This window comes from Pholcus phalangioides, unplaced genomic scaffold, assembly GCF_987345545.1.
Source record: "Pholcus phalangioides strain wild (caught in Gottingen) unplaced genomic scaffold, Ppha-v1.0 ptg000015l_1, whole genome shotgun sequence".
Lineage (NCBI taxonomy): Eukaryota > Metazoa > Arthropoda > Arachnida > Araneae > Pholcidae > Pholcus > Pholcus phalangioides.
In genome coordinates this window covers 46,752,520-46,874,415 of record NW_028301608.1, presented here as the reverse complement: position 1 = coordinate 46,874,415, position 121,896 = coordinate 46,752,520, and the positions used below count along the sequence as shown (strand labels likewise).

The 121,896-nt window shown below is 37.0% G+C and overlaps 3 protein-coding genes across 4 annotated transcripts; 1 reads left to right on the top strand and 2 right to left on the bottom strand.

Annotated features, from left to right (window-relative positions):
• The first annotated feature begins 6,295 nt into the window (after positions 1 to 6,295).
• Positions 6,296 to 75,577, top strand: pnt (ETS transcription factor pointed). Of its 2 annotated transcripts, XM_089243637.1 has the most exons (9): positions 6,296 to 6,618; positions 13,697 to 13,805; positions 27,861 to 28,038; positions 56,435 to 56,551; positions 57,193 to 57,393; positions 68,633 to 68,827; positions 73,502 to 73,726; positions 73,833 to 74,177; positions 75,104 to 75,577. In XM_089243637.1, exons 2-9 carry the CDS (start codon positions 13,707 to 13,709, stop codon positions 75,442 to 75,444), a joined length of 1,701 nt encoding a protein of 566 aa, XP_089099763.1. In that variant the 5' UTR covers positions 6,296 to 6,618; positions 13,697 to 13,706; the 3' UTR covers positions 75,445 to 75,577. The 2 variants fall into 2 exon arrangements, with proteins under 2 accessions (XP_089099763.1, XP_089099764.1); XM_089243638.1 differs by lacking the exons at positions 6,296 to 6,618; positions 13,697 to 13,805; positions 27,861 to 28,038 and adding an exon at positions 41,367 to 41,500.
• A 4,177-nt stretch (positions 75,578 to 79,754) lies between these two features.
• LOC149076109 (V-type proton ATPase catalytic subunit A-like) lies at positions 79,755 to 102,168 on the bottom strand. Its single transcript, XM_089243636.1, has 14 exons — positions 102,048 to 102,168; positions 100,080 to 100,158; positions 99,857 to 99,985; positions 96,164 to 96,375; positions 95,871 to 96,008; positions 91,888 to 92,039; positions 89,761 to 89,923; positions 89,481 to 89,589; positions 88,475 to 88,597; positions 88,263 to 88,377; positions 87,911 to 88,118; positions 85,977 to 86,036; positions 83,386 to 83,652; positions 79,755 to 81,711 (listed from the first exon to the last, which is right to left on the bottom strand). Exons 2-14 carry the CDS (start codon positions 100,150 to 100,152, stop codon positions 81,619 to 81,621), a joined length of 1,842 nt encoding a protein of 613 aa, XP_089099762.1. The 5' UTR covers positions 100,153 to 100,158; positions 102,048 to 102,168; the 3' UTR covers positions 79,755 to 81,618.
• A 2,966-nt stretch (positions 102,169 to 105,134) lies between these two features.
• On the bottom strand, positions 105,135 to 109,942 carry pen-2 (presenilin enhancer, gamma-secretase subunit). The gene is made up of 3 exons (XM_089243635.1): positions 109,814 to 109,942; positions 107,923 to 108,027; positions 105,135 to 105,443 (listed from the first exon to the last, which is right to left on the bottom strand). The coding sequence occupies exons 1-3, from the start codon at positions 109,872 to 109,874 to the stop codon at positions 105,304 to 105,306; spliced, it is 306 nt and encodes a 101-aa protein (XP_089099761.1). The 5' UTR covers positions 109,875 to 109,942; the 3' UTR covers positions 105,135 to 105,303.
• Between the last annotated feature and the right edge of the window lie 11,954 nt (positions 109,943 to 121,896).

Genomic DNA, 121,896 nt, shown 5'->3' with positions numbered 1-121,896 from the left:
AATCAACACATGACAGGATGAAAATGTAATGATAATAATAATGTTTTTCCTCCTTTATTTTTTCCCACGAAAACTCATCAATGGAAAACAATCTAATGGGTTTCTCCGAAGATCTTTCAAATCTCGTCTTGTTCCATTCATATCCACACAAAAGCCAGGGAGATCCTCACTCTTCCTCTTTTAACACTTAATCCCATGTATGAGAAAACGCTTAAAAGGAAATAAAATTTCCAATGGAAAAGTTTCAATATTTAATTTCCGTTATAGCAAGAATTTCCAACTTTTACACATTTACCCTTAGGGAAGAGAGAGAAATTAAAATTTGTTTATATAAAATATCCTCTTCTGTGCAAGATCTCAAGATATTTAGTCGCACCTCCTGAAATAGGAGTCCATGGACTCATTGAGGTCCTTGAAGAGGTTATAGGGTGCCCGTGAGCTGGAATGAGAAAGCAATTAATTCGTTTCTGCACTACTATACGAATATTATTTTGTGGAGTTCCGTGACCTTGACTTTGATGACGCAGGAGGTTTATGGATTTTATCTCATTAGCACAAAGGAACACAATAGGTTAGAACCCCTGTTTTAAAACATTATGAAAAAGTTAGTGCTGTATTTAGAGGCTTTTACGTTCCTTTACTGTCAAAAATATCATTCCCCTGCCTCACAAAAAAGGAAATTAACTGTCCCTTAAATATTGCACCCCAAATACGCACACACGTTCAGGGGTTGCCTTAATACATGGGCCCACCAGGACAGGGCATGCCCCCCCCCCCACATCCTGGAGCAGGGCCTCTATTCTGGGATCTTTTGCGCGCACTACAGACCAGATTTTCACGGGCCCTCTTTATGATGAATTTGTAACGTGAGAAAACAAAAAATGACGAGAATCGTCCCGGGCTCCAGGGCTGGAACCCTGTCAGCCCCACCATTGTGAGGGCCATGGGACAGTCTCAGGCCCATGTGTCAGATACAAATTTACGCCTGTGGAGATTCTGGACCTTATTTATAGTGTAGGTGTAGGCTAAATGTATGATATAAGATCCCATGAAGCGGCTAAGAATATTCTATGAAATAGGAAGTAAAACAAATAATTTTTGAATATTCTGATGATTTGAATCAATGCTCCGGATTACAACAACCTTTCGGTAAAAACTTTTTTTTGAGGAAATCAGGTTCAGCCGGGTACAGTCGACGGATTATCAATGATTTCAGCACACAATACCCGATTATGCGAGGAACAATTCAATTGCCATTTTACAACGTTAGTATAGTTTAAAAACTGATAAAGGATCAATATTAATAAAACTTCTGAAATAAATCAGGCATAAAAAAAAAATGAAATGAAAATTGTATTTAATTACAATGATCATAATACCTAAGAAGGGAAGTTAGCGCCTTCTATTGGCTCAAATGAACCAAAATGAGGAAAGATGTTGAAGACAACTTGAATACTTTGAGGTCAGTACCTACTCTCAAAAATGTATTTATCTTAACTAAATAACTTATTTTCTAATTCCAAATGTTTCATTCAATAAAAGACATTTTGTGTATATCGGTTGACGCGTGAAGCATAATATTCGATTAAGCGGGGAAAAGTCATTGGAATTATCATGTTAAGCGGGGAACTTTTTAACATAGTCTCTTTGGGAGAAATTTCGGTGTCGGAGGATTTTATCCGTTCGAGTGTGGTATCCGTTTATCCGCGTTATCCGATTAAGCGGGGGAGACACGCGGCGTACCTTTCAAGAATTTAAGCAAATTTGTGTTCTTTGTTTATAAATATTTTAATTTCTTAACTATATTCATTCATGATATTATGGCCCTGTTGTTAATGATTTTTTTCGTCAAACCTTGAACATTTTTCTTTCCTTTTTTTGGCCTAATTATTACTATTTTTTTAATGAAATAAAGCAGAAGTTGATTAAAGAATGATAGAATAATAATATGAAAAAAGTATAATTATTATATAGTATAATAATACTTAAAAAAAGAAAATTATTCAAAAAACAAAAAACCTCATTCATCATTTATTTGACACCAAACTTCGAGACATTCCGGTTCTTCCAAAAAGGAATTCCAAATCTCTCTCTCTCCTATTGCGTCACATTATTTATTATCATTACTTTCTTTTTTTATGATGCATGACCCTCGTGCATAATGTCACCGATTATTTTTTATGAATAAAAGTCTAATCTAAAGGAAAATTTATGACCGTTAATGATGGAATCCATAAATAATTTATAAATATGCGTTTTATTTCGTTGTTGTTGCTGATCGGGACAACACCTGATCTTGATTAAAATGAAAAGTTTCTTTGTTTCGAAAGACATTCCGACCTTCTAAAAATGACCAAAACATGATGGGTCATTTTACGTGCTTCCTGGGCTTCCTGGAAGGAAGATGTTTTAGGGCTTTTAAAGTGCTTAGCTTTGTTGGAAATTCCAACCTAATAGGTGCCGGAACCTAGGGGTGAGCCCCCCTCACCCAATAATTTCTGAAAAAAAAAAAAAATCAATGCAATGCTCCTTCCCTGTCCTGCGTACCCGCTTGAGTCCCGTATGTTGGGACGACCAGCAACTTTCAGCCCTCCCAATGTTTTCTTCGTGTCAGCGCCTCCTGCCAACCTACGAATTTATATGATTAATCTCGAAAATCGTAGTACAGGATCTCATTATCGTGGGGATACCCTACTGGCTAACATCCTGAGAGTTGCGATCTTCCCAGTGCCGGATAATATGGGGAGAAATGAATTTGTTTCGTAAAATACGGCCTTACGTTGATCTAAGAAGTATACTATATTAGTGAAAAATTTAAACTTTTTTTTTATTTTAAAAAATTTTTAATTTTTAGAAAAATAAATTTTTCTAAATAACGTGCAGAACTCAGATACCCCCTATGCATGTTGCAAGGGGTTGTACAGTTATTAAAATATAAAAATTAACTATTTATACGGCACCCTGTCTTCAAAAACCCAATTAGAAGGTTGTGTCCGGTCTCTGCTGAGGCCAGCAATAAACTTTCACGTTTCTAAGTGCAATATTCGCTGAGGTATTTGATTTCGAAAATCGGAGGAAAGTTGGGAAAGAACAGCATAAGCTATCGGACAGAGCTTCTTTCCCTTATTTATGCTTTTCTTTCCCAACTTCTCAGCGATTATTGCACTTAGAAACGTGGATTTTTTTTGTTGTTGGCCTCAGGAGAGACAGAGCTCTGGGTTTTTGAGGTCATGGTGTCCCTATAAAAAGTTAATTTTCATATTTTGATAGCAGTATAACCCGTTGCAACATTATTGACGTATCTGAGTTGAACAGGTTATTTGTATACTTTAATTGGAAGTATTCCTTTAGGATCAACGGATCGCTAGTAAAATGCAACAAGGGGGAATCACCGTGCATACTTACTCCCGAAAAATCATATCAAGAAAATCTCATTATCGAGAGACCCCTTATGCACCTGAAGCCTCCGGGATGTGCCCTGGTAAAACGGCATTGCATAAGTGTCCTTTATTTTCCGTGATGGAACCCCGAACTACTCCTATATAGGCCAGTCTGGCAGGGCACCGGCTGAGGCGGCATAGGGTTAATATATATACTATGTATATTTTTACTTCTCTATGGTGCAAATTTACTTTTGGGGAGGGGGTGAAAAACCCAAGTATCCCTCCAAAAAATCTTAACTTAATGTATAAGCAGTTATGTGAAGACCAGTGCCGTCTTAACGCATGGGGCCCACCCAAACACGGTCCAGGGGCTTCAAGAGAAGGAGGGGAGCTCACAAAAATAAGAAATGGTTGAAATTTTTGAGAATTTGCCAGGTTGGCCTCAGAGAAATCCTTTGGCCCGGGGGAGGGGCCTTCCTGATGCTCTCAAGACGGCCCTGGTGAAGACCCTGCTAATACATGGCCATTACACGAGTGATCTTTTCTGATGTCCGTATACGCATCCATTCCCACAAAATCAACAGCCTTAAATGCAACATAATCAACGTTTACTTTAACAATTACATTCCAATGGTGTTATAGTTAACAATGCACTAAAAAAAAAACTACATTGAGATTGCATGCACGTCAAAACTGATTGAGCACCATTTTACTCTGGAATATCTTCTTATAGTGGGATGAGTTCACATCATTATCGTTCTGTATATATATAGAGAGAGAGAGAACAAAAATCAACATCTTCCCGAAAATCATTTTATGATCTTCTTAGAGTACATTAAGCACATAAAGGAAACTCCATTAGAATACACAAGGAGTGTGTGTTGTAAAAATAATGGCTGTTCTCTTCTCCTCCCAGTCTATTCTCAATATTTCTCTTTCTTTTTTTTTCACTGTGGTCAGAGGAGTTGTAAAAACTGGTTTTTTATTTAGTGAACTTCTCAATGCAAGCAGCCATTATTATTAGAGAGAGAGAGAGTTTACTTGTGGCGATGAAGAAGTTGAGGGCACCAGCAGCAACAGTCCCTGGTATAGTAACCCTCCCGAACCTTTAAAAGCGCCAAATGAAGCCAATGCGTTATCTCGCTATTTTCACATGATTTTTTTTATTGAAAGAAAATGTTTCTGTAAATGGTTCTCAAGAATTTTTCTATTGGCTACCTTCCCCGTATATTTTGATACTTCGGTATTTTTTTTTCTTCTCAAAGGTTGTGTTAAAAAAGAAGCTTTTCTACGGACAAGTTGGCATATTTCACACACTGAGTAAATACATTTTAAGGCCGATCAAGCCTGATGAGGTAAAATAATGCATAAAATGCCGTCTGGGCGAGTCCAGGACCCAAGGTTCCCCCAACACTTTTTGAACTTTATGTATGAGATGTGATTTTGCTGGGCGTTGTCGACATTTAAAAAGGTATACGGAATTTCAGAATGAATGGAATGAAAATCCAGACAAGATGAAAAAATTAGTTTTAGAATGAATGAAAAAAAAAATCAGTTCAGTATGAACGAAATAATTTCAGAATGAATTTTGAATTTGTGAAAGAAAAAGAATTTTGAATTTGTGAAAGAAAAAGAATTTTGAATTTGTGAAAGAAAAAGAATTTCAGAATCAATGAAAGAGATAATTTCAGAATGAATTTTGAATTTGTGAAAGAAACAGAATTTCAGAATCACTGAAAGAAATTATTTCAAAAAGAACATATTAAGGAAGAAACAATTTCTGAATCAATGAAAGAAATAATTTCAGAATGAATGATATGATTTCAGAAAAAATGAAAGAAGTTTAGAACCAACAAGAGAATTTTAGATCCTATGAAAGAATTCTAAAGTAAATTAAAGAAAGAATTTTAAAGTAAATTAAAGAAAGAATTTTAAAGTAAATGAAAGAAAGAATTTTAAAGTAAATGAAAGAAAGAATTTTAAAGTAAATGAAAGAAAGAATTTTAAAGTAAATGAAAGAAAGAATTTTAAAGTAAATGAAAGAAAGAATTTTAAAGTAAATGAAAGAAAGAATTTTAAAGTAAATTAAAGAAAGAATTTCAGATTTTATGAATTTTAGAACAAATGCATGAAAGAATTAAAAAATTTATTTCAGAAAAAATTTCAGAACCTTGCGATTCCATCACCCTCGAGAAAACATGCTGCTATCATGTTTTTGTATGCTACTATCATACACTGCTGATTTTATAAATTAAATATTTTTTTTCAGATAAAGAAAGTAAATGAATATCATAAGAAAACAAATCACCAAACATCTACAAATCAATATCAATAGAATAAATTTGGTATTATATATATTTAAAATTTGTTTCTTAAATATATTTTCTGCAATTCTGATTTTCCGAATATTTTCATTTTGTTTATTCAGATTATACATCGAAAAAAATTGGTGAAGTGTTCATACACGTTATTTTTTCTATAACGTCCATATTTTACTATGTCCTTACTTTCGAGAGAAAAAAAAAAGAATTCACACAGATAGAAATTTTCTATTTCTCACTATTTGTGTCGGGAAGTTATCCTGTTGCCCTGGATTTTTCATATTTATTTCCTTCAAGCAGGTGGTGGTATCAAAAACCCTCTTTTTTTATATATATAATGTGTATTTTTCTTTTCTCACGTTTTTTCCCACCCTTTCTATTATTAGAAACGCGCCAACCAGACGGAGATAACGCGCCAAACCACCAGATCAGACTCGATGGTTAAAAAAAATCTTACTCTTATAAGAAGGCCGTGAACCTGTGCCCCGTGACGTCACACCCCCTTCGCCATTCACTGAAAAAAGATTCGACCAATGAGAGAGCGGCATTTTGCGACTCAATGGCTCTCCGTTTACAATTGTGACGCCCGATAAAGAAGCTTTTGCAAAACTTTCTTCGAAGGTTTTATTGTTGTTGTCGCTCCTCTTGTGTTTGAAATATTTTTTTTCTTGTGTGTTTCTATTATTATTATTTAAAAAAAAAAAAGACAATTATTGTGAATGTTTGTTGATGTTGTGAGTTGAGAAAAGATTTTATTTTAATAACGTGTTGATCGATGCTATTTTTGCGAAAGTAAATGTGAAAAGTTTATTAGTCTCGTTGAAAAGTTGTGATTGCCGCTTTTCCAAGAAAGTTGATTGGAGCAGCGGAAAAAAGCTCTGCCCTCGGCGCTTGTCGCTCCTCGTATTTTTACGGTAAGTTCTCTATTTCTTCCACTAATTGATATTAAATAATTAATGATATTATAAAAGAATGTTAATCGTGTTGTTTAAAAGCTCAGGAACGAACAGATTCGGTGTAATAATCATTTCAGAACGTAAACATTTGACTATATTTTGATCCTATTTTAAGTTCTTAGAAGAAGAAGCAAATTAATGAGTATTTATTGGTATCAATATCATTTAAAGGTCCTTAATCACGTCGTGTAAAAGTTTTAAGAATGATCGTATTTGATTTAATCACAAAAAACGCAAACATTATACGCTGTTTTGATCGTATTTTTACTGTAAGTTATCTTTCTTCAGTATTTCTTCTCCGAGTAGAAGAAATTGATTTATACGTACCACGTATGTATTTGAGAAAAGTAGCTATTAATAATGAGATTTCATCACGCTTAATAGATTAATGGCTTAATCACGCTGTTCAAAGGTTCAAGAATGAACAGATTTGGTGTAATAGTTTAGAAACATAAAACGTTCAACAATATTTTGATTGTATTTTTACAATCCTAAGTTCTATTTCTTCTACTAATTATTAATTAGTTAATCATTTACTTCTATTAATTATTGATATGAAAAGATCCTTAATCATATCGTGTATGAGTTATATTTTTCAAAAGTTTGAGATTGAATCGATTTGATGTAATTAATTTACGCAAACATTCAATAATGTTATGAATAATACATTAATGTTACTTAATGTATTTTTCTTCTCCAATTAAAAAAAAACCTAATGTAAAAATAACAAGTAATTATTGACATTTGATTGTTGACAATCACGCTATTTGAAGAACAAGTAGCCTATATATCAATTATTAGTGACATCCGAAGATCCTTAATCACGTCGTGTACAAATTCAATAATGATCATATTTGATGTAATTACAAAAAATGTAAACATCAAGCAATAGTTTAACTGTAAGTTCTTTATTTCTTTTCTTATCAAAAAAACAAAACAAGAATGTAATTGGTAATCAGTAGAACTGGGAATCGGTTAAAATTTTTAACTGGTTAATCAAAAAGTTTCAATCGATTAATCAAATTTTAATTGAATATTTTTCAGTCGAATTTTATTTAATATTTTTACATATAATATTAATAGATGCTGCTAAAAGACATTTTATTCATTTCACACACACCTATTCGCCAAATGTAAACAGATATTAGGAATAATAAAGGAATTAAGGTTGCTCACTTGAAGCAATTTGATATGAACCTATTTTTTCAAAACCTATGATTAGAATCTTGGATATATATATCTTGGAATCCTACCTCTTGGATCTCGTCTTTTTAAAAAAAAAAGGTAATTATACAAGTATATCTAAAAGGTATTTTAGGTTACTCACTGAGTTTGAAACTACCGTTCGAAACACACTGTTGCTTGTTTTAATACATAGAAACTTCTCCCAAATGGTACGTGTGAGAAGAGTTGATGCTTCCAAGAATACGAAAAACTACTGTTTATGGTGGAAACAATGTAAATTTTGGTTTTGTCTTCTAAAACTCCCATCAAACTCAATTTGAAACTAAAGTAATCAGTTTTCGTGGAATCGACTTGTGTGTGTGTATTTAGCCATTTATCATTCACTGTACAATCAAAACCCCGTCGTAAGCACCCCCCCCCCACTTCCCGCTTATCGTCAAACTTTTTCAGTGAACAAATCTTCCATATATAGGGATTACATACGTCAATTTGTGGTTTGATATAACGCCAAACTCGATATAGCACCGGGAACGTGTGAGACAAATGGTGGCGTTACATCGGGGTTTTACTGTATTTCACTTGTATTTTTCCATGCCGAAAAATTTGATCAAAATATTGATTCAAATATATTTGAATATGGTCAGTTATCCAAAATGTTATGTAAAGAAACATAATTTGTAAGACATCTAATCTGTTTTTTCCAAACAAATCAAGTTAATTCACAAATTGTTGATAGAAATTTTAATCAGATTGATCGATTCGATTAACAATTGATCACTTAACCGACCTGATTAATCGGACCCACCCCTGATGCCAAGTGATTATTAGGGGATTAAAAGAATCTTAATCACGCTGTTTGACAGTTCAAGAATGAAGGATTTGATGTAACTGAATAAGAACATAAAAAACATTCATCAATATTTTGACCATATTTTTACTGCAAGATCTTTCAACTGCAGCCTATTTCTTCTCCCATTTAAAAAAAAAAGCAATGTAATTGAAAAAAGCAATTATTGACTAAATCTTCATCACCCCGTTTGAAAGTTCAAGAATGATCATATTTGATGCAGTTATGTACTTCAGAACATGTTCATTTCACAATATTTTGACTGTATTTCTACTGTATGATCTGATTAATTTATGTTAATATTATTAATTATGTTATATTATTAGTTTATTATTATTATTACTGTGTTCTAATAATTAATTAGAAATTATTGCTATCAAAAGATCCTTAATCACGTCGTGTATAAGTTTACGAATGATCACATTTGATGTAATTACAATAAATGCAAACATCAAAGAATATGTATTGACTTTTTTTTTACTGTAAGCTTTTCCCTTTCTATTTGTTCACCCTTAAAAAAAATGTAACATTTTAGTTGATAATAAGTAATTATTGACATTAAAAGAATTGATCACACGCTTTTTAAAAGTTCAAAAATACAAAACGAACCGATTTGCTGTAATAAAAAAAAAGTGAACATTAAGCAATATTTTGAACGTATAGTGTATTTACTGTAAGTTCTACATTTCTTCCCCAGTCAAAAAAAAGAACGTGATGTAATTGATAAGTAATTATTAATAGTGAAAGACGCTTCATCATGCTGCTACAAAAACTGAACAGATTCGATGTAATTACTTAAGAACATCTAATTTTTTTTTTGTTGCCGTATTCTTTTACTGTGAGTTCCCTTTCTATTTCTGCTCTCATGGTAATATGTAATTATGAATATTAAAAGACTTGATCACGCTGTTTAAATGTCATCCATGAAGAAATTTGATGTAATTACTTGAGAATATTCAACAATATTTTTATCGTATTCTTACGGTAATGTTTGCTCTCTTATTTCTTCTCCCATCAAAAATAAATAAATAAAATAATGTAATTGATAAAAAATATAATTCATATGCGAAAATTGAATATCGCTCAATCACACTGTTCGAATGTTCAAAGTTCAAGATTGAATATATTTTTTATGTAATTGCAGAACACGCTCAAACATTCAACAATATTTGGGATTTTGTTTTCGAAAGTGTTCCACTATATTTTCTACTTTATTAATTTTTCTAAAAATAAATATTTTGTGGTGCTGAAACGTAATTGTTATAGTAGTCTTCCGAAATTGTCTTCACAATTTTTATTCTCCACAAGCCACATACATCCTAGCTCATCCGAGAATTTCATTCAGCCCGTAATTTCGGGGCACAAAAAAAATGCTTAGGACCTCCTTTCGCCCTGATTTTATAATTTTTTTTTGGGGGGGGGGGAAGAATCGGCATCTATTATTTCAGAATATGCAAGAATGCTGAGCAATATGCATACAAAAAATTTCGAACTCACAATTGAATGCAAATTAGCACAAAAATCGATGAAAATTCAGCGCTGAAAGTACTTTTAAACTAACGAGAAGAATCAGTTTTCCTGAAACTAATGAAAGTTTCTGAATTGATGAATTAAAAATTAATCGTAAGAAATAATTTTTTCCAGCACAATGAAAATGCATAATTATTGAATGAAGCAATTCCGGAATGGATGAAAGAAATAATTCCAAAGTTCATGGAAAAAAATTCTAGATAAAATGAAAATTTAGAAACAATTTAAGAAATAATTTCAGAATTGATAAAAAATGAGAATTCACGAGAGAAAACGCTCCAGAAGTGATGAAAATTCAGAATTGATGCAAGAAATAATTCAAGAATTGGTGAAAGCCTTCAATAATTTACGGTGAGTGCGGGACCTCATATGAAAGCGCAGCGCATGGTACGACCACACCCGCGGCACACCACCAAGGGCGGCTCTGCCGTGTGACGCAATAATACATCAAACTATGATAATATAAGACAGTTTTCCAAACTTTTTTATTCCATCGCCCCTTCAGAAATTTTTCTCTCTCATCCCCCCCCCCAACTTAAACAAGCCCATAGAACCCTATGTTATAACCGTAGCTTCTATTGCCCCCCCCCCGATCATTCCATCGTCCACCGGGGGGGGGGGCGATATTGCTCGCTTTGGGAGACACTGATATAGGATGTGAACCTGGAACTTACTACTGTATGTAGGTATACTATGAGAGTTCGTGAAGAATTTTACATTGATCAAAGCAAGTTTGTTTGAATTGACATCATCAATGTCTTTCATTTGATGTTTGGCCCTTGCAAGAATAGCGTCCCTCAACATCCCGCAAAAATGTTTCCTAGACAGAAAACGTCCCGCAAGCCGAAAATTGTGTGCATAATGAGTGAAATGCAAACGAGATATATTTTTTGGCATCACAGAATTGTGAATTTTCTTATTTGTTTGCGTAACAGGAGGAAGTGACTCTTGATTGATTGACATAGGAATTCATTATTATGATATGAATATAACATGGCCGTCCATCTAATAATAAGCATTAAATAATTGATAGCTTTTAAGAAATATAATTCATCATAGTTGATTTAGTTGTACAGAATTTTTTTTTGGTGACAGTTAACGAACGTTCGTTTGGTTTTTATTCATAGATGATAGATTCATTAATAGATGAGTATTGACTTGCTAAAATTATTATTCGCCTATTTCATTTCTTAAAAGTGAAAACCAAAGAAAAAATTTTTTTTTCAGTCTTCTGTCAAGAATTAATGGATATCCGTAATGAAATCGATTACAAAAATTTTTGATTTTCAAATAAAATGATTGATACAGCATCGTGCCAATATGTTTTGAAATTTTTCTTTTGTATTATTTATATTTTGTGTTCGAGGCACATTACGTTTCTATTATACTTCTCTAAAGGCAATAAAAGAACAGTAGTTTATACTGGGCTCCGCGGGAAGACGGGGGAAAAATTTACTGCTCTAACTAATTGACGTAATATACAGTCATATAATACTATAATATATTTGCCATATACAGTAAAACCCCCTCTTAACGGACTCCTCAGATGCGGTTACCCCTTTTTCACGGCCAAATAATAATTTCCGCTTTAATGAAAAATACATGCATTTCAAACCCCTGACTAACGGCCACCCCTCTTTTACGGACAAATTTTTTTTGTCCGGTCCATGTCCGCACTAGGTTTTACTGTATTTATGTTTAGGCTCAGATGGGTATTATTGGTGATGGGATGAATAATCGGTTCGACTAAATGTTGCTTAGGTATTCGGCCGAATATCTGTGTAAGTCTAAGTACACGAAACTAATTAAAAAAAATTATATTAATTGGAATTTTTCACATTAATTACGAAATTTACTGAGTATATTTTAATATGTGGTTTATATCCCCGTTCGCGAAAGAGGTTTATCAGGGTGAAATTTCTGGGATAAAGAAAACATGAAACTGAAAATAGAATTCTACTGTAATGAGGTGGAAGTGAACATGAATTAATTACACAAGTCTAGTTCATTACTGAAGGATGTACCTAGACAAGATACGTATTGAGCTACTTGAAGGAGTCAGAGGGGGCAAAGAACATCTAGAGAAGAAAGATAAGATAATAAGTCATAAATTTTAAGATGCATCACTGATTGAAGTAACTAATGGTTGACATTTTCTTAATTAGGTGTAAAACTATAAAAAGTGTTGGGAAAAAAAATGATTCTGTAAATCAGGGCCGGAACTAGAGGAGGCAAATTTTAGGTGGAAACAAAGAATAACATCATAAAATTATTAAATTTTGAAGTGGTGGGGGTGGCAAAATAGCACAAAAGTTCTAGTTACGTCTGTTGTAAAAGCAATAGTAAAATATAATATATATATGTTCTCAGTATCATTGACAATAAAAATCTCTTAGCTATCAGTTTTCTAATATTTATTCAAATAATAAATTCTATAATTAAAATTCAATTTCAATCATTTAAAAAATTATCAATGGTTTTAATTTCCACTAAAAACACAATTATTACACAGTTATCCTAAAAACACTCATTGGTGTGTTTTTAGGATAACCACAATTGTTCTTAATTGTGATTAATTTGAAGAAAATTGATATTCGGTGGAAACATTAGCCGAATATTCAGTATTAGCTTAAATCATTATTCTCCCCATCCTTAATTTTGTTATTATGGGATAGGACTGTCCAATGAATTTCTTTTTTCATTTTCATAGTATTATTTTTTTATTCATATTGATCCTATACGTTGAAGGGCCGTATCATCGAGTTATGGAGGCCCAGTATCTAAAACGTTTTTTTTTTGCAGTCTGGTTTTATATATTTCACACCCTTGGCTCCCATTAGCTCACCTACTATGACAGCGGTTCTCAAAATTTTGTCACTCGCGGCCCCCCTCCCCTAATAGTCTAACAAATAAATATAACAATGGTCTTCAACGCATAGAACCACCGCCACATATCAATATTCACAGTTCACGACAACCAACGCCCCTGACAATGGTTGACGACGCCTCTAGGAGTCGCGACACACACTTTGGGAACCACTGCACTAAGTCAGTGGGCAATATCGTCCCCATGGAGGCGATAATTCTTACGAACACAAGATAGGATCCTATGGGATGGCTGAAGAAGTAGGGGAGGGTGATGAGAGATAAAAAAATTCTTAGCATCAGGACGATGAATACAAAACATATTTGGGGAAACTGCTTAATCATGATGCTGATTTTGATAGTCTGGAGATGCGTGATCTAGGAAAAAAACTCACTATTTTAGTTCTTCGAAATTTTTTTAAGTAGGAAATCGAATTGAAGATTATACAGTATACATTTCCATGCCATTAACAAGGCTTTACATCAGCATAATTTTTAATGAGTTGATTTTTTCTTTCAATTGATTATTTTATATTTCCACAAATTTTTTTTTCATTTTTTAAAAATATTTTCTGAAAATAATTTCTTCCTCCATATCTTTTGAAACAGTGTATTTAAGATGGACTTGGATTTCTATGATCACAGTTCGGACAACGGAGAGTTTTATCCATCCACGAAAAGATTTGAAATGAATCCTAAAAAAGTTAATTCTTTACGGGTGAGTAATGTTCGTATTATGTTGTTGCGATTGTAATTGAATTTCCTATACAGTATCACTGAAGATCTAATCTGAGCTTAGATATTCAGTGGCGTACACAGAAAATGATGGGTTGGATTGGAGAGTAAAACAAACCTCAGCCAAAGAAATTTTGAGTTTCAAAAGCAGCATTTTGAATTGAGAAAAAAAATTGATAAAATCAGCAATATCAATATTACTTTTTTTTTCTATTTTCTTCTTTATTTTATTTTTGATTGCCTTTGTAAAACTTGTATCAAACAAATTAAATGAGTAGATGTATGATATTCTTGAATTGAATATTATTATCTTTTTTTTTTGAAATCATGTTTATTATTACTGGTGCATCGATTTCTTCTATCGGAAATGATAAATTTATCAACTTGACTGAAAAATAATTATCGAAGATATGTTGATAGTAGGGAATCAGTTGTTTTTCAACTTATATTAATTGGAAATGATGGTGATGGGAAAATAAAAAAAATATATCAGGATGAAGTAAGAGAGAAAGATATATGGGAAGATGGAACAAGGAAAAAAAAAGAAGCGTTACATTCTTGGTGTTTGGTCAACTGTATAATTAAATGACCACCGACGTAGGTGATACGCATATCAGCAACAGTTATATTTATCGGTTCACGGCTTAGGGGTGACCGATATCTATGGTTCATAATAAATGAAATTCCTCAGAAGATTAAATATATTTCAGAGTTCATATGAGACATAATATTGAAAAAAAATCCATACTAGAGATTCGTGTGGTGTTTTTATTCATAATGTTTCCAGATAATGGGGGGGATACTTGAAAATTATGATCATATAAGTCTATTTTGATTATATAGTCATAAAAAGGTCTTGGATTTCCACTTTTTAACAGTGTCACATTAAAAAATGTTTGTTGCTAATGTTGTATAGCGTATCTTAAATGTTAATTAACGCACTTCATTAGTCATTAAGGAACACACGATGCACGTAGAACAAAAAAAAGAAAAAATTGTATAGAAAAAAAAGAGCTAGGTTTTTTTGTTTTTACTAGTAAATCACAATTCATGAGATATGGGGGGGGGGGAATACACGCAGAAGGAAAAAAAACAATTCATTGTTTGTACATGGGCATTGTTTCTCATCTTATGGTCCAAAAGCAAACATGAAAATTATTCAATTACATGCATTTAATATAAGCAGTATGCACAAGGCTCAAGTCTCGGTTTCTCTGCGTGGATATGTTAGCCTGACTGATCAACAACCTCCGACCGAATTTAGTTATGTGCGAGTGTATACGAAACCGAGCCCGACGGTAGGTGAAAGTGTAGTTCAAAACTTCGCCTAAGTTCAAAAAATGTTGAAAATCGTCAGAAAACTGTCCTTTTTGAGAATGATTTCTGGGATTCAGTTATGACTTTTGAAATATTTACTTTTTTTACTCAGACAAGGCGTTTCTTATAATACGAGATTGATAAGTGTTTTTGCTCAATTCTTTTGCGAGTACGTACTGTATATCTATCCCTTGACAACAGTAGACTAGTTACTTCTCCACTGACTAAAACCGTTCTTGAATCTACTAGTCATCTACATAGTTATAAAGCTTTTTGCACTGTCATTATAGCGCTTTCTGAAAAGCGTGTATATTCCCCCACAAGCAAATTGTCAATAATTGTTTAAACTTAGCTTGACAAAAATGGTTTTTAGACATAGGCGGAGATAAACTCGGAAGTCTGGGGGAGCACTGTCATTATTGCTCGGGGGGGAGGCGGAACGATGATGATGATGCCAATTCATAATATACACGTATACATTAGATCAGTCGACTCAACTTTTGACGCTGGGGGGGGGGGGGGGGCTAGAATAATTCCTAGGTATCCGGCCGAATATCTGTGTAAATCCAATGTGATCAAACTAATTTAAAAAAAATTATATTAACTGGAATTTTTCCCATAAATTAAAAATTTACTGATTAAATTTGATTGTGTTTAGCATATCCCCTTTCTGTGAAAAAGGCTATGTCAGAATGAATTTCTAGGATGAGAAAAACATGAAACTGGGAATAGCATCCTACACTGCAATAAGGTGAAAGTGAGCTTGAATTATACGCAAGTTCTCTAACTGAAGATACCTATTGAGCTACTGTAAGACGCAAAAGGGCAAAGAACAACTAAAGATAAGTCGTAAATTTTATGATGAAAGTAAATAATAATTGATATTTACTTAATAAGATGTGAAATGATAACAACTGCTGAGAAAAAAAAAACCCATTGATTTCGTAAGTACTGTAATATTAAAAAATACAATATATCATCGTTAAGTTTGATTGTCAGTATCATGGCAATAACAATCTTCCAATTACCAGTTTTTTAATGTTTATTCAAATAATAAATTGCCTTGTTAAAATTCAATATCTGTCATTTAAAATTACCATTAATTTCCTTTTCAATTAAAAACGACAATTTCATTTATAACTGATGACTGTGATGGAAAACTGATATCCAGCCAAAATAATAGCCGAATATTGGGTTATTCGGCCAAATCACTATTCGTCCCATCCTTAATTATTACCACTGAGTCTCGCGTCAGTGAGATAACCGAAAATATAAAATAAACAGTTCCTAAAAAAAACCCATAAAAAATGCCCTCTACTCCCCCTAAAGAGCAGTAAAGCATTAGAAAAAACATACAAAATTTATGGTTCGAAAATATATATTTTTTTTTCATTCACATAAGTGTAAGAGAAAACATTCAAAATCCGTGACTTTCAAAAGTACGGACCTATGGCCGTTTAAAAATCCCACACCGACAAGGACATCATCAATCAAAATAAATAAATAAAATTGCCATTTAAATGAAAGGCAGGAGCAATTTTGAAAACAATAAAAAAAAAAATTGTTATGCATATTAAAAAAAAATAACGAATTTCCAAGAAAAAAGTTTGAAAGAACCTGAATCGGGTAAGAAAAAAAACCTGGTAATAACGTACGTGGACGGACATGATGGGGCCCCGGCGACGATCAGACACAAAAAAAATAGTAAAAGCTGCCGCCATTGAAGGTCAACCAGGTTTTTTTTTTCTTCTCATCCATCCATATGAATGTTGGGGGAAGAGAAAGAAAAAAAAAATATGTACATATATAAATCCACATGAGACATATTCGAAACAATCGGCCGATGTCAACACTAGCCGTGAGAAAAAGTGATGAATAAAAATTGTATTCAGGGGTAGGGGGGGGGCTATAAAGTACTAGGGAAGAATATAAACCGTGAGAAATTTACCAACCGTGACTCTGACCACGAGTTTTTAAATGCTCTCCCCACTATTCTCTACATCCATGGATCAGGTTACCACTCCTCCTGAAAAAAAAAGAAATCACCACAGATGTCTCATTAAATGTTAACGCTATACTGTAATGATCCCCGCCCTCCCCGTTTTTCTGTGGGCAGTTAGAAGTAAACGCGATGTGATCATTAAAATATTTAGAAGTGGATAGTTATACATGTCTGTGTCGTATTCGGGTCCCTTCTGTTCATAGACGTGTATTAAATGATTATAAATAACGGGAATACGTTCTTCTCTCCATTGGCCATTACCCGAGGACCCCTTGAATGAACCGGAGCCGTGTGCGGCAGGCGAGGTCGCACAGCACCCCGCACTCTCGGTAGATTGTTTGAGGCTTTCATGCGCAATTCTTAAATTATTTTTTAGCATCAATTCTAGCATTGTTTCTTCCGTAATTTCTGAATTTTCATCAATTCTGGAATTTTTCTCTGTTAATTCCGAGTTCTCATCAATTCGGGTCCTAATGGAGTTTTGGTGATTTGCAATTGTTGAGCAATGCACCTGGCCCCGTGTTTGGTAAGGCGGAGGGGGCACCCGGGTTTGGGAGGGGCACAATAAATTTTTTCCACAGAATTCTCGGCTCTACCAACCTTCGAAACTCATTTTGAATTAACAGAAATTGATTAAGATTGCATATGAATGTTTTTTCTTTAGATGTTTTTTAACCGTCTTACAAAGATGTTTAAAAACATTTTCAATTTTTGATCGTCTTGGAGGGCTTGCACTATCCCCTCGATCTCCTTCCTGCGAAGACCTCTGGCTTTATCGTGTTATTCTTAGGAACCTGTCTATAGCAGGGTTTGAGAAATTGAAGAAAAATTTAGGCACCAGGCCAAATTTCTTCAGAGCCAAGCATGTTTTTCAGCCCTGGGAAAAAAACGGTCCTAACTTCTTCGGGAAAACTTTTTTAGTGACCCCTTTTCTATCAGTTAACGTAAAATTCTAAAAAAAATTCATGTTTGCCTAAAACCCTAGCTCAGTAATTACTCATGAAAAATTTTAAACTCCAATACCTATTCTTCACTCGCTATATCTGGTCTATGAGAATCTCTCGTGAACGTCTGGGTTTTCGCGGATCACTTCTTGAATGTCACTGATCAAGCGATCGATCGCATGGACACTAGGGGAGCCCCGAAATCCCGCAGCCGTGATCTGTGATTGTACTCGATTTGTTTCGATAGTTCGCTATCTTGGTCTGGCATCTTCTATCTGTTGCTCGCAAGCACCGTAGTGATAAATGAAACACCTGAGAACACTCGATACTTGTGCCCGATTTCGTCCTCCTGAACTGTTGATGTGAGGACCAGTGTTCACCAATGCGCATCTAGATGCGTGATTAATGCATCAAAAAATTCAATTTTACACCTCATTCAATTTGGTTGAGGAGTTAACCCTTAAATGGACATTTTTTTTTTCGAGTTCCTGATTTTTTTATAGTTACTGAAAAGTCAGCAAAACACTGACCCCCCTCCCCCCTGTCAGCAAAATTTCGTCGGCAGCCTAGAATGTTTCATATCTTCAAAAAGGGGTGGTTGATGACGTAAGCAAGCTTCAACCCCCCCCCCTTGTCAGAAAAAGTCAGCAAATCCGAAACCCCCCTCCCCTCCTCGATGCTGACGTAATACTTGAATGACCCCTATGTATTTTAAGGGTCAACATAATTTTTAAATTTCGGATAATTTTTTATAATACTTATTTCTCATTGACAAAAAAAAAAAACCTCTCTCTTTTTACACTAGTACGTTATAAAACTTTTGAGAGAGAGCAGTGGAATTTCTCTTCAAAATTATATTTTTGGATAATACTGGTGAGGGCATCGCGATTCGTTGCATTCAAGGATTAGCGTTTCAGGGTGGTTTGATTATGAGCACAAGTGCAAAATCACTCACTAGTGGGTGTTTTGATGATGATGATGGGCGTAGGCAAAAATGGTGCTTTTGACTTGAATAAGGTTGGAGATCCTTCCTCTATAGCTTTTGCCTCGTAGAGGTTTCTTCTTTTTCTTTTGTGGCAATATTTATATTTTTTAAATATTTCACACTCACCATTTTTCAGGCGTACCCAAAACAGTATGTATTTATAACATCATGGGTCCCCGGGTGAAGTGTTGTTCTGGGGGTATCTATCTATCAAGAAATTTTTTGCCAACTAACTTTCACATTTACTCTCAAAAGTCATAGTACCAAATCTCACATCGGGGTCCCCGGGGGAGGGGTGGATTTGTTAAACATCCCTGGCGGGACCCTGCAGCTAATGAAAATCACACTGAATCTTTACCTGGACATTGTTAGAAAACTCGGTTATTATATCCAATTTAAATCATCTTTTATCGGAACCTAGAAGCTTCTCCATGCTTTCCTCTCCGCGAATGGATGTCTATTTTGTGAACAGTCTCTTGGGGGAAGGGGGGAGATGTTTGTGTACAAGACCATAAATCTGATATATTCGAAGGCAGACACGTTTGGGGGCCTCTTGTGAAATTTCAGGCATTCCACGAGGGTTTGAATTATTCATTCACATTCGAATTTACTTCTACACTCGTACTACTTTCCATAGATATGATCCGATGTCGTCGTCGTCTCCCCAATACTACTTATGTATCGGATTTGATTCACACTTGGACAGTGACGCATGCGCATTCCGATATTAATCTAATCATACCTGCCATGTCCAACAGTCATGCTGCTTCTTCTGTCTTCTCCACTTGACGGTGTAGCTAGTGATATTTCTTTTTGGCAATCCTTTTGGGAGAAGTGAGATATTCTGTGCCTAGGAGTTGAGTATGTGGGCTCTCCACATTTCCACACACACACACAAAAATTTCTTGACTATAATTTTTTTTTATCTCAGCCCGATACTCAATGGCGTATCAATCGGATCAGATTGGGGGACCACGCAGATATCATCACTGTGCCTGCAGTATAGAATCCCAGTATAGGTCGGGATCTTTCGTAACCCCAGGGCTTATGTGTTTTTTTTTTACAGATTCCTTTATGTGGAGAAATTTATAATGTGGAAAACGGGATTGACAAATATTGATTAAGTTAGGGGTTTACTCTTTGCCTGAGATCCATGGATCCATTTCCAGAGAGGGCGGTGAAGATAATTGCCCTTATCAAGAACCTGGATGCAAAAATAAGAACCCCGCAAGACCTACCTGGATCCAGTTTTAAGCGTATATTCGTATATATTAATTAGCTCTGTCTCAAAAATAAAATAAGAATTTTTACCAAAACGATGGAGATGTCTACTAATACGGGGGGGGGGGGAGGATGATCCAGTGCCGTAAAAACTCAGGACTGTTTTAACAACACCATTGATCCCCGGGCAGAGGGATTTTTCTGAGGCGGTTACCTGACTAGGAATGCCTGCCTACCAATTTAAATTACAGCACAGCCCGGTTTTTTTATGAGACTCCCGGGTGGCCCATTTGTTTGGGCATCACTGACGTAACACAATACATTCTTCACAAAAAGTCGTCCTCTAATTACATATTTCCTTGGATCCACGTCTGCTCTGTCAACAATCCCGAAGGCCTTAACCATCTTTGATACGGGGCTCCTAGGCTGTGATCACCGCGATTACACATTATTTATAAGTCATGTGAATAATGCACTGTAATACTGTACACGGCCTTCGGGCCGTGGTTATTCCGCTTGTAGGGGGGGGGGGGTCGTGCATAAAAAAGCTATATACAGGCAGCAAACCAGGCCCGCAACAAGGCTGGGGAAACCGTGACAATGCTCAGGGTCTCGGAGATAACTGAGGGCCTCTCCACAAAAAATATACACTTACTTTTCATAAGTAAGTATATATTTTATATACATACCCCCCCCCCCCCTTGAGCCCAGTCGTGCTCCTGGGGGTTCTTGGGCCATGTCTTTATACATGTCTTTATATTTCTGGAAACCTCGAACCATGAGGTTTCACTGCATTTGATATCGATAAGCGTTCTGAAGTAAACGAGTAACCAGTCCCCTTATTAGGAAAACATGGCCGGCGATCGTGGGGCCTGCCTCCAGTGGCGTCGTCGTCATAACACCTGGCAAAAGAGAGAGATGATGGTGATGCACTCACTTTTCCTGGAAACAGAAAAAAATAAATCTTTTTCATGAAAACGAATAACATGAAATAGTAATAATAAACATACATGCATGCATGTTGTGTGTGTAGACAAAGATTGGCGAAGTGGAAGAAGTCTAGGTAGGCCCCACCTCACGAAAATAAAATGAAAAAAAAAAAACTGTTCTCTCTGCAATCTACCAGATCACTCGACCGTAACTGAATATATATGAATGTATGAGGCGCAAGAGCGTGAGGCGAACGAATTTTAGTAGGAGTTGGCTTGGAATCTGGCAACACTCACATCATTCGAGGTTAACGCGGCCTACCCCTCTCTCATGCCTATGCATTAATATAGTGGAGAGAAAGAGGGGATAGAACAGTACATATTGGGCTAGGCCGCGGGGCCATTTCACGCAGAGCTTCTATAGATGATAATTAAGAGCCCTTATCAGTCACATCATCGCTTTTAAGGGGATCCGGTCAGAACAATGAGAAGAGGGCCGACGCGAAACTCTGTATGTATTGGTAGGCAGCGGCTGAGTTCACGGTGTCATCGTATTTGCTGGGCTTTGTTATCGTCCTGTTTTTGACCTTCAGGTGACCACTGGTGCCACGATCTTTTAATGGTCACGGCTCACTTACTCCATAATGACCTATCTATCTATGTCACAAATTACGATAACATAATCCTAATAGGTCCGATAATAAGTTTTTATTATTTATGCTACGATCGTAGATTGATGGCGGCTCCGCTGATGAAAGTTATCGGAGAAATTTTTTCAATCCCCCCCCCCCTCCCGTTAGGGGTCATTAATCTTTTTTTTCCAAACGCGAGCACCGTCTATGCCTAATCATGATTAGAAGAAGAGCACCTATATGACAAGTAAAAATGTTAATTCTTTAGTGTAATAGTTTGATTTGGGTAGCCCTTGAAATGCAGTCGGCCCCGCTTAATCAGATAACGGAAAAAGGGGATACTTCCGCTTGAACGGATAGAATACTCCGGCAGCAAAATTTTCCTCCCATAAAGATAATATTGAAGTTCCCCGCGCTTAATACGATAATTTCAACGACTTTTGCCCTCGAGTTGTTCGCACTTCAACTTAATACACCTTAATACTGAACAGTATTTAATTTATTTCGTCGTTTCCCAGCCCAATGAGGCTGTCTGACGACTTACAAATAGCATACATTTTAATACAACTTAATACATATACAATCATACACTTCAACTGCTAATACACATCGAGTACTATACACATAATGGTTTCTATTGAAATAAGAAAAAGAAAAGACATTTGAGAGTAAGTACTAGCTTAAAAGTATTTAAGTTGTAATATAGTTGTAGTGTTACGATAGGGGGAGCTAACTTTCCTAATGAAAAATAAAAATCCTGGGTATATTGTGATGATTGTAATTAAATATAATCTTCTCATTTTTTTCATTTTTGATATCTGATTTATTCGAGAAGCTTTATTAATATTAATCCTTTATCAGTTTTCAATATGCAAACCATACTGACGTTGTAAAATTGTCATTAAGTTGTTCCCAGCATAATGGAATATTGTGTGCAGGAATCGTTGATATCTGATTAAGCGGGGTTGACTGTACATCTCGAGTACGAAATTCAGCATGGAATCACTCTCAAATTTGCGGTGCTCTCGAGGAAAATGTTGGAAATGCTTGCTGTAAAATTAATGATTATTTTTCCATCGCTTTTGTGTTCGAAAACATCTAAATTCGTGTCACGTGAATCGCTCTACACCGATGATTCTCGAAATGAGCATCTCGGCTACCGGAAAGCTTTCCCAAAATTCGTTAAGAGCATCGTGCCGAGTCGAAGCTAATTTGCTTTTGAAAATTCATTTCGTCCTATATATATCATACCATATTCTAGCTTCCTTTGACGCTGATATTGTTAAGTTATTGTGAATATTATAAACTTGAAATCTGATAATTAATTCATTCCACTCTGATATATTTCTGCTCCGATACAATAATATAATTATACATTGGCTTTGTTTTACAGTATATTTTTTCAATATAAAATCTATACTACGGTACGAAGCTACGATCTAATTGTTCCCCTCATAATCGGATATTATGTGCTGGAATCATTGATATCCGTTTAAGCGAGTCAACTGTACTTACTGCACTCTAATGATAATAAGGATTGTATAGGCTAAGTCAAGTAAACTCTTGAGTAGGCGCAGCATAAATATCCTCGACTAGACGCGGCGCCCTTTTGATGAGGTCCCTGGAGAGCCGCGACGTTCATTTTGAGAAACAGTGATGTGCAGGGATACAGTCTAACTAATCTCGTTACGACAAAATCGTAGAAACACCGAAAATATATAGTATTTCCAACAAAACATTGATTTGATCGTTAGAAAATACTTAATTCATATTAAGCGAGTTTGATTAACGGGGACTCGTTCGACTCTATTGAGAGAGAGAGACGGTAAAAAATGTTAGTTCTCTTATTGTCGAAGTATTTATGACTTTCGTGAATTGTTTCATACCAGGGGTTCCTAACCGTTTTGTGGTCCACGGCTTCGATATCTCCTTGAGATGAGCAGAAGGTATTTCTGCTCTAGAAGGTATTGGATGTGTCCGGTCCATGGAGCCTTTGTGCCTATAAAATTAAGACCACGGAACCCTTTGTAGGATAGAAATAAAAAATTACTTATTTTCTCATCGAATCTTACACCCCGCCCCCTTGAAATCATTTCCAAGGAACCCGCAACAGACCCCATGACTTTCGAAGGAATTGTTTTATATGCTTGAAACTTTCAACATTTTCAAATTGTGGTCCTTAACCCAGGGCCGGAACTAGGGGGGGGGGAGAGGCAACTGCCCCGGGTGGCAAAATTTAGGGAGGCGGCAGTTTTAGGTGAGAACAAAGATTACAGTTACAAAATTATCGAATTTTAAAGTTGCGGGGGCGGCAAAAATCTTAGTAACGGCCCTGCTTAACCGACGAAAACCACGTCCTTAAAAGTCTCATTTGTAACCACTGTATGTATTTGAATTTAGAGAGGGAGGGAGAAGAAAAAAAAATGGGACAGCGGGTTATGGGTACAGACTGTGGACCATGTCTTAGATATTATATTCCCATATGCGTTTTTTTTCTCTTTTAATCTAAGGAAAGGTAAGAAAGGGGGTGGGAAACGTGGGGTTATGATGATCATCATCCACCCGTTTCAGGAGAGAAATATATCCTTGGCAGAGCAACCACCGTAACCTTTGAATGCCCTCTTTTGGATGTACCACAACACCCCTCCCCTGTACCGTGGGAAAGCGCCGGAAATGCACGACCCCGCTTCTCAGAGTGGGGTGGATTACATATGTGTGTGTGTATTTGTGTGGCTTCTTTTTTTTTTATACCCCCTAAAGATTCATATGTGTGCTTGTATACATTTATATATATATGAGCCGAAAAATACGATTTCCATTCTTGGAAATTTATGGAATACTGTATAGTTGGAGCCATATAAAATCTGTTTATGGCATCTATACCGTGTATATAATTGACGTTATTGCCAATGAAAATTTTCTCATTTTTATGATGACAACATTTGATGTAGAAAAGCTTTTTTTTTTGAGCCTGTACCTTGCTAACATTGGAAGAGAGGTTTCCTAAAGTTGTTTCGTGGTTCCCCTGGGAGCCGCTAGAGGTTGGTGAGGGAAGGGGGGGGGGTTTCCGTGATGTGTTTTAAAACTAATTTTCAGTGGAATAAAAATATGATGGAGGGAAGGACTTTGACACAGGGCTCGGAAATCCTTGGTTCCCTCAGTGTTTTGGCCAAAAAAGACCTTCGTGTTAATTCAAAAACACTGCGATGGAAACACGTATTTGGATAGAATTCCTAAATTGAAGCGTTCGATCGAACAATGGTCTATGCCGTTTTTTCGAACTTTAGAGAAGACACAATTAAAGTCATCCCCGAATTAATCTTTTTTTTTTTTTCGGTTCGTGTTAAAAGTTTCTGCACCGAGAGCAGGCCAACACGATACTGACATAACAGAATTTCAGACAGTTTTCACTTATAAACATGGAAGACAGATGGCAGCACCAATAAGATCACAAAACACGCATTGCTCTGACCTTGGTCACGGTTAACGAAGTTGGCTAATTCAAGTCCAACGAAGTTAGAGGGCACGTGGTTTATCCATCCGACCTCAGGCACGGCCTTGGCCATGTGTTTGGTCACGTGACACATTCCGTCTGACTCGCTGGAGATGAACGTAAGACATTGGCACCGAAATCTGGGGTTTGAGAGCCCCCCCCCCCCCCAACACACAATGCAACTCACCACTCAGCCCCACCCGCATAAGGACTCAAGTGTCTTTGTGCAGTGTGTCCATATACGGCACAACTGACAACTTTCAGCCTCCTCAATGTTTCCTTCATACCGGCACCTTTGACGATAGGAATATATACGTATTCGTAGAGAATATATTTCCTAGGTCGAACGAATAGCCACGTGCTCCCTAGCTTCGTTGGCATCGTGTTGGACCGGCTGTGCCTTAGAGCAGGGATAGACTTTCCTATACCTACTCTGAGGCTCTGACGGCATAAATACTTTAGGGCAACACACACACAAGTTCCTGCATGTTTCGTAAGATTCTTGTCCTCACGTTCAGTATATGAACAAAATAAAAACAGTTTAATACCATTTATGCGTGGCAGGGCCGTAACTAGGATTTTTGCCGCCAGAAGTAAGCATGATTCAGTCTCCCGGGACAAGTATTATTTTGTCGCCCCCACAACTTTAAAATTCGATAATTTGATAATGGTGTTCTTTGTTCCCACCTAAAATTGTCACCCCCTAAATTTTGCCACCCGAGGCAGTAGCAGTTTCGGCCCTGATGCGTGGTACTTTGAACTTTTTTTTCTTTAAAATAAACATATTTTTATCCTTTGAGACGCGAGTATTCATCTTTTTGGAATTTTCAAGATGTTTTTGCATTTTTGATGCTCAAAAAATTGATATTAAAAACATAAATGTTATCAAATCTTTTTTTTCAATTTTTTTTCCTCAAATTTTTAATTTTTTTTTTGTGAAGAATCAATTCACTTTGCAGGAATGCAGGGTGTATTCATCTTGCCGCACAATTTTTTTTTCTTCTTCAGAATTTTATTGCTATATTCTTATGCAATAAATCACACTTTCCCCGGAGGCTCGTTATGCTGGAAGACATCTTAAAAACCTCCTGAAAGTTCAACTTTAAGTGCTGCTCTCAGTTGAAAGCCCCCAAAGTTCATATCACCATATTCCTAATTCAAAACTTACACAATCCTTTAAGTCAGGGCTTAACTCCCTCAGCTAAAAAAAAAAAATCTACAGTGGGAAAAAGCTACCCAAACATTTGCGCATGCAGGGTCTGAAATGGTTGACACTTTAATAAGTTTGCAACAGTTATTGAAATTTAAAAGAAAATTATGTATAAAATACGCACTTTTCTTTTTCATTATTCACGTTTATGGTTATGAGGGGTCCCTTATATTCGGGAATAACCCGTATTGTGAAGAAATCACTGTATCCGAGGGACTTTTCATTAAATTCAACACAGTCTGGAATACTTTTCTTCTTCATATTATTTTCTTAAACTCGTATATCTTCCGATATCTTTCAAAATGTTGAAAATGTTTGTGGAAAACGTTCTAGTGTGTGAAACTATTAGCATGGCGTGCTGTAAGTTGACTAACCCTGACTCAAAGAAAGTAAAATGGTATATGACTTCGATCAAAATATAAATGTCTTGAAGATTTAGTCTCTCCTAATATGTCATCATCAGTTCTACAATGACAAACCAATTCTATAATTGTGTACTAATAAAATGAAATTCCTGGAGTGTATCAACAGATTCTGCAAGCCCTTCAGAAATAAACCCAAGGGGCAGAAATGAACGTGTGCTCGGAGGTATCTAAAAACTCCCGAGTATGAAAATCACCATTTGTCATCATCACGCGGTCGCCATTGTCTCCAGATTTTCGCTCCGACTCTGCTCAACCCCAAGATAACCTTCCAGCCTAATATGTTGACTACATCTCGAATATTTCTAAAAATACTTAACGCTGACACAGCTCCTTTTTGGAACGCGCTACTTTGCTACTTACTACTTCGCACTTTTCATCCCTTGCCCGTAGTTTTAATAGTACTCATTTATATTCGAGTTACTCATTAGCATAACGCGAATTCTATATGAGTATGATATGAATTTTAGACACATTTCTATCCTCAGAAATGAGCTTTCTTTGATGTGATTGAAATTAGAGCTAAAAAGGGCGATTCATATTGTTGTAGCAACATAACATTGTCATTAGTTTTCCACGATGTTGTTAAGACAAAAAATGATTATTTTATCAATCGTTTTCACAAGATCATGAGTCAGCTGCTAAAATTTTACAGTATCCTTTTATTGGATGAAATTTTTTGATCAATTGTAAGGGATTCATTTATCAATTTATTAACATATGTGTTGACGTCGTTGGAAAGAATGTATACGGAAAAAATGTGTAATATGAATAAAATACATACTGGAAAGAACGTAATGTGATTGTTTGCAACGGATGTCGTTCTCAGATGTTTCTTTGATTGTCTCTCATTTTATTATTATTTTATTTTTGTTTTTTCTAGATCAAGTTCGAAATGGACTACAGGAACGATGACAGCCAGAGCCTAATTCCAGCCGACCGCATCAAGCAAGAGGTCAATTCGGATGACTCTTGCGTGCCTGCCATAACTCCGGCCAGGACCTTGGGCTCAATGCAAAAGGTTCCATCCATGAGTGACCTTTCAGAGGAGAGTTCTCTCGGTAAGCTTCCTTATACACGTCCGGAAGAAAAAAAAATCTATACCTACTTGAGAGCCAAAGGAAATTAAACTCCAGATTTTGCATTTTTAATTTTTTACATTCAAGTACAGTAGTTTAGTTTCATCTGTTTTACGCCTTGGGTTTCGACCGCCACGAATCTTTGAGCTCAAATATAAGCTTTCCTTACTACGGAAAATAACTCCCGCTACGAACAAAAAAGTCTTTTGGTTCTTCTGTAAAATCTGGTTTTTTACGTTTCTCTGGCTCTTCTGTGGATACAGATTCAATAGAGTAATCTCTAATATTCGGGATAACCAAAAACAGTTTTTTCACACGTGACTATTCTAAGACAGAAAACAGTATGCAATATTTTTTCTCTCGCAAGGACTCTTGAGGCTTGCGAGCCAGTTCCAAGGAAACCAAACACGGATAGGATAAAAAATACCGACCAATTATCAGGATCATAGTGATAAGATAGAGTGTTTCCCATTCAAGGGGCAACATTTGAGCTTGAGGGTCTTTTCACAGAACTAGGTGCGCCAAAAGTGCCTGATACATTTGAAAAGATAATGTAGAGCTTTTAACTTTTCATTATGAAGGCCCATGCGTTAAGGCAGCTCTGTGCGTTGCATTTAATGTTCATTAAATTATTGGAATTCGAAGTATAGATTGCAGCACACACGTTTACACACAACACTAAATATACACCCACACTTCCGTCACAACTGAACCGATAGTAAATTGCCCATGGCGATAGACGGGAGTTGCGTTCGATTTGAAAGAAAAGAAAAGCCCCAGCCACCAACTTCCGCGACTATACTGATATTGTATATACTGTATTTATTTACATCCAAAAATTTTCTTATCCTAAATCATAGTCTCCCAAACTTTTTGTTCCATCGCCCCCCAACTCAAGTAAACCCATAGGATCCTATGTTAAATCAGTAGGTTCTATCGCCCCCTTGGACCATTCCATCGCCCACCAGGGGGCGATATTGCCCACTTTGGGGAAACACTGTCCTAAATGATATCAATATATTCCACATTTAACGGTTTACTTCGAGTTTTCATCATTTTCCAAAATCACTGAAAACCCCGTATATTTGCTGGCATAATAATTGAAAGAAAAAAAAGAATCTGTTTCGCACAAATATTTCAACCTGTGCTTTCGAGTCTAAAAACAGAAACTGCCAGTGAAAGGAAAAAAAAAAAACAAGACAATTTTCTTTTCTTTCTGGGCAGGCTTTTCATTTTCCTATCATTCATTAACGGATTCAAACAAAGAAAGTGCGGATTGCGCATGCGTGACGTAGTAACGCGATATCTCTTCTCCCCCCTCTTTCCATGCGCCCCCCCCCCCTTCATCTGCACTCATTCATGAAAGAAGAACGAACAGCAGCTGCCTTGTGTAACCTAAATGGGGAATGGGTTGGAGGGGGGAGAGAAAGCAGTCAGAGAGCCATTTTCTTTTTCTACTTCGAACGGCTCCCAGAAAGAACGTTATGAATGAACACGATGGCGTAGTCTTGTGCTTCATCCTCATTGGTCGAGCTTACTTCTTTTTTTTAAAAAGAAAATAACAAGTGAATTGTTGATGCAGTTGTGCGAGTGAGTGAGTGAGTGAATCTGTGTTGTGTTTTCTCCGCCATTGGGCTTTGCTCAGTGTGGGCGTCTCAACTGAATGTTGTGTTTTTTTTTTGCTTCGAAGTTATTATTATTTTCCAGCCATTTTTCCTCCGTGTTTCTTCAAACATCTTGTAGTTTATGAGAGCAAAGACTGAGAAAAGAACCCCCCCCCCTGATTTGTGTGTGTGTGTATGTTATAAGAGAGGATCTTTTGTTTCGAGTTGAATCCTATGAGTCACTCAGTGTAGTTTCAGATATAGAAGAAAATAAAGATGGTTCTTTGTGTTGTTTGTGTGTGTGTGGAATAATATATGACGGGAATTAAAATCTCGGATCCAGTGATGGTCCGTGGAGAGAAATTGATCCCTTTTTGAGGAAATCAACAGAAACAATGCCTTGTTCTGACCGATATCATTCCTTTTTTTCTAATGAGACCTTGAGTCTTGATATTCATTCATTGATGTGAAATCAGACTCAGATCCAGAGTGTTCCATGAATATGATAGAAATGGGTCTTTGGTTTGCACCGTTTGGCAGACCAACTACAGACCGGCTCAGTGGTTGAAAGTCCTATAACCACTGACAATTTTTGAAGGGTCGTTTCAATGTTTTAAGCCGTTTCAATGGTCTGTAAATACTAGACGCTAAGTTCCCTCCTCCGGTCTCATTACCCAAGATCGATCTGATTGGAATGAAAGAATATGGCCAATTGCCGTCTTAAAACACCGTCAGGTCGCGGCCTGGAACCTGAGTCCAAAGGAGGGCCTTCTATCGCGATCAAATTACAATTATAGGAAGTATGTAAATTGGTGGGCAGGATGGAAAATATGTTACTTAGTTAAGATAAATACATTTTTGAGAGTAGGTACTGGCCTACAAGTATTTTCAATTTTGTTCTTCAGCACCTGCATTTAATCATTTTATTTTTGTTCTATGTTGAGCCAATAGAGGGCGCCAGCTTTCCTTATGAAATCTTAGGCATCGTGATCATTGTAATTAAGTATAATTTTTATTTCATTTTTGATGTGAAATTTATTCGAGAAACTTTATTAATATTGATCCTTCACTTCATCAGTTTTCTGTCAATAGACACCATCTGAGACAGATTCTCTTGTGGACAACATGGCATTCATCCAGCCAGGGCCGCAACTAGATGTTTGGTCACCCGAGCAAGCGCGCATTTTGATGCCCCTTTGTAAGGTTGATGGAGAGGTTTCAGAATGAAATTTGTGCCCCCTTGGGTGTAGCGCCCGGGGCACGAGTAGGGCCGTCTTAAGAGCGTCATGGGCCCCCGGGCCAAGTGATTTTTCTGAGGCCCTACATGCCAACTTCTCAAAAACTTCAACTACTCATTTTTCTGAGGCCCCTCTTCTCTTGAGCGTCGTGCCCGGGTGGGCCCATGCGTTAAGACGGCACTGGGCACGAGACCAGCCTGTTCTCCCCAAGTTTTTTTCTTCCGGCCCTGTATCAAGCGCCCTATTTACGACTGACTCAACATTTCTAACCTGGATCATAGTGGAATGGGTATGCTTGGGCTTGAAATTCCGGCCCTGGCATTAACTTCGAGAGTCGTTCTAACGAAAGGGATAATGATCCTATAGACATCGCAATCGATTCTTAATGAATTGAGGCTGTTGTGCTCATAATTCAAGCAGAAAATGCGTTTCTCCCTGTAGAAATTTTTACGGTATATTTAGTTATAAATCCGTTGCGTGCCATTTGCACAACATTTCTGCCTTAATGAAGTGTGATATTGCCCTTGAAAGAGGATCGAGTCGACCTGGGGAGACTTTTTTTTTTCTCTCTTGTGGTGCAAGGTTTAGTTTTTTTCTTCTGTGCCTGACCCAAATAGCGACACTCGTTGTATAGTAATGTGCCTGTCTCCCCTACGAGGAATACTACGGGGGCGTGATGGAAAGAAAGACTTGTTGGTGGGTAAATGCTATAGCCCCTCCGACGCACCTGTCACGTTTGCGGGTGGCGGGTGGCCAATCATCTGCGGGAGAAAAAGATCTCTCTTTTTGGGAAGGGGGAGTAGAAAAAAAAAAATATATATTTTCCCACGGTAGGATTTTCAGCATGAATCTACCCAAAAGTCTCTTTCGTGTTGAAATGTTTTGTCAGTAAAATATACACGCATACATAAATCATGCGTGATCTTCGTCAGTGTATTTATAGATACAGTATTCTTCATTTCTCTTATACAATATTCTGTTAGATACTGTAGACCAGTTATTCCCAACGTGTTCGTTAAAGCGCCCTTTGGGGGCGATGGAAAGTTCCAGGGGGGTGGTTGAAGCTACGGGTATAACATAGGATCCTATAAGTTAGATTGCGTTGTGGGCGATGGGAGAAAAACATTTCTGAAGAAGGGGGCGATGAGACAAAAAAGGTTGGGAAACTATGCTGTAGACCAGTGGTTCTCAACCGGGGGCCATATGGCCCCCTAGTGGTACTAGGATACTTCAAGGGAGCCACGGAAGAAAATAGAGAAGGGGCCATGACACATGACAAGGCGTTTGGGGGGCTGCAGAGAGCTGAGAAGAAAAATTAAGGTCTGAAGAAATAAAGCTTTTGTATTAGTGAATATACACTTACAGAATCCAACAAAACCACCCATAAAACCAGGGCCGTCTTAGGGCATGGACCCACCCGGGCCTCACCGCCTACATTTTGCAACAAGTTCCCTAGGATGGGGTTTTTCACAGGTTCCCGGCTAAATTTTTCACAGACCCTTTCTCTATATTAAATTTATAGTGTGAAAAACAAAAAAAAAATGATGGAAACCATATCAGACCCCGGGCTGCAGCTCTGTCAGTCCCACTCTTGTGAGGGGTTATGCCCGGGGGCCTCATGTCCATAAGTGACCCCACCTTATGTTATTTTGTATAGTACAATTAATTTTGAAAATAAGTAGGAAATATTTAAGCTGTTTATTTCCAGCTAGGTACGGGACTACCATAGCTCACTTTGCCCGGAGGGGGGGGGGGAAGGCAGGATGTTGAGACGGTCCTGAATGGAACTCGGACTAGCGGGGAGATCAATAAATTCCAGGCCAGTGGTCTGGGGCCAATTTTCTTTGCAAAATTTTCGTTCTGTATAAATTCACTGAAAAAATCATTTCTATACGTATAGAGGATCTTGCTTCTAGATGAGAGTTGAAGACTCTGGGTAAGACAGGGGAGCCACGAGAAAAAAAATATGGTTTAAAGGGGGCCACTGGCAAAAAAAGGTTAAGAAACACTGCTGCAGACCAAGGAATCTTCAAGCCATGGCCGGCCGATTATTTTGAGAAAATACTTTGAAAGAGCCGTTGTAACGAATTTAGGGAACCCAGAGCCCGAACCACTATTTGAGACATGATTTCATATAGGCTATTTCGAGAGACAAAATTCGGCATCCAAAACGAAAAACATAATTGCAGAATTGACAGAAACGCTAAAAAAATACCTTAATTAAAGAAATAATTTCAGAATTACTAAAAAAAAAAAATCTTCATAATTAATGAAAATTTATGAAAAAATATCTACAGAATTACTGAAAGAAATAATCTCAGAACTACTGACAAAAATAATTTTTTAATTATTGAGAGTAATTTCAGAATTAATGCTAGTTCCTGAAGGAAAAAATAATTTCAAAATTAATGAAAAATAATTTCAGAATTAATGAAAAATAATTTCAGAATTAATGAAAAATAATTTCAGAATTAATGAAAAATAATTTCAGAATTAATGAAAAATAATTTCAGAATTAATGAAAAATAATTTCAGAATTAATGAAAAATAATTTCAGAATTAATGAAAAATAATTTCAGAATTAATGAAAAATAATTTCAGAATTAATGAAAAATAATTTCAGAATTAATGAAAAATAATTTCAGAATTAATGAAAAATAATTTCAGAATTAGTGATAATATACTTTCAGAATATATTATCGGCATAAATTTTAGAATTGATAAAATAAATAATAAAAAAAAGAAATCGGAATGGGTGAAAGAAAGTATTTCAAAATAAATACCTTTCTAAATACCGTGGTTTGAATTGGTGGCCCGCGGGCTCCATAGAAAGTTTTAATTTGGCCCGCAAATTCCGAAATGTTCAAGATCCCTGGTGTGTAGACTGTCATGAGTGGGTTTTTAGAAAACAAAAGAAGGTGAAGAGAATTAATAATGATGGTACTGGAAGGATTTATTGAAAATTCAAATGTTTTTGGCGATGATAATGTAAATGATTAATGTTTTTTGTTTGAAAGATTATTCTATTCTGTGCTCGGTAAATACCTATTTATGAGACAGTGGAGGCCCGCTATAACGGACCCGGCTTAATAATTTGTGGTCTCGTTCCATGGGATGTTCTTTCATCTCCGGATGTCGAACCAAATTTCCGTTCCCTTGAAATTCGTTATGCAGTCAGATCTTGGTATAACGTCACCCCCGGAGATCGAATAACAATGATATCATAAGAGGGCTGACTTAATATATAAAGAGTAGTCCTGGTTTTTTCATCGTTCTACAGAGACATAAAAAGTGACGTTATGAGCAAAACGGCATCATAAGTGATCGACGTTATACCGAGGTCTTACTGTAATGGGTTTTGACTGCATATAGTAATTATATAGCTCGGTCAACTCATCTAGCCCAATACTGTAAATCAGGGTAAACCGAGAAAAAAATTTAGGTGCCAGCCAAATTTCTTTGGAGCCAAGCATGGTTTTTACCCAAGGAAAAAAGTGCACTATATACGTAATGTTTCCTTTCCCCACTCTCAACTTTATTGGGGCTTAATCACTCCTTCCGATGTTGGAGGAAATGACTTTAAAATCAGAAAAATTTGTGCCTTCCTCTTTACTCCAGTTCAGGAAGCTCATACAGAACGATGCCAATGACGATGTTATAGTCGTCATAGCGCCTAGGATTACTCAATCCCTATTGTAAATAGCTATCCGTCACAACGAAATAGCTTTTCGAAAAACAACCAAGTTGGCAAGACCCATGTCAATGGTTCTCAAAGAGTTCACGGGGACGTCACGTTGTTGAAGGCGTCTTTATGACCCCCACATGTAACGGGGCTCCTATGTTGGGATTTTCGGTGATTCTATAGTGAATTTATAGTGTGCAAAAACAAAAAGTGGTGAAATGGATGATGATAATCATTCCCAGCCCCACACGCTGGAACCCTGTCAGCCCCACCCTTGGGGGGCATGAGAGTCGTACCTAGTCTAGGATATTGATATGCGCTTACAGTAATTCCTTTCCTCTCTTGCAGCTTGAGTTTTTGTCAATGAAATTTCGGGAATTCGCCCACCACCTTTTTAAATTTCATTTCATGATTTTTTGATAGCGTCAGAGAGAATATTTTTGGCCTACTACAACTAATATAATATAATGATTATTTTTTATATTATTTATTAGCTAACGAGAATATTCATACAGCTCTCTTCTGTTTGTTTGTGTAAATACGTCACACTAATGAGTTTTCAAAGCTTAGAATTCAGATTTATCCCTACCGTATTAACGATCACTGTTCTATCGATTTCACAATTTGATTTATCTACAAACATTGTATCGATTTTCTGAATACACTATTTCTATAACTCATGGCAATGCGTATGAGGACGGGCATAATAATGGGAAAAGAAAAATAAATCTCAACATATGTTCGACATGGGGAGCTGGGGTATATCTGAAGAAATCCTCCCTTTTTTTTCTTACCCAGTCTCGCCGATCTGTCCCCGTGTCGGACGTTCAGCGGCAGCACCACCTGTGCATCATATGTGCATGCGGTCCCCTATTATTCCGATCGAAGGGAAGAAGCTTAAAACCTCCCTGGGGCTGAGTGCATGGGAATTCTAGTCAGCTGAGGGAGAGAAAAAAAAAGAGAGAGAGGAGAGAGAGCATGTGTGTGTGTGTCTCTCTCTCTCTCTCTCTGTCTTTAACCCCACTTTTTCACTATACGTACCTATACCAACATTTGTTTCTTGTTATACGAGTAAATGTCCAGCGGCACAATTATCGCAGACGCAATCGCAGAAACGAGAAAAAGGTCTGGTCAACCTGCTGGTGAAACAGCTGTTGCTATAGATCTCACGTGATTCTCTAATCTTGATAGGGTTCCCCAAAAATGGGACCGGGTGTTGCTTTTTATTGGCGTAAGATCCTATAGGTAGTCTTTCTCAAAGTATGTGTCACGGTTCCCAGAGGCGTCGCGTCAAGCCGAGGTTAATAAGAAGACATATTTTTTTTATTACTTATATATTATATACTACTTATATATTTATGAAGATAAAATTATTCACCCGTTGTAATTGATATTAGTAATATCTGTATGGGTTCAAATACAATTATACCTTCATATTTAAGTTAGATTCACCCAGGGCTGGAACTAGAAGAGGCGCGGGGGGGGGGGGCAACTGCCCCGGGCGAAAAAATTTAGGAGGCGGAAGTTTAAGGTGGAAACAAGGAACACCGTTATAAAATTAATTGATTTTAAAATTGTGGGGGGGGGGGGGAAGCAAAAATCCTAGTTAGGTTTCCCCCATACATCTTCAAGGAGAATGCAGGAAATAGGGATCCTAAATACGGAACATCGCTAAATTTCACCAAAAATCGCAATTTATTGCTTTAAATGCTATTTGTTAGTTACTGCTAAAATCGCTGAAGAGTGTGGAGATAAAGGACAGCTACAAATCGTAGTAAATAAAAAATGTACTTCATGGAAAAAAGTATTCAAATGATGACCATATTTCGTTGAGAAAAATAAAATTCGGTAAATTGGGATCTTGAATAATAATCCGTAAAATACGGATACCCTGTAAGCCACTCTTTTGTTCACTCACATGCTTGCACACTGTTGTTTTAACTCATATGATTCCACACTGTTTTGGTCTCACATACTTGCACACGCTCTAGGCCATTCACTTACCTGATCCCTCGCTCTGTTGGTCACTCGTTCGCTCACTCACGTGCTTGCAAACTCTCTAGGTCACTCTTTTGGTCACTCATTGACCAGTCCATTGCTGTCTGGGCAGAGGTGAAGTTATTGAGTGATACAAATTTTATCGCCCCCTTCTCCCATTCTACTAATTTTTCCTAACCACTAATTCCTCAAATTTGTCGCCCCTTTGAACTCTCCGCCTTGGATTATAGCCCGCTAAGCGCCCACCCCTGTAAATACGCCACTAACTGCCCATAACTGCATAGAAATGGTGGCCCCGGAATAAATTTCTTTCAAATTGTTATCAATTTCCGCTGATAGGCCTCAATTCTTCTGTCTGTTATGAATGAAATTTTATCCCACAATATGAACTAGATTTTTTTTGTGTACTCTCGCGTTTCCCCCCCCCCCTCTCAAAATACATGAATGAATATTTGATCCGCGTATCGGGAGACCTTAACCCTTTCCCGCCATTCTCACACGAACACATCAAAAACGCTGTGACGTCATACGAGGAATCCATGGGATAAGGGGTTGGTAGTTTCGTTTTTCCCATATTTTCCAGACAATATTTCCGTAGCAGCTTTACTATTGTTATTCAACCCATGGGGGGAATGGGGTAAATTCCATGGGAGAAGAGATTTTTTTTTTTTCCCCTTTTGATCGAGGGGGTAAATTACAAGAGGAAACAGATGTTTATACGTCATTCCCAGTAGAGTACGGAGAACAACTGTTTTTTCCACGTGCTTTACTCCCCATTTAAAAAGAAGGGAAGAAAAAAAGAATCTAAATTTCACAACAGTCTTATTGTTACTTACACCGTTAGGTATTTAGATATTCAGCACGTGAAAGTGAATTGTAGTACCTTTAGTATTGGTGACTTAAGGGACTTTAATTCATCTATGTATACAAAATTCTATATATATATATATATATATATGTGTGTGTTAACACACATACTCTACATACATAACTCTACAAATCTACAATTATTTTGCGATCTATCGTCGCCAAATATACCAAATGGTCCCCGACTTGAACGAGAGGCTACTTTAAAAGTTTGTCAGAGATGGGCAAATGTCCGAAATAGGCGAAAAACTGCAACAATGGTTTCTCTGCCTCAACAATCACTTCCGGAATGTTTACTTTGGTTACCATGGTTTCCTAGGAATGCGTTTCATACATGTATATGCCTTTAAAATGGTTTGTCACTTCTTTAAACCTTTCATATGTATCATAGTTTGTATATGCTTTTATAATGGTTTGTCACTTTTCCAATACTCTCACAGCAATTGAAGGAAACCCGGGCAGCGCCGGGTATAGCTAGTGAATAAATAAAATATTTTGTAGGACGTAAATAAGTATCTTTTTATACACGTATATACTGGATGTCCTGTAAGTGCTAATGCGGTCTTTATCTCATCAACCGTCCGCCATTGAGGTATAGTTTCAATTAAAAAAAAATTCTCAAAAGGCTTTCAAAAACTACCCTGCACCAGTTTTGTGAGTGAGAACACAGTGCGTAACAAAATGAAAAAAATCCAAAGTTCCCTTGCCCTCTAACTTCCAGTTAGAAAGTTGCCGCCCTGTATCTCTTGAGGCCAACAGAAAAAAAATTCCACGTTTCTAAGTTAAATATTCGCTGAGGTATTCGAATTCCAAAAATCGGAGAAAAGTTATGAAAGAACAGCAAAAACTAACGGACACACACAATGACCCTTTCCCTCATTTATGCTGTCCTTTCCCAACTTTTCTCCGAGGTTTTTTTTAGGAAATATCGGCAATTATTGCACTTGGAAATTTGGATTTTTTTTTTCGGCATCAGGAGAGACTGGGCAACAAATTTCTAACTCGAAGTTAGTGGTCGGGAGGAAGGGAATCGTATAAAAATGTAGATTTTGAAAAAAAATTGAAAAATATATGTATTTTTCGATTCCTTGATACCTTCATAAATTTCTGTGTTTTGGAAAAGCACATAATATAGATGCATTCGTTGTGTACTCTATTGATTGCTAGATGAATTTCCGAGACTTGGAATTGTTGTTCGAAACCTCATAATGTCAATGGATGCGAAAATTCCCTTTTAATTACAGAGAAGGATGGATAATATATATATAGGATTAATTTTTTTATCTACAGTTTTTATATCTCACGTCGTTGGACTCAAAAGCAACGATATTGCATTTTAGTTCGTATGTCTCGTAGTTTTTCCTTTTTTTTTTTTCGTCAAATGGCAACAACAGCTAAAATCATTGATCAAAGATCAAATTTTTTGGCATGAGCTTCACGAAAGTTCAATCAGTGCTTTAGATTCTTGGCCAGTTCAAAAACATTATCATATTTACGAATTTGTTTTACATGTTTCCGTTTATTCTGCTTGTTGGAAACGACAAGATCGCAGTTGGTCTTCAAGTGACGTATCAAGTGACTTTTGGACGGAGAATATTACATTAAGACCGGCCGGGTCATGTTTCCAGTAGTGTAGATGGTAGCATGCTTTCGCGATTTGCAAGAGGGCCTGGGCTCAAGTCTCGGTGATGACCAGATGATTTTTACTTCCGAGTTCACCTCGGCATAAAATCCAGAATATATGTTTTCTTGATTATAGTGATCTCCTCACGTTTCGCTCTCCGATATATTCTCTCTATATATATATTCTCTATATATATATACTCTCCTTATACGTTTCGCTCAATTATAAGACGATTTTCTGCATTGATGGCAGTTGGTGTTCAAGTGACACATCACCACACCTAAATCGTTTGGACGAAGAACATTAGGAGTTCCTAAAACACTTGCCTGGCTCAGAGTTGCTTCATATCAAACCTCTCGAATTATTAGAACAGTTTCTGCTGCTGTTGAACAAATTTTTCATTGAAAAATGGATCACACTGAATAAAGTCTGTTTCTTCAGGATGCTGCTTGGCCAAGTGATGTGGAGGGTTTCTCTTCGAATACGTATTACACATTATAAGTTGCCTATGAAAGTATATGGTTGAGAAAATTATATATATCCAAAATTGAAACGTGCAATAATTTCGCCTTCATGATTTCTGAATCATTCTGTTTTTATCAGTCTCGGCTTCAGAATACCTTATACTGCACGCGCATGTAAGTGTACGTACTTCAAACAATAGTAATTATGATAAAATTATCGGAGAAAATTAACTGTGTGTTCCCTCGCAAAAAAAAGAAGTGCATGCGTTAATAATCCTTAACAGTGCATGTGGGAATCAATCATTAAACGTCAAACTTGTGACAATCCGTAATAAATTATTCACAATTCCCGTTTCTGAATAACTGAGTTCTGAATATTCTGAGTTCTCTGAATAACAGTACTGTTGGTAGTTGTAGGGTTCGGGGGAAGGGGGGGGGGGAGAAGCGCGAAAGGCTTAGTACAGTATTTTCTTCGACTTGTGTTACAGCGGAAATCGATATACACAGAGAAAGCCACTGTTGCGTGGCCACGAGGGAAGCAATGGAAGATACCAAGGAGTACGTACTGTTGTAGTAGTACGTAGCGTACGTATACGTACTTGGGGAGTACATTGTGGTAGCTGTACGATTTCCTGTACACACACACTCTCTCTCACCCCTCCGTCCTGATGAAGCACCTGAAGCCAAGAACTTTCCAACCTTTCACACGAAACTCATCGAACCGGGCCTTGCCTCCCCCCTCCGTCTCTATTTTTTTCCTACCTTTTTACGGTTACTGTGGGGGGCCCCTCGCAAAGTAACGCCTGTTGCAAAGCAGTTGAGGGTAATTCTAATAACCTTCGTTTTATACGTATATACTCATAAATGACAGAAAAAAAAGTCTTTCCCCCGAAAAGAACCCCTCTGTTTTTCTTTTTGCCGCACCATGAGGCGGCGCTGCGGGGAAAAAAACTTTTTCCAAGAGAGAGAGAGATGCGCGGGGTTTTTCATTCATGTAGAATGTCTTGATGGAAGTCGGTTATGGATTAGAAAACTCTCTCTCACTATACATTTCTGGTGTATCGGGACCATTGCTGCTGCTGCTGCTACTACTACTCTCCGAGTGTAAACATTGTTTCTTGGTTACTTGAGGCTTCCTTATCAGCATGAACAAGTACCTACTTCGTTTCGTCTCCGTGGTGCGTACGATCTAAGTGAGTCTTCGGCATCTGTTTGTTACTCCACTGTGCCTGCCGACTGAACATGACTCGTGGTTGCTGCTGTTACGCCACTGGCTGCAAACTTACGCTGTTTTTCGAGCATATACTTATTGGTTTTTGAGACAACCAAATGAAATGGAGCTGCTATAGTCAATTTTTTTCCCCCCAAGAACATCCCAATTCTGTGATCATATAACGTGTGTCTAGTCAAGATTTAATCGTTAACACGATCGGATCAGTAATAATCGCAATTGTGTACAAAAATAATTTATTTTTCCTGCGACAAGTTTTAGTCCATTGTAATATAAATATTTCGTCTATATACTATTTGTGTGAATTAGAGACAGTATCTCTCTCTCTGGTGATGTCTCCGAGTTAATCCGTTTTTCCAAGTATTTCTACCGAGTTCTCACGCAGATTTTTTCAAGCACCCATTCATCGAGACCTGCTGCATATAAGCCCTTCGGCACCTGATTGTCTGATTGACCAGTTGGAGACCATGCACTCCCGATTTCCAGCTGTCCGTCCTAGCCTTTGAGCGGTGTTCCTCAAAAGGGTGTTCCTCGTTATCAGCTAGTTAAGTGATTGTACTATTCCATGGACGTTAAAGGCATGTTTTCACCTATGGTGTCTGGACGGTAAAACTGGTCCCTATTGTACATAAATAAACTGTGTTTTTTTCGGTTAATTTCATTCTGTGCTCAAGTACTTTTGAGATGAACATGTTAGCTCCTAAGCTGAAGCCTATTTCCTCAAAGATTTCCAAAGGTATGTTCGCTATTTTTTTTTTTTCGAACTTGCATGTTAAAATATCTTCATACGTTCGCTGATGTTTTAGGGTTCCCAGCTACCTAGAAATTTCAGGTAAATTAATAGGTAGGGAATAATTATGGAAATATTTGATAAAAGTCAGGGGGAATCCTGTGGAGGGAGGCCGAAACTTGAAAAACATTTGGAAGGTTAATATTTTGGGTTTTTTTTCAGTAGTTTTAGCCAGTGAAAGTCTAGAATATTTTTGTTAGAGGAAATCTGGGAAAATATTTGAGTTTTGGTCAAGAAAAGTCAAGGAAATTTTTGAATTTTCGTCAGGGAAAAATCAAGGAAATTCTCGAGTTTTCTCAGGAAAAGTAAAAATTTCTGAGTTTGTCAGAGGAATTTTTTTTTTTTTTTTTTTTTTTTTTTTTTTTTTTTGCTTCGGTCGAGAAAGTCAAGGAAATTTCTTGAGTTTTGGTCAAGGGAACTTGAGTGTTGGTCAGTGAAAGTCTGAGAAATTTTAAAAAGTCAGGTAATTTTTTGAGTCTAGGTCAGGGAAAGTAAATTTTCGAATTCTGTCAGGTAAATTTTTATTCGGTCAAGAAAATTCGGGGAAATTCTTTATTTTTGATCAGGGAAATGATCAAGCAGATTTTGTGCTGGGGCACTCTGCATTGGTTCTTTTTCCAATATCGACGAGGAAATGATTTCTAATTCATAGTTATCATAATTCGAACTATCCGCAACCGGAAGAAAGACGTTTCTCGGCTAGTTATCCTCGTTATCCTCTTATAAAAGAGAAATAGAACCTCATATTTATATTAAACGTTCACCCACAGCCAAAAATATCGACCTGAATTTTGTTATCTTCCTCGTAGCGATAAAATCAATGAATCTTTGAGAATGATAAGCCAATTTATTTCCTCGTATTCGTCAAAATACAATAATATTGTTATTATTGCTAAAAAAAAATATCACGCTTTTTCTTCTTCCTGAAATGCTTATTTTTGAAGAATATACTGAATATATATATATATTCATTATTATCTGTCCCCGTGTTTCTCTTAAGAGTGGTTACGTAACTGATTATTACCGAGGAGAAGTAAAGGATATCTTATACTGCCTACGCCTTTGGCTATTAACCTACTTTTTTTTCGGGTACTTTTACTAAGTTGTAAGGCGTGTTAGAAAAATAAAGAGGAATACATGCGTTGGGTTTTGTTCTACTAAACATAGGAATTTTTCTTTTTGAATTATTGCCCATCCTTATGACAAGTTTTGAAAACTCATTCGGTTTTTCGCTCAATTTTCTTCACATATAACATGATACGCTTAATATGAAGATAACTACACAAAAAAAACCTTGTTTAGTTACTGAATATTCATCCGTGGCCAAAAATATCGACCTTATTCCTAGATTTTTTTGTTATCTTCCTTATTCCGTTATTATCAGTTAGTCTGCGGCGGAAAAAAAATGATAAGGTGGTTTATTTTTTGTTTTTCGACAAATATAAATCAGACACCAACACTTCAATCAAGTTGATAGGCTATCATTTTAGAAGGGAATTTAATAACAACGCAGAGGGGAAAGAATCATTGCTATATAGATCGTTTTTTTTTATCTTGTGTTGTTAAAAGAACCGTAGTTGTCAAAAGTGCAATTTAAAAATTATTAGAAGAACCACTGTTGTAGAGAGTATCATTTAAGAAATTATTGAAAGAGCCGTTTTTGTGGGAACGTATTATCATTTATAAACAAACTTTTAGCAATTATTGTCGAGAGTAAAAATAATTTAAAAAATAATTGAAAGAATCATTGTTGGTGAGAAAATCATTAAAAAATTATTAAAAAAAGTACAAAGAACCATTGTTGAAAGTGTCATTTAAAAATAATTGTAACCACACTGTTGAGAGTATCATTTTGAAAATGATTAAAAAAAATCATTGTTGTCGAGAGTATCATTTTAAAAATAATTGAAATAACCATTGTTAGTGAGAGTATCATTTAAAACAATTAAGAGAATCATTGTCGTTTGGGAGTATCATTTAAATTATTAAAAGAACCATTGTTTTCGAGAGTATTGTTTGAAAACAATTGAAAGAAACTGTTGTCGGGACTGCCATAAATTTTAGAAACAGACTTTTGCCAATTTTTGTCTGGAGTAGTGGTTCTCTTTATTGACTCGCAGAGTACTTTTTCGAACATAATTTCTATGGCGGAGCCCCGTAGATTCTCTTCTCTCCCTCTCTCTTTTTTTTTTTAAATCAAAACAAGATAAACTGAAAAAATATCAAATTTACAAAATTTATTTTAATTACTTCAAATTTGCTAATTTATTTTATTTTTCTCGGGTGGCCGTGTAGCCCCTAGCAAGTGCACACGGAGCCCCGGTTGAGAACCGCTAGAGTATCAATTAAAAATAATAAAATAACATTGTTGTCGGGAGTATCATTTAAAAAGCATTGAATGATAATTAATTTTTTCTTAATCGTGTATTTACACGTGAGAAAATTAGATCAAAATATAGTATATCGAATTCCCTTATAAACTTTTTTTATTTTATATTAAATTTGTTTGAGGTTATACGTAATATCAGTGAAAATCATGTCATAAAAGAAAAATTCATGGTAAAAATGGAGAAAATTTTCTTCAATATACAAAATTACATATTTTATTTCTATCATGGTTGTAACAATGAAAAACCATTATTGCCGCACTTACATACATCATAATATGTAGTTAATTACGTACATTCTTTATTTCCAATACGGTTGTTATTTTAGTAAAACGTATATCCTGTATTACTCATTCGAATGCAGTGTTACCAACAACACAAGGTCTATTCTGTAATATCAGTAGAGCCTGGAACTTAAGACTCTAACAATCGCCGAAATAGGCAGGTAAAACGGCATTTATAATTTATTTAAGGAAGAAACAATGACTAAAAACTAAAGTATTAAGGGCCCCAAAAACTAGCTGAAAAACTGGTTGCACTTAATCCGCCTACCGTTTTAATTAAGGCTAATAACTCCATTATTACCCAAGTTGAATTGACTTCAAGCCCAAAATAAAATGCTAGTTGACCATCAGGATTAGGTCAATTCCAGGGCCAACATTACCAGACGTGGAGCCCGTGGAAAAAATTATCTGTGGGGGCTCCTTCGAGTTGCGAATAATTCTCGTTTATTTATAAAAATTTTGTCATTTCTGTAGTTGAAAAAACAATATTTAACTTTATTCTTTATATTATCGCATGGACTCCTTTAGGAGCCCTGTGTGGGCGCATCTGTCTCACACCCCCCGAAGGCGACTCAATTTAATCGAATACCGAAAAATATGTAAGCAAAATAAATAACCATGGTTATTTTGTAGTGTAATGGTGTAAAAAACAAAAACAACATGGGTCCCCAGAAGAAGTTCTGGGGGGCTTCTTCTACCCCGCCTTGGGTGAGTCATGACGTCAACTGATGACCTCGTGGGACAGTCATTGGTCAGCTATACATATACAACGCAGTTCAATCCATGAGCGAGAAACGTTATTTGACTCATGTGGAGAAACAAATTTTTGATTTTCTAACATGGGTTGCGTTCATCGGCTGGGAGGGAGGTTTTCTGATGATTAATACTGAGAGTTAGAAAATTTCAAATAGAGCAAATCTTTTGTTTTCAATCCTCAAAATATCCAAGTTTTATAGATTATGAGCTCTGAAATTAAGTCATAAACTTGAACCTATGTTAAAATAGGCATTTAAGGCAAAAAAAAAAAAGTTCAAAAAAGACATTTTTTTTACAAAATAGTTTGAAAATAGGTATGTATGGCATTTTGCCTGAATTTCCGGGCTCTAGATATCAGATACAATGCAGTATTAATAGTTTCGTGGGACACGGGGCAAAAAGATTCTTTGGAGACCTATTCAGTGAGCCTGGTAGTGCCAGCCAACTACCAATTTAGAATATTTTCTAATTGCATTATTATTTTGCTTTATTGATACGAGAAGGACCTTTGAGTGGGCCCATGCGTTAACACGGCCCCCGATCAGATATTTTCTGGTGAGATGAATTTTCTTCAAGCTCGCCCACTTCCAAGAAGCAAAATGTTGCTTAGGAAAAGAATGAAAAGGTTTTTTTTTCTCTTCTGGGGTCAATTTTTTTTTCTTTCATGACCCCGCAGAGTCAACTGATCGGCTGCGTGTGTTCTTTCATTACCAACTCCCCCGCAGAGCATGTTGAGTAAAAAAGAGAGGCACGTAGAGCGAGCTCCGAGGCATCATCATCACCATTCTAGAACTTTTTCTGTACCCTATATACTTGTAATGGAGTAACCTTGAATATCAAAGTTAATTCTTTTTTTCCTCTTCTTCTTTCTGCTTGTGTCCTTTAAATGGGCGTTTTCCACATGTTGCTCGGACGGATCCATTTACGATGAACTTGGGAGGCAGAACGAGAAGTTTGCTTAACGATCTTCCCGAAACACGTCCGTTGTTCCGTATACTGAGATGTACCATCGGAAAGAGCACCTAAACGAAAAGAGAAAAGAGGATGTATGTCGAAAAATTGTGATTAGTTTTCCAATTCATATTTTCTATTTGGTATTGAAAAAATTCTAGAAAAATAGATAGTCACACCCCCTCATTCCGATTATTTTTCGTCACTACCTCCGGGAGTGGGTAATTTGCGCTCCTGCTGCCTTCCTTGGATGTGGTAGCCGTTTCTCAGGCTCCCTCTCCGGAATCGATAGTCACACCCCCCAGCACACATCCGCATTATAAGTTTGTGGCTTATAAATAGTGGTTCATAGACTCTCGGGGGCCAGCCTACAAGATAGGGCTCCCGGTGACCTGGAAACATGTCCCTCCCATATACTGGAGCAGGACCCCAGGCTGATCTGTGACTATCTTTTATAGTCAATTTATAAAGTGAAAAAACAAAAATGATGAGAATCGTCATTTTTGTGGCACCCATGGATGGGGCCCCTGTCAGCCCTATTCTAGAGGGGGGGGGGGCATGCTTGGAAAGTCAGGAAAAATGTAGATTGTTTGACAAAACGCAAATATGCAAAAATATAGGAGACCGAGGACAATTCTGTGAAGGGAAAAACTGGAACTCGAGAAATATCTGGAAGGTTGAGATTTTGAATTTTACCTTTTTTTTGCTTTAGGGATTTTGGTCAGCAAAGGGTCACCAAGTCCCATTTCCCTTAAAAAATTCGCTGGTGTCTAATTTTTTTCCCCGATTCGTGAATCATTGATATACTCTTCTTCTTGCCAAGTCGCTATGGCAAAGCATGACTGGTCCTGTTTTCCCTCTGTATTTGATCTAGGGTTCCTTGGATAGGTGAAAATGGAAAAACGCGCTACAAATCATCATGGAAATATTCTGAAGAAACTCACCCATTTGCCATATGAATTTTTTGCATGGTAAATATGGTTGTGAAATCCAAATTTAAGACTGAAAATATTGTACAAAAGAATTTCAAAATTATTTCCGCTGGTAATGGTTAAAATCTGTCCAAGCTGGAGAGATGTCAAAGATATGGAGGTACAATGTTCAGGTCATCCTGTGTATGAGCAAGTTCCGTTCAATACCATGAAGTGTAGAGAGGTGTCCAAGTTGACAGGTTTTGCTGTAACTTACATAAATATGTTCAAACAATTTGTCAAGTCAATGTTTCTCAAAGTGTGTGTCGCTGCTCTGACGAGCATGTCGCTTCATGCTGTGGATATTGACATATGGCTATTAGGGCATCAAAAGTATTCACCCTGTCCATACATCTAATACTTTAATGCGGCACCTGTTGTACAATAATGATCACATGACATGCTAGCCAAAACCCGCACGTTTCAATAACACTACAAAACTTTAGTGCGTTGCCGAAAATTTCTTTCGGAGGGGGTATAATTGTTGTTTTTTTTGGGGGGGGGACCAAAGTGGCAGAACAATAGACTTAACTATGTTATCCCATAAAAATCAGCCATTTTCTAAAATTGGGAGGGGTAGAGCGGACTCCCAGCGCTCCCTCCTCTTGCTACAGCCTTGACACAAAGCACCAACCACATACATTTTTCCATATCAAACGTAATTACTCTTCATTTTTTCGCCATCGATAAGATGACAGATATAACAGAGAGTAAATAAATACCTCAACGTGTTTTAAAAATCCATCTTCACAGCCTAGAAAAAGGGCCATGAACCTTATACTAACCGAATATACAGGTTTACTACCAAATAGGCTGGGGGGGAAAGAGAACCTTTCCTCCCCCTTTTTTTTTTCTTACGAAGGAGTCTAGCAAATCAAGTTTACATATATATACAGTATGTCCTCGCTATGCCCGTTGTTTTCTCACGAAATCGTAGCTCCGTGTGCTCTCCCATAGTAGTGGCTTCTACCTGTTCTTACCTCTAGTCTACGGAGTCTTTTCTTACCCCCCCCCCTCTCCGTCCACCATCTTGTAATGCTGGGCTGTCTCTTTTTCTACTCTCCCCCCCCCCATATAAAAATCGACGCTCTCTCTCTCTCTCACGTTTAGCCCATTCATAAAAATCCAACAGCGGGCGATTTCCATGGGGGAGAGGGGGAAGAGGAGGAGGGAAATGATAGGCAGAAACTGGCTTTTTATTTCTCTCGCCTCCCTCCCCTCTTTTTCTCGTATCCTCATTTCATTCATAAAAATCTCTCAGGTCCGTACTCTTCTCTCGTCTCATTCATTCATAGAGAGAAGGAGGGGGAAAAAAATATATATATAGTAAGTAGTATATAGTAACAACAGAGGAGCCTTCTGATTGGCTGTGAGCCGTTATAGCGTGACGGTGCCTGGGAAAACAGGTGACGGACATGAGGATAATATATAATATTGTAGCATGTTATTTTTTCTCCTCCCCTGTCCTTCTACTCTAACATGTGTAATTTTTTATTATTATTTTTTGTATGTTTTATGCCACATGAGTTTTTGATGTATTTCGTGGACGAAATACTAAAACTCTGGAACGGAATTTTTTCCTTTGTTTGCAAATCAAACCTGTGGACCCTGTTGTGATTTTTTTTTTTTTTTTTTTTTTTTGCCTTCTTCAACATGACGTGGATCTGTGGGGTGGATGAGGTTTTGAATATGGGTGGAAAATATTTTTATTGTTGCAATTTTTAATTTTATAGGCGTAATCAATTTTTTAGATGTCCCGTAGATATCCTTCAGCGGGGAAAATATTCATTCCAAAGGCTGCCATCAGCTTGTTGGGAAAAGTTGCTTGAAACCTCAAGAAATAGGAATTAATGGGCAGTTTTTTAGAATGTATGGGCGGCGTGTGTAAAGCAAGAGGAAATTCAGTGGAACCTTTCGGTAACTGACACCATGGGAGAGAAATTTTGGTCCACTAATGAAGCTTGTCTGTTATATATGTTCCAACTATTCGGGTTTTCCCAGCAGTGTTTCCGCATCAAAATTCATCAAAATCCCTGAAACGTTTTTATATAGGAGTGAAAATACTCATTAAAATTTTTGATGAATTTTTTTTTTTAATTTTTAAAAATACTGAATAAAGAATTTTAATTTTTGTTAAAAAAAGACAATGAACGCACGGTAAAAATACTAGGTTTTTTTTTTTTACAAAAACGCACTTCAAAGTTTGGAAGGAGGTGTGAACTTATTTTTCACCGTTACTTTTTCAGATAACACTGGTTCCCAGCGACGAAAGTTAGAGAAATGGAAAATTGTCAGGAAAAGTCAAGGGAAAAATGTATAACGTGTAGCGAAAAAGCTACTGAAATATGTCAAAAAAATATTAGATAAAAGTCAGAGAAAATACATCTGTGAATTGAAAAAAAAAAATGAAACGTGAAAAACATTTAGCAAAAAAGGGTAGATTTTGAATTTTCGTTCTTTCAGACTCTGGTTCCACAAATGTGGTGGTTGCTTTTCCTCACTTTTTTTCTTTTAACCTTAGGGAGTTAAGCCTTAAGTTAAAGGATTGTGAAAGTTTTGAGATAGAAATATGGTGATATGAACTTTGGGGACTTTCATCAGGGGGCAGAACTTAAAATTGAATTTTCAGAGGTGTTTAAGATGGCTATCAGGAGAAAGTGCCTCCGGGAAAACTGTGATTCATTCCATAAAATACAGCAATAAAATTCTGGGAAAAATTGTTTGTGAAGATGAATATGCAGCCCCCCCCCCCCCACATCATCTTCGCTGAAAAAAAAAACTGAATGAAATGAATTATTTCTTCACAAAAGAAAATGAAGATAAAAACTGAGAAAAATAAGCAATGAATGCTCGGGTCTGAAAGGGTTAAGAGTTGTGGTCAAGGAAAGTCCGGGACATTTTTGTGTTTTGGTCGGGGGGATAATCAAGCAGATTTTGGGGGCCAACAATCATATGAATTTGATGGTAAACATTTGACTCTCAAATGGTATGCCACAGCACCCTACGGTGCGTCGACATCGGCTAAGCATGTCTTGATAACAATATGACCAATATTGTGAGGCCTTGTACAGACGGTCAGGTTATGTTCCTAAACAGTTCTAAATGAATATCATTCTTTTCATGATGCTACTATTGAAATTTTTCCCTAGGATCGGTTCTCAATAGACCTTTTGGAAGTTTTGGACGGGTGAGGTGCACGGGAAGATCGTTCGAGTTGTTGACATTTAGTGTGTTCTTGAAAGACAAGGGTAGTGTAAGAAATTTCAAATCGAGTTGATATCTGTGTCTTATTAGATGATTGGGAGAACTAGACTTGATTAAAAGAATCGATGATCAATAATGAAAACCACACCAAACATAACCGCTCGTCCAATTTTATAGTCAATAAAAAAATAATATCAATAATAAAATAGTTCATAGTGATCTCATTCACGATTATTTTTTGAGCAAAATGGTCTTTAAAAAGTTTGAATTGATGATGTTTCTGAAAAGACTTTCCTGTATTTATACTAATTTTAAATTTCAAACACTAGAAAATATGTACTTCGAAATACACATCACTTGGATAATATAGCTACGTGTTTTCCAACACCCCCCCCCCCCCCATTACACATATATAGATCACCCGTGAGAATTATTATGGGAGATAGATTTAGGAGAATCGTTGACAGGAGAGTGGGTGTGTGTGTGTGTTTTAGGGTCTTCTGAGTGGAATTTCTTGTGGGTGTGCGTGTGAGCCTGGAAAATGTGGGTGAAATCTTTATTATTTCGACGACAAACAACTAGACTTTTTTGAGGGAAGAAGCCATTTGTATATCCATTGGGAGAGGACCAAACAGACAGACATACATGGTTAACGTACATTAACACATGTTCCTTTTCTCCCTCATGGCTACTGCCCCTCATTACTATTTGTTATACTATACATCTCTGCTTCTGAGGGTAGATGCGCTTTTTTTATATCTTTTCTGTACGTGGCTGCATCTTTCATCCATCCACATGTGGAGACTGGTGATGATTCTTCAACATCATTCAATTCTCTCTCCCCCCCCCCCTCTAAAATTTATAGCCTTTTCTAAAAATAACATTTTTTTTTTTAAATATTGTAGTTATTGCCCTGCTAATATTGGCGCTCGCGAGATATTAGAATACTCTTGAATGTCATTCTTGAAGGAAGAAGCCATTGGGGTTCTTGAGTGTCTTCGAACATCACCAGCAGGGGCCCCACGTCCTTAGACTAGGACTCCCTTGCTTGAACTGTTCACCCCAGCCGCTTTCTGGTAAATTTTTAGTATAAAGTAAATAAGATTCACTCCGGGCTCTTGGGCTAGAGCTCTGCTAATCTCTCCTTTCCAACGTGTGTGAGGATCATCATCCCCCATAGGAATTGCGCATTCCGGTATTATTGCATTCTTTCTCCTGCTCTATACGTGTGACAATACATCGCTTGCTTCATAGTATTTAGGGCAGTGGAGCCCCAGTACGATATAGCTGTCGATGCCTGTCCCCAGTCCAGGAATCCTAGCGAGCCTGTTACATCAATCTTTTAGTAAATTTATAATGTAAAGTATTGAAAAATTATGCACGGATGAATAAAGTCGATCTCGGCCCTCAAGACCAAACAAAGCTCTGCATGACTGACACGTTACGCTTTTATGACGTCATTGATATACATATCTAAATATGTCAATCAATCGTAAGATGTCGTCAGTTTATGCCTCGGTTCTTGCAGTGACGGTTTAATGCATGCCCCTTCTCGGGCACGGCTCGGAGGCTCTAAAGCAGAATGTTTATCATTGTTCTGCAAAGTCCTTAGCTAACCGAAAATGAGGTAAAAAAGTCCCGTAATAGAATTTTCTCACAGATATTGTTCTGTGACGTACATCGCAGTTTTCGGAATATTCCGCTTTTGGGCTCGGGGTCCTCTAGTGCAGAGAGGGGGCCTCCCGATGAATGAGATCTGGTTAAAATGTTTGAGTTTAAGCATTTTAATTGAAAGGTCCAAACTTATAGCCAGGGACGGGGAGACTCAGAAAAATCACTTCCCTGGGAGCACGCGTGATGCTCTTAGAGACTACCCTGGATTTTTTTCAATTCCAGTGTTGAAGTCACAATGTCAGTTCTCAATAGGCACTGATTCCAAGATTGTCTCAATTCCCTATTTTTCTTACATGCCCAAGACTTTTAGAATCATTGGTCCACCCTATCATGACCTAGGAGGCTCACGTGTAAGACAAAGATCCCCACGATAAGGAGATCCGATACTATGACTTTTGAGAGTATGTAACCTTTCTGGAAAAGGGTAAAAAAGCCAATCTTTTTCTGATCCAGGACTTTCTGTTGCACATTAATTCACTTCAGTCAAAGTGCCGGTCTGAGAAGGGTCGATTTTCAGAGGAACGAATGGAGAGGTTTTTACTACATGTAAATTTGTAGGTGGGGGGGGGGGGGAGATTTTACGATAATAAGATGGCCTTGTGAATGTCATGAACTTTCCTAATATCGTTAACCATCGCAAAATTTGGTTTTTCCAGGAGGTTTTTTTTTTTTTTTTGCTATTTGAAGCAGAAAATAAATGGCCGTAGCAGTAACCAAAGGGGGAAAAGATGCACTAAAAGGTCTGTATATACAGTAATAAAAGAACAAGAAAAAAAACGAGCCGATAAATTCCCACAGATAACAAACACCACGATAAATATATCTTAATGTTCTAGAGGCCCGGCCATAATTACCACTTAATTTGCATGGTTGTCGGAAACCTTTCCCACGTGCTATAACGGGGTTTTTACTCCTCGAGACTAAAATAGTGAAAAGCAAAACAAAAAAAAAGATGCGACCAATCCGTGGGAAGGCCTGTCCACGGGTTTATAATTAAAACGTTGCAGGGGCCCCCCTTTTTTTGTCTTTTCATATAATCGCCCCCCAGGGGAGGGTCAACTTTCTAGCACTTCCTGTGCCCTGGGGCAGGCAGGCTGAACATGAACTCGTTCCCGTCTACCATCTGGAGCCCAGCGCTGTTTTTAAAGTCTGTGTAGACAGGTTGGCGCTCACGTGTCCTATCCTATTATCTCTGAAGTTGAAGCCACCACTACCACTACTACTACTATACTAGTCTTGTAATAAGACAAAAAAAAAATGAAGAAGAAGAAAAGCCTCGTGTTGTAATAGTATACACACGCTCACAAACTCAATTTCTCTTCTCCTTGGATATTAACGAGAAAAGGATTGGGTTTTTTTTTTTTACTTTTGGCTATATAATGGTACGTGTTTGGACAGCGTGGGAAAAAATGAGCGCGAGTCCGTGTCTTGGTTCATTAATGACGAAGTTCGAATTGGAAATTCTGTTTGTGGCCAGTGGTTTCATCACTAGAATTTCGGCATTTTCATCTTGGGGCCCTCGATTGACGAACCGAGTGAGCTTTTCTCACGATATAGGCTCCATTTGTTGATCAGGGGTATCATTTTTTCCCCCTATGTAACATCTTTCTCATTATTATATGTGTATACAGTATGTGATGGAGCCATAATATATATATATATATATATATATATTAATATAAGTGTCCACTAAAACTGTGGGAAAGTGCAGTCTATAGATTTACAGTGGCAGAGACGAAGATTGCGCAAGGCCATCGAAAAAATTTAGGGTTTTTTTTTAAATTCTTGACGAATGCATAGAAATTTTTTTTTTCAATCATTTATTTAGCTTCCTATGTTGTATGTATTTGCATTGGACCTGATTTTGGAAGGAATTTGTGGGGCTTTCGTACCCAGGGCCCCAAATGGTAATGACATTCATTCGCCGATTGATTAGAAACCCTTGACCGTAATCATGAAAGAAAGTTGCCTATTGTTTTTGCCTTGTCCCTCTCCCTCCTAGTCAAAATTGAGCTTTTTGTCTGTGTTGAAATATGAATAGGCTGCCGCTTTGAAACTTTAAAAATGGCTGAATAATTAATCTCTCTGCCAAAAAAAGTGTCGCCTTTCTTTCATTATGCCGATTTTCACTTCTTTGTTTAGGAAAATGAGTAAAACTGCATATCCTGTAGCCGAGCCCCTAGGCTAGGATCTTTGGTGGACCCCAGGCCAGATTTTTCACGGACCCCCTGTATGGTAAATTTATAGTATGAAAAACAAAGCAAAAAAAAAAATAATTTGGAATTGTCGCGGGCCCCCCGGGGTGGGACAGTTTCAGCTCCACTTTTTTTTTTGGGGGGGGGGGGTTCGATGAATGTAAAGCATGGAGTGCACAGTGGGCCATACATGAGAGATGGCCATCGCTCCCATGCCTCGCGTGTGTTTCTCGTGATGTGTGGATTGATACATTATTTAAGGCACACCTTTTGCTGGTTGGACACAACCCCTTGGTAGGCCGGAGGTTGTGCACCCTTGAGCAAGGGTTCTGAACCCTATAGGTCGAAGGGGGATTCCGAGACGGGTCATAAACATTCATTAATAATTCTGTTATAAATGTACTTGTTGCAGTATTGGTTTTCTGAAACCAAACATTTTGTTAATAAGGAACATTTATAACAAGTATTTTCTAATGAAAAATGGGTACTGGCATAATCCTTCATAATGGTGAGTGGAGAAACGACAGGTAATAGGTATCTCAAAACCCCCACCACCCGACGGCAACCAATCTCGCGTTCCTTAATTTCCATTCTATAAAATCATCTAGAAAATCGATTGCTCAAAGTAGAAAGTGGAGCTCGGGGAAAAATTTATCTCCTGGAAAGACTCGAGAGAGAAAAATCCGTTCCTTTAATTGATGCAGCCCTCGATACTGGACAACCAAAAGTTCCAGTGGATACGATACATGCCACAACGAATAACTTAGATATTATCCTTAAATTGACTAAAATGTTTAATTAAATAGTGACAGTACACATAAGAAATACTTTCATCTTTTCCGAAAACATCTTGAAAAATTCTTTGGTTCGGTGATTCCTCTGCATTACTCATAGTATTTACATAATTATTATGTCGAAATTGTATGATTTTTAGCCTTGAAGCTTCTTGTGAATGAGTGTTTAAAAGGAAAAATATTTTCTTAATTTTTTTTTTCCCCACGTTTCCTGTCCATTATGAGATCGAAATTGATCACAGACTGGAAAACGTAGTTTGGATTGTGTTGTATGTGATGACCATCTTTTTTTTTTTCTTTTCTCTTCGACCTTTCCTTTGATTGCGGTTAAAAAGGAGAAAAGTAGGCGTTCGTTCGACTGAGAATCATTTTTTTTCCCCCTTCAAAATAAAATCACTATACTCAGTTGTCACACGAAAAAAACCTTATAGCAATCTCTCCCTCATCAGTTTTTATCCTCACGTTTGTGGTTAGAGCAAATAACGAACTCATTATATTTCTACATTGTATCCGTTCGTTGTCGTGCGATGCTGCCATCTATCGACGATCGTATTTAACATCCTTGAACAAAGAACTTTGTTTTGATCATGAACAATAACATTCGAAATGTTTAATTAAATCGTACTTTGGTGCAGCCATTATAATTCTTTTCGTGGAGAATAGTTATATTGGAAATAAAGATGATGATAACCGTATATTTTGGCGGTTTTTTATGGAATTTTACATTTAATTTGCATTTTCTGTAATATTAAGGTAGGCAACGTCAACATGTTGCTTGAGAACACCGCGGTGCTCTCTGAAGAGCGCGAGAATGTTTCATGCGTGTGCTCACGGTGTCTTGGCTGAAACCTAACTAAATCAGCCCCTCCCCCTGCCTCCAAGTTGCAATCAAGAATTCGTGTCTATGGACTATAGTTTTTCTTAGTACTCCCCCCCCCCCCCCCCCCATACAGAGCCGTCTTAAGAACATCATGGGCGGGCCTCCGGGCCAAGTGATTTTGCTGAGGCCCTACCTGGCTAATTCTCGAAAGTTTGACCCGGCTCTCATTTTTGTTAGGCCCCCCCTCTTCTCTTGAGGCCCCTGGGCCGTGCCCGGGTGTGCCCATGCGTTAAGACAGCACTGCATGTGGGATACCTTATCACTAGGCCGTAACTAGGATTTTTGCCGCACGGGACAAACATTATTTTGCCACTCCCCCACAACTTTAAAATTCGATAATTTTATAACGGTGTTCTTTGTTCCCACCTAAAATTTCTGCCTCTTAAATTTTGCCGCCCGGGGCAGTTGCCCCTCCCCCAGTTACGGCCCTGCCTTATCACACACCTTAGATCCCATTATTATGAAAAAATTCAGTGAAAACAGAGTAAATAAAAACCGTTTTCGACTGTGCAGTACTTGGTAAATGTTGGCCATGGCCTTAGTGCTTGGCTCCAACTAGGGAAGTTGAGGGTGACCGGGCATTTGCCCCGTGGTCGGGTATAGATATGAGCTTTCTTACTTCTATTTTTTCACATTTCATAATTGTTCTAAAATCAATTTATTAAACTGGCAGAGAACCGCTCGTGAAACTCCTGGACAAGGCAATCTTTACATTCATCACCTCAAAATATCATGTTGCTTATTCAAATTGGTATATGAGACATTTTTCCTTGTTTTTTTGCAGATTTGCCTGCGCAAGTGCCACCACTGACTCCAGGAACGAATCAAAAGATGACGCAGGCGCTTAGGGCCAGTTTCAGCAGCTGGGAGAAAGAACGTTCCCAACGAAATATACCAAAAGGTGAATTATTTACAGGGCTCATTTATAAATCATTTTTGGTCTCTAGTTTCATCAATGCACTATCTTTATCGTCGGCGTTCAAGCAGAAGTCACCAGGTCCAGTTTTGAGATTTTGTCAATTTAAACGTTTTAGTCGTTATGAAAAATAGCAAAGATTTTTTTTTTAAAGATTTCCAACTCCTGCAGTAGATAACTGTTTCGTGGTTCATAACTCTGTGCTCAGATGGCAAAATGTCATAAGTCACTTTTACAAAATTTCACGATCGCAATTTTGTTAGCAATATTTTGTCAAAATGCGATATACCGTTGCTTTTTGATTTGTTACAATTTGCCTCCGTTGTTTCCTCATAAACTGACAGGGGAAACACCAAATTTTGCCACCTTCCAAAATTTTGACGAACGAGACTCCGAAACGCGGAAAACTCAATTTTTTGTGAAAAGTGACTTATAGCATTTTGCTATCTGAGCACTGAACTGTTCCTGTCATGAAATAATTAATAGGAATTTCTAATCAACTGTAATAAGTCCGTCAAAAAAAAAAATTTTATGGACTTGATGACTTCTGCTTGAACGCCGACGATATGTGTATGTCATGCGAGGAATGACTTCTTGACCAATTCAATTTTTTATGTATTTGTCAGATCCCCGTCTTTGGAAAGAGATGGACGTCGCCCACTGGCTGGGATGGGCCACCCGGGAGTTCAGCCTTGAAGGTGCCTCCCTACCGAACTTCAGCATGGTTGGAAAAGAAATGTGCTCGCTGTCCAGGGAACATTTCTTAGCTCGATGTCCGCCGTTCATGGGAGATATCCTTTTCGAGCATTTAGACATCTTACAGAAAGGTTAGTTTCCGTTCATTTAAAGGCATTTCACTACCAATTCAATTCGCCGACAATAGCCCCGGCAAATCGTCAAGGGACAATTCACTGCCGTATTCCTTTTGGGGAGGGGGGGCTAATGCGGGTTTTTTATTGTATGTGAAAAATATTTAGAAAGCAAAACTAAAGAAAATATGTACATGATATATACGTTATATACATGAAGATACGATGCAGCCATGTAAACCGACGATTTTTGTGCACATAATTCTAAGTCCAGGCTGTTGAGGTGATTGAGATCTCACCTGTTCCAGTGACATCTTAATGAAAGGCTTCTGAATTATTCTGGGGAGCCGATGTAGCTCGCGGATAAGTATTGAATAGGAAACAGCGGCGCCGCGGGTGGAAAAGGTTTGAGAACCCTTGCTCTATTTAATTCGATTTGAAATTCTACCGCTGAGGGACGATTTTTACCGAAGTCGGATAGGGTCTCAGCACTCTCAAAGTCGTTATGACAGACCTGTATCCCCGTGTAATGCAAGTGTCCAGTCCTTCATCTTGCTTCTCAGTGCTTCTTCTTTTTTTAGCCCGTGGCCCCCTTTCGAACCATATTTGCTTTTCTTGGCTCCCCCGACTTATCCAGCTCCTCTCCCACTCATCCAGAAGTGAAATCCTTTTTTTGCATATTGAATCGAATTTACGCATAAATGAACTATTTTGTAATGAACAAAAATTTTATAAATAAGATTGATCTGGATCCCTGGGCCAGAAGCGGATCCAGAGGGGGTGATCATACTTCCCAAAAGCCTAAATGCGAAAAATTAGTCTGTGACGTCTCTCCCATATGGGACGATCTCCAACAAGAGAGCCTACACAATAAATCGCCCCCTTCCGTCCTGGATCCGTTCCAACTCTGAGTTGATGTTTCTTCTTGCGAGGGTTTATAGCTTATGCCGTCTCCATCACACCATCTCAGGACAGGCTCTTATGCATGGCCGTCTGAACATCAGAAGTTCCCGGGCAAAGTGATGTTCTGGGGACCCCCATTTTTAGTATAGGAAGTAACAGTTAATATATTTGCCTACTCGCGAGAACATCATAGTACCAGATCTGATCATGCAGACCATTTATAGGCATGATGCCCCGGAGAATGCCCGGATAGGCCCATGCGTTGAGATGGTCCAGGCAGTAAATCACAATGTAGCGATATGGCCATAGTTGGTGCTTGGTGGTAGGTTCTATCAGGGCCGTCTCAAGAGCATCATGGGCCCCCGGGCCAAGTGATTTTTCTGAGACCCTACCTAGAAAATTCTTGAAAATTTCAATCAGTTTTCATTTTTGTGAGGCCCCCGGGCCGTGCCCGGGTTCACAGCAATTTTTTTTTCACAGCTTTCCGTGAGCCCCCCCCCCCCCCTAACTACCTTTCGCGGCTCCCGTTTCACCTGATTTTTGCTCGTGCGGCCCCTCCTATAATACTCGAGGACCGCAATGGATGTTTCACTAGGTTGCAAATCACTGATCTAGAACATTTCCGAAGGACGACACTTTCAACATTCGGAACATGTCTCCGTTCTTTTTCATGCTAATGAGACTGCGGTTTCTGAAACAGTATTTTATCTTGTCACAAGGAAACCGACAGTGAGATTTTAAGATGTAAAGCACCCCCTTGTGTTAATATACACTTTTGCATATTATCTGTAATGAATCCCTCCATTTGGATTTCCTCTCCTCTCGCTTCAATTAGAGAATCGAACCTCGTATCTCATTAAATATAGGCGTGGTTTCAATTTTCATTAGAAATGAAGTGCGTCTTCTCACAAAATGGACAGTACAAGGGGTTTTTTTTAACCATGTCGATTTTTTTTTCTCGTGCAAGGCTAAATATTGTACCTGTGTATTTCCGGAGCGCAGGTAACGCTCTGATTTCATAATATGTATTTCCTGTAAGGTTATCTTTTATGTCCAGTTCCAATGCGGGTGGAACGGAGGAGGAGAAAAAAAAAATTGATGGGGCTATATGTGGAAAAAATGCTCCATTCGTGCTTGGCCTGTTCGTGAAATGTATGGTCGTATCTCTTTATCGGGACATCCCACCTCCCATTCCACGAGGACCGAACAATTGAGAGGATGCGGGATTTACACAATAAAACGGAAATCAGTTGTGACTGCGTAAGTGGCTTCGCATACCAGGCGCCCCATAATAGTTTGGGGGAAGGGAGAAGCGCGCTGTTTGCAGTCAAAACTCGGTTAGCCCGACAACTCGGCTATAACATCAATAAACGGTAGTTCCCGAGCCGATTTTCTCGTAGAGAATCCTGGGGGAGGGGGTGCGCTGCATGTTCTAAGGAACGCTAGAAGCAACATCCATGTCAAGTGATACCTCGGCTAGCGAAGAAAATTCGTTTCGTAATCACGTTTGTTATCTGAAACGTGATTTCCCATAGGTTTCTATGGAAAATCGTTTAATTCGTTCCAGGTACTGCCAAAAATTTTAAGATAAGTTTCTTAAAACACCAAGGAGTGCTGCTGTAAAAGAAGACAAAAACTGAACGACTGCTAAAATGAACAGCTTCAAAATCGGATAAATGAGAATTTACAAGAAGATGAGATACACTGAAGGTATTTCATTTTACAACTATGCATACAAGGGCCGTGGTGTTTCTTTTCGGGGCCCCCCTCTTGAAAGGGTTATTATTATTATTATGAAAAACAAGTGTTAATTTTGTTGGGGGCGCCCCCTAATCCGGCTGGGGCCGAGGGACAGTGTTCCGGTTGCCCCAGCCTAGTTACGGCCCTGATGTACATTACCAACACCAGCTTGTCAACTAAAACAGTGTTTCTCGAAGCGTGCGTCGCGGCTTCTAGAAGCGCCGCCACGAACTGGAGATTGAACAACACTGTTGATTTTTGTGTGCCTATTGATGCTTTAAATGCATTCTTTTGTATTCATTTTTATGCATTCTTTGTATGGTAGAATATGTACCAAAAATTATTTTAGGGAGCCATAGGTGAACCATGAATCGTGCAAGGGAGCAGCGGGCGATGAAAGTTTGAGAACCATTGCACTGAAGGCTGGTGATTACACAACCCAGTCAAGTTCGTAGATGTCCCCATCCATTTGTGATTTAGTCCACTCATTTTTCTGCGTCTGTAGACTGTTTAATTTGATGTTGAGCGTCTTGCATTAAAAGACTGCTTACTCTGAAAACATTAGACTAATTAGCCACCATGCTTTATAAGGTTACTCGTGGTCATCTAAATTTCAATACTTCTGGTATTCTGACCAAGCCTTTCTTTGTTTTTTAAAGTATTATTTATCTTTCACTTTTCATGAAATGGTTCGAAAACTTTCAGAAATAGAAGTGGAAATACATATGGAAAAGATTCTGAAGTGAGCATGAGTTAATAGTATATTCTTTACATATTATTTATATACCAGCTGAGGTCTGGGACCCTCACAACTCTAGTAATATCGAAAAACTTTAATCCATCCAAAATAAATCCGCCCGCTTTATATTCACGACTGCTGGTCCTCTTTTTGTTTCATTTTCAATCTTAAACTCGAACTTAATCTCCACTCACTCATTACTTACCATACTTTATAAGGTTATTCGTGGTCATCTAAATTTCAATACTTCTGGGATTCTGACTAAGCCTTCGTATGTCTCCAATAGATTTGATCTACTCCAAAAAATTAAAACCAAATTTTGCTCCTACCGATTGTTTTAAATACAGTTTCTCTTCTAATACCATAGTTTGAATGGAATAAACTCCCCTCCACTATTGTTGACTCCCCACGATCTCTGATTTCTCGTTAAATTTTACTAAATACCTATGAATAAATCAATCGCATCCTCTTGTATAGGCCTCTAGGACACAACAATGTGTTGCATAAATAAATACAAGAAATAAATCGGACACAAGTGAGACTGATTCTGACGATGATTGACACGAAAATTCAGCTCACGACGTGTCTGTTTTATGTTAGCGCGTGCCACTATATCTGTAAACATTTTCTTTAGCCGTATCCTCATCCGTTAGTAGAAGCAGAAAAATCGCGAGAGAAATCTTTGTTAGCCGAAAAATACGTAAGTTGAGGTATCACTGTGCTAGGGCAGTGTTGCTTAACGTTTCTTCGCCCAGGGCTCCCTTGGACTTTTCCAATTCTAGTTGTTTGAGGCCTTTTTTCTAGTTTCTTTTTTTTTTTTTGGTGAAGAATCTAGTTGGAAAATTTTTTGACTGTTGGCAACACTCGCCCCGAGGAAAAAGATGTTCTAGGAGGCTCGTACTTGACTGAAAATAGCAGCTTACATTTTTACAAACAAAAAAAATCATGTACTAGATCATATTATGATGGACCCCTATGGATATGAGGCCCTTGGGCCCATACGATAAGGTGAGACCTAGTAGTTCTGTGCGCAGTTGGATTCGAACGGTGGTCACACTTTTCATTTCATATCAAAAAAAGGTTTATTTCTTCACTTAGATTTTTTCCCCATATAGATCCCTGTGGCCTCCCCCCCTAAAAAACCCATACTGGCTCCCCTTTTCCTTGATTTTTACTCTCGTGGCCTCCCTTATATTATTCAAGGTTCACAAGGGAGCCATATGGTCCATAGGCCGGGATTACACTATAAAAGTTTTCTAAAAGTTCTTTTATGAAATTCGAAAAATTCAACCAATAAGATTATCGGGTTTTTATTTTTATAAAAGGGATTTTATATAACTTTTATAGTGTAATACCAGCCTAAGACCGGGATTATACTGTAAAAGTTTTATAAAAGCACGCTTACAAAACTTTTATGATGTAATCCCGGCCTAAGGGTGAGAACAACTTTTTTAAAGAACCTAGTAACCTACATATTCTAGGAATCACCTAGAACAGTGGTTTCTTAACCTTTCTGAACACAACGATCATGTCTAAAACAATTTGGGGACTTGTGTCCCGTACTACGGGACATTCCTGTAATTTTCGTTGTCTCGATTATTTTTATGCATTTGGTCTGTTTTTTCAACGATGCTTATTTGAATTTGTAATAATTACTAAAGTTTTAACACACACACACCGTTTTCATAATATAACCTATGTTATAATAATTATGGCAAAACTTATATGAACATTTATCTCACATATTTGCCGGGTTTAACATTTTTTAAGCAATTTTCATTACGATTGGTGATTGTGCCTACTTTTGGCAATGTTTTCTGATGATAACTGGCGATGCCCCGTATTTTAAATTTGTTTTTGTTCTTTGAGTAGAGGTGTTTCTATTCGAATGGACAATGATCACACAAGACACCCGTCCCTCAGATAGAGGTGTCCCTTAAACAGAAGTTTGACCGTGGCTCCCATAAGGGCGGGGCTGACAGGGCTCTGGCCCTGGGACCCGGGCAATTATCATAATTTTTTGCATTATTGGCCGCAAAAGATTCGAGCCTAGTGGGCCCTGCTCCAAGATATGGGGGCCATGTGTTTGACTGTATACGATGACAGGGCAGAGGAGAGGCTGATGTGCAAGGGGGAAACTTTTAAAAGTTCTTAAAACTTTTTAAATAACCACACCCTGCACCTTTCGATGTGTTTCTTCGATGATATTCGGTAATATCCGTACCTGTAGCTGTACTCAGTCATCAGTTACTGGGACGTTTTTGGTCACTGTGTTAGATCCCACAGAAATCTCTCATAGCTCTGTGTTTTACAAACACCACAGTGCGATGACCATTATGGCATCCTGTTCAAATTCAAAAATCTTGCTTAAGTGACAATGAGATCCGATGACCAATGATTTGGTTCGTTGACAGACCATTTTTTTTGGAAATTTTGTTGAATTTTTAGTCTAGTCTTTTTTTTTTCTGGTCGTATATCTGAAACACATATCCATTGGATGATCTCTATGTCCTCACCTTTTTTTTGGCATATTGTCCATCCTTTTGTTATCCGTCCGTGGCGTTATCCTCTATACCCCTCCCCCATGATGATGATACGTGTGCATTTAAACGCCTACTAACTATCTATATACATCGGGTCTCTTCTTTTCACCAATTTTTCCCATCCGATGTATGTGTATGTGTGTGCGTATTTGGAGGGTTCTTTTTTGTGCCGCATCCGCTCTCTGACCAGTACAGTTCCCGGATATGGCCAAAACAGTGCCGTCGTCTATCTGGCTGTTTGCCCGAATGTTTTTCGGGAATCAGACGGAAGTTTCAGGAAGAAGCCTATTGTTAAGTAAGTTTCCATGTTCTTGTTTTCCAGACGGGATACAGTAACACTGAAAAATAAAAAAAAGGAAACAGCAAACATGGGATAAACAATAATATTGCTCATGTGTGCATGAGAATGCGTCTTGAAATCCGGTTGGCAAATTTTGTATTAAGTCGCTCGAATTTTGTGACTGCAACTTTGAAGACTAACAATAATAACAATTAATAACATCCATCAAAAGGCCCGTTTGAATCGTTAAATATCATAAAATAAATGTCCTATCTATCTAGTCCTACAGATGCTTCTCATTCAGTGATTACTTTTGCTGGAAACCCCAAGTCCCAAAATAATATTTAAGAGAAAGACAATACTGTGCTTCCAACTTACGCAAAATTTTTATTTAAGGAACAGGTGGGCTGCGAAATTTCTTTTAGATTATTTAATCCTGCATACCAAACTTGCTGGAAATTTATATGTAAGAGACGGACGTGCTGCGAAATTTATTTTAGATTACTTAAAATATTGTTGTTTCAAAAATTTTATTGTCTTTTTCGCAATTTTTTTTTAAAACCCCATCCGTTTGAAGAAAAATGAATTTTAAAGACCAAGTAATTTTTCCCCCTTCGTTTGTCCCCTGTAAATTACATGAATGAACGAAATGGAATAGAAAAAGAGACGTTTAAATTTTTAAAAAACTAAAAAATACATCCATCGGGAGGTTCGTTTGAATCATTGAATATCGTAAAATAATGTCACATCCATCTAGTCCTACAAATGCTTATTCATTGGTCACTTTTGCTGAAAATTCCGTTTTACAAAGTACGAATATGCACTATTTTAAAGAAAGAAAATACTGCGCATCATTTAACGTAGGAATTGTATATGAAAAATGAATGTGCACTGTATAAATTCCGATCGATTATTTAATATCGTTGATTCATAAATCTTATTAATTTTTGATTGAAGAAAATTTCCCTACTTTTATAAGAAATACATTTTAAAGATCAGATATTTTTGTTCTTTTGCTCTTTTCTACCTGTAAATTTTATGAACAAATGATTTCGGAATAATGATTAATGAATAATGAATAATGATTCTGAATAAATGATATTCACATATTTATGAGAATGAATTGATTTAAAGAGCGAGAGAGACAAACGAGACTTTTACCATGAGTAAGGTAAAAATCATGCATCAATAACATTTTATAATATTCGTGACGTTTCTGTAGAACATTTCAGCTGCTAATCGTAAATTGAATCTTATATAAATTTTTTTTCTTCTGAAGAAAAGCATATATTAAAAGAAATGGATACAAATATTCAAAAGAAAAATTAAGTACTGCAACTAGAGATTAACGGCGTTAAATCGGGTAGATGAATAGACATTTCTAGCCTCATATCCATTGAATTTGAAAGCTTAACTCCTAAAGAAATGAGGAAATACGTTTAAATTTATATTTAAAAAATCAACTGAAATTAATTAAGCAAGTATTCTTTTATATAGGCCTATTTTTTGAATTTCGTTGCCGTAATTTTTCTTAATCATCTTCTTTTATTATAATATTTTATTTGTTGTTATAATATTTATTCATGGTATTTAAAAAATACTTCTTTTCTGCAAAATTTCTCGTTTTGTTAAGAAATTTCTTTCGTAAAAAATTTTAATGTTCCATTCGTCGTTATAAAGTTTCGGTATAATGTTAGACACGACCTGAAAGTGTTGAAAAATTCAGAACAATGCAACGCAATTCTAATGATTTAGTTATAACTCTGTGTTTCAACTAAATCCGTTCTTGACGATATATGTCTGTTTTAAAAATTTTAGTGCACGTACATCGGAATTTTGAACAAAATACTCCCATTTCCATTAACTTGCAATGAAAATTATTCACGTGTAATTTCTATAAAAAATTTCAGAATAGATTATAAGAATTTTTCGATGTGACTCAATTGTTTAAAGGCTCCAACTTTAATCTATAAGGGATTGTTGTTACAATTTTAAGATTTTTTTCGTCCTTAATCACTCATGAACAAAAAGTTGAATAAATGTCAATAATTCTGTGGTGTTTGGTCAGAACATGTTAACTCCAAAATCACAGTTTTGAGATATAAGCATTTGCATTGCCATTTGAAAATAAAAAATAAAGCATACACACAAATGCAAATGAAAATGCCATACATGTTGTTTAGCCGTTCGCACGTATATTTGCGCATTTACCTCACTTCAAATTAGTTATAATTAGCAAAACTTACTTTTAGATCAAAAAGCCATTTTTTGGAGATATCGTGTTCTGACCAAACACCACAGAATTAATTCTAACACGTATGCATATTAAATGTTATGATGGCTATAAATTATTGTAAATATTTGGTTTATTTGAGAACTCAAATTATGTTCCTGCTATCTAATCGATCCAGAAAGAACTTGAAAAGAAAATTAACGAAAACAGAGAAAACGCTCTTCTCTTCTACACAATTAATTGTCGAATTAACGAAAATATTATTTTTAGTATTTGGCATTCCGATATTAATTAGCCACCACGATTTCCTGCGTATAATCCGCGTATAAAATTTCAGTACTTTGAGAAGAAATTTCATCGTACAATCCGCATATAGGAAAATATTCACCAATAATGAAATCATTAGCAATGGAAGGGTATGCGTTTTTATGAGGAAAAAAATTCGATTTTTTTTATGCCGCTTTTATTTTATATGCGCCATCTATAAATCAATTTTTTTCCCCACAAATTAATTTAAAAATATTAATTTCTGTTCCAACTTCCCAGAAAAAAAATATTTCAGATTGTACGCAGCGGTGAACAATCCACGGATTATAAGAATAAAAATACGGCAAAACCGAAAAGCCTCTAAATCGGCGATTCCCAACTTGGGGTGATTCCCACGCCCCCCACAAGGGAAGGCAGTTTGATTTTTAAGGGGGGGGGGGCAATTTGAATTTTTCTATGAAGGTTTGGAAGCTTCCGAACTCCCTTAGTTTTTTTCAATATCAGTTCAAATTTGCAATTTTTAAACAATTTCTTGATGAATTCTTTCTTTTATTTTTCTCTTTCAGTAGAGAAAAGGTTTTACTAAGGGTTCTTAATGTTTTGAGTTCAATGGAAAATTTATGCCAGTAAGATCCACGGACCCCCCTGTGCCAATAAAACGAAGAAGAAATAAAAGCCACGAACTCCTTTTAAAACAAATATTCTGTGTGTAGCAATGTCAAAACAGTGAGTTTTGTTTTTTAATCCAAGCTCACGGTCCCCCTGACTGAGTACCGCTAAATTTAAATAAGTAAAGGCAGACAGAAATGGGGAAGGGGCAAAAACCCCTGATTTAAAAATTTAAGGAGGCAAAGCAAATAATAATGGTTCTTACATTTGAAAACAAAAAACAAACAAAAACTTTGTTATGGACTTATGAAGTTTCACCCGGGGGAGAGAGTACCCCCCCCCCCCCCCTCGACAAAAGTATGGGGTGGGAGACATCAGGAGTACAGAAATGCTTTGGTGTGGTTTTTACTTCAAAAGAAAAATACCATATGGAAAGTAAAAAATTTGGGGACCCCGGTACAGACTTTTTAGCTAAATAAACCACCCGATAATCAAGGTATAACCATTATATAATGCAATTGCATACGTATAACACATTTTTAAAAGAAAAATACAGTGGATCCCGCTTATAACGTTTTACAAAGAACTGCCATAAAAACGTTGTAAGCAAACGCTTCAAACGGGAAATCTCTGTGAGTATTAGTAAAAGTTGGGACAGCAAAACTTAGTCGTACTAAGCGGAAAAACGTTCCAAGTGGGAATGTTATAAGCAGGATCCACTGTATTATTTAATCGACTTTGCTTACCTTATTTCTTTGAAACTTGTCATGAGTCTATAATAATCCAAAAAAGGCGTGGATAAAAATTCAATAGAGATTTGGAGTATATCCTAATCTTAAAGAATTAAGATCATTAATATCCTTCGTTGGTCTGTCATCTCTTTTCATTTCTCTCAGCAATTGAGAATGAGTTTTAGTGGATAACTTCATCTGAACTGAATTACTTTTCTTTTTGCATGGATTCCTTCGAGGTGCTGAAAGGGCTCCTTTGACACGATGTGATATTCTCCAAACATTCACAAATTTCTTCCGTCCATTAAAATATCTTATCCTTCGATCAGGCTGTTTGATCACAAGTGAAATACACTGTGTACATTCGGAAATTTTCGAGATGTACAATTACAAGGCACCGTGTGTGTCACCGCGGCTTATTGCCAAGTTGTAATGGAAGTGGTTAATCCGTCGATCACAACTGTTATTTTAGGATAGGTATCATTTTTTTCCCCCACATTATTTGTCATTATTATGGACACCCGTTGTATCCGCTTCCTTCACTTTTTTTTGCTATTATATCCTTACAGTAAACGGGAAGGATATAGAAATCCGAACAATATTTTTGTGCCATCCGGCTAGTGCTGTGTCCGGCCCAGAACAGAGAGAGGGGTTTCCTTCCTATCCGTTTGTTCTGTCCAGTGTTCTACCTTGAAATAGGATATTTATTTGATGAAGCTTCACAATAATACTTTAAATATACGATTTTTTAGTGTTCTTTTTTTTTTTTTTCATTTACATCTATCCGTAGCTGCTTTTACAAAGAGAAGGATATCGAGGAAACACTAAAAATGTCGGACATTCAATCAAAACGGGAAATGTTTTAGGAATGATGACGTATTATATAGTGTGATTATTTGGACAGATGTCCACTAACACGTAGTATTTGTTTTCTCCTTTCCTTTATGGCCTTCAGTTTCACCTTTTACTGCAATGTTCGATGGCGTATGAGGGATTTTAATTGCCACGTTAATGAGGATATTTTCATTATTATTATTAGAGAACAGTTTTTATTTTACCACAAGAGACTCAGAAAAACCTATGAATGCCTTTTTTCTAAGTACCATTTGAGAAACAATGAAAAAAATGTTGAATAATTTCAATAATGAATGATTTTTTTTTTCATTAAAATGTATGCACCGGAATCTCACCTGCTACCGTCTTTAATTTCAGATGTGGAGAAAGAGCGCGCCACCCTAGAGAACGTACCATCCAACTTGTACGAATGCATGCCGGACTTCAACGAGTTCTTCCAGCAGAACGACAACAATAACACTTTCCCAGTCCAACAGGAACAGAAAGTGGCCACTGGTGTCATGAACGGAACCAACAGCAACAGTTCTGCCAACCAACAATCGTACATGGAGAGTGAGTTGAAATTTACATTGTTACCGGACGATACAATATTATTGTCTGATTCTCAGCCCACAAAAGCATTCATTTAGACCAGGTTTTGTCGTCCACGGACCCTTTGCGCCGATAAGAGGAAGGCCACGGACCTTCACACAATAATATTAAGCAGAGCTTGACAAACTGAACACGTGTTTAGGCGTCAGCCAAATTTCGTAGGAGCTAAGCATGGTTTTTGTTCACGAAAAATGGTCTGAATGTTTTTCCCGACTTCTCCGAGACTTAAATATTTCTTCCCATCATAAGGGAAGGTAATGAAATTAGAAAATTTATCATCAGTAGCTAGGATTTTTATGGCCTCAAAATCGACAGAATATGCTCTATAAAAATTCATTTATGCCATAAAAAACCTAAAAATATGCTTTTATAAATAGCCTGACCATATTTCCTCGAGAAAAATTACGAGAAATTACAGAAAATCGCTCTAATCAGTGTCAAAAATCATGCCATAGGTGCACAAATAAAATTTACTAATATTGCCGTAAAATCGCTAATGGTTGCCAGAAACGATGTCAAAGGTACATAAATAAAATTGCCAGTAATTGCTAATATTGCCGAAAAATCGACAACCATTGCCAAAAGTTATGTCAATGGTAATTAAAAAATTGCCAATTATATTGCTTAAAACTCCAACTGCGGAAAAAGAAACTAAGGAAAAGCGAGAGAACGTGGGGGGGGGGGGGTATCTCTCTCTCTCTCTCTCTCTCTTCATTGTTATGCTGAAATATGCAAAATAATGCTCCAAAATATGAAAATTTGCCTTAAATTCTGAAAATGAAAAATGCCCTAAAATTACTGAAAATCATGAAAAAATAAGTTCTCGCGTAAAAATAGCAATATATGTGAAATGTGTTAAAAAAATGCAAAGTTATAGAATTCTTGGCCCTAGTCATCAGTAAACTCCAATTTAGCAATCACAATTAGAAAATTTTAGGCGCCTGAGATTTGTCATAATAAGCACATTATAATGTAAACGCAATGAGAGTTGATCGTGAGCTCATCCAGTTCTCTTGAGAGAGAAACCCTCTAAAGACTCTCAAGGGGTCCATGCACTCTGATCACCACACATCAATATCATTTTACATTTTAAAACCCCTGATTTATGCAAAAAAAAAACTCGTATTTCGTCAATTATTAAAACATTTTTTTGATTGAACTATTCCAAGAGATCGCGGCATGTCATTTCACATCCGCGATCACTTCCAGGTGCACTTTCAAGGACATTTTTTTCCCCCTGTAGGAATCATGGCAATATACATTACTCTACCGTACTGTATATTACAGGGACCCCACTCAGAGGAGAAAAGGTCTCCCCCACTTATGTTTCCGGTTGCCTGTCAACAAACTCATCTACTAGCGGTAAATGTTTAGGATAACTTCCGACCTGTTGTTCCTCTTAAGAAAAGCGTTTCAAGACCGTTGTAATAACTGTCCCTTTCACTCAATGGCGAATTGGCAGAGAAGTCTTCCATCTCCCTTCCAATCCATTAAATGGCATCTGCAGCATCCTTATTAAGCAGGAAAATAATTTTAAGGCTCGGTCAAATATTTTACGTCCTCTTCCTTCATACATACACACAACTCAACTTAGTTCAAGTTGTAGCAGACATAATTTATTTAAAATCGAAAATTTTCCGCCCTTAAATTTTACCACATTGTGCAGCTGCTTATAACTAAACTAAGGAGTATTGGGGGGCTAAGTGAGGCCATATCGATATCCATTATAGATATTGCATCTATGAGAGGTATTGACTATATTTCAAGGCAACAAATTGAGGTAGTGAGTGCGTGGTCAAGAAAATTAGATTGGACAGTCAGGAATGCGGCGGAACCTTAAATCTTCTTCTGTGCCTTTTGAGGCTTTAAAAAAACAGTGTCCTAAATACAATGCCCTTATTACAGGGTTGGACAAATTCCAGGCAACTGGTCACCATGGTGACTAAAAAATTGACACTGGTGCCTAATATTTTTTATATCCTGTCAATTGAAATCGTAGGACAGCACAAAATTTTCGTAAATTATTTCAAGTGTGTCTGCTGGGAAAGGGGTCCCTAAAAGTCCCGACCAAGTCAAAAAATATACTTTTTTTGGACAAATTTTGTCGATGAAATAAAGCCTGGCACCTAAATTTTTTTTTCTGATTTGTCAAATCCTGTCTTATTAAAGGTCCTTATAAAATCTCGTTTGTCTCAGTGGCTGCGACGCCACTGCCTGGTAATGTTCAGATGCACGGCGTTAATGGTAGTGTGTAGTGTGGATCCCATCTAATTTTATTTGATCCACATTCAATGTTTTCAGTAATTTTCTGTAAACAGAAAAAAGCTCCGCGGGCCATGCATTGAAGGACCCCCCCCCCCCCCCGCCCTCTGTCCCCGGGTTGTCGCGGCAGAACGGTTGAGAGTCACTGGAGTATTGGTTGGATCTGGCTCTTGTATCGTGATGGCATCATGGAGATAGATGCCTCTTGCTGTTTTCTTTCCTTCCTGATCATTCAGTCGGTACCTGTCTAATCGGCAGAATTTCCGGCGAGTGACTCAGGCACGATCCGTAGTAACGGTTGTTTTTTTTTTCCTGGAAAGTTATTAGTTAGGGCATCTTTTTCTGTGTGTTAATAGTGAACGCGTTCCACGTCGATGATTTGACGAATCTTTACGTCTTCTTATTTCCTGTCTTCATTCATGGCTCTCCCTTCGAAACATCTTCTAGAACCATTTTGCGGACATTTGATTGGCGGATGTGATACGCTGAGAGATAGATATACGACGTGGTTTTCCTTTAGAAAATTTTATTCAAATAAAACAATTTTTTTTTTCCTTTTGGTCAGGAATAGTTGGTCAATAATTGTCAATTGACAATTTTAGTCATCTTGAGCTTATTTTGTGCAAGACTTCCGAAGAAAAATTCCAGAAATTTTTTTGTTTTCCAGATTTTTCAGGAATTAAGTCATTCGATTTTTCTTAACTACTTCTCTGGAATAGGGCTCTGAATTTTCTTCCTTTGAATTTTTCTGGAATGTACGGCTCAGTATTTTCACTGATCGTTCTCGGCAGTGTAGTATATTTGGAGAGTAACTATATCCAGCATATGCAGTAGTACAAGGGCGTAGCGAGGGGTGGGGGGGACTTGGGGGGTCTGCTCCCCCCCCCCCGAAATGTGAGAAAATGACCGAAAAAAGGGAAAAAGATGGCCAAATCCATTGTTCTGTCACTTTGGTCTCCCCCCCCCCCCAACGAAATTTCTGGCTACGCCCCTGCAGTAGTAGTAGTACCAGAGGCGAATTTAGCGGCGTGTGCCCTGTGGGCCCCGAAAAACCACACTTTTTCTAATTTAAGGGTCCCAATATTTTCTTCTGCTCCCGCGGCCTCAACCGATCTCAATTCGCCTCTGAGTAGTACTCTATTCAGTAGTATTTCTTCCCGATTATTCCGAAATTAGTGCTCTCAGTTGTTCCAGAATTTAGTGCTCTGAGTATTTTTCTCATTGTTCCAGAATTTAGTGCTCTGAGTATTTTTCTCATTGTTCTAGAATTTAGTGCTCTGAGTATTTTTCTCATTGTTCCACAATTTAGTGCTCTGAGTATTTTTCTCATTGTTCCACAATTTAGTGTCCTCATTTTTTTTCTGAGTCTTCTCTAATGATATAGTATTTCTTCCTGATTAAAAATTCTGGAATCAGTGTATCTTTTTTTTTATTATTGTTCTGGAATTTAGTGCCGTCAGTATTTATTCTGATTGTTCCGAACGTAGCGCTCGTTGTTTTTTCTTTTTATCAGACGAGAATTTAATGCTCTCTTTGGTATTTTTCTGTTTGTTCTGGAATCTTGTGCTCAGTACTTTTTTTTACAATTATTTTTGAATTTAACGTGTCTTAACATTTTTCCCTATTGTTCTGGAATTACTACTCTGAATATTATTTTCTGATTCTTTTGAAAATTTAGTGTTTTCAGTACTTCTGTGAGTATTCTGGAATTCCAACTGTGGGAATTAGCTGCTCCTTTTTTATTGTCTAGTGCTTTCTCGCTCCCCCCCTCCCAATTATTTTGAGATTGAGTGTTGTTAGCGTGGGCGCCAAAACAGGGGGCTGGGGCTATTTGAGCCCCTCCAATGGGTTTAGTGAGGAGGCTGTCCCGCCTCTCCCCAAAAATTCATGAATTTACAATGCAATGCTCCATTCCGCCTCCTGCGTAGTCTTGTCTCATATATATGGGAAGAATGACGATTTTCAGACCCCCCCCCTCCCCTCAATATTTTCTTCATGGTGGCGCCTCTGGCTATTAGCAGGGCCGGAACTGGAGAAGTGGGGGGGGGGACAACTGCCTCGGGTGTCAAAATTTAGGGGGCGGCAATTTTACGGGGGTGGGGTAAAGAATACCGTTATAAAATTATCGAATTTTAAAGTTGGGGCAGCTGGATTATGCTTGCCCCTGGCGGTAAAAATCCTAGTTACGGCCCTGGCTGTTAGTATTAATTTAGTTATTGATAAAGAAATTGGAAATAATTAAATTCATGAGGAAAAAATTTAATTCTAATTTTAATTCTTTTTTTAAACTTGTTATAATGTCTTGTCTATTTGCCTCTTCATGTATATCTTGAGTAATGCCATCTTTTATAATAACGATTTTTCTTTTTGCAGATGGTTTTACTCAGTTGGCTCACTCCATGCATAGTCTCAATGACATGAATCACGAGGAACTCGGCATTCATTATGAAGAAGCCCATGACTATGGTCTCGAAACTCCAACGGCTCACAGTCATTACCTGGACAATAGTCCAGAATTTTATCCAAATGCGCCAGTTTCCATTGGACAGGATACAAAATACCAAACTACCCCATTCCATGAGAAATCATATGTACGAGGTGAGTTATCCATTCTTTTTAGTTAGTTTCTAGTTTCATTATTACTGACGTGAATGTTCCAGAATGCGTGTTCTGTGAATTGAAAAATTTTATTCTCGTTATGCAGGTCGATACAACAATGACTTGGGTCTAACCGGAGGATACAGCCCTCATCACTACGAGCCTCCGTTCCAGACAGTCCCTTCTTCCGTACCATCACCAGAACAATGGCCAACTGATTTGAGCCATAACAATGCCGGTAACTTGCCCAACGGTCATTCGCCACATCATCAACAACAGCAGCAGCAGCAGCAACAACAACACCACCAGAACCATGCCCCACAGTTTACACCTATCCCAACCAGGGATAACACTTTAGGACATTTGGGTGCACACATGCACAGTCCATCTCCAGGTCATCAGGGACAAGGATGTGAAGTCAAACCTGTTATTCAAGCAGCTGTACTTGCAGGTAATTTGCGATTCTTACTCATTATTACTACACTGGCTTGGCCAAAAAAAAAAAAAAAAAAAAAAATTAATTTCAGACTTCATTTTATTGCCGACATGCTAGTCCAGAACAGGCGCGGATCCAGAATGATGTGTCGGGAGGAGTGAATTGTGGATCGTCTCATATATTTTATAGGACAAATAAATTCCCCCCCATATTATTTGGCTCTTGGGTGGGTTGATACCTGTCACGCCCCCCTCTGGATCCATGCTTAAGTGAAGGCAGGCATTTTCAGCTGTGAATGGAGCAGAGGCAGGTATCTTCAGCTGCGATCGGAGCAGAGGTAGGCATCTTTAGCTGCAAATAGAGCAGAGTCAGGCATTTTCAGCTGCAAATGAAGTCGAGGTAGATGTCTTCAGCTGGGAATAGGCATCTTCATATTGAAGATGGAGCAGTGGCAAATATTTTCAGATGTAAATGGAGTGAAGGCAGGCATCTTCAGCTGCTAATGAAGCTGAGCAGGTGGTTTTGTGGTGAGATGCGACACATCTATGCAATAAGCAACTTATTGAGTAGGTACATTTAGGTGAATTGGATCATCCTGCATTTTATGGGACAGACAAATTTCTCTTATATTATTCGGCTCTTGGATGGGGCGATTGCCCTCCATCACCCTCCCTCTGGATCCGTGCTTGGTTCAGAACAACAGAAACAATTCCAGATCATAACACTTCTCTTATTTTATTAGTAGGTGCAATCAAATAGTTTAAGTCGTTTTTAGTCCTGGCTCATGGCCCCCACATGGGTGGGGCTGACAGGGCTTCAGTCCCAGGGGGCCATGATCCTGGCAGTATATTATGATATACTAATATTTTTCCTTTGTCCTTTCAACCTATCTGATAAGCTTTGGTTGATTTCTAATGAGAATTTCACTTATATCTCCGCAGGAAGTGGACCCATCCAGTTGTGGCAATTCCTTCTGGAGCTCTTAACCGACAAATCTTGCCAGGGATTCATCAGCTGGACCGGAGACGGATGGGAGTTCAAGCTGACCGATCCGGATGAGGTTGCTCGCAGGTGGGGCGTCCGTAAGAACAAACCCAAGATGAACTATGAAAAACTGAGCAGAGGACTCCGTTATTATTACGATAAGAACATCATCCACAAAACTGCTGGAAAACGCTACGTGTACCGTTTTGTCTGTGACTTGCAGAGTCTTTTGGGATACACTCCGGAAGAACTCCACGCTCTTGTAGATTTGAAACCGGACAAAAAAGACGAAGACTAAGGAATTTCAGGACAAAAATGGGAAAAACCGATTAAAAAAATGGAGCTTATTTGCATATTTCTTTCCCTATATATTTGTTGCTCCCCCCCCCCCATTTTTCCCTTAGTGTAATGTGTTATGCTTTGGAGGCAGCTTTTTTTCCCCTCAATTTTTTTTATTATGTTGTCTGCAATAATTATTGTTTGAATGTGTATCCTTTGTTTTACATGTTTCACGTTCAAAGGAAGGCATGTTCGAGGAATTAATCATTATAATACATGGCGATTTCTTATAAAGTTAATTTATTCATCTCAAATAATAGATATCTCTAACCAAATCTTCATGCTATGAATCGTTATGGTGCAATATCGATAATTTTAATTCAGGTTTTTTTTCCCCTAAACCGAACGAAAAGTAGAAAATTAATAGGCATAATTTAAAAAATTGTCATGTGTTATGTATAACAATACAGGGCTTGCACAAATGAATGACACGATTTTAAAAGTTAATATTTTCAAAACCATTACACCTAATATAATCTGTGATACATAAAAATAAAGAAAAACATGCAAAGGTTTTTTTCAACACTCATCTAAGCGTTCTATGGAAGTGCTGCCATCTATCAAGTGATGTTGAAAAAATACTTCGAATGTTTTTCCATTATGTTTATGCATCGCACATTACATTAGGTGTAGCATATTTAGTTTTGAAAATATAATTTTAAAAATTGCGTCATTCATTTGTGCAAACCGTGTATATTATTGACAGACACACTTTCATTGATGAAATGGCCAGCAATATCTCTTCGAATATGCCATCCAAATATGGATACAAAGCATAGTCCGATTCACCACAATGGGATGTAGCAAGCAAATTTATGCAAATTTCCGAGTGAATTATATATATATTTTTTTTTTCATTTTTTTTACATATTTGCTTGGATGGAAATATGTGAAAGTATTTTTCTTCCCTTCGTTTACAAAGCTTTTATTTTTCCCCTACACATATGGGAAAATGAAAGCGGCTATTGTAGATTGCATAGTTATGTATGTAAAATGTGTCATGTGCATGTAATGTTATTTTTGTAGATTTTTTTTTTTCTTTTTAGTGTGGTTCTTTTTAATATAACAGGGACATGTAATTGCTATTGGAAGCAAGCTTTAACATTGTATAATCACAATATTTTTTTATTCTCCTCTTTATGCCTCAGAAAACTGGTTTCACGAGTGCATGAAGCAATCGCTTTAAAGCATCTTTGATAAAAGCGTATTCTTTTTTATGAGGCTTTACATGGAATTCAGACGTATCGTTAGCTTTATCATGTTATATATTTCATGTTCAGGGTTATTATTATTCTTGTGATAAAGTTAGTGAACAATGTTCATCATGGCTGTACATTAACTCGAGATGATCTCCATTGTCTAATCAATAATTTTTTTTTTCAATGTACTTCCTCGCTTTAGATGGAATTCAAGTAGGGAAAAAAAAAACGAGAAAAACTTTTATGTGATACACGTTTTTATTCTATCAAAGCTACTCTTTTTTTTATATATATATATGTGTTATATTATATATATATTATATATGTATGTTAAGGTGTTTATTATATTGGAAAAAAAAACCATGTTTTTTTAGAAAAACACACCACGAAGTGCCTTAGGTGTTATGATTTTTTTCTTTTTTTTATATATATAATTAAAAATAAAAAACTGGTAATGATAAAAAAAGTAATAATCAAAGATGTTGTGCGTATGAAGATTCAAGTAAATTCCTGTAACTTTCTGTGCGAGATGAGTATAAAGCAGACAGATCTTTTTGTGTGTATTCGAGTTCTTGTCCCAACGCACATTTTCTGATGTGGTCGAGAATACGTTGTCTGGATAATAAAGGACACTTTGAATGTATTATTGTAGTCTTTTTGTCTTCGTGAATGGATTTCTTACTGTGGGTGTCAAATTTCTTAGCTACTGCAATTTTCCAGCATATAAGCACTTGAGATTTATCAGCCGCACTAAAATAAAAATTTACCATTGAAAATAAAAGTTTTGTAGAAAAGAAATGTATAAAATAGTTTTTGTAAAAAAGTAGCTTTTTTTCACGCCACATCCTTTAATAAGTCACTCGCAATTTTCATTCTGAAATCAAGAACTTTGGAAACTCACTTTTCCGTGTAGCGCCACCTTTACAGCATCATGCCCTCCACCCAGGCAAAATGATATTCTGAGGCTCTCTATACCTGGTTGGAAGTACCACCTGTTAATACATAACAAGGTTTGGAATCAGAATTCACGGAAATTCTGGTGCCAGATCTCATTACGGATGATTCTTGTGCAATTGAGGCCATGCATTAAGACTGCCCTGTTCCTTTGTAACTCTTATGACTATACTATTTCATTGTTTGTACAGCAAAATTCATCAAACTTTTCAAACACAACACAAAAATGAACAAATAACTTGGGTCACAAGATTCTGGAGAACTTAGCATGCTTGTGCACCGTTGGCACACCTCTACATATGTTTACAATAGAATAGTGTCACTATACCAGCAAAGTGCAACTGTTTTCTAACCACAACAAGTACTTTTACAGTGAGACCTCAGTATAATGTCATAGCTTTTAATGTCACTTAAGCCCTGTCAGGGTAATAGCGATTTAGAATTACTTATTATCAAGCCACTTTTATTGTCTCCACGGATCACATTAGGCATCACCTACATAGGTCCGACTGTATATATATGTTCATAACATTTTTGTAGGAGTTGGTTTTTTTTGGACAGAGAATATTAATTACATGATACAGGCATTTATAGAATTTTACAAATTTTATTTCTGAATGGGCAGTGGAAGGGGTAATCTCAGGACCGTCTAAAACACATGGGCTACTGGCTGTCGAGTTCATGGGGGGTGGGGGGAGAAACTCCATAATGAGATCCGGTGCTTTGATTTTGAAATGTATGTTTCCAATCAGGTAGAGAGGGTGCTACAGTATTATTCTGCTCAGGAGCAGGGCAGATTCTGAACATTTTCCAAAAAAGCGAATAATATTTTTTTGCTGATAAAAAATTGCCCCTTCCCTTTAATTAGAGACTTCTGCGGCTGCCATGATGCTCGAGATGTTTCAATACAAAGTAGCACAAACTGTGCATGCCCATGCCCTGCTTTTAAAGGAACTGTTATGAATTTGTCCAGGATTATTTTATCATTCTTAATGATACTACAAACCTAATTCACTCCATAGTTCTTATCCTGTGAAGAGCAAGAATAAGGAGGTGACTTATGTTAAATTTATTTCAGTCATTTCTGGTGCTCCAGGGACCAGACAGGTGTGACAGGCTAAATTTTTCCTCTTCGCCATTAGAAAAAAATTACTGGGTGGGGCACCGAAATGCACATTTGCCTCTTGGGAATGAGTGCATTCTTATGTTTGATACGATGGTTCTAGCCACAGTCTGCTCTCTCAGCATCTCTGTCGTCAAGGTAAGGCCCAAAAGTATGATATGTGAATATTTATTATCAGAAGTTTTTAAAAATTTTGATGCCTAACTAAAGCCTAAGCTGCCACCCGAGTACACAGCAACCCTTACACCAATGCTTAAGCTGCCCCTATTACGCAACCCCATCTCATGTTTCCATCTCCATGTATTAGACACAGAACTAAGCTGGCCGAATCGCAAATTGATAGGGACACCTACCTACTCAACTGGGTTGTATCAATGCCAGCTTCAGATTTGCTTGGTCATGTGCATATTGTGTGAAATGAAAATATCTGAAGTATCTTTCTGTAGATTCTCATTTATCCAATTTCGAAGCTGTTAATTTTAGTCCCATTGCTCTTTTTTTTTCTCTATATATAGCACTTCTTGGTGTTTTTTTTAAAAACTTCTTTAAATTTATGGCCATGCTTGCATTGAATTAAACAATTTTTTGTAGAAATCTATAGGAAATTGCATTTTGAAAACTAACAAAGATTTTGGCTTTAGAACGTGATTCCAGAGCAAATTATCTTCATTAGCCGAGGTATCACTGTATAGTATAATGGAGTAGGACTAGATAGAATAGCATCTGCCCTGCTTGGGGGCAGGCAACTCGAGTCCTTGTTTTCTGTGAATTTTGAGAGACTGTGCAAATATATGGGGGGGGGGGGAAAGAGAACATGAACAGTTTTTTTTGTAAATGGTAAAATTCCAAAACCAAGAATATGAGGACAAAAAGGAAAAAAATTTGATGAATGTATGAAGATGTTCTAAATGACATTGAAATGAAGATGCCCCGGTAACCCTATCCCAGAATTACAAAGAAAAGCAAACAACACATACTCAAAACAGACTAAGATTTCTTGGTTAGATTCTTATATTTATAACATATATGTATACATATAATATCATTACAGCTTCACACTTTTGAAACGTCTTCAACCACTTACGCTATCTCAATATGAAACCATGTATATATTCGTATATAATTAAAACCACAATTATTAACATCCTGCTAGCAAGATCTGGAGTATTTCGATATGTGTCAAAAAAACTTATAAAAAGTCTGAATACTTAAAACGGAAAAAAAAAAAACAAGAAAAAAGTATACAAAGTTTCTTCGCCTTATTCAAATCTCTTCCTACATTCCACCAAAAACATTAGAAAAAATTGCTGAAGGTGCTGTAAACAGATTCTTACAACATCTACATATTCGTCGTTTTACCATACATGAGTATTTCAGAAGTATAATCAATTAAATTTTGACAGAAAAAAATAGTATTTTTTTTCCACATACAAAAATTGTCTCTTTTCTATTTCGCTAATGATAAAATTATTTCGAAAATACAAAATGCACAAACGAAAAAATGAAAGACGCCCTCTTTCAATGATTTTATGTATTAACTCATGCAAAAAAATGAGTGAAATGATGCTTTCTAGAAATAAAATGAAGGAAGTTTTGTCTGATTAATGTTACAGAAATTTTTTTAGTAAAAATGCCACCAGGGCTTGTAAAATACAGACAAGAGTGAAAAAAAAATTGTGCTTAACATAAATATTCTGATTGGAAGAAACTTTTGGAAAATATTGTTCCGCAAACAGTGTCCTTGAAAAACATTTATTTTCACATGAACGACCAATAGTAATTGAAAAGTTTCAAATAAATACCAATTATATGGAAGAAAATTATACTTTAGTCACCACAAAAGTATAAGCCTTAATTATTTCGATGATTTCAAAAAACAGCTTCAATCAAATTTTTTCTACTCTGTATCTAAAACTCACAAATACCCCTTTCTCTGGATTATAATTTTGCGTAAAACATGCAATACATGCAAAACTGAAGAATTTATTGCTCGCAAGTAGCACATTAAACCAAGATAATGAACAAAGAATCTCAGCACGAAGCTCATAACAAGAAAAATAATTATCTTCTCTTTGTTTTTAGCTACGCAATTCAAAGCATCTGCATGTTTATCACAAGTATCAAATAAGTACTGACAGCAACACTTACAAAAAAAAATGGTAAATGAAATTTTCGATTTAAATACCGAACAAGCATAAGATTATTAAACAAACTGTCATCAAACATGAAAGTGTACGAAAAAAAATAAAAGTTATGTTTGCAAGGGCAGTGATAGTTCACATATATAATTCTCGAAGCAAAAAGGCGTGTAAATATATGCACATATTAATGGCACGATACATATATATATATAAATGAGCTTGACACGATTGAGATTGAAAAAACCTCTCAAAAGCATGAGCGACTCTTGAAGGTTAAGTAGCAAGATCATCAATTATTTGTTCACTAAATCAGAAAAAAAAAAAAAACCAGACGTGCAAATACTTTAAACATTTATAAATTCTTTAACTCCGCTTATAACGGCGTAAACAACAAATTTTTTTTTTCCAAATTTTAAAGAATGCCATCGACTTTAATGTATGAATAACTGACCTATATTAATATTTTAATCCTGTACAACAGAGTATACATATATACTATACATATATATTGCTGCATGAAGAAAAAATTACATCATTGCCAGAGCCTTTTTTTTTCCACAATGAAGAGGAAGAAAAAGAAAAAAAAAATCAACATAATGGACAACATGATTTCACACATTTTGGAATGTTCCAATTTCATCTTGACTAGGCGTATGAGCTCTAACTACACGACACATTTTTTTTGTTTTTTCAAATCACAAAAACGTCTGTATACATCAGTCTTCTAGGCCACGGAACGCAGTCTGCATGTTCTCGTACAACGTCTCAAAATTTTTCTTGATTTCTGCCTCACCCAACTCTACCGGATTCTGAAAGTTAACGAAAATTTAAAACAATCTATTCTTAACAGGAATACTGGTGCAATATTTTCTGCCTCACATAAGACTTTAAAAAAAAAAAATTATGTAGATGTATTTTACTACCTATCTGTTAACAAACACTCATTAGTACGCAAAATCTTATATCCCATGGGTACTTGTTTTCTTCCAAATGAAGCATATTTTTTATCTATCACATGGACAATTTACTATCGAAAAAGCTGTGTTGCAACTGTGCTTGTGTCCCTAATGGTCTAAGTGCAGTGCATATCTAGTGAATTTTAGTGCTGCCATATTTATTTTTAAAACTATGAGTGAAGTGTAATGATTGAATATCTGCAGCATTGTAAGTCTGTTGCTCTATGTGGGGAGACTTTTTAATGGGGAGATCGGCTCGCAATTGAGATTCTACTGTACTGTATGGGTGGATCAAATGAAAATGAAGCAGTTGCAAAAATTATTTGATTTATTTTTGTATGTGTGGGATAAAACTGTGTAGAAGGAGAGCCAGAGAGGTAAGGAAGGCAATCTCTACTGGGGAATGAATTTGCTCTAGGCAGGTGCATGGAATCACGTTATATGTAATAGCATTCAGCGGACAGTATCATCCAGCAGCCAATCTGTTGTTTTTTATCTGCGTCTGCGGATTGTTTGCGAGTAAAGAAGAGAAATGTGGCAATATTAGTTTTTTAGTGGCAAAAGAAGTTGGAGTTCACAAAGTGCATCGGCAAATGAAGACAGAGTATGGTGAACATGCACTGTCACTGACTCGTGTGCAGAATTGGCACAAGCATTTCCGCAAGGGACGAGAATCTGAACGATGATACCCAAACTGGTCAAAGTTATTATCACAGTTCATTATCACAGACGCTTTTGTGAAAGAAGTTAGTACAGACAGACAAACACTAAGTGACATCAGCAAGGCAGGAGTGCATTTAGGTTCCATTCATGCCATCATTGCAGAGAACCTCCACTACAGGAAATTGAGTGCACAGTAGAAATGCTCGTGCCACTCCTGCATGCAAGTTTATGACAGTGCATGCTCACCATACACTGCCTTCATCCACTGATGCACTTTGCAAACTCCAACTCCTTCTGCCACTAAAAAATGAATGACATCACTTTGTTCTTCTTTACTCGCAAACATTCCACAGATGCAGATGAAAAAATAAGATTGCTGGTTGAAAAATACTGTCAGCAGATCACCAGCACATATCGTGTGATTCTGTGTGACTTCCTAGGGTAAGTCCATTCCCGAATAGGCATTGCCTTCCTTACCCATCCCGCCCAACCTCTACAAAGTTTTGCCACACTGATAAAAAAGAAAACCAAATTATAACTGCTACGTTTTAATTTGGTCCACCATTATAAATATCTATCACAGGGGTTTCTAGCAACCTGGAAAGTAAGAGAAATGAAAAATGGCCAGAGAAAATCAAGGAAATACGTAAATATTTTATAAAAGTCAAGAAAAAAAATACTGAAACCTGAAAACATTTTTGGAAGGTTGAGATTTTGTGTGTGTGCAAATCCTATTTCTTTTTTTCAGAAGTTTTGGTTAAGGAAAGTCGGAAAAATTGTAAAGCAGATTTTTTGGTGGGGAACCCCTTTACACAACAGAAACATAATAATTAGGCATGTTGAAATTTAATACAAATATCTTACCACAAACTTCATACTGCTCAGTTGATACAATATGTTATCCATTGCCTCCCTGATGACTGCCCATGTTATCTTCTTCTCGCTGGTTGAACTAGCACTAACAGCAGCCTGAGCCAGTTCGTAGAATGTCACCATGTTACGCATCATACCGACTGTTTTATAGAAGGGGCAAAACTTGTCATAGGGCGTGTATCCATTCTGCTGCAGGAAATCATCTTTTATCAACCTGGCGACTTCCAGGGTTATCTTATCTCCTTCTGCTAGGGAAGCCTATGGGAATATTAAAAAGAAAAAAAAAATATTCAAGTCAAATTTCTAAAATTTTATTTTTAGTAAACAGCAATATTATTTTTACAACTGTGTAATAAATTACCCCCCCCCCCCGGCTTTTGAAAATACACTAAAAATAGTATATATACATTATATACATATATACATGTATTGAGTACATGTGCTTTGCCCCCTGCCCCCCTGGAAAAAAGTTGAAATGACGGCCCTGATTGAACTTACAAGCATCTCAACTTGTGACCGATACAAATTACAAGCAAGAATATACAGTAGAACTTCAGTTAACAAGCAGTTCAGTTAATGAGCAAAAATTTTGAAAATATTTAGATTTGATTAACAAGCAATGATCCGCATTACAAGCAAAAATTTTGCACTTTGTATATTTATCGTCATGGTATCACAACTGAGCTGATAGTTTTTCGCTTTCGTCCACACATGTACTGTGAAATTGTGGGTAATATTTTCCCCAACAGTCTCCAGTCAGTGTGCCATATTCAAAAAATGAACACCCGTGTACAGGTTTGACAAGTTATGATACAAAACTAGAAGTCACATTGTAGCCATGCGTATATGCGCTTGCAGTTTTTTTTTTCCTATAAATTCTGCTTGATCAGGAGATGACTGCAGACAAACTGATGGACCTCCATTGCCTGCAACAGCAAGAGGAGGCTAACTTTTCTGAGGAAGAGAAAAGTGCTTCACTTCAAATAAGATAGATGTGTAAAATGCGAGAATCTGTGCAAAATTCTGTAAAAAAGAACCAACCAAATGAAGCTGTAGCAGTGTCAGAAATAAATCTGTCCAAGAAAAGTGAAAATTCCCCATTTTTGGGAAATCCTAAAAAGGAGGCAAAAGCAAGTGCTGTTAGATACGTTCTTTTTCAAAGTCAAAGAGAATAAGTTTGCAGAAAAAAGGTCCCTAAGTTACCCAAAACACTAGTCCTCATCTCTCTCATCGTTTAGAGTAAGTTAATTTGTAAACATTACTGTATTTCTTGTTTTTCTATGGTGTTATGATATCATATATATTTTATTATATTATTGAATGAAGCAATTTTTATTAGTCACTTTTATGTGAATGAATAATTGTGGAACGAATTATGCGAATTTCGATTACTTCCTATATGGGGAAGTTTGATTTGAATAACGAGTGCTTCGTATAATGAGCATGTTGGTGGAATGAATTAAGCTCGTTAACCGAAGTTCCACTGATAAAAAACACATTTGATAAAAAATAATTAAACATAATAAATACATAAACATTCAACTAACGAGCATGTAACATTTGAGAAGTTTATTTAACACATGAAAATTTTTTTTTTGTTATTCCCTTCAAAGAACCTTTTAATGAGTCATGGCTACTGGCTTTTCCATATAAATTCATCATAGGATAGCTTGCAATACTGATTAATTTTTGACAAGTATTTTGGAGACAAAGAATAAATTGATCAGGGCTGGCTGCCCATGTGCCACCCATAAAGACGAACCTGGTGGGAGGCTGAAAGGACTTTAGTCTCGAGGACTGTGAGATAAACCTAACCTTTTATCCTTTGTTTTTTGTTCTGGCATCCCTGTAACAATTATGTGTTCGGCATAACCCTACCAAAAATTTGTATTAAATAAGATTCAACTACTTACTACTTCTATATTTGATTAAACTATATTTGTCAAAACACTGTCAAGGTCAACGGCAATGCATGCAAATGATTTGGCTCTACAAACATTATTGCATTTGTCAAAAAGTAATGAGAAAAAAAAGAGTACTGCTGTACTTTCATTGACTTTGTGTTTGGCACATAAACGGATTGAAAACTTTGAAACCTTAGGACTCCAGTTAAAATCCTAAAATGGGAAACACTTTCCCATATTAGTACTTCACAAGGGTTAGTGTAATTATTGAGCAGTCGATGGTATTCACCTTGTATATTCTATTTCCAGGAACCCATTGTGCATATATACAGGGTGCATAGCAAACATTTAAAAAAGGCATTTGACTGGTGAACCATTGATCCTAGAGAGGTGTAATATGTACATATATAGTATATCATGTTATTTTCTTATGTTTTATTTTTAAATTTATTTCCTCTTGCTTGTATTGTTTCACGTTCTCTGTTCCCACACACCTGATGTTTTTTGCTTTAGTTTATCAAGAGACAGAAGGAAAAAGTGCCGCACAAGACCCAGCCTCCCAGGAAGTAAAGAGAAAAAGTTGTCTTGCACAACAGCTCAAGGATGCACAAAGTTTTCAATCAACCAATCCCTACACGAAATAAATGAACAGAATAATAATAATTCCCATAGAAATACCTTTCCAACTAATTGCACAATTTCAGATAAATCTTCTTCCTCTTGCAATATCTGTTGGCACTAAAAAGAGGGGAAAAAAGTTTTATTCAGTAAGAAACATTTTCCAGAACTATTCTTAATGATTTTGAAAATGAAAACAGTGAAATATCTACAGTACTCTTCATTTTTATACAATTTAATTTAAGACGTGCGATGCACTTGGCTGATTTCAAGGTGTTATGTTAGGAGGGGGGGGGGGAAGCTAAATGCAATGACTAGGGTCAGAATTTTTATATATGACACTGTATATTTTGCTATTTTTATGGGACGAAGCATGATTTTCATTCATTTTAATGTATTTTTCATAATATTCAGTTTTTGACAAATTTTTCAAGATTTTCAGATTTTGAGGCATATTTTTAAATTTGAGAGCATCATTTTTCATATTTCAGCAGATCTAAGAAGAGGGATTTTTCCCCCCCATAAACTCTCACTTCCTTAGCTTTCCTTTGGCATCACTTTTGACAATATGATTGGTGATTTTCCAGTAATGTAAGAAACAATGGCAATTTTATTTGAGTACCTTTGGCATCCTTTTTGACAATGATTGGCAATTTTCGGTAATTTCTTTTTTTGGTAATTTTTCTCGAGTAAATATGGTCAGTCTATTTATAAAGGCATATTTTTAGTTTTTTAGAAAATAAATGCATTATCGTAGGTTTATCGTAACAGATTATTTGAGCTGAAATTTTTCAACTTCAACTCTGTCTGGAACAGCGAGTAACTTCTGCTATAAGGAGTATTTTCACGATCTTCCAATTCTTTTCTTTGCTACTGATGAAGGAACTCCATACAGACATTTCCAAAACGCATCTAGCAGTGGTTCCTTTTTCTAATTTTGGATCTAAACACGTTTTCCCCCTAGTATATTGTCTCCCCCAAAAGGTAATTCCTTTCCATAAATGCATTTTTTACAAAGCATATTCTGTTGGTTTTTAGGTCATAAAAATTCTAATCCTGAAGATGACTGGACGGAATAGTAACCATGGTCATCCACTGCTATGAATGTATCTTTGAACACATGAAGGTGAATATATTGTGATGTGACGGAGAAATGAATAACTCGGCTTTTAGAGAACAAATTGATTGAGCTGAATTTTTTTCCACAGATGCCTGAGCATTACATTGAATGATTCATTTTCATCCTGTGGAATAACGAGAGCGTGAAGATAATGTGGATGAGGAAAATATGCTCCACCATAGAAACAACTACTGTCTATGAATTTTAGATTTTTTTTAAAGGAACCTCATTATCATAGGCATTTCTATACATGAAAATTGAGCAAATTTAAAACCAACACTTTATTTGTACTCTAAGCAGGATTTCATTTTCAAAAACTAAACTAGTTACTTTAGATCAGGGGTTTTCAACCTTACAGATATCATGGGACAAATTGAAACGTCCCCTGAAGCTTGCGGGCTAACAACTTGAGGTAGTATTACAAGATGGAATTTATATACCATCTTATTTGCAGCTTGACAGTTGAGTGGTTTGAGAGCTAGCCTCTAAGTATGCAAGCTTGGTTTGAATCCTGGTTCAGACATGGATGTATACTAACACTGCCAAATTCGCTGGACAGATCATACAGATCTCTTGGGAATACATGAGTCACATTTTCAAAAAAATAAATTTGTATTCACTGTGTTTTATCATAAGTAATGGAAGGGTCAACAGCAGCTCAAAATAACTGAAGACTTCATTTATTCTGAAATAATTTCTTTATACTGGGAAAATTTCTGATCAATCATTTCTTATCCATGGCCAATGGGCCATAGTGAAAAGCTCGTGGGTCTTGTGTTGAAACTCCTGCTTTAGAAGATTGAGAATCATTACAAAATACCTTCCAGCAACATTTGCTAAAAAAAAGAAAAAGGTTGGATTAAAAAATTTATACCTTTGTACGCAGAGGCACAAAGTCAGGGAATGCTTTATCATAAAACTCGTCCAAAGCTCTAGTGTACTTGCTGTATGATATAAGCCAATTAATGGATGGAAAATGTTTTCTTTGTGCTAGTTTTTTGTCCAAGCCCCAAAACACTTGAACAATACCCAAAGTTGCTGAAGTAACAGGATCTGAAAAATCACCACCGGGAGGGGATACACTGCAAACAAAATTAAAAAATAATAAATGCTTTGCACATATAATTTTGTTTAGAAATGTTCCATAACATCCATTCATTCTTTGTATCATTTTTTCTTTCAATCTTACTTAAAATTCAAAAATCCAGAAAAATAAATTTCCTTACGCTCCGACAATCGTCACACTTCCCTCTCTGTCAGGATTACCAATACACTTCACTCTGCCAGCTCTTTCATAAAATGATGCCAAACGTGCACCAAGATAAGCAGGATAACCAGAGTCTGAAAATAATTTTTTTTTAGGAAAAACGCGCATGTGACTGCATTTTTTTTTCATTTATTAAAAGACATTTGAACCAATTCAACATAATTCGCTTACCAGCTGGCATTTCAGCTAAACGACCTGAGATTTCTCTCAAAGCCTCAGCCCATCGAGAGGTTGAATCTGCCATCATGGACACATTGTATCCCATGTCTCTGAAATACTCAGATAGTGTTATACCTATGAGAAAAGAAGATATTGCAAGAGTAATGAGCTAATTCACCAAATCTGGCAAAGAGTGATAAAATATGAATGTATAACTCAGGAGTGCATAACCTTTTCAGTCCGCATACCAGATATATGCGGTATTTCTGTCATTGGTGGGGGACAGAAACTTGTGTATGTACGATGACCATGACTTTTATTTTGCAGGACATTGATTTGGTCGTCTCAACTTTTTTAAATAAAATGTTGTTTTTCTTTTTATTTTTAACATGACTGAGTTTTTGAAATCAAGAATTAGGTTCATTTCATCACTAAATTATGTTAGGGTAATTATGAATCTTCATAATTGATGTCATATAAATATATTAATTTCACATATTTTTTGTCAAACACATACTTTTACAGTGAATTACTTACCTTTGATAATATTTTGTTTCGAATTGATAACTCTACATGCATTTGACAATTTTTTTTCTGTTATCATCAGCTTTACTCACTTTTGACAATTTTTTGGCAATATTCTGTATTAAACCCATATCTTATGAAGGAAATAGTGCCAGTCTATACATTTATTGTATTGTATGCATTGATTTTTTTTACTTGAAGACCTTTTGCAGGCCAGATGGAACCCCTTGGCTCAGTGCCATCTTAACTCATGGGCCTACCAGGGTGCAGCCCAGGGGCCTTAAAAGGAGGGGCCTCCAAAAAAACGTGAAGTAGTTGCATTATTTTTCAAGAATTTGTGAGGTAGGGCCTCAAAAAAATCACTTGGCTCAGGGGCCCATGATGCACTTAAGATGGCTCTACCTTGGCAGACAAAATTTGAGGCATCTCTGATATAACTGATGCCAAATTTTTTATGTGTCTAAATAGCAGTGAGAAAAATTAAATATCAAACCTGTGTAGATAGAAGCTTCTCTAGCAGCTACAGGCATGTTTGAGGTGTTGGCAACAAGAGCTGTACGTTTCATAATAGATTCCACTTGGTTGTCAATTTCCACTGTAAGCTGGTAAAAAAAGATTTTTGTTAAATTGTAATTATATAATATATATTCTTGAATATCAAGAAATTCTGAGAATATGAATATAATTAGAGGTTTTTACACTGTAATCAGTATTTTTACATTTCAACATATATTGATTCAACTGAAATTCACACAATTTGGTTTCAAACTGACCTCTGGGAAATCCCTAAGTACTTCAGACATTTCATTTCCACGTTCTCCACAACCAACATAAATAATGACATCACTGTTAGAATACTTAGACAGTGACTGTGATATGACAGTTTTTCCACATCCAAATGCACCAGGGATAGCTGTAGTTCCTCCTTGCACACATCTAATAAGTTGAAAAATTTGTACTACAATTAAGTAGAAATTCATACATTTATTTAAAAAAATTATAGCAAACACCTGAGATCAATCGAGCAATGATCGACTGGTGTAGTCTTGAACTACAGTGTATCATTCATTAACAATTTTCAAGGAATATGAGGAAAATATTTGTTAGAAGAAATTTACTGTTAAAGATAGAATCTTGTTTAGTGTATAAGCTAAAGAAAATCTTCGGGACAAAAGACTAATATTGTTATAAATATGCAATACTACAATTAATAGTATGTTAAAAAAAGTTCTGAAACTTATTTTTTTATAGAAGAATGAATACAGATAGAACCTGTTTATTTGGCATTTCCTTCGAAGCAACTACCCTGTGCAATTACGCATTTTAACCATTGGTCATATAAAGATACAAAAGCTAATCTTAAGCCTTTGTCACATCCTCCAGTGCTTTCCTTTCATTGCTACACTTTGGAACCTGAAAATTGTTGCCCCTTAAGCGAATTTATCGATGGAAAAAGTCATATGGGGCAAGATGTGGGGGAATAAGTTTGTTATGAAAGTACCAGAATGTGATGTTCTGACAGTTAATCTCACACCAGAAGGGACCTGTGAGACAACACTTTATTGTGACGGAGCACCCACAACTTGGCCTTCCAAAGATTTGGTTGCTAGTCTCACAGAATCATGCAGATGTTTAAGGACTCACCGGTTGCTCCTGATGTCAGATTACTTGTCAAAACATCACATTACACCTATTTCTACAACACTGCTGTGGTGGTCAAGTGGTAATAATGACGGACTCGCATAGTGGGGATTCGATTTTGAGCCCCACCATCGCCGCAGTGGTGGTCAGCTGAAGTTGGTTTCTTGTGGTTCCCAACTTGGAGGCGCAAATACGAGCAGATCTCCCCATTGAAAAGTCTCACCACAAAGAGCAATAGGCCTACAACGATACAATTATTCAATCATTAAACTCCCCTCGTGGTTAGAAAAAACTGGTGGCAGATGGCAGCACTACAAATAGCAAGCATTACACAGAAACAAACTTCATGTCAGGTTTCACTACAAGTACATTCCAACATGTGCCAATTTGTTAGAGGTTCTGCAGAGGAATATGGACGAGATACATGTATGGTTTAGTAGTAGTATTTTTACAACCAGGTTATTCCCCTGATCTTATCCCCATGTGACTTTTCCCTTGAATAAAGAACTTTAAGGGGCAATGATTCTCAGGTTCCCAAGACGTTGGTTCAGCAAGCCGTAACAAAGGCACTACAGGATGTGACAAAAAAGGCTTACAATCCACATTTACATCTTTGTATGGACAATGGCAAAAATGCATAATTTCACAGGGTAGTTACTTCAAAGGAAACACCAAAAAAAAAAACCACAATAAAAAACAGGTTCTGTATGCATTTTTCTGTAATAAAGTAAGTTTCAAAACGTTTTGAAGCAGTAGTATAATTTAATTGGTATCATATTGACACAGAAGTTTCACTGCATTTACAAGTTAATAATGGATAGCTCTTGAAGGTGTTGAACTTTAGAACACAAGGTACACCTCCGTATACATAGCATTGATTTACCCATTTGGGTAAAAACCAAAGCTCTAGCTTTTCATACACCAAAATATCATTTAGTTCTGACTATGGAAGCTGTGGTTTATGTTTGAGAAACTACAATATCTGTATTCAGATTAACAATAAAGGGGAACCTCTCATAATGGACACTTCCGGTTAACAGACAATTCTTTTGCATAGTCGATGGACCTCAATGTATTTTACTATTCACTAAAGGGCACTCTTCCTTTAGTGAGCAAAAAAATCTTCTGTTCCAAGGGTGTTTGTTATCAGGAGGTTCTACTGTATTACTAATTTACACAAATTGCACAATAGACTATCTTTTAAATACTTTTTGTATCTAAAATAAAATAACACTTGCAAGAACTCATATAAAACTCACGGAAAAAGAGAATCAAGGACCCGCTGACCAGTCAGCAAAGGGTGATTAGCTGCCAGTTTCTCAGTAACTGGACGCATTCGGCGTACTGACCACACTTGCAACATACTGTATTGTGATTTCTCACCATCAAATTCAGTTTCCAAGACAATTTCCTGTAATATAAAAACTCAAAATTACTAAAGTCCTTTTTAGGGGTGTGCAACAGATGCAGTTTCATCCGGCCTTGCACTACAAGGGAGCACTGCACTGATGGTAATAGAAGAAAAAATGAAATAAATATTTACCAAATTAACCGTTTTTCATCTGAATGAAATAAAAGAAATCATAAAAATAGATGTTCGCTCCAGGTGATATATTTTTGTTTGTAGTTAAGGGCCAAAGAGACTCAAAGCCCTGAATCAAACAAGGAGTTCCCAAATTACAGAGGGCCTTCACCAATTCTGGAAGTATTTCTTACTTTAATGAATTTTGATCAATTATATGATTTTTTCTTTCATCAATTCTGAATTTTCTTTTCTTCAACTCCAATTCTTTCGTTACGTTGTAATTTTTGGGAGATGACCCCAAAAAAATGTACAATACAGGGCCGCCTTAAGACCATCATGGGCACCAGACACATTTGATTTTTCTGAGGCCCTACCTGGAGAATTCTTTAAATTTCAACCAGACCTCATTTTTGCAAGGTGCCGGGTAGGCCCACGCATTAAGACGACACTGTATCAGGGCTGAAGGGGACCCCTCCCCAAGGATTTTTGAGACCCATGAAATCATCAAAAGATGGCCCCACTATTATTTTTGTACTAAGCCCAACACCTGGTAAGTGCAGCCCTGCAAGAATTGGAGAGTTTTCATTAGCTAGCAATTCGACAAACATTCAAACAGATCATTCAGAGTATAAAAGGAATGTATTTTAATATAAAATAAAATGAAAAATATACAAAGTCAAATTTTGATAAGTTAAATATGCAGAGGGTTCGACAAAAAACTGTGTTATCATTAGTTCAACATACCGGAAATTCTGATTTCAGAGTAGGAAAAAGACAAATTTATTAATAAAGGTAGTAGTGCCATTTACAAATATCGTATTAGTAGAATATGTTAAACTACTGGATATGAAGAAATTTGAAAGTTATTTTAATTTAATCACATTTAATTATTGATTGAGAATATTTAGCAATAAAATTGAAAGTACCTATTGTACTATGGAAACGGACACCTACACGATACTCATATAAATGAAACAAATTTAAAATGAAGTGCATATCAAGGTTTGCATTGCTGATTGCAATTGTGCCAAATCGTAATACACTTTTGGCTACAACTTTTTCCATTTGATTAGCCAAATTGTTACAATTGATAAAAAAATCAGGGGGAACTCTGGTGTATACACACAGGCATATGGAGAATTTTCTTGAGGAGGGGGTCAAAAAAATTTTCCCTCCTGAAGGAGGTTTTACGTTTTTCCCTGCAAAATAACTATATAATCACCTTGGGGCATGGGCGGCGGAGATATGCCCCCCCCCCCCCCCCAGTATCAAAGGTGGAGTCATCTGATCTAACGTATACCTGTATATATGAATTTACATTATCATCATTGTGCCCCTCAGCAATAATGACCGTACCCCCCAGATTTTAAAGTCTATCTCTGCCTATGCCTTGGGGGGGGGGTTAGAAACCCAAGCCTACCCCCTCTCCTTTGCATATGCCAATGCGTATACAAGATTATTTTCTGTTAAAAAAATGCAGTGATATTTTTCACTGTTTATCCTTCTTTCCAAAAACAGCTCTAGAAACCAAAAAAATTCCCACTGTCCGAACTTTTTTTCAGCTTTGATTGAATAGTTTTTGGGGAGCAGCATATTATATACCCTTTCTTTTCCTATTAACTCAGTTGTAAGAATTACGTAAATAGATGTTGTACAACATGGGGATTACAATTTGCATAACATGATTTGCATTTCATTTCAGGGGAAAAAACCGATCATCCGATTTTTTTAATGCTACTGTAGCAGTGGAATTCAGCATTTATCAATAGTAATGTAGCAGATTCATTCATCTACTTGCAGAAGTGAATGACTTTCTCATGAAAGGATAAAAAATAATGAAAAATCACTACATTTTTTAACAGAAAATAATCTTGTATACACATTGGTGTATGCAAATGAGAGGGGCGGGTTTGGGTTTCTAAACCCCCCCCCCCAAGGCATAGGCGGAGATGAAAGTCTTGGGGCTCTGGGGGGGGGGTCACGATGATGATGTCAGTTCATATATACACTACGTTAGATCAGATGACTCCACCTTTGATGCTGGGGGCCCCATATCTCCACCGCCCATGTCCCAAGGTGATTAGTGTTATTTTGCAGGGGAACGACAGATTCTTATGACTGAGTTAATTTAATAGGAAAAGAAAGGGTATATAATATGCTGCTCCACCAAAAACAATTCATTCAAAGCTTAAAAAAAGTCAGACGGTGTGAATTTTTCAGACAGATCATGAAAATAATACAAGATAGACAAAGCTGCATTTCTATTTCTAAACTTCTAGGTGTTCCAAAATCGACAATATGTGATGTTTGGAAGCAGTTTCAAGTGCATCATGAGGTAAACAGGTAATCTGGTTCTGGTTGCCCACCCAAGAAAAACTTGTTTCAGAATCGATCACTTGATAAAACAACATTCAGTAAAGAATCCAAGGAAAAGTGCAGCAGAGATAAACCCAGAATTCCAAGACAGTTATAGAGTTTCTGTCAGTGTCTACAATCGTGCGGCGTCTTTATGAAGCTTGTATTTTTGCTCGAAGACCAACAAAGCCTTTGATTTCCATTAAAAATAGAAAGGCAGGTCTTGATTTCACCCAGAAGCACCACAGACTCCCAAACAATGGGCAAAGGTTCTTTGAGTGATGAGTCCTAGTTCCAAATGTTTGAATTGAGTGAACAACAATATATTAGGCATCCAGTAAGCCAGCAATTCAACAGGAGATATCAGCTTCCTACAGTTAAATGTGGTGGTAACATGATGGTATAGGGGCTGCTTTGGATCATCCAGTACTGGTTCTTTAGTGCGAATAAGAGTCATCATGGTCCAAAACAAGTATTTTGACATTCTAAAGGCCCATATGCTACCCTTTGGCAGAACTTGAATGCCTTGAGGATGGATTTTTTAACAAGACAACAAAACACACAGCCAAGTCTGTGAAGTCATGGTTTGCTGCCAAAAAATAAGAGTTCTGACATGGCCATTGCAGTCACCTAACCTGCATCCAATAGAGAATCTATGTCAGGTGCTTAAACGTTGCTCTAAAGCTACAGAATTTTCCAATCTGGATGTAAAATTTAAGTTTTTGTAGCAAGAATGGGAAAAAGTACCTACCAAAACTTTGAATGATTTGGTGGAATCAATGTCATTCAGTGCAGTAAATAAAGCCATGGGGTACCCTACCATATATTGGAAAGCATGTCATTATGTTCATTTTTGATGGTTTGATAATTCTTGTGAATCATCCAATTTTTTTTAATCTCATAAGTTTGAGTATTTTTGTAATAAACAGAAGTATATGATTTGAATACGAGATTATTTTCAGTTATATATTTCATTAGTAGGTAAGACTCTAATCTATATGCTTTATATACCAATTTAACTATTTTTTTAAACTATTTTAACTATTTAAGCATTTAAATATTTGAACAAAAATAAGGTCATCCAACTTTTTATGAACGCAACTTTAAATGTTAAATTAATTTTTTTTTAATTTCTTTCATTCCCAAAAACTTTGATTTAAAGGATGAAAACTGAGTTAGAACAAAATTTTCCCACTGAAATATAGAAAAAGTTCAAGGGCCGAGTGAAAACTTGACAGATATTCACCTTACCAGAGTTCAACTTATCACGAATTCACTGTATAACCTTTGATGGCTGGATCGAGGCTATTTAGAGTGAATTAACATGGTAAATTAAAGAGATAATCAACAAAAATCACTTACATCTACATTATAGTTTCCAGGTTCTGCAATGTACACAACACGTCCTCTTGCTTCTGGCGGCAACATTATCTTGTGTTTGATGAGGGTGTTTTCTTGAACAATCCCATAAATATCACCACCAGTTATATGGCTTCCAACCTGAATAAAACAATGAAAAGATACATTTGATTACAAGTTAACATCCTATCAAAAACACAGTAAACTCTGATTCTCAAGTTCCCAAGTTAGAATGAAACTAGTGATTGCATGAAATGAGCAAGTTACCGGTAGTAAACATTTATAAGAAAATGCACCTTGAAAGAAATCGGAGTGAAATCCCAAGTCAATTTACGACTTAGAGCTGGAGTGTTGATGCCTTTGGGAATGTATATGCTTTTTGTAATTTCATGAATATCCTGTAGAGGTCGCTGAATACCATCAAAGATGCTACCCATAATACCTGGTCCAAGTTCAACTGACAATGGCTTTCCAGTTCTCAATACTGGATCTCCCACAGTTACGCCAGCTTTATTCAATCTCGTTAAGGTAAAAAAAATTGTATTTTCAGCATTGCAAAACAAGACATGCATTTTAATGAAAAAAGTTTCCACAAATGATTGAAACAAGATCTATAATTTAAAACCAATGTTGAGTTGTAATAAATGTTTCAAAGTTTGAGAAGAGATTCGAACTCTAGAAACCCAAGCACCAAGTTTCCATGACGAACTGAAAAATATTAGAACTGGTGATAATTTTTTGGGTGGAGTCAGGAAGGCAACATAAAATTTCCAAAATTTATATCGATATCCATTAAACCATGTAAACGAGTTACTAATTGTAGGAATAAGTTATTGTTGTTTTTCTTCTGGAATCACAAATTTTTTGGATGAGCATAACTTCTCCCTCCCCGATTCTTTAAACCCAAATATATATACCAATTTAGTTTATACAACTACTACTACTAAACCACACATGCACTTCATCCATATTCTTCTGAGGAACTTCTAACCAAATGAATTCGTACATGTTGGAAAGTATGTGTACGTGTTGTGAACCTAAAATTAAATAATAATGTGCAGTGCTGCCATCAATTTTTCTAACAATTGATCGTTTTAGGCCTGTTGCTCTCTGCGGCGTGAATTTTTAATGGAGAGATTGGCTCGCATTTGCACCCCCAAAGTTTGGAACCACAAAAAAAAAACTTCAGCTGACCACCAACTGTGGTGATGGTGGGTTCCAAAACCAGGTCCTCGCGATGCGAGTTCGTCGGGTCCATAATCACTATGGCCACTCGATCACCACAGCAGCGTTTAATTTATACTGGGTTATTCTTGAATTGGTCCTTCTAGTATGGTATTAGTTGTTAATACATTACAGTAGGGCTTAAAAAATCAGAAACAATTTAGGCACCAGCTACATTTTTCAAGAGCCAAGCATATTCCTATAGCAGAACTTGGATAATTTGAACTTAGTTAATCTGAATTTTCAGATATAATTTGAATTTAAAGAAATTCTCTTGAATTTTTTATTAAATTTAAGGTTGAAATTACTTGTTTAATTTGTTTTTCCTAATGTTTTGGATAATTCAAAGTTTGATTCAGATAGGTCACATGCAAAACATCTTTTATTTCAGAATTCTTGGCAAATTCTTTCAACTCTTAGTCATCCTTCTCATCGTTCCACGGCTAAGACAGTTCCGTGTACTGATCTTTTTCAGAATATAAGACAGCAGAGCTAATATTTAAAAAAAACTACAATCTTCGAAATCTGAATTTTTTGTTGTGCTTCTAAGTGAGATGCAATGATTTTGTAACCATTTAGTTTTACACACACATAATCTGGCTTGTCTTTCCACGGGCTGCAGAACTTTTACCAGATCTTGGATGACTTTTCTTCGAAGATTGATTTGACGGAATTGTTAAAAGCCACTGACTTATCTGGTGGAAATGTTGTGCAGATTCATGAATTTCAAGAAAAGGATGAAAACAAATTTAAGAGAGAAATCAAAAAACCCTCCCCCTATTACTTGCAAAAGCCATTGACATGTTAGAAAAAAATTAAGACTGTTTTTAAGCTCAAAAATCACATGATTCATTCTCTAAATCAGTGGTTCTCAACTGAAAGCCGTAACGCCCCTTGTGGTTGTAGGATATTCTAAGGGGGCCACAGCAGAAAATCAAGTGAAGGGGGAGCCACAGAGCTGTGGAAAAAATTTAGATGCAAAGAAATGATGCTTTCAAGTGAAAATATGGTGAGAAAAAAGTGACCACTTTTTAACAAAACTACCCTTAGAACCAGGGTCATCTTAACGCATGCACCTATCCAGACACTGTTCATGAGACCTTACAACAGGGTGCTCAGTACTGTCTTAACTCATGGGATTCCAGTGGCAAGGTTTCTCATAAATTCGGGCAGTGGGCAAGTATGAATTTTTGGGACCCCTTATGTTATGTGTACTTTGAGGTAGAGGTGTGGGTAAGATATAGGCCTGTGTCTATAATACATAAAGCAGCCAATTTTGGGCCCCCTGGAAATTTGTGGGCCTTGGGCACATGCCTCACTTGGCCATGTGATAAACAGGCCCTGCAAGAGGGCTAATGATAGCGAGATCTATTTACAATTTTCGAGAGTGAGTATATAAATGTGTTGGCAGTTACTTCTAGCCAGGTAGGGGAGCCCCAGAAAAATCACTTTGCTATAATATTAAAGAAACCCTACATAATGAGATCTGGTGCTGAGATAGATCTACTTTTATGGGTTTTTTTATGCACGATAATAAACATGCTAAGAATAAATGCACAAATATGTATAAGTTGTTACTTCCAGATCCAGAACATAATTTTACCCAGGGGCCTCCATAATGTTGAGATGGCCCTGCACGGAACAGCCAGAAAGGGGGGAATTCCAACCCAGGGATCCGGAGACTGACGTTACTTTTTGTTCATTATATACATTTACTTTAAAAAAATCAATTCAATAAGTACAGATAGTCTCGCTCTGGAATGAGAAGAGAGAGGCCCCTGTATAGGGGGGAAGGCATAAAAAGCAGCTATGGGCTGAAAAACAGAGAAACACTGCTCTATAAATCAAGCTGACGATTTTGCGCAATGTTTAAGAGCACCCAAGAGAAACCAAATAAAAATTACAGATGCAATAGTGTGATTGTTTACATTAGGGGCCATTCAAGTATTACATCATCAATGGGGGAGAGGGGATTTCCGATTTGCTGACTTTTGATGACAAGGGGGGATTGGATAATGCTTACGTCAGCAACCACCCTTTATGAAAATATGAGTTAGGATTCAGAGCTGATGACGAAATTTTGCTGAGAAGGGGGGTCGAAAATGGCTAAAAATTTACTTACGTAATACTTGAACGGCCTCTTATACATAACATTAATTGAAAACAATGAGGAAAATGAAATAGTAAGTGACAGAACATTTTAAAATAAACATTAGGAGTTTTTGAGAAAGCTTAGCCATCCTTTAAGGATGAATTGGATGAATCAAACTTTTTGCTGTCTTCTTGAGCTTCAAATTGATAACATTTAACTGTATTTTTAAGGGAAAATTGCAAAAATATTTTCCCTCCTATTTTTCAGGTACTCGACAAAAAAACTAACACTTTCAAAAATTTCATGTCCTATGACTCCAATTTAAAAATTATGTATAAAATGTTTGCCGCTATGATTATTTCCAAATACCAGGGCAACCAGGAGCCTGGTATTCGACAAGTGCTGCATTACAGCCCTGAAAAAGTTCTTAATTACATCGTACAGAAATCTTGTAAAGAACAGTTACATTTTGAACAAAAACTTGTATCTAATGATCCCTCTACAAACAATAAATATGTGCAGCTGCGCTCAACTGCGAATGCTTCAGAACACCAGAGTTTCTGCCAAGCACAGTAAGAACAGGCCAGCACTGTTAAAAAAATGTTAGAGGTCATATCTTGTTGATATATAATTACTAAAAAAAAGTATTTAAATCCATCTTGGAAAAGGATACATGTCTCTTCGTAGACTTGAATGGTAGCCATATCACCTTCCAAACGGATAATTTCTCCTACCAGTTCGTCATGTCCAACACGAACCAATTCATACATAGCAGCGCCAGACATCTGCTCCGCCGTGACCACTACAAATAACACATGAAAAATATTTTAAAAAGCTAATACAAAAACAAATTTTAAACAAGGATGTGAAAGAGTACACAGAAAAGAAAAACTCACCAGGACCAGAGACAGCATAGACGTAGCCATATTCCGACTCCCTCTCAACATCTCGAACTCGAGGAAGTCCCATATTTACCTGTGATAAGAAAAGACAAGTTGAATCTCGCATTGGTTATCAACGAGTTCTCATTAAAATGTGTTGACTCATGACTCCTAATGACAAGAAATATTACATGTAACAAGAGACGTTAAATGTGTGCACAGAAAGATGCATCAAGTATAGAGATGAATATCTTAATCTGGCCTCCGCCCATTCACACAGATGTCGAGCAGTTTAATAATCTCATCTAAGTTGTAAAACCCTTTATAATGTACACCAATGCTAAGGGCTGTTTACACAGGTTTAGTTAATTGATAAGTGATTTCGTGGATCAGTAGAATATATATATATAGAGTCTGGTACATTTCTTTCAATTAAGTAAGCACTATGCACATGTGCCAGTGGGTGTGACCTCATATTGTCCAATGAATATCCAATACTTGATTATAGGAATACTTATGTTAGGTTGATTAAAGCACAGACCCAAGAGGGGGATGATGGGCCCCCTCCTAAGAACAGACTACAGGTGCCACATGAGATAGGCCCATAGCCAGAAATTTTATTTGGGACCACTTTCATTTCGGGGGGGGGGGCAGACCCCAAGCTTCCCCCTCCCCTTTCAAGTCGAGATTATAGTGTTATTTTTCAGGGGAAAACTCAAACCCCCCCACCTTGAAAAAATTCTGTGCATGCCTACGTAGATAAGAGCCACTTTTCTAACATCACCATGGATCCACTTGCCATTACCCTATTTACAGCTGAAGATGGCTACCTCAGCTCATTCAGAGCTGAACATGCCTGCCTCGGCTCATTCAAAGGTGAAGATGTCTGCTTATATTCCATTCGCAGTTGAAGATGCCTGTCTCGGCTCTTACGCAGCTGAAGACATCTGCCTCCACTTTACTCACAGCTAAAAATGTTTGGTTCCACTTCGGCATGGATTCAGAGGAACAATTGCCTCTTCCAAGAGCCAAATAATATGGGAAAATTTTGTTTGTCTAGTAAAATATGGGAAGATACAACAAACGTACACAATTCGCCTCCCAGCATACTGTCCTGGATCTGCTCCTGTATATATAGCAGGATTTAAGCTACAATCGAATTTTTTGCAAAATGTGAAAGATCTTAAATGCAGAAGGATGCAAAAATGTGTACAGGAGGTATGGAACGAGTAGACATCCAACATCAATCATTACATTAGCAATGTAACATTTTGCTAAAGCTTTTCTCCCCATTTTCGCTTTTTTGCGAAAGGAATTTTTTTATCTAGCTTAAACCCCGATATATAATGATTAGAATTAGAGCACTTGATGACTTAAAATTTAGTTAACTACTTAATCACTTAAACCGCTTAATACTGGCTAGAGAGACAAGCTCATGGATGAAATATAAGTGTAGTTTAAAGGGGGGAGGGTCTCATAAAAAATAAAGTTGTCTGGTGGGCCTCACAAATCCTAGGGCAACCCTTAAATTCAAACCTTGGATATGGTACGAAAAGTAATCTATAATGAATGAAAATACCAATATCTCCCTCATTCCCTAAGAAATTTACAAATACTTCAACTGTGAAGGCTCTCAATAACACAAAAATTACACGGAAGTGCATCTATTACTACATTTGGATTAACGTGAAAACCACTCCCTTATCTCAAGGTAAGACTCAAAAAGAAATATGGACAGAGATCATATTTATGAAATCATGTTGTGATTACATGATCCGGAAATGAAATTGCACCGAATGCAATGCATTTAAAAACATGAATAAATTAATTTATGATGTTCATGATGTAATTTTAAAATGGGTCATAAATCCAACCCTGGATCAAAACAAATATCATCATGTAAAATAAAATGTAAGCATGTTAAAGGTAATGAAAAACATTTCCGTATTAAAAGGAGTTGATTTGATTACATGCGACTCCTACCTCTTTTGTTAATTAGATGGGATGATAATAATGATAATAATAACAATTTCACAAACACTCCTCCCGGGCAACTCCAATCATATGACTTCGGAAGCAGCCTTTAAACAGCCAGAGGTCGACGATTAATACCGGAGTCTCGTTGCCACACATGCTTTTAGTAATCTTTGAATTTTATTGGCAATAGTTCTACGTCAGCAACATGACGTCATAATGGCCCCACAAAACATAAATGGCCACCGATAAGTCAATACCTTCTAAAGCAGAGAAGGTGTTGGATAAGTGGTACTCAGACCTCTGGGGAAGGGGGAAAAGAACCATTTCCCACCAACATAGGCAGGGATAAGCTTGGAAGTCTGGGGGAGAGGGGGCATGCTGATGATGTCAATTCGTATATACATATAGGTCAGACTTTTCAAGGGCCCTTCTATAGATAATTTGTAGCGTAAAAGAGCAAAAAAAATTATGAGAATTGTTCCTGACCCAAAGGCTAGAGCCCTGTCAGCCTCGCCCTTGTGGGGGGGGGGGCCCATGGCTCTTGGACAATGCGGCCGTTGCTGTAGGAGCGGCACAAAATCCGAGTTGAAAGGGGGGGGGGGAAGATTTTGTCAGAAAATAAATAACGTGGTCGGGGGGCAGTATGTACTCCTGTACTTCCTTTAAGAGATCGGGGACACCAAAAATAGGTCCCACATAGATGGAGATTTCCTCTCGAGCCTGCCAGTGGTAAATGCCCTCAGTATTCTTCTATTTTTTGGGGCGGTGGAGCACTTTTATTTTTTGATTAAGGGTAAAAAAACAGCTCTTTTTTTCCTCAGAGTGGGAATATGTGTTACATGGCGGAGATACGGGGGATGGCGTGGGTGGGGGCATTGCCCCCCCCCCCAGAGTCAAAGGTGGAGTTGACTGATCTAATGTATATATGAATTGACATCATCATCATCGTGCCCCCCCCAGACTTCCTAGCCAATCTCCGCCTATGATGTGTCAGAAACATGGGCGGAGATACGTCAAAGGTGGAGCTAACTGATCTAATACCAGTCCCTAATGTATATGTATGAATTGTCATCATCATCATGCCTCCCCCCCCCCCCCAGTGAACAAATTTTTTACTTCAAACAATGCAATTTTTTTGTGGAAAGAAAAAATCTATAGAATCCTGAAAATGTGAGGACAAAAGGGAGAAGTTTAAAAAAAAGCAGCATGATGACACTTGAAATGGCAAAAAATGAGGACATGTCCTCATATAAGTTAGTACGTTTGCTAACCAGTGCCGTCTTAACGCATGGCCCCACCCGGGCCTCAGGTTCATTGGAGGGGAACCTCATGACATTCAGTTAAGATTTTCGTATCTGGTAAGCAGGAATTTCTAGTCATCTTAGGGGGGAGGGTCTCAGAAAAATCAAAAATAACTTTGCCCGGGGATCTGGGAAGCTCCTAAGACGGCCCTGCTGATAACCCTACACGTATACTTCTTGAACAGCTCACTTTATCTGGTTAAAATAGTAGTAAATTGCGCAATGACGGTAGACGACTTGCACCTTGGAGGAGAAAATGTTTTGTACCTGGTACAAAACAACCAACCATGGGGGCCTGAAATTAACTGTCCAATTTTTAAGACCCTGTCAGAAATCTTGGTCTAAGGGCCCGCAAATGATCCCAGCCAAAGGCTGTCTAATTGAATGGGCCTATAGGCCGAGGTAGGTCGGGGGTCCATGATGATCAGATCTAATGCACTAAGATTTCTGAGAATACATAAATTGGTAGGATGATACTCAGCCAGGTAGAGGTCGTCATCGTACCTAGGGGGGGGGGGGGGGTGTCGGAACCTAGGGGGTGAGGCCATTTGAACCCCCTCCAATAAGTTTTGTAAGGGGGCTGAGCCCCCTCCAATAATTACTGAAAAAACAATGCAATGCATCCTCCCTCATCTGTGTAAGCACGTATAAGTCCCGTATATACGGGGCGACCAACAACGTTCAGCGTTCCCAATGTTTTCTCCATGTCGGCGCGTCGTTTGTGGCCACCACTTTGCACATAACATAAAAATTCAAACATTAACCATTTTCAAATATGGAAGGCAGCATTGGTGTAACACAAAACAGTCATAATTCTGACAACATAAATACGTTAGGGCCACACATGGCACAAGTTACCGATTGTTACAAGTTGCTAGAAATTCTGACGAGTGGACAAACTTCAAAAATGGTACTTCTAAGTGAGACACAGGCATATTTATGGGGCTCAGTGGGAAAAAATCTAGGAGGGGCAACAAATTAGATGAAAAAGTGGTCGAGAAACAGAGTAGAACGGGATCAGTGTGGCAAAACTATAAATTCGCTTCTGTCTAGAGATCAACACTGTCATTGCGAGCATGTAAGTGACTAAACGAGTGACATAGAGAGCGAGAGACAGTGAATGAGTAAACCTAAAGGGTGATGCAAAGAATGTGCAAGCACTCACCAAAATAAGTGTGAGCATGCTAGTGATTAAAATAGTATTTAAATATGGGAGCATGCCTATAACTAGGATTTTTGCCACCCCCCACAACTTTAAAATTAGATAATTTTATAACGGTGTTCTTTGTTCCCACCCAAAATTGCTGCCCCCTCGCTACGACCCTGCATGGGAGTGATCAAAAAAATATGACCAGAGCAAGAAACCAGGCCAATATTGAGTGAGCAACCAAAAGTGACCTAGAGTGTTTGTAAGAATGGAAGTGACCGAGAGAGTGTAAAAGTATGTGAGCGACAAAAAGAGTGATGTTATAGACAGAGGAATAATGACCGGGGGGGGGGGGTTAACCGGGCTATAACCTGAGATAGTAAATTTGAGGAATGGTTGGTTAAGAAAAATAGATAAAGGGAGAAGAAATTTCTATAGCCCACAGGCGGTGAAACCATAAATCCGCTTCTGGTTAGAGACACGTTTAACGTTTACACAGTGGCTAAGCGGAATATAGAACATGGTACTAATTTCAGATAGCATTTTCATTAGAATAATAAATTCTTTACCAGCTAACATCTATACTTCGTTTTTTTTATTCAAATAATAATAATTATTCTTTGCATATAAACAACAGGCAATACAAATAAGCAAATTTTTTTATTAGATACTGTATATAGAAATTGATGATCAGAATATATCACGAGTTTCGAAGCTAACACAAATAAATAATCACAGTATAAAACTGGTCACAAAATCAGAGTATTTTTTTAAATGAATGGATGATAACACAGACGATAGAAGAAAAAAATAATCATGGTATGCCAGTCGGGATGATGAAAGAGATTGAATCAGCAGTCTCTCCCCAATCGGCTCTGTACAACTGGAAAACAACGATCCACGCAATCAATACACTTGCCCATATGCTGGCTCCTATTCCAGAGCGTATTACATCTGAAAAGAAAAATCAATACACGATAATATTCCTTAGAAACAAATACAGTGGAATTTCGGTTTACAGGTACAAATTCTTAACAAATTTTCGCTTGATATATGAGCGATGTCTCGCAAGACGAGCAATAATTAGAAAATTGTTCAGAATATGGTCTTGATAAACAAGAAATTTTTCTCAAAAATAGCACACATTCTAAAGACATAGATGAACACTGGGTCTGTATGAGGCTTTGGGTATTTGCCTTGTCTCTTGTCCGTCAAGCATCACGTGATAGAAAGTAAAATTCTGACAGTTCATTTTCTCTCACTGCAGGCAAGGCTATCTTAACGAGCTAAGGGATTGGATGTGCATTTTTTGGGGTACCTTTTCGTTATTTCGATGAAAAATATAATCTATCTATATGTGTATTAATGAAATCGTTGAATACAATGCATGAGAAAAGTTCAGACACTAATGAGATTCAGTCTTAAATTTTTAAAAAACCGAATTATTGAATAATAAGGATTGACAGATACACTTCTCTTTGTATGTGAGAATATTTTTGTGAACATTTGAATATCAAAAACAGAGCTGTAAATTGTAGTATTAAAAAGAAGTGGAAATTCATGTTTTGCAAGTTAAGAAACACGAGAAGTTGATAAATTTCTGATACCATTGACGTGGACTCCGTTTCAATCCGTAGAGACTTTTCTTCAGCTTGAACTTCCGGTCACTGTCACCGCCGTATCCCTGAGGTTGGTTCATGTACATTACTTCATGTAAGTCGCCGTTCAAGAAAGAGGTTTTCACATCTAATACAAACACTTGTAGATTTCTTTGAAGTATCACCACAAGTACAAGTCGCAAAGCCGAGATATCGATGACTAGTGAATATGTCTCGTTGCAATTCAGTCCTCTTTGCCGCAGTGGTGATCCGCTGAAGTTGGTTTTCTGCGGTTCCCAACTTCGAGACGCGAATGCGAGCCGATCTCCCAGTTAAAAAGTCTCGCCGCAGAGAGCAACAGGCCTACAACGGTATAATTATTCATTCATTACACTTCACTATGAGTTGAGGAAAAACTCAGTTTAAAAAATTGATTGCAGATGGCAGCACTACACATAACAAGTATCACACAGAAACAAAATTCACGAAAAGGTTCACTATACATACACACACATTCCAACATGTACCAATTCGTTAGAAGTTCCGCAGAGGAATATGGACGAGGTGCATGTCTGGTTTAGTAGACCTTCTCTCTGCATGAAGCCGCGAGCTACAAGCAGAGCTTTGTGCTTGCCATCACGTTTCTTTCTGCAGACCCACTTGCGTGAGATTGCTTGCTTTCCTCTAGGAATTTCCTCCAGAGTCCCCAGGTCGTTCTTGATCATGCATTTCATCTCTTCATCCATGGTTTGCTTCCAGGGTTGCTGTTCCTCTTTCGAAAACAATTGAATATCGTTGTAGTCAAGTGTTTCTTGCCAGGCAGCCATTGCCAAATAGGCTTCAGGGTCAGGATACCAGATCGGCTGTTTTGTTTCTCTTTTGGATCTCCATCGTTCTGGTGTGGCATGGCCGATTTCGCGACTTTTCTTCTTCGTTGGAAACCAGGACTGTCCTGAGAAGAGAAATCTTTCACAGTTGCATCATCGATCGGGTCGTCTATGTTGTAAGTGATGATGGCCTTCTTTTCTTCATTGAATTTTACATTCATCCAGTTTCTTTCTTAGAGCTGCAGGAGTTAGCACGTACGCACTGCATCCAAAAACTCGAATATTGCTTAGATCAGGATCAGATCAAAACTTCAGTTTGTACGGTGTACAGTTCTTTACGGTATTGCTTGGAATTCGATTACACAAATATACAGTCCCACTTAGAAAATTTTCCTGCTTAGTACGACTTATTTAGTATACTTATATAGTACTGCAGACTCTTAGGCTGCGCTCACAGTGGAGCAAAGACGTACGAGTTCTACGATTGAATTCCAAGAAAAAATTGCATAGGGGTGGAAGAGATGTACGAACATTGTAAAAGAGGAGGGGGATAGAGAAAATGGTTGGAGGGATTCTGAAATGTAAGGGTGCGATGATGATCCCTCCACACAAGAAAGAAAAAAAAAAAAGGGAGAAACAAACCAATCAGCAGGTAGTGAAAATCAACAGATCAAAGTGAAAACAAACATGTTTGTTTGACTCCCGCACTTCATTGAGTGGCCTCTTTCCCTTCTTTATCTCGCTTCTTGAGTATGTGCAGTGAAGAAAAAAACAGTACAATTTTTTTGTCACTAATCCCTATTATGCACTTCCATACCTTGTGATTGCCTCACTATGTGCACGGACAGTTTTTGGAAAATGATATAAGCGGGATGTACTATAACCAGAAGTTTTATTTATTTTTTTGACAAAGGCTTATTCCAAATACACTGCATAATTGAAGATGTATTATTTTTCATACAAATAAAAATGTAATGCACAACTATCTCTTACTGATGATCAACTTACATGTTCTGATCATTTTTTGCTCTTCAAACGGAGGTTTATTGAACGCTTCCTTGAAAAACCAAAGCGCATTGACAAACCACAGGAACGGAAGCAGGAAAAAGCCACCTGAAAAAACGAATTTCATCAAGTCGAATGATTTCTTTATTTTATTGAATAAACTGAGCAGTCTATGCAACTACAAATAAATACATGTACGGCGGTTTATATCTAAAAGTCTAGAGTACCCGTAAAAAGGCTGGTGTCTGAACCAAGTAGCCCAAAAAACTCTCATTAACTCATGCTTAAGGTCCGAGTTGCCTTAAGCATGTTTAAGTTGCTTGATCAGTAGGGACAGGAGTACATTTTCCCCCTTGTAATGTTGAAGAAAAGGTTAAAGGGTGAAATTTACGCCTTCTCTGGTCCAGAGCCCGGGGCGCCAGCTGCGGTCCTGCCTAACGTTGTGTCAAACGGAACAACTTGAGATACATCCCACAGAGTGAGCAGATTGCATATCTTTGTTGAAAACATGTAGTGATCGTAACTCAAAATAAATTAATTTTCTGTTGCTTTAATGTATAATTACAGATTCTTATTAAACTTTAGGGCAGACAGAACAAGTTTCTAAGATCTGAATAGTGCGTGTGTGCATTTGGTTGTTTTGGTCTATGTCTTTCTCTTGTGCTAATCTTTGTATTGTATAAATTGTGTCTGTGGTTTTTGTGGTGTGTGGTTACACATGTGTATATAGGTAGATCGCCTCAGCCGACTGGAAATTATACAAAGCTTTCTAGTATAGCAAGTAGTATTGGAGGTACGTGATTGGTTGGGGGTTCATTATTCAAAGGGTCTTGTTTTGAAAGCTATAAATCATTGTTCCGATGCTTAATCTGCAATATGCCATTCCTTCATTTATATAGGAGCCTCTTTAGCAACCAACAATAATTAATTTTAACACAGCCAACTCTTTTAGGGGGTCTGTCCTCAACTTTTTAATGGAATTGCAATGGCCCATGGCACATTTGCAGATCACTTAAGTGACCCGTGTCATAGTTCCAGAACATTTACCCGATTTGCGGCACATTTAGAGATCCCTTGAGTGACATGTGGCACAGTTTTAGAGTACTTAAGAGGCACCCAGTGAGGTTCTACATCAATCGAATTACCCACGGCCCATTCCCAGATTACTTTAGCGATCCGTGGCATAATTACGGATCACTTGAATGATGCGTGACACAGTTCTAGATCACTTAGATCTGCGAAACATTTAGAGATCACTGAAGTGGCTCTGAAAGGTACTTATCAATAATGCCGTCTTAACGCATGGGGTCCACCCGGGCATGGTCCGGGGGACCTCGGGAGAAGAGGGGCCTCACAAAAATGAGATCCAGTTGAAATTTTCTAGAATTTAAAAGGTAGGGCCTCAAGAAAACCACTTGGCTCGGGGGCCCATGATGCTCTTAAGACGGCCCTGCTTATCAATAGGGGGAATGTTAGTTCAGGTGCCCACAAACTAGCGCAAGTTTTTACTTGTTTTTGGCGCGTTAGATGCCATTAAGAATATTTCATATTCTTCATTCATTTCATAAAGGGCGGTTGATGATGTAAGCATCGTCTAACACCCCGCCCCCCCCCCCATTTGTCATCAAATCGGAAACCCCTCCCTCATCGATGCTGACGTAATACTTGAATGACCCCCCTATAGCCACGGAAACATATTACCATGAATTGATAAATTAGCCACGATAAAATGAAATTTTTCCCGATTTCAAAACTAAAGTAAAGGAAGCCAAGCTTGTAACTGATGTTTATTTGTGATAATTTCAAATTAGACGGAGTGAAAACTATGGATATTGAATACGTGAAATTATTCAACAATTATAATACATAATTACACTCGGGATAATTGCCATACCTCTGTAATACCAGCGGCAAAGGCTTAATTTGTCTTCATTCTTCATCTTTCTCAAATCCATCTTTCTCTTTAGTACGAATTACACTATTTCATTCCGAGGAGGGTAAACAAAGAGCTCAGTTCAGGAAGAAACTCTGGAGGAGCGCAGACGATCTGTCATTTATAAAGTGACCATACTTCCTGGAGAGAAATACGGGAAAATACGGGACGTCGCCAATTATCGCCAAAAATGACGTCAAAACCGAACAAAGTTGCCAAATATTGTTGAAATAAGAAAAATCACAATGGCGGAAAATGCGGCATTACTGCTAATTGCAGTGGATTAAAATTAATTCCACGAAAACAAACGTTCACTAAGACAAATGTGGGAGAGTAATATTCTCATTTATACTTGTAATTATCAGAATATAATTTATAAGTTGAAAAATAATTTCAATCTTTGACTTCAATAAAGAATAAAACTTCAAGTAGGCTTCGTGCAAAATACGGGAAAAACCGGGACACTTTTGCCAAAAAGTCGGGACAGCCAAAAAAACAGAAAATACCGGGACTGTCCCAGGAAATACGGGACGTATGGTCATCTCAGTCATTTAGGTATAACCATACGTCCCGCGGAAAATTATCACATCCAATTCACATATTTTTTTTTCTCTGATGCTTTGTTAATTTAGTAAAAATTCTCAGGTTTTAGAATGGTAAAATTTCAGGCCTATCGCAGTAAATTTAATTATTTTCGGAATAGTTTCATGTCGCTATCTCTACTCAGATGCAGTACTGCTGCTAACATCTAGCGGTGATTGTTGGAACTAGAGATGCTCAAATTCGTCAACAGATGACAGCACAAGTTCCATTATGATCAGTAAAATTTTTTAGGCGCCAATTTCAAACCTGCTTTATATTTCGTTTTTAATGTATTTATACCGCAATTTTTTGGATTTTGCGGTAAAATACTAAATATTGCTATTTAAACTGTAATTGATATTGAATTGAATATTTTACTATTTCTATTTTGTTTTTATGATGATTTGATGGTTTTTATATTTAAAATGTTTGTACAATAAAAATACTTAATAATTCAAATAAAAATTACGTACAATTAGAACAAAAATAATAGAAGTAAAAATACTGATATTAAAGTAAAAAATACTTAATTTTGATTATAATTATATGCTTGGGGGTTTTTAACTCATTCATAGAATTTTTATATAAGGTAAGGGGACATTCAAGTATTACGTCAGCAGATGATTAGCCATTTTTGACACCCCCCCCCCCCCCGTCAGCAAACGTCAGCAAAACAATGTTACACGCCCTTGGCAGAAAAGTTTCGTCAGCAGTTTAGAATATTTCATATCTTCAAAAAAAGGATGATGGATGACGTAAGCAACTTTCAAACCCCCCCCCCCCCTCCCCACTTGTCAACAAAAGTCCGCAAATCCGAAACCATTCTCGATGCTGACGTAATACTTGAATGACCCCAATCAATATAGAATTCCAAATTTGGTTACTACATACGTGTAGAAATGCTGTAAACAAGCAGTTCCCAATTCAGAGTGCCTGGACCCCGACGAGTCCATGGCTTTTTGTCTGAGGGTGGGGGGGGGGTCCACGATTTAATTTGCAGAATTATTAAAAAAAACAATTGCTAAGTTGAAATTAAAATAAATAATTTTAAAAAATCACTTAAAAAGAAAAGTTTTAATTAAATTAACGTCCAAAGCACTTCTGTAACGTTGGTAGACTGCAGCAGTAATATTGCTATGATTTGGCAAAAATTGTAATTGTGGTGATATCTCTCGATAGGAGTACGAAATGTAGTTTTAGTTCTTTGCGGTCCATTAGATGGCATCACTATCACATCACATTGAGCAGCACTGGATAGAGGCACAGTGGTGGCCGGCTGAAGTTGGTTTTCTGCTGTTTTCCAGCTTCGAGGCGCGAATGCGAGCCGATCTCCCATTTGAAAAAAGTCTCTCCGCAGGGAGCAGGCAAACCAACCATACGATACTGACATAACATGAAAAATTAAAGCATTTTCAAGCAGCATATGAACACGAAACAAGCGTGCTTTGACAACATAGATACGTTAGGGCCACACATACACTCAGAACACACATTCCGGCATGTACCGATTCGTTAGAAATTCCGTACAGGAATGTGTACGATGTGCATGCACGGTTAAGTAGTAGTAGTAGTACTGGATAGAATGTTCTCTATTGTTCGAGAACATTTTTACTGTTAGCTGCCTGTAGTTTCTGCTGCTATAAATGGGGAGTCCATGGCAGACATGAAGATTTCCGGGGGGATTCACGACTAAAAATTGTGGTCCACGGCAGACACCAAGACTTCTGTGGGATCTACAACTAAAAGTAGGGGTCCATGACAGACACCAATATTTCTTTTTTTCTAGGTAGTAAATTGTCCATTGCGATAGACTTGAGTTTTGCTCGGTTTGAAAGAGAGAAAAGAAAGATTAACGTCATTTTTATGTAAAATATTTCTTGGGGGTGAGGGGGGGGGGTGATCCACGACTGAACGTATTTGGGAACCGCAGCTGTAAACGTCAAACATTGACATGGTGAGTTTAAACTACGGTTGTGACAAATGTCCCAAATTTCAAATAAATGTCCCAGTGGAAGGCGAGTTCACCGATAGTGTAGAAGCGTTACCTGTCATCGACAGAGACAAGTAATTTGTGATACTAGTGCATGTTAGTTTTAGCTGCTATCTCTATTTTTACTTAACATTTCTCCAGGAGATGCATTTTTGTATTTGAAATTTAGTAATCCTATAGAAAAATTAACAACAGTTTTTTTTAGTTAAATCATTGATATGAGGTTTCATGATATTCAACAAAATCACCACATCAAATTTAAAATATTCCAGTGAGCCGTTGTACTTGTGCGTAATCACAGATATTTAAGTATGTTTAATTCTTGAGAAGTTAAATGTTAGAAGATTTTTCTACGTACTAAATACGCATAAAATTTACTGAGATAGATTCTATGTAGTTTGTAGAGATTTAGACCACATCATAGAGAAGAATTAATGATCTTATATTTAGTGATGATCGTCTTATATTCTGATCTTTGAGTTAAATGAAAGTTAGTTAGTTAAACGGGCCACGCAGTCAACAAGTGCCTTTTTCTATGGCTGAAGATATTTGTTTTACAGTAAAAACTCTTAGCAAATAACAGGCCTACAACAATACAATTATTCAATCATTACACTTCACCCATAGTTAGAAAAAATTGGTGGCAGACGGCAGCACCAGCAACACATAACAAGCATTGCACACAAACAAACTTCACGTCAGGTTGACTATACGTACACACATACACTCCAACATGTACCAATTCGTTAGAAGTTCCGCAGAGGACGGGGTCCAAAAAATGGCTCGGGGATCCATGATGTTCTTAAGTCAGCCACCTCGTTGGGCAATTTGCCTGTTGTGGCGTCGTATTTGTATTTGTAATTTCAAGGACAGAACAAACAAACAAAAAAAAAGGGGGGGGGGAAAGGTTGATAACTATATCGAAATAATTCTGAATCTGTGAGCAAGTATACAATTTTAGAATACAATACAGCATTTCATATATATAGTATGCTTTCATATACATTATAAATGATTATGGAATGCTAGAGTGATGCGAGAATTGTTTAGCGACTTCAATTTTTTTAAGTAAAGAAAATTACGTAAATTATTATTTCTATTCTATAATCATTTACGGTTAAATCTCGTTGTAACGAACTTCAAAGGACTCAAAATTTGGTTTGAGTATTCCATCTAGTATGAAAGCATCCTATGAACAGAAAATTCATTTGTTCTATCCAGAGGCTCGTTATAAGACGGGTTCACGCGTGAATATGTTTTATTTACAGTTTAATGAGATTGTGTACTTTTAAAGTGATATGATAATATTTACTTCAAGTTATCCGATGATTTCGATTATTGCCAGATAATCAGGTATGTACTGCACTGTATTCTTGTTTTTTGCTACAAAATAGCAGGCTCTCAGCACCAAACACTTCCGGGCCTTAAATCATTTGTTAAAACATCCATGATAGTTTCCCCAAGAGCAAATTTAACTTGTTCAAATTCTCTCTGTTTACTGGTGAATAAAATCACTTCCATGTAGAAAAGAAAAGAATGTAAATGAAAAAAAAGAAGAAACGTTTTTAAAAATTAGAATAGAAATCCAATTCCTCAAACGAATTTCCGAATTGGAATACCACCAGAACTGGAATCTCGTAGGGAAGCCATTAATTAAATCAGGAATACCTTGTTGCGTAGAAGGAATTGAAACATATTTGCATACATGATACGGAATGCTTATTGTAACATTTTGGAAATATTGAGATAAGGAAAGGTAACATTTTCTTCAAATGAAACGTTTAATTAAACATTGAATGTTATCTTCAATACAAGGGCGGTGATGCTTAATTAAAAATTTTCCGGTAAGGAAGCTGTTTCCGCATTCTTAGCCCCCGTGTTACGTAACTTTGATGCATCGTTTCCGGACCGTCGAGATTCCACTTGAAATCAATTATTTTTTCCTTCCCCTTCTCTTTTTCTTTCAATTGATAATTAAGAATAATGAAAGTCATTCTGCCAAAATCATCATGGGGAAGGGGGGGGGGGGGGCTTCCCATTTTTTTAATTTTCTGAAAAAAGATTTGAGACTTTTTTTTTTTCCTGATTATATTACAAGGTACAATTTAAGTCCTCTCCACTAAGTATTTTTTAAAAGTATTTAACGAATGGTTTTCTATGTTTTTTTCCCCCTTACTAAAAGGAGTTTGAATCGATAAACTAAATTTTTCGATACTCATTACGCAATATAGTTGGGAATTGCACATTTTTCAGAGAAAACATTTTTACTACCATGTTGGATTCTGTCGGGGCTCTAGCCTTGGGGATGTTTTCAACATTATTATTATTATTTTTTTACATTATAAATAATTATTATAGTGTCCATCTCTCTCTCTCAATAATCACGATCTACATGTGCGAGCACGGATTTCCATCTATACCAATCTCACTAAAATAGATAGAATTTTTTATGGAGACGATACGATATCTTATCTAGGAGATGTCTCTGGGTCGCCATGATGCATGGGGCCCAACCGGGTACGTGCTAGTGGCTCCAGCTGGATGCTAAAGATCCAAGTCTAGAGGCCTTGCTGCAGGATGTGGAGACCATGATCGTGTTGAAGGTCTGCCTGCTATCTGAGGAGAAACTTTTTCTAATGCGAGACCGGTTCGTATTTGCGCCTCTGCTACACCGCCACTGCTGCACCGCCAATAGTGTTTGAACGTGGATCCTCACTATGAGATTCCAGCACGATCCCCACAGGACCGCACGGCAGCACTTAATATGTACCAAGGGTGCACACCCTTCAGGAGAATGCGGTCCCCTTCATTGGTTTCAAAACGTGTCGCGAGTCACTTAAGTGATCTGGAAATGCGCTGCAAGCCACTGGAGTGATTTGTAAATGTGTTGCAGGCCACCTTTATTATGTGAAACGGTGCTACGGACCACTCGAAATTGGGCCACAAGTCACTTTCGTGATTTATAAATATATATATCGTGATTTATGAAGATTTCTAGAGCCGTTTGAGTGATCTAGAATTGTGCCGGGGGTTTGCTCAAATCATCTGTAAATATGCCAAGGGTAACTAACGTAAGTGGTCTGGAAATGTGCCGCTTAGTTCATTTTCACAAAATTAGGTTTGAGCTCACGGACCACATCAGATGACTCCGAGTGCCACAATTGCTTCGTAGGCCGTGGGTTGAGCATGTATGATATATACTTTCCTATAGCTTAGTATATAAAATCTATCACATCAGGCACTCTTCCCTTCTAGGACAGAAGTAAATTTACTGTTTAGAAAAGCCACTAATAAATTTACTTTTGTTTCCTTAGTCGGAAGCGGCTCTATTTTACTTGTTATTTAATAAAATTTCCGTACACATCCATCCTTCGGGAACATTTCGATATCTCTCTGAGAGATGTGAAGTGGGATGTGTCCGGTCCCCCTTCAATGTTCAGTGTTTAGAAAAGGAAATATTATAGGACTGAGATAGGCTTCTACGCTGGAGCCATAGCAGTCCCCCCCCCCCCCCCCACATATCACAGTGGTCCAAATCGCGAAATTAGCTGTGGGGGAATCAAAAATGAAGTTTTCGTATCGGGGAAGAAAACTATATCAGCGTGTAGAGAAATGTCTGGGTGTATGTACCTTGAGGTGTAGTTTCTTTCGTGATATTTTTGATCCATCAAGATGGATGGGAGATTCAAAATAGGGTGATAACTCACTCAAATGGGATTTTCGTTGAAATGTAGTGGAAAATTTAATTTACTTAGCTTGTCACTAGATTGTGTTTGAGTGAAATCACAAAATTCTTTCTGACATTCATTTTTTGGGTTTCTTATCTTTTCGATTATTTGTTTTCCGAGCTCTTTGTAGAATAAATTGTTTCTGAAAATGGTACTTTTGAATAGTTTTGAACACAAAAAGTGACTTATACGAAAAACGTCCATCTTTGTTCCACTGTGAAACTTCTTTTCAAATGGTTTATATGTTATGGGTGAACGCATTGTATGATCCATTGCCACCCCTAGCCGCTCCCTTTTTGAAATTAATGTTTGGCATTACCTTACGTATGTCTCGCATACTGCTACTGGTGGATTGGGCTTGATTTTTAGAAATTCAATAGATCTGTTGATAATACATTGATGAAAAGTTCATATACACAAAATTTAAACATTCCTTTGAACTTAGAAGCATTAAATTTTGTCTGAATATAGAAACATTTCATCAATCACCTTTCAGAAAATTGAAAATCACGCAACAAGACTCTACCGTGTTTCCTGGGAGTAACTTGCGTGATTACGAGGAAAAATCGATAAACCATCGAAAATACTCCAACAAAGATCAGGGCAGAACTCGAAGAATTTTCCAACACATTGGCTCGAAGAACATGCACCATAAAGTAGAAAGCCTTTTGGAGAGGCTCAGCACGAGCAAGCTTTGCTATGCAATGCAAGGTAACGTCGGATCGTTCGGTCAACTCACGATGATGAAGTTTCACCATCACTTAGATAAATTTCAAAAGCAAAGAGTCTTTGCTGGCAAATTTTCGATTCGTAGAAAAATATTACACAAGCTTAAATTAATTTAAACAATCAAATAATATTTTTTTCAAGTGTTTGTATCACTCTGAGTACATGTTTGAACTTTAAATAATCGGTGATTTCTCTTATTTTTTGTTTGAAATTCCATTCTAACACGAAATATCTGATTGGTAATCCAAATAGAAAATACAAACTATACTTTGCGATTTAACGTAATTTATTTTTGAAGTATTGTGTGAAAAGGGAAAAAAAACCAGTAGTTTTTGGAATGAAAAGCTTGATTTATGCATGCAAACATAGACAAGAAATATTTTCATCTAGATCGTGATTATTGAGAGAGAGAGAGAGAGAGAGAGAGAGAGAGAGAGAGAGATGGGCACTATAACAATTATTTATAATGTTAAAAAAAAATGATAATAATGTTGAAAACTTCCCCAAGGCTAGAGCCCCGTCAGAATCCACCATGGTAGTAAAAATGTTTTCTCTGAAGAATGTGCAATTAGCAATTATATTGCGTAATGAGTATCCAAAAATATCCAAGTCCTCCGAAAAGAAATATTTTCACTGTAGTATCATTGTTTATTTCAATTTTTTCATTCTATATATAAGGAATGTAATATTATTTTGAGTAAAATCAATCAAACAACTAACTAATAGCAGTATTAACTTAAAAAAAACTAATTAGAAAAATAATTTTGGGTTTAAAATACAGAGAACTGGAAGAATATAGAAAATATGGTAATCGTGTTAAAATGATTTAAAAATTGCCGAATGCTATTCATACTTCTCAGTATGTGTGGGTCTATATTTTTAAATGTAGAACAAAAAGAATTTTCAAAAAATATTCACCAGTTTTTGGGAAAATATTTTTTTTCCAGCTATATTCGCTATATAGACTACTATGCGTCGTGGCCAACATTGCCGATGACAAACAGCCGAAATTTCACAATTCCTGAAAGCTAATAATTATGGAGGATATATTTTAAAAGCAAAAGTAGCTATTTTACGTGTAAACTTCAAATTAATACGACAGATAACACCACTTTGAAATTCTCATGTAAATTTCCCAAAAATTTCTGCCAAAAAATTACTTTACACAAAAAAACCCCAAAAAAGCCGAAAAACCAATATATCCTACAATAACCTTAAAATTTTTGACACGAACAATTTCAAGTTCCAAAATTGAAAAATTCCAAGTTATTAGTATTAAAAAAAAAAAGAGGAAAAAATTATTGAACTCTTTTTGGAAACTTGATATTCGAAATTTTTCAAGGCCATACTTTTCTTAATTTTTTTCTTTGAGAAACTTGGAAATGAAAACAAGAAAAGGAACAAGAGGAAACGGAAGATGCGAGTTCAAGGAAGACGCGGAAAAACTCGTCAGCAATAAGTTGAATTAAAAGTTTCGACCAATTTTTTCTCTCAATTTTTGTTTTTGTTCGAGAAAATAACATGAAGACGTTTTTCAAGAATATGTATATGTATGTCTTCCGTTCTTATTTCTTCCAATTCTTTTCTTTTCGAAAAAGACACGATTTTTTCCCTATACTTTCCATTTTCGTTCTCACAACAGCGTGAGAAAAATTTAAGCGAAATATTTTCTTTCTCGTCCCTTTGGATAAAATTCTTTTGAGATGCAGAGATTTTTCTGTATTTTTTTGCCCTTTTTGTCCCTTAAAGGTTCGACGCATGTTACTAGTTTGACCCAGATTCCATGCTTTTCTTCATAAGGCATAAATGAGAAGCGAAAGAAATGAGCTGACCGTATCCGTTTTTTTTTTTTTCCCGAAGGAAAAAAAATGTAGAAATGACATGGAAAAGTTTTGTTGTTTGATAAGTGGTCTTTTATGATATGAGAAAATGGAAGAAAAACCTCATCTGACAAGGGGAAATCCGGAAGAAAATGGAAAAGAAAATAACAATTTTTTTTTGGGAAATTTTAGTGTTTCTTGTGTGTAGGAATATTTATTGTGTATGTATGTACAGTGGAAATGGTAAGTAAATATAAGTTTTATTTTTTTTTAGGGAGAAAAGTGCGTTTCATCTGTAGCTTCTGTGTGTTGATGTGGGCATCATGCCGAACTCTCTTCATCAGAATCCGGGTTCGAACCCCGTTATCGGAAAAATAATGGTCGGCTGAAGTTGGTTGTCTGCGGTCTTCCAACTTCGAGAAGCGAATGCGAGCCTATCTCCTATTTGAAAAAGTCTCCCCGCAGAGAGCAGGCAGACCTTCAACACGATACGTACATTGCATGAAAATTTACGCATCTACCATTTTTGCTACGGAATATGAAACGGCTGGCAGCACTGCTTCTACTACTTAATAGGGTTGTTAATAAATGAAATAGCTTACCCCCGGATGAAATAAATTCTAACAAAATTGACACGTTTAGAAAGAAATACAATAAACATGTTGGTTTAAACCGAGAAGCTCTCCACACTTAGAATAAGACAACCGTAAATACATTTTAGGGGCATTGCATAATATTTTATCATGTATATATATATTTTTTATAATTTTTTTGATTGAATTTTTAATTGGGTTGCTGTATTTTAGTTATATATGGCATCCATACTTGTTATGGGCATCTTTTTCTCAGCCACCTGGTTGGGAATTTTGCCTGTTGTGGCCTTGTATTTGTATTAACCGTACAGGCACCTCGTACACATTCCCCTGCGGGATCTCTAATGAATCAGTACATGCCTCAACGTTTTGTGTGTGTGTGTGTATGCGTGGTCCTTACGTAATTATTTATGTTGTCAGAGTTGGGCTTCTTTCGTGTTCTGGTTATCTGTCTTCCCTATTTTAAAGTGAAGATGGTTATGTTTTGTAAACATCATGTAAAGGACTGCGACACTCTGTGCGTAGAAAGGCGAAATATCAAGGGGTTCGTTTCCTTCTAACATCTTGACATCGAAGTCAATCTTTGGGAAGCCGGAATGTCATTGAGTAGCTCGTCAGTTAAGTTTGGTTGCACGATTTCTAATCTAAGGAATAGTTTATGCTAAACTAAATATCCGAGGTGATCTTCATAAATAATAAAAAAATGAGCAACGAGAGCTACGCTCGTTCTACGCTACGCCACGCTTTGTGAATATAGAGACTAGACCACGTCCGCTTTAACGCCTGGATCTACCCGGACACGACCCGGGACGTCCGACGCATAAAAGCGGGGAATCCATGACAATGAAATCTGGTACTATGACTTTTGAAGTATATAAATTGTCAGGCACGTATGATTTTAGCCGGGAAGTGGGGATCGTAATGCTGTTGAGATGACCCTGGACCAGACAAGTGTTTCCTAATATGGACGACATCACTCCTAGGAGCGGGGGGTGGGGCAATGCAACAGATCGGGGAACGGTAGAAGTTACTGATTCAACATGGAATATTATGGATTGGCTTAATCAGGCAATAGGACTTGATTTTTCTGAGGAAGACGTCGATGACGAAACTAGTACATATAAAGTACGACGTAAACAATAAGTACAGAGTGCCTAAATGCTTGAAATATCATAGTGATCGATGTTTCAAGACAAGGGTATATAGTATCGCTTAGAAGATTTTGGAAGATTTATTATTTGGAAGAACACAAATTTGGACGGATTTCAGAAATTATTGAAAAAAAAAATAATAATAAACCAACAAATTGATACATTGGGGAGCGGTTTGAGCCCCTGGACTTATTAGGGAATCGAATTTTTTTGACACAATAAAAAAATAAATAAATTAGTGTCTTACCGATGGGTAACGTCATTTTGTTGCCAAGTTAGCAAAATAGATGAAAAAAAACAAAAAACAACTAGATTATAGAGCAAGTATGATCACGCAGGAACTATCACGCTGACCGGGAATTCTCTTGAGCTAATGACTAAATCTTCATCAGAATGAAGCTGAATGACTCCACGTAAGCTTCGTCAATTTACATCTTCTGACTAATGCAGCCGTAATTTTCCCCAAAGAGCAATCGACATACAAGGATGGTTATCTTTGGGTATTTACCATGATCCTTCAATTCTTCTTATCCTTTACCTACCAAAAATAATAATATTCTCTTATTTCCCTTTTTCTTTATGCTAAATTCTGATCGGGAATTAAATACAATACTTATACCTCTAGGATATCTCTCTGAAATATAGATACAACTCCAACGCATTTCCATTTATATAAGTTTCATAACTAGAACAGATTATGGACTGCCATAATCTTAAACGGGTGCTGCATAAATGAATGCTAGCAAATAATACCAGAAGATAGCCCATCGGGTCCATAATCTAAAGAAAGAACAGAAATTCACGTCATCGTGATTGCTTTTCTTCTTTTTTTATTATGGATGACATAAGGTAAGTTTATCAATACGTTCCATTTCCAATTTTAACATTCAAAATTTTAGAAAGAGTGTTTCGCTCCCAAGGGGCACCTCCTTTCCATTTCCTTTCAATGGAAATAACAAAATGGCAACCTTCTACTTGGTTAAGCCATTTCTTCGAATTTATACTTTTTTTTAACATTTTATGAATAGGAAAAGAAAGTTTCATTCCTTATAGTGAAGAAATCATTCACTAGTTCTGTAGAGAAAAGAAAAATTTTACCTTTGTCCGTTACGAAAAATTTCCATATTCTTGCTCCCACTGGATCCCTTCCTTCCAACCCAAAAAAGAGCAAAAACTCCGAACTTTGGTATGAACTTCCATTTGCATCGAACTGATAGAAAATCTGCAGAGAATATCATCCAAAATGACAGGAAATGGGATGAGAGAGAGAAGGGAGGGGGGGGGGAGTGCAGAATAATAAAATTCCGGAAATTTCGTTGGCGTAGGCTATGGCTTTTTTTTCCCTTTGTCATTTGGAAGTTCCCTAAAAGTGAAATTTTGATTTCGAAAGCTGATTTCATCTTCGGTAAAACATACATATATACTCAGTACGCGGTAATAGTATCCAATCG

Coding starts and splice junctions, on each gene's coding strand:
- pnt (XM_089243637.1), top strand. CDS start 13,707: ATGGACTTGGATTTCTATGATCACAGTTCGGACAACGGAGAGTTTTAT. Junction 73,727..73,832: donor TGAGAAATCATATGTACGAG/GTGAGTTATCCA, acceptor CTCGTTATGCAG/GTCGATACAACAATGACTTG. Junction 74,178..75,103: donor TCAAGCAGCTGTACTTGCAG/GTAATTTGCGAT, acceptor ATATCTCCGCAG/GAAGTGGACCCATCCAGTTG.
- LOC149076109 (XM_089243636.1), bottom strand. CDS start 100,152: ATGGGACTTCCTCGAGTTCGAGATGTTGAGAGGGAGTCGGAATATGGC. Junction 96,009..96,163: donor TCACTCCGATTTCTTTCAAG/GTGCATTTTCTT, acceptor TGTTTTATTCAG/GTTGGAAGCCATATAACTGG. Junction 92,040..95,870: donor CTGGAAACTATAATGTAGAT/GTAAGTGATTTT, acceptor TTTATATTACAG/GAAATTGTCTTGGAAACTGA.
- pen-2 (XM_089243635.1), bottom strand. CDS start 109,874: ATGGATTTGAGAAAGATGAAGAATGAAGACAAATTAAGCCTTTGCCGC. Junction 108,028..109,813: donor TTGCCGCTGGTATTACAGAG/GTATGGCAATTA, acceptor TCGTTTTTTCAG/GTGGCTTTTTCCTGCTTCCG. Junction 105,444..107,922: donor GCAAAAAATGATCAGAACAT/GTAAGTTGATCA, acceptor TTTTCTTTTCAG/ATGTAATACGCTCTGGAATA.